Source organism: Camelina sativa, chromosome 11, assembly GCF_030686135.1.
Source record: "Camelina sativa cultivar CO46 ecotype springtype chromosome 11, ASM3068613v1".
In the NCBI taxonomy this organism is placed as follows: domain Eukaryota; kingdom Viridiplantae; phylum Streptophyta; class Magnoliopsida; order Brassicales; family Brassicaceae; genus Camelina; species Camelina sativa.
The window spans coordinates 35,101,556-35,222,864 of record NC_141890.1 but is presented as its reverse complement, the minus strand read 5'-3'; the positions used below and the strand labels follow the sequence as shown (position 1 = coordinate 35,222,864).

Sequence of the window (121,309 nt, the reverse complement as noted above, 5' to 3'; positions counted from 1 at the left end):
TAAGCTCATTGCTAATTGACTAAAGCAGCTCCTTCCGGAATTTATTCCTCCAACTCAGTCTGCATTTTTGAAAGATAGATTGTTGATGGAGAATGTTCTTTTAGCTTCTGAGATTGTCAAAGATTATCACAAGGACATGGTGTCTCCACGAAGTGCCATAAAGATTGATATCTCAAAGGCATTTGATTCAATGCAATGGTCTCACCTCTCCTCACCACACTTACGCCCTAGCGTTTCCCCCCAAATTTATCCACTGGATAGAGCTTTGTATTACCACGACGTCCTTCTTTGTGCAGGTCAATGGAGAGTTATCAGGTATGTTTCGCAGTGAGAGGGGGCTCAAGCAAGGTTGTTCTCTCTCACAATACATGTTTGTTATTTGCATACAAGTCTTATCTGCAATGTTGAATAAAGCGGCTAAGAATCATACTATTGGTTATCATCCCAGATGTCATAACCTGCACCTCACACATTTATGCTTTGCTGATGACCTGCTCGTGTTCATTGATGGTACTAAAAGATCCATCGAGGGTATTCTCAATATTTTTGACCAGTTTGCAGCGTTTTCAGGTCTGCAAATTAGCCTCGAAAAATCAACATTGTATTTGGCAAGAGTCAAAGACTCGGACCAGGCAACAAAATTGAACTCCTTCCCATTCGTAGCCGGTTTTTTACCAGTCTGGTACCTTGGGCTTCCTCTTCTTACCAAGCGGATGACCACAAATGATTATTCACCACTCGTTGAAAGAATAATGGATCGTATTCGTAGTTGGATGGCTCGACATCTTTCTTTTCCTGGCCGCCTGCAACTCATCACTTATGTTATCCATAGTCTGACAAACTTCTGGATGTCCGCATTTCGTTTACCGCGAGCTTGTCTTACTGCAATTGATAGTCTCTGCTCTGCTTTCTTATTATTTGGCCCTGTTTTGAACTCTAAGAAAGCAAAAGGGTCGTGGAATGATGTTTGTCTACCTAGAGAAGAAGGAGGACTGGGACTGAGGCCGCTGAAAGAAGCGAACACAATCAGTTGTCTAAAGTTCATTTGGAGAATAATTTCATCGAATTCCTTGTGGTCTCAATGGATTCGACTTTACTTGCTGCGCAAGGGATCTTTTTGGTCGATTCGACTTAATTCATCTTACGGTTCATGGATGTGGCAAAAGTTGCTTAAGCTTCGCGAGGTGGCTATTGGTTATGTACAATACGAGGTACAAAGTGGTAGCACAATATCCTATTGGCATGATAATTGGTCTCCAATGGGGCATTTGTTGGATCTTGCCGGACAGCGAGGCTGTATAGACATGAGTATCCCGATACATGCCACTGTAGCCGATGCTATGTCTCACAAAAAGAGACGACATCGAAAAAATTACCTTAACCGAATGGAGTTGGCTCTTGAGAAACTCCGGAAAGGGAGGTAGCGGAGGATAAGGCTCTCTGGAAGGGGAAACAAGACCGCTATAAAGACTCTTTTAACACTAAGGAGATATGGGAAATTTTACGTGAGTAACGAGTAAGGATAAGTTGGTATAGAGGTGTTTGGTTTCCTAACGCCACACCAAAGTACTCTCTCCTTGTTTGGCTTGCAGCTCTCAACCGATTAACAACCGGCGACCATATGCTACAATGGGGTGGTGGGGCTCTCACTAATTGTGTCTTCTGCCACTTCCCATTGAAACACGCAACCATCTATTTCTCAGTTGCCCCTACTCAACTGAGAGTTGGACGGGACTTATGTCCAAGCTACTCCGTAACAGATTCTCAACTGATTGGTTGAATAACGTGACCCCCTTGACATATGCAACTCTAGGGAAGGATAAATTCTTTCTGCTGAGATATGTCTTCCAAGCCACAGTACACTCCCTCTGGACAGAACGAAACAGACGCCGACATGGGGAACCTCCAACACCACCAACTCTTTTCATCATAACTCTTGACAGGCTTGTACGCAACCGATTAATCTTCATCAATGATCAGGGCAATGGCTTCTACGCGGATTGTATGCTTTTATGGTTAGGCTCGAGATAACCCTCTTAAGACAAAGAGATTTTGTATTTTTTTAACTTAAACAGCTATAGCTCTTAACAAAGCTCAGAACAAAACATTTATGTAAACAGTATTTTTTTGAATAAAATTTAAAATTTAATTAAAAGAAAAAAAGTTAGTTAAAATTGCTGAAGTAATTAAGGTGATGTCGGTTTTGTTCAAACTATTTTCACCGAAAACCAATAGTTTGGTTAGGGCTATTCTTTCCAATGTCATAAGGGATGAACCTTGATCGGATCGAGATAGAACGGCAAGGGTGAGTCTCGGATTACGGTGAGACTTTTAATTTCATCATGTTCCTCTTTGCAGCCTTGTTGGTTTGGCTATATGTGCTTTGTTTATTTTTTTTGTTACATTCATTTGTTACATTTATTGGTTAAACTAATTGAATAAGAGTTATAAAAGTGTTTTCTAATTAATTTCAGAAAATATAAATTAACTTACAAAAATGATGTTTAAATTTTAATTGAATATTTGTAAATATTACCGACAACTATTTTTATTTCTTTTCATAAAAATATATTGACCGGTTAATAATCTTAAATAGCTTTTAACAACTTTATTCTACAAATGTTAACGTCATAGATATATTTTGTTATGTACTTAAAAAAATGATTGTCCTTGTCCTATAGAAAAGAGTGGGTGTGGATTGCATTTATGACCACATAGCCTTTACATTAATCGAGGATTATGTTCATGATAACAATATGTAGACAGTGCCGGTCCAACAAAAAATGAGGCCCAATACATAAACATTTTTTAATGGATTTTATCATTTTTTAAATAGATTTTATAAGATAAATTTTAAAAGTGAAAGCAAAATCTTAAGAGTTCATAAAATAGAGGCCTATTTTTGGAATAATACATAGATAAAAATTAAAATTTGAAACTAAATCTTAATGTTTTTGAAAAGTGAGACCTATATTTGCAATGTAAATGTTTAGTTGGGCCTAATGTTTTTACTAAAAATTTCAAACAGAATTAGCGGCCCCATACATTTGTGTCATAGGGATGTGCGGCGGGCCAGGCTTGTATATAGATACCAAAACACGTGGTGCAGGATATTGTTTATATATATAAATATATTTGTCGAGAGCTTTAAATCTAATCCCACGTGAACCCGCTCTTACACGATCTGTTAGTTTCGAGATGAGAAAGTAAATAATTCTTAGTAGAGTAGATATATATGTATCTTATATTTGTATATATTTGTATATATCTAGTATCTCTAGATTAGATTTGATCTTATCACATATAATCTCATACATACATGATCAATGTATAGTTTTCTTAATCTTTTTTTACGAATATTTACACAATTACATGGTATTAGAGCAAGTAAAAAGCTATTTTCGATCTTTCTCTGCTCTCTTCTTTTCATCTCTTCGTCATTTGTTTGTTTGTTTTTCTTTTTCTTCTTTCTCTTTTCTTTCGTTTCTATCTCAGATTTTTATTTTATGATTAGTGAAGATGACTGGCTCCTCTCAAACTGTCGTAATTCCCAACATAGACAAGCCCTTTGGAACCGCACAGATTCGAGGCTACATCCCCATCGAGGCTACATCTCCTTCCAGCTTAACATGAACAAGCTGAATTACGACATCTAGCAAAAGCTCTTCAAAACCCATTGCAACAGTTTTGGTGTTATGGAACATCTTGATGGCTCTACTGTACCAACTGCTGCTGATGAACAACAATAGAAAGAACGTGATGGGCTAGTAAAAATGTGGATCTATGACACGGTGTCAGAACAACTCCTTTACACCATCCTTAAAGACAAGTCCAAGGCGCGTGACATTTGGATCACACTTGAAGAACTGTTTCGTGACAACAGGGAGGCACGGTCGCTCCAATACAACAACGACCTCTGCACTCTTGAGATCGGTGATATGAGTACTACCGATTACAGCCACAAATTGAAGTATTTCTCGAATTTGTTGGCTTACTTGACTCACCAATCACTGATCAGGCTTTGGTGACGCATATGTTGAGTGGTTTGTCTCACAAATTTGACAGCATTATCAATGTTATTCAACATCAGGTCACGTTCCTCTCTTTCACTAAGGCTCGTTTGATGCTCTTGATGGAAGAGAAGCGACTTGACAAACAAGTCAAACCTGTTTCTCAACACACCATTAATGCGTTCTCACCAACAGTCATGTTCATAAACCACGATCAACATCAACAGACCAACTCGCAAAACTACAACAACCACAATCACAATAGTAAAAACTCGAGCAGAGGCTACTGGTTGTCACGCAACAATTGGAGTGACAACCAGTATGGCTTCCTCCTCCATGGGGCTAAAATCAACCTCTATGGTCGTTTAAGCAGCCATACGGCGCACCACCTCCATATGCACCTCCATCGTTACACCATCCCTACTCTCCTTCGTATGCTGCTCATGCCGTTTCTCCTGGAAGCTATCCACCACCATATGCTGCTTCACGTCCACATGATGAGGGTCACTATGTCCAGCACAACTATCCAGTGCCGTCATTAGGGAGCACACCGACGCTCACTGCTCTGTCATAGGCGTTCAGCACAATGACGTTGCATGACTCGATGGGAAACGCTCGGGTGATGGACTCCGCGGCTACCAATAACACTGCAACTTAACCAGGTACGCTACGTTCTCTTTTTAATAAGCATTGTTCCCTCTATTATTGTTGGCAATGGATCCTCTGCCCCTATCACCCATTCCGGCTCAACCATTATACCTTCAACCTCTCGCCCTCTTCACCTTGAAAAATGTTCTTGTGAGTCCAGCCATTATCAAAAACCTCATTTCTGTCAGCCGCTTTGTAATCGATAATATGTGTTTTGTGGAGTTTGATCCTTTTGGATTTTATGTTAAGGATCTACGGACACAAACCAAGCTCCTCCGCTGCAACAGCAATGGCCCGCTGTACACCATCACGCCACTGATACCACCTGCACACGTTCTTTCTGTTCAAGCGCCAACATGCATCTAATGGCATCGTCGTTTGGGTCACACCGGCTCCACCATTCTTAAATCTCTTGCATCTTCAGGTTTATTTTTCTTCAAAGACCGACTTGACAACATTGTTTCATGCGTTTAAACTAGGAAAACATGTTAGTTGCCATTTTATAATTCAAACTCTATTGTTTCACAATCGTTTCAGTTAGTTCATTCAGATTTATGGATATCACCCATTTCAAGCATGTGACATTAACTACTATCTTATATTTCTTGATGATTACAGTCATTTTGTGTGGGTGTATCCTCTCAAGTGGAAGAGTTATGTGTTCAGCCAGTTCCTTCACTTCTCGGCGATGGTTCGGTCCTAGTTCAATCGTGGCATCTCATTCCTACAATGTGACAATGGCCGCGAATATGAAAATTGGCACTTTCGTGATCACTTTGCTGCCACTGGTATTAGTTTTCGGTTCTCGTGTCATTACACGTCTCAACAGAACAGGAAAGCCGAACGGATGTTACAGACACTCAACAACTTGATACGCACCCTTCTTTTTCAAGCTCACATGCCCTTCACGTATTGGGTAGAGGCACTACACACATCAAAACATATTCTCAACCTCCTGCCGTCAGCTGTCTTTAATAACGAGGTACCATTTACGCGTCTTTTCAACAAACAGCCGCGTTACGATCATCTCCGCGTGTTTGGTTCACTAAGTTATCCAAACCTACTCTCGACCACTCCTCACAAAATGGTCTCGAGGTCCACTTCGTGTGTGTTTCTTGGTTACCCTTCCTATCACCAGAGTTTTTGATGTCTTGACTTATGCTCCAGCAAGATTTTGTTCTCCCGCCATGTTGTCTTCGGTGAGACTGTTTTCCCGTTCTCTCATGTTCCTGCTCTGGAACCTCCCGAAGAGATCATTGTTCCAATATCACCTATTCCTCTTAAGCCACATCTTCCACCACCGTTGCTTCAACCCATATCTCATATCTCAGCCACCTGTCCTGCCACCCATATCTCCTTCCTCTCATCCCATGCAGAGGCGAAGCAAGGCGGTCCTTGTCAAACTGGTCAATAGGCTTTGTTTTCGCAATGATAAAATCTCCCCCTTACCTTTAAACCATATACAGGTGAGACGTGATCCTAATTGGAACCCAACAATGGGAGAGGAATATTGTGCTCTTATTAAAACTTGGACGTGGTCACTTGTACATTGGCCTAAGAATATTAATATTATTCGCTGCATGTGGTTATACAGGCACAAGTTTGACTCCACATGCAAACTGTCCAGCTATAAGGCTCGTCTTATTGCCAATGGGAAGTCTCAACAACTAGGCGTTAACTGTGATGAGATTTTTAGCCCGGTCGTCAAACCTGATACGATCTGTGCGGTCTTACATGTGGCTACGACATATGATTGGCCACTACGTCAGCTTGATGTCAAGAACGTGTTTCTCCACGGTGATCTTAAGAAAACTGTTTACATGCATCAACCACCTGGTTTCAAGGATAGCACCAAACCAGATCATGTTTGCCTCTTACGTCGTTCTCTACATGGTTTTGTTTTCATCAAAGTGTCTTGGACTCGTCTTTATTTATTTGTTCTTGTGGCAAGGACATTACATACTTGCTCCTCTATGTTGATGACCTTGCCCTCACCGCCTCCTCAACTACTCTTCTCAATGAGGTCATTTCCACTCTTCACTCCGCCTTTGTCATGACAGATCTTGGTCCATTGCATCACTTCCTTGGGATTCCTACTATCCGCAACGAGAAGGGTACGTTTCTTCATCAACAAAATTATGCTGCTAACATACTTCATCGGGCTAACATGACTAAGTGTAATCCATGCCTCACTCCGGTTGACACCAAGCCAAAGCTTGTCGAGACCAACTCCGATAGTCCACCGGTTAAGGATCCCACGTTATATATCAGCCTTGTCGGTGCTCTTTAATATCTTACATTCACTCGCCCATACATCTCATATATGGTTCAACAAGAGTGTTTTTTTATCTATGATCCGCGTGAAGAACTCTTCAATGCCTTAAAACGCATTCTTCTGTACGTCAAGGGTACCGTTACGCATGGCTTACAACTCTATCGGTCACCTCCTACGGCTATGGTCGCATACACTGACGCCGATTGGGCTGGCTGCCCCTCCACACGCCGTTCAACATCGGGTTACTGTGTTTTCATTGGCACTAACCTTATTTCGTGGTCGGCTAAGCGACAACATACAATATCGTGGTCAAGTGCAGAAACTGAATACAGAGACGTCGCCAATGTTGTGGCTGAACTCGCATGGCTGCATAATTTGTTTGTTGAGATGTGGGTTCCAGTCCCAAAGACTTCCCTTTTTTTTTGCAACCACGTAAGTGCAGTTTATCTTGCTTTCAATCCTGTTCAGCATCAACGCAAGAAACATGTTGAGATTGATATACATTTCGTTCTAGCCCGAGCGTTAGATGATATATCATGGTTTTTACGATTTTTAACCATGATATAAGTGTGTTTTTTAAGTCTTTTGTTCAAGGATGTTTACAGTCTTAACAGGTTTTCTAGGATTTTGGCACGGATGGAGCGAAATGGAGCAATTTGGATGATTCTGGAGCATTTAACAGGAGGAAATCAATTTGGAGTCTGATTATACGAAGAGCATCAACCGACACCACATGAGCATCGGTCGACACCCATGTTTAGTCGAGACAAGTCTTCAAATTTGGAAGTTTTACAAAGTTGCCCAAGTTTTCCATAATTGCAGCACAAGTCCCTAACATGTTTTAGGATATATATATATATATATATATATATATATATATATATATTGTTTTCGGGTTTTAGAAACCCTTAAGTTATTTTCTAGCAAATTTTATTTTCTCCAACCCAGTGAGATATTGAGAGCTTTTGGGAGAGAGATCTGAACTCCTTTGAGAGAAGAATTCCTGAACCCCTTCTTTTACTCTTTTAATATATATTGCTTATTATTCAGAATTATGTTTTGTTCTTTATTGAATATGTCTAAGTAGTTTGCTTGTTAGGTTCAGTATTTTTTACAGGGATTTTATGATTTATTAGATCTGTTATTTTTAGGATTCATTATCTTTCTAGATCTTCATCATAGGTTGTTTTTCATATTAATCCTTGATTGGCCATCTAGAATTAATAACTTAAGAAAATAAATTGATATGAGTATATAATTGATTTTCCTCATAAAACCTTTTGATGAGCAAAATTACTTTCTGCAAAGAGATTTGATTTAGTAATTTTGTGAACTTATCTAAAGCTGATTTTTAACCTAGAATTTTACAAAGAGATTTGAATTTTCTGATTTTAAATTTAGATAATATTTGCAGTGAAAACTGATTTATTTTACAAAAGTGTTTAGAGTTCTAGATCTGGTTTTTAATTGCTTGAATCCTAATTTATTGATTGATTTAATATTTCATAATTTCCTGAAAAATTCCCTAGACATAGCTTTTTAATCTCTTGAATTTACAACAGTTTTATTTTAATATTTTGCATTGCTTTTCTTACTTAAATCAACTTGTTTAGCGTAATCATAAAACTCTATAATTTATTGTGTAGTCTAGAGTCCTTGTTGAATTTCACCCCTAAGTACTGCAGTGACCTCTTAATTTGAGAGAGTAGCTCTAGGGTTTAATTTGAGCATATCAAATTTTGGCGCCGTTGCTGGGGACTCTTTGATCTACCATTAGATTTGAGTTTTTAATTTCGTCTAAATTTTTCTTTTTATTTTCTACTTACACGTTTTTGTTTTTCTTATCTTTGGTGTTTCAGGTACATGCCTAATAAGCCTAACACAAGGAGCAACAAGACTGATCCTACTGTGAAGCTTACACTCCAAGAATTGGGAAAGTTAGCGCGTGAAAACCGAAAAGCAGCCAAATCCTTGAAGATGGTTAACACAGTCATTCTGATGCGTGATGAGGATGGTGCTTTGAGGGATCAATAGGGCCACTTGCGCAACGAGCGGGGCCAAAAACTTGATGCAGAAGGGAATGTTATCGCTGAAGTTGTTGTTGTCGACGAAATGGCCGATGGTGTCGGTCGACACCCCCTTCCAGCAGACGGACGTGGAGCTGCAAACCACATTAATAATCCGGTTCGAAGACAGGAGAACAACCAGGCTGATCTTGTGTATGAGAACATGTCTGCTATTGTTCCTCGCCCATTCCAGAGGAATGATTTGAGTTGAAACCTAGTTGGACAGAGACCTTTCTCTAACCTGCCCAATGAGAAGCCTTTGGACCACATTGAGCATTTTGAGGATCTTGTGACCAGTATAAAGGCTAATGGAGTGACTGAGGATTACATCTACTGCAAACTTTTTCCTTACTCACTTGCAGGAGAGGCATCTCAGTGGTTAAAGCAGTTGCCAGCTGGATCTTTGACGAATTGGCGTGACATTAAGGTGGCCTTCCTTAACTACTTCTATGATGATGCCATGTCAGATGAGTTGAGAGTATAGCTATCCTCTTTCAAGCAAAGACCAGATGAAGCTTTTAAAGCAGCTTGGGTGAGATTTAAAGCTTATCAGAGGGATTGCCCACACCATGGCTTCTCAAGGGTTCAATTGCTAAGTATCTTTTTCAGAGGATATGACTGGGAGTATCAGTTGGCTTTAGATGCTGCTAGCCATGGGAACTTCAAAACAAGATTTCCAGAAGATGCTGAAGCTTTGATTGAGAATTTGGCCTCTAGCAATAGTACTAAGAGGGCTGATGCTGAAAGGAAGAGATTGCATGGAGGATTTGATTCAAACCAGCTAGCTTCAGTCATTGCTAAGCTAGATTCATTGTATAATCTAATTGTGGGTAAGAAGTCAGTCCAATTTGCTGCTGAGGTTGAGACATTTGAGCTAGAGCCAGAGAATACGGAGGAGAATGTCAAGTATGTGTATGGAGCTGGATATAAGGGACAGAAATTTGGTAATCAAAAAATCAACATGCCTTACAGTGGAAACTTTTCAGGCTACACTTCCAAGCCAGAGTATCAGCAGCAATAACAGGGCACTGGGTACACAAGGAATTATGGCAATAACTCATATCAGTCCCCTCCTCCGAAAACAGCTGAAAGTAGTAAGATGGAAGCTATGCTTGAGCAGCTTTTGCAAGGTCAGGAGCAGATGACAGTTACTTTCAATGGGAAGCTTGACAATGTCTACATTGAACTTAATGGGAAATTTGAAGCTTTGAACATTGATGTAAAGAAGCTGGAAAGTCAGGTTGCACAAACAGCTGGATCCGTCAAAAGGCAAGAGAGATTTCTCCCTGGGAGAACTGAGTCAAATCCCAAACATTCTTGTAATGCCATATCAGTGAGAGGTGAAGATGAGGGTGAAATTGCTTCTGCAGAACAAGGTGAGCAAACGACGGATAATTCGACTTCAGACGATGGTGTCGATCGACACCACCTGGGTGTCGGTCGACACTCATCTCAGACAGAACCCAAAACTGCAAAATCTCAGGTTCCAGCTGCTGAAAGGGTGTACCAACCGAAGATTTCTTTTCCTAAGCCAAGAAGGTCCAAGCAGGAGCTTGAGGAAGCTAGATGCAAGGCAATGATGGATATGGTAATGATTGAGATACCTTTAGTTGATGCAGTCAATTTTTCTCCTGGACTTAAGCGGTATGTGAAGAGAATGGTGTCCAATGGTTTGAGCCCTGAAGAAGGAGCACTGCTTTCCAAGGATGGCAGTGTGATTCTTTTGAACCAGCCTCCACAAGAAAAAGAAAGAGAAGAATCAAGCGGTGGTTGTCTCTAAGAAAGTGAGTGCAATGATTCAGTGTAGGACTGCAGAGAAATTACCAGATCCTGGGAGCTTTGTACTTGATTGCACTATCTCTGCAGAACGGTTTGCTCACTCACTTTGTGATCTAGGCTCTAGTATTAACTTGATGCCACATTCTGTTGCTGTGAAACTTGGGATGACAGAAGTCAAGCCAACTAGATTATCTCTTATCTTAGCTGATAGATCTCAGAGAATTCCTGAAGGTGTCTTAGAGGATATTCCAATTAAGGTTGGAAACTTCATGATTCCCACTGACTTTGAGGTGCTGAAGTATGATACTGAGCCTAAAGACCCTCTCATCTTAGGAAGATCTTTCTTGGCTACAGCTGGTGTCATCATAGATGTGCAGAAGGGATACATAACACTGAATGTGGATGGTTTAAGTGTGAACTTTGAGATGCATAAGCTGAGGAGAGCTCCTACCATTGATGGACAGACATTTTCTGTTGAGAAGATTGCTGAGATAAGCTGCAAAGAAGCAAATACACGAACAACAGGCTCAATATCGACCGACATCCTATCAGCATCGGTCGACACCCCTCCACATCCGAGACAGATCTTGTCCAAAACTGATGCTCCAAATCATAAAGCTGTTCCCAAACAGAAAGCCCCCGACTCCACACTCCAGAGTCCTCAGGTAAGACAAAGGTATGCATCTTCTTTACCCAAACTCCCTCCTATCATCAACAAGACCTTCAAAGATACAAAAACTGTTTTTTAGTTAACCAAGCCACGAGATTATTGTAGAGCGCTTGTTTCTTCTGTTGATGATTTTGCAGGACATACAAGAAGACTTGTCCCTAAATCCCGCCCTGGTCATGTTCCTCACATCCTTGGCAGACCTCACTCTTCTACTGCTTATACACCACCTTGGATTAAGAGGCCATTTTCTCGGAGGCATTCAAAATTTTGTTGGGAACTATGATTTTTCTTTTTAGTGTATTGCCTTGGTTGATTAATGCTGCAGATTGAACCCACAAATCCGACTAATGAAAAATCCAATGGCTGACCAGTGAACCAGAGACATCCGAATTTCCAACAAAATCCATAAAAGTCTGAGGTAATTTATGCACTTTTCTTTTTACCTCATCAAGGAGATTGATGTTCATAGAGCTTGACTCCTTGTTCATACCTGACAAGTAAGATTTTCGAAAGAAAATAGTACTCCTCTCCCTTATTCAAGAAAAAAAAAATCCCTGAGAGCTTTGTTAATAAAAAGAAAGTGAATAGAAGATGGGATGATTTTGATCAGCTTAGAGAGGTAGGTATATTACCTGTGACCTCATTATTCTACTCTTGAGTCAAATGATCACACAAAGATTATAAGAGAGGGGTATGTAAATTACCGATGACCCCATTATTCGCCTACAACTTTGAGAAAAAAAAGAAGATGATAAAAAAAAAAACAAGAAAGCAAAGCTCAAAGGAAAATAAGAATATAATAAGTCTAGGGGAGAGAAAGAGTACCACATCTTGTACAAGTTATATCTTGCTTGTTATGGTATAGTACGGGAATGAGTCTAGAAGGTTCTTGACATTGATCAAATTGATGAGTCCCACCGATGAAGGCTTAATGGAGGAAGTAGTGGAATTTGGTTTGAATCTTGGATGCTATGAATGTCAACGGAGAAGTACATGGTGGTTCGATTTGGATTTGTCTGCTAAGCATGTGGATTATGGTTTTGAATGATCATGGCATTACTTTAAAAAGAAAATGAGTTTCCGTGTTTTCAAACCTCTTTCACAGATCTAAGTTTATGTTTTGCTTGAGGGCAAGCAAAGGCTAAGTCTGGGGGAGTTGATATATCATGGTTTTTACGGTTTTTAACCATGATATAAGTGTGTTTTTTTGAGTCTTTTGATTTGTTTTCAAAGATGTTTTAGAGTCTTAACAGGTTTTTTAGGATTTTGGCACGGATGGAGCGAAATGGAGCAATTTGGATGATACTGGAGCATTTAACAGGAGGAAATCAATTTGGAGTCTGATTATACGAAGAGCATCGACCGACACCACATGAGCATCGGTCGACACCCATGTTTAGTCGAGACAAGTCTTCAAATTTGGAAGTTTTCTATAATTGCAGCATAAGTCCCTGACGTGTTTTAGGACATATATATTGTTTTCGGGTTTTCGAAACCCTTAAGTTATTTTCTAGCAAGTTTTATTTTCTGCAACCCTGTGAGATATTGAGAGCTTTTGGGAGAGAGATCTGAACTCCTTTGAGAGAAGAATTCCTGAAGCCCTTCTTTTACTCTTTTAATATATATTGTTTATTATTCAGAATTATGTTTTGTTCTTCATTGAATACTAGGTAGAGTCCCGTGCGTTGCGTGCGTTGCACGGATTATTGTTTGTTGTATTTAAACATTTTTGTTTCTATAAATTGAATTGTTTCGTAATTGAAATTTTTTTTTCTTATTTGATAATGGGCATTCCCTTTTAGTTTTTATTTAATTTTATTTTTATTATGTGTTTTTGTATTCTTTTCATTACCTTTTGTATAAATATATTTGTTCACTCTTTTTGAAATGATCAAAGAAGTAAAAACCATTCTCATAGTTTGAAATAATTTTATTATTCATGCTCCTTTTGTTGGATTAGAAAATGTATTAAAGCTTATACTATTTCTATTCTACAATTAGGACTTGTTGTTTTGTGATGTAACCAGCTTGCAATATATTCATGATGAATTTTTTGGTGTAAATCTGTCAAATTTGATTAATATTATATTTGAAATTTGTTTTTTTTGAAGTAGTTCTTATTGGTAAATGCTTGCCATTTCACAGCATATCACTACTACACCTACAAATCTTCTTAATATACCATTATAAATTAAACACATGTACTTTTGGAATAAAACAACTGAGTTCATCCTCCATTTAGTTGAATATCAGATAGTCATTCTCTTTTCCAAATAATAAAATATGATTTTCCTATATAAATAATTTTGGGAGTTGACCATGTATAAAAATATACTTTTATGAGGTTGGAAAAAAAATACTTTTATGTATTTCGATGTCATCCATTCCTTGTATGTACAGAATGATCATATTTACTTAAAAAAAATTTATAAAAATACGCACTATTTATGCGAAGAGTTTAAAGCATGGTAAACCATGATGACACATCTATATATTTGTTCTATCCTAATCAGCACATGAATGAATATTTAATAGCTAATAAAAACTTTTTGGGAGGAAATAATATATTGTCTAAAGTATGATATTAGAACACATAATTATATAGGTGATGACCTTATTTTTGTTTGGAAGATTTTGTTGATAATTTGGGATATAATTATCAAATTTAGTTTTAACGTAATTAAATCATAAGCCCAAATATATGCTTTGAAAATTTAAAAATAATTATAATTCTCTTAATTTGTATTTCAGAAATGGGGAATATTGTAATTATTGTAATTTGGATTGTAATATTTATTTGTAATAGTTTTGGAAGTTAAAACTAAAAGTAGTCATAAAATTTTGGGCTGAAAATTTGCATTAAAAATTAATTTAAATAGAGTGACAATTTAATATTTAAGCTTGGTAGGACGGATAGTAAGCTTGGTTTGTGTGGTATCAGCGTGCGTAAAGCTCAGATATCTTCTTGAACCTTATATATAAGAATACAATACAAAGATATGAGGAATTTGTTTATTATATGCTGAGAAATACAAAAACACTTTTGTTAATTATTGAAGTGTATATTATAATCAAGGAAAAACAAACCATCAAATAAAAAAGCATAACAAAGCTGACGAGAAAAGATGCTTAAACATTAAATCTCCTTGTGCATCTTCAACGAGAGATTGTTAGGCACATCATCTTCCATGGCACGATCAGACTGTCACCTACTCACCAAACTCTCATCAGATTCTTCGATAACAATTTTTGATTTGTTTTTCTGGTGGTATTTTAGAGTCAAACATAGGAATTAGCTGATGGTAGCAGCTGAATATAATATAGTATAACCTACATATAAAATATATCTGTTCTAAATAAGTGACTAATCACCCAATAAAGCGTTGGTTCTTGAACTATTGGGACTCGAAAGTGGATGTGTTGTTGATGTTATTGGATAGTTTAGGCATTACTACCTTTTATGGAAATTTTTGGTAATTTAGCTTGGAGATAGGAGGAATGTAGGGCTTCAGTGAAAAAAAATTAACTTTAAAATCTAGGCTAGTTGTATGTACAAGAATTATTTATAATATGGACTCGTTAAGTGATAATATTTGGATTTTGACATATGGACAAATGGTCTGAAAGTTTTAATAGGTTGATTTTGAGAATGTTTGTTTTGAAGAGAATAGAGATGAATCTTCAAAAAATTAAAAAAATAAATTAAGATACATATCATATAGTCTCTAAAATTAAAATATAGAATTATGCTTTTAAAACGATATTTCATTTTTTTTTAACACATACAACAACAACCAACCAACCAACAAAAAAACACAAAAAAATGTATAATATCTAAGATAAAGTGAAAGAGAATGAGAAAATTAAAAATATAAGTATTTATAGGATGGGAAGTGATGAGAGTTACAACTTGGAAACTAAAATGTATGAGAGTTAATTCTAATTTATTGTGTTTTGAATAAAATTGAATGGAGAAATATAGTTGACTAGATATTCACCCGCCATACACCGCGAGGCTATTTTTTTTATAAAAAAATATAATTTGTTTTATAGATTAACTATATATATAACTAATGTTTATTTTGTATTTTTTTAAAATGTACACCCTTACAAATATAGATATATTAGTTAGTATAGAAATTAGAAAGTACATTATTTTGTTAGTAGTATAGAATTCCTACGTGTACTAAAAGTAGAAATGTTATATTGACAGCTAATACTTAACTATGTATGTTTTGTTCATATATTTATAGAAAAATAGAAGTTATATTCATAAAATATAAACAAACCAATAAACTAATTGACATGTGGTTCAACCAGTCCGACTAATTGACCTAGCAACCCGAAAGACTTCTGGTTCACCTTCCAGTCTGGTTTTAAAAACATTGTCGTTTATTGATTATGTTGATTGTTTAGGAAATGTTTGTATGAAGAAAATATTGTTTTGTATAATTGGAAACTTAATATTAATTAAATTAATTATAAACTTAATACTTAATGTTAAAGGGACTGGTTTCGATTGTTTGGAAATTTTATTAGGATAGAATATTTTGTTTCCAAAAATCAAAACTTAATATTAATTAATTAAATATAAACAAATTAATAATTAATGCTAATGGCATGCTTGTAAATAGGTTGCAACTCCAGGATTTATTTGCTAAATGTTTCAAAAAATGTATATATAGATGCTAAATTTATTTTATTTTTCAATATTAAAGTGTGAGTTAAATGTATACGATTAAATGTGTTTTATTTATGGTTTAATTGAAATTTTTTATTTTATTTTAGATTTATATTAAAGTGTGAGTTAAGTTTGTATGACTAAAAGTGTTTTAAGTATGGTTTAATTGGAAACAATTTATCAGTTTTATATTAAAGTGTGAGTTAAATTTATATAGAAAAATGTGTTTTATTTATGGTGTAATTGGAAATATTTTTTTATTTTTTTCAGTTTTAATATTAAAGTGTGAGTTAAATGTACATTCCTAAATGTGTTTTATTTATCATTTAATTGATTTTTTTTTATTTTAGCTTTATATTAAAATGTGAGTTAAATTTAAATAATTAAAAAGTTTTATTTGTGGTTTAATTGGAAATAATCTTATTTGTGGGGAAGAGAGAGAGAGAGACATAGAAGAGGAGAAGACAAGAACTCATAGATTCTGTTGTCGTTATTGTAACATCCGCGAACCAAAAAGTGGAATTTGGGGATGGGTGTCGATCGACACCAAGGGTGTGTCGATCGACACCAAGGGTGTGTCGATCGACACCAGCTTTTCTGGTTCGACCAGATTGTTTTAATTCGCGGTTTTGGGTTGGTTTGGGTTAATCGGTTTGTCTAAACCGAGTATATAAAGGGAGAGGCGACTTAGGTCGAGGGTTTTGGATGTTTTGTCGCCGTTTGCAAAAGAAATGTGAGAAAAGAGAGAGTTTGTGTTCTTTAGATATTTTGACTTGTTCTTGGAGGTGTGTGGTGAGATCTGTTGCTGTGGAAGGGAGGATTGCTGCTGGGAACGAAGGAGAAGCTTCCTAAGGAGTTGTTTCCACTGTTTCTCAACCCAATATTCCTGCAAAAGAGGTGAGTGCATGACCATGGCTAATCTAAGTCTGAGAATCCTTTGTTTGATTGATTTGTTGTTTTTTGTGGTGTTGTTCTTGTTTGTGGTGGTTGTGTTATGGTTCTTATAAGTTCCTTAAGCTTTTGAGCGAGTTTGGGGCGGATTGGAGACGATTGGAAACGGAGATCTGATGATCGGCTTCGAGCAGAACGTGTCTGCGGGGTCGGTGTCGATCGACACCTAGTGGATGTCGGTCGACACCATGTTGTGGCCAGTGTCGATTGACACCTCTCTGGTGTCGGTCGACACCAACTTGTGTGTTGCGGTTTTTCCTGGTTTGTTGTGTTGTTTGTTGTTTGTTTAATATTGGAATCTCAGTTGCTTGTGTGTATAGCCCAGTAGATGGGAGAATTGCCTCACTAAGTATTTGTGATAATACTTACGCATCTCAATTGTTGTTTGTGGTGTGCAGGTATGTGACGTAGAATCATGGCGAGGAGGAGGAGGATGATCTAGGGTCTTGTTTGTGTGATGTTGGTTATGTTATTGGAACCTTGTGTAGAGATATGCTAGGTTGATGGATAAAATGGTTAGGGAGGTTATTGTGTTGATGATGTATCGGTTTTTGTATTATTGGTATGTTTCCGCTGTGCTTTATGGTATTTGCTGGTTTAATGAGGTATTGTGGATTGATTGGTTTAATTAAGTAGTACGAGATTCTTAGTTATATATTATTATTATTATTAAAAAAAAAAACGGGTCGGTTGTTTCAGTTATTATCTGTGGGGATAAGTCGATAAATTTGCAGTAGACGATAAATTTGTTGGGCTTAGTTAAAGTGGTCCATTAACTATTTACTACAAAAATAACATACAACCCATTAACAATTTTTATTAACATGAGACAAAACAAAAAAAAAAAAAAAAAAAAAAAAAAAAAAAAAGACAGGTGTAAGATTTACTACAGGTGCCACGTGGCAAGCAGTTAGAGCCTCCTTAGAAGTGTAACCCTACTTTTTATATTAGATGTCTGAGTAGTTTGCTTGTTAGGTTCAGGGTTTTTCACAGGGATTTTATGATTTATTAGATCTGTTATTTTTAGGATTCATTATCTTTCTAGATCTTCATCATAGGTTGTTCTTCATATTAATCCTTGATTGGCCATCTAGAATTAATAACTTAGGAAAATAAATTGATATGAGAATATAATTGATTTTCCTCATAAAATCTTTTGATGAGCAAAATTACTTTCTGCAAAGAGATTTGATTTAGTAATTTTGTGAACTTATCTAAACCTGTTTTTAAAGCTGATTTTTAACCTAGAATTTTACAAATAGATTTGGATTTTCTGGTTTTAAATTTAGATAATATTTGCAGTGAGAACTGATTTATTTTACAAAAGTGTTTAGAGTTTTAGATCTGATTTTTAATTGTTTGAATCCTAATTTATTGATTGATTTAATATTTCATAATTTCCTGAGAAATTCCCTAGACCTAGCTTTTTAATCCTTTGAATTTACAATAGTTTTATTTTAATATTTTGCATTGCTTTTCTTATTTAAATCAACTTGTTTAGCGTAATCATAAAACTCTATAATTTATTGTGTAGTCTAGAGTACTTGTTGAATTTGACCCCTAAGTACTACAGTGACTTCTTAATTTGAGAGAGTAGCTCTAGAGTTTAATTTGAGTATCCAGCTATGACTACGAGGATGTTAGAATAGATATACTGTTTGTGTATCTTATATTTGTATATATCTAGTATCTCTAGATTAGATTTGACCTTATCACATGTGACCTTATATATACATGATCAATGTATAGCTCTCCTCTCACAGAGATTTACACAATTCAATCCCCTCTATCATATAATCCGTTTTTGTGTTTACTTTGTTCTAACTCTTAATTTCATGAGCATTTTTTGACATAAGCACTAGAGAATCTTTAAGAGATATTTGTTTGGTGTTGATCAGAACAATGACAGTTTCTTCTTTGACACAAGTTCATCCACACTCCAGCGACTACCCGCATAATTGTTTAGACCAAAACTTAGAACTGAAAAAACAATATCTTATTTGTAATTGTTACTTGTATGATTAGTTAGTTACCAATGTATATACGAAAGTAGTACTTTTTATTTTTCATACTCCCTCCTTATTATAATAAGTTATGTTTTAGCCAATTTTTTAAAGGTAATTATTTTTATTATACGTGAAATGTATTCTATAATTTTAATAAGTTGTAATCATTATATCTAAAACATCCCTTTTATTGAAACACAGAATAAAAAAACAATAAACAGATGAAACTAGGTAGTATCTTTTAAATTTCCTGACAAAGTTATATTAAAATTTTTTTTGGTAACAAAGTTATATTTAAATTTATTGCTTTGGATAGGTTATATATATAAATTTTCAGACAAAGGTATTCAGATGCATTTTTTTCATGTCAAAAAAATGCATTTATAGCGCGGGAGAAGGTGTCTAGTTCAGATTCATTTTTTATGCCATTGCATAATACGATTACGTTGATACATGCTGCGATGAGTCGCTTCACGCGTGATTTATTTATTTGTGTATGCGGATTCTTGCATTTAACTAAAACATAGTCAAGGAATCACAAATTTATGATTCATGTTTGTTAAATTCAGGAGTGATCAACCAAATTTTGGAGTAGACGCGTTTACCAAAATCTCTGTAATGGTATCAGTATCTTGATACTCGGTCTTTTGATCCTTAGTTATCGCAAGATAATATTTTCACTGTTCTATTATATTGGATGTTTAAGATTTTTTATTATATTTTATTTCATGTTTTCAAATTTCTATAGTGTTGTTTTATATTTTTGACTCTTAAAAGTCTTTGTTTTATAATGACTGGTTAGGTTGTATTTGATCTAAATATTCAATAATATTTTATTTTTAAAACTAGTTTCCTAATCTTCACGATATTAGGTAAAATCTCATATTTTCGAGTCGAAAGAGTAATACTGTCCTTTTATTTGTTGCATCAAGAAATATATTTAAAGCCAACCAAACCAACGGTACATAACCAAATATATTTAAGAAATGATTAAAAGATGATTTAATTAAAAGAAAGAGAAAACAACAGTAGACCTTTTTTCTCTCCCTTTTCTCTAAAAAGAAAAACCTAGAGGGCTTCTCTTCCCTTCGTTAGTAGTAGCTTCTCGCCGGCGTTTCTCTTTCCCCTGAGTTTGCGGCTGTCCTCTGTTCGTTTCTGGGTTTAAGGTAGGTGGTTTTCATAGCAGATCTGGCGCATAGCTACGACGAGAGGTTTGTGGTTGTTCACCGGAGTTTCCTCGGGTTTCACGAGTTTGAGGACAACTCCGATCTAGGTGTGTCTCAGCGATCGGTATCCGGTGGTCTTGACTTTGGATCTGCATATCTCCCCATCTCCAGTCGGTTTGGTTGCTTGCTTCTTCGGGTTCCGGTTCTCGTCAGGTGAGTAGCTTCTGGGCCGTGCTTAACTGTAGGTCTTGGAGTTTATCAGGAAGGCAGGGGTGAGCAAGGTTTCCTTCTCCGGCAGCGGTGGTGAGGGTTTCCTCCATCGATGCGACTATGGTGGTGTGGATTCTTTTGGATGGTGAGGAGACCCTAGGTGGAGTCCTTTTGGTTGAAGATGCCGCAGGTTCCCAGAGGTGTTTTTCTTGCAGCTCAACATTCAATTGATCGCTGCTGTTCGCGGCGGAAGTCGATGGAGGATTGGTGGGTCTCACTGCTAGTCTTGGAAGTAAGTTCTAGATCCATTGGATCTTAATAGGCGGTTGCGGATTCCGATCTTTATTTTTTGGCTTGAGCAATCAGTAAGTTAGAGGTTGCCGCGTTTTTGTTTGAATCTGGACCGGGTGCTTGGTCCTTGCACTGAGATAACGATCAGGTGAGATGATGGAGTGTGAACCGGGTCAGGTGAGATGATGGAGTGTGAACCGGTATCAGTTTTTGAAAGCTTCTGGTAAGGGTTTACTTCATCGTCTATGCCGAAAAGGAGTGGATCTCGCTTTCGCCAGAATTACTGTTCAGACCGCTGCTTCAGGTCAAGCTAAATTCAGTAGGAGTCGATCTTGTTTTCGTTAGTGAACCTATTTTTTGTTATCTCTTTTTGTACCTGTCCAAATGTAAACTACCAAGGCCTTGCCCAATTTTTTGGGAAGACCCATTAATAAAATTTGTTTTATTAAAAAAAAAACATTAAACAGTACTTTTCTACAACAGTAGAACATGAAGCCAAAAAAATCCTTGTAATGCTAAGTAGGACTGAATACGTCTCGCTCGAGTGACACCATTGGCCATAGCTCATTTAATTTTATTTGCTGAGTTGGTAACTACCTTAACATCACATGCTTCAGAATGCCCATCAAACCCTGAATTTGGGTTAGAACACTTCTATATTGCGGTCAGGATGCGGGTTTTGAATTGCCTCCACCGCAACATGCACTCTGTTTCTATCTCAACTTGTACCACATGTAAATCCTTTAAGCTCTGAAGGGCACAAACTATATATCGTAGTTATGATCCCATCTGATTTGTTCTTGGGACAAAAGCGTCGCAAGCATGAAATATAGAGAGTCTAACATTACGAAGATTATGAAACTATTTTTAAAAATAATTTGGTGTTTCTACGAACAATGACAGTTTCTTTTATGACACAAGATCATCCATACTTTGATTGACTTATGAAGCACTAGGAGAGTTACCCGCACTTTTGTGCACGAAAAAACTGATTAGAAAAAATAATTTTATAATTTAAAATTTTAATTTGTCAAAACAAATTTATATTATATTTTTAAAAACATGTATAAAAAAATTAATAGTAGTTTGAATGTGCAGACATAAATCTTTTTAATTAACAATTATATTATTATTTTTTAAAAAGGTTATTTTGTTTTACTTTTATTTCTTAAAAAAATGTTTATAGTATTCTAAACATACAAAATATAAACTAAAAGTACAAAAGCCCATTTACAAATTCTCAAAGTATAATATGAGCCCAATTCAATTATTACAGTTAATTTAAATTACGTTGATATAATAATTTAAGTTAATATAATATGTTATTGCGTTTAGAGCATTAAAATAAAAAAACAACCCATAAATGGATTTCTAGTATTTGGTACTACAAACATTCAAAATTATAATAAATATTGCATATACAAAGAAAAGATCTTTAAGCCACTGTTGCTTCAATTTGAGTCTTCGAAGTTTCACCTTCATGTTCCATTACATAATTTATGTGATAACGTCCAACAAATACAGAGCTGTAAAGTTAGAAAATGCATTCAGAAGTTTAACTCTAGCCTCATACCCTACTTAATTATAATGTACATTCAAAACTTACATCGCCTTGTGATGTTCAAGACTTCAAATCCTTCCAACTTCGATTTTATAAGATCTTGGAGGAGGTCAATGTGTTTACAATACAGGGTGCTCCTAGGGATGTTTTCAATTTTAAGAAAGTTTTGAGAATGAGTATACCCCAAATTGATTAGCATTATTGATTCTAGCAAGTGTATAATAGTACGTACCTTCATACTCTCCAACCTTCCAGAAACGCAATACAGAAAACACCGACTCGGTTTTATATGTGAGATGGCATCCATATGGCTCCCAAGAAGACATGAATCAGGTAGCATAATTGTTTATTGGACGACACTTTACAGATTCATTCTTACAGATGTAGAAAGTCAGTACATTTTATAGTAGAATCAAACTTATAAATGTTAGTATCATTATAGGTAGAATAAATGTGTTTAACCTGCCATTTAATAGCGTGAAGACAACTTCATTACAATCATTGCCACTTCCATGTCTTCTTTTGTCCTCCACATCTACTATACATCCGTAAACATCTAATTTGGCAAAAAGACAGAATTTAGCTTTCCAATGAGTTGAATGGAACTTTCCAAATCTATTTAACATCCACATATAACTATTTTGGTAAAAGTTTATTGTACTTTTCTATGGGAGGGACCAATACACAAAGTTACAAAATTCCTACAAAGACTCTAGATTTTTAAACACAAAGATACCAATTAACTATATTCACGAATATTATCATTAACCATTTTAAATTAATTAAAGAAAAACTTACCAAGAGAGATGGGATGATTAACTCTTCCACGATAGATATCATCCAAATCCTCGAATCAGAAGTAATTTTTGGGACTTAATGGTTGGAGTAGAGTCATGGTTGTGTCATCTGTATATTTGATTTGATAAAGATGATGAGTATTCCTCTCCTTGAGGGTTGGATTGATTATTTTGAAATTCCTAATATAATACCACTCACCATCTTCGATATACTTCCGGAGTTTGGTGAAAGTAGTTGATAAAAAAACGACTTCGATTGTGTCACCCTTCAAAGTTTGATAACAATTGTGTAAGAAATCTTTTATTTAAGAACTGTTAAAATTACAAATTTAAGTAAAGATCTTGTTCTGCTAACTACTCTAACCTTTTCATCCACAAGAAGAAGAACCCGTTTTATGAAGAATTCGTAGACATTCCAAAAGTGTAAGACCTTGGCGTGGATACACCAATTCATTTTTCTGGGACAAAGATCAACAATATAATTGATTCTCATGATTTTCTTAAATTAGGTTTTTTCTTCTTTCTCCTCTGTTATCGAAAACGAAAAAGAGATTTGAGATTTGTAAGAATACAAAGAGTCATGATTAAACGTTGCGTCTTAATCGTTTATTCTTAATCGTGTATCGTTTATTTGACTATTATTTTTTAAATATTATATATATAAATACAGTTAAAAGGTAAAATTTGTAGTTAATAGATTATGATATGAATCTATAATGAACATGTATTTGAAAGTTTATAGTTATTATATATACTTTACGATATAAATACCAATTATATGTTTTTAAACAACATCGTTGAAGCTAGATCAATATTATCGGGGGAAAAAATCATATGTTCTTAAATCATTAAAACCACTTAATCTAAGAGAAAAATAAAATTCAAATCTAAATATTCAAAATAATTAACCAACTATAAAACCATAATTATACGGTCTCAAATACCTCTTTGAAAACAACGTTAAGCGTTTTATCTTGGCATTTCCCATCTTTATCTGTAATTAAAACCTTTAAGCATTTTTTGGTTGTGACTCGAGAGAAGGCAACATAAAGTTATCCATGTGTAAAGACCGGTTTTGGTTGAAACAATCCAACATTCTCTAGCGTCTGATCTTGAATTTTGTTAATAGTAATTGCAAACGCCATGGTAACTGGAAACTGTCGTCGCCTCATACGAAAAGGAAACTTTGCATCAGTTGGACCCACAAACATAGGGATAAGTACTCTGTCACGATTCTTGCTTCGATAACATGATTGGCCATCTGAGTAACAATTAACCTCACACAATTACATAAACCTCTCTTAGGATCTACATTCCTTAGCAACATGACAAGTGCTCCTATTTTCAACGTTAAAACATGGTTGGGCAATCCAGAAACTTGTATACTGTTTAGGAATTCCTGAGTGTAGATCATATTATCATGAGCACTTGTATCTGACGTTTCAATACTATCCGAGCTAAGATATCGTCTTTCTTCATCTATAAAATTAAAATAAATGAAGATGAAATATACAATATGTATTTAATCTTAGTAACTTTTAAAATAATTTTTTATCTTATTTAAATAATATACCTGGTAGTTTGGTAAGCATGTATTGATTTATTTTATGAACATCATCATTTCTTGGACTTAGAATAGCTCTTTAACTAAATAACTTTGAATCAGACCTGCTTGCAAAATTTGCAATGTAGAATTCTTCAACTATTGCTTGACTAGGATTACCACTTGTCGTAATTAATAAATCTTCCAGAATTTTTATCTCGGCATCTCCACTATTTGTTTCGCTGATTTTGCCATCCCCGATATCAAGAAGCCACTTAGAAAAAGTGGCGAGAGCACCTGCATCCATACTATGACGTGCCTTGCGAAGTCTCAAATTTTATGTAAGTTTAAGAATCTTACAACTATTCCAAAGAACATATGAGTTGATAGATGCTAAAACTGTCGCTACTCTTCCTCCTTCTGTAATAATAGGTAGAATCTGTCTAAAATCACCTCGTAACACAACTTTACCTCCAAAAATTTGGTCACATCTCATGATATCTCACAAACTGCTATCCAAAGTTTCATAACAAAGCTTGTTCATCACTGGAGCCTCGTCCCATATTATGAGCTTTGCTTCTCTAATTATTTTAGCAAGATGAGATTCGACATCGATCGTACAAACAGAATATTCGTTAAGATTGATTGATATACCAAATCTTGAATGAGTTGTTCTACGACCTTCCAAAAGCAAAGCAGCTATACCACTTGAAGCAACATTCAGAACAATATTACCTTTAAACCTTATATCATCACCAAGAATACAAGAAGGTTTTTCCGATACCACCAAATTACATGAACAAAAAACATGCCACCTTTGTCGTGATTTACAGAGTGAATGATTTCTTCATAAACATGTCTTTGCTCATCAGTTAGCATAGGTAACAACTCATCATGCAACTCCTTTTGTTTATGAGGCTTATATATTCTCTCATCTGCGGTAAGCCTAGTCACACCTGTGTCCAGCATAATATCATATGGTTTTGGCATTTTCTCAAAAGCCGTAAGAGACATTCCATTCGATCGCAATATCAATTATATTTTAGTTAAACATATACTTTCTATTTGAACTCGTGTCAACATTAGAACTACAATATCGCAAATAACTTCCTTAAAAGTTCTCCAAAACACCATGGTGTTGCTTCATTTATAGCCGCAATGTACTCTTTGTCGTCATTCAGTAATCCCAATGCATAGCACGCTTCTTTAAATCATGATGACGAACACCGTTTACAGTTTTTAAACTGTCAAAACTGATCGGTCCTGGAATTATATTAAGCAAAACTTGCAAGTAATAGGCTTGTCCTATAGAAGGTGGTACGTATGTAATCCTGCCTATTGCAAATTTTTTTTGTTTGTTTGACCTTGGCTTCCAAACCTTTTCTTTCTTATTCCAAACAAACTAAGATGGGAATTCAGCATACGTGAGGGATGAGTACTTTTATCAATTAAATTATCGAACCTCAGTTTGCAATGATCAACACATTAGGAATACACATGAATGCTTAATCTAAGCTAATAATAAAGGGTTGGTTTTATGTAACAACTTAACTAACAAGCAAATATAACAAGGCAAAAGAAAGAAAACACAAAGAAAGGGAAACACAAACTTAAAAATCTTTAAATCAAGATAAAAAAATGAATATTGGGAGATAGCTAATCAATCCTAGATGTCTAAGCAAACAATTAAGAACAATCATTAGGCTAAGAACACTTATGTAAATCATTTCACTTCCATGATAAAGATTCTATGCAAATAAGCAATCATAAACAATTTCCAAAGACAATCACAAGATAAACATGCATTAAAATCAAGTCTTTATACCACTAAACATCCTAATCATCAGTTTCCATTGGCTAGGAAAGCAAAGCTCTTGAGTAGAGATCTCTTCAATAGACCGTTCGTTCTCATCAGCATGGCGATCCATTTTTGATTTTTCGAAGCTCATACTAGTAACCATGTTCACTTCTTCCTTGAAATTGGCATTGCAAAACTCGTTTGGGTTTGGTTCCGGTTTTCTCGGTAGTGAACCCATTTGTCGTGTGGTAGAAGAGGAAGCTTGTACATGGACTTGTGTTTGCAACCTCTCAGTCTTAGCATTTAACTCACCATAGACGTTCTCAACCTTGATCTGCATAGCTTTCATTTGAGTGGCAAGCTCAGTAGCACCTCTCCCTTGTCCTTCTAGTAGTTGGTGAAGTAGAGCATTAGTATCATCTACTTGGCCTTGAGGGTGTGGTAAATTCAGTTGGGGCTGAGGTTGGGAATAGGTTTGAGGCTTGGTTTGATAGTTCCCTTGAGGTTGAGGCTGATAGTTTGGTTGGGAAGGAAAATCGGAAGGCTTTTGTGGCAGATAAGTCTGATCTTGCGGGTTCGCTACATTAGTGTTGCGGTAAGAGAGGTTTGGATGGTTGTGGTAATTGGGGCTGAACTTGTTATACCCTTGACCACCTACATAATTTACCTCTTCTTGTCTTTCAACACAAGCTTCCATACCTTCTTGATAACCTTGATAGAGTTCATAACACCAAAGCAAACCAAGTAAGTAACAATGTAAAGTAAATGATTAGGCTCTAGAAAAATTGAAATCCTAATGGTCAAAACTAATGCAAACGGGCAACAACACCAAATTGATGTAATACTTTTACTTCAATTAAATTATCAATCCACAATTTGCATTAACCAGCACACTAGGAATACACATGAATGCTTAATCTAAGCTAATAAGAAAGGGTTGATTTTATGTAACAACTTGACTAACAAGCAAATTTAAACAAGGCAAAAGAAAGAAAACACAAAGCAAGGGAAACACTAACTTAAAACTGCTTTAAATCAGGATAAAACAAATGAATCTTGGGCAAGGTTGACTTGAGAGATAGCTAATCAATCCTTAGGCTAAGAACACTGATTTAAATCAATTCACTTCCATGATAAAGATTCTATGCAAATCAAGCAATCACCAACAATTTCCAAAGGCAATACAAGATAAGCATGCATTAAAACAAGTCTTTATACCACTAAACATCCTAATCATCAATTTCCATTGGCTAGGAATGCAAAGCTCATCGAACACCTTCTGGGCATAAAAGTCCTAATATCTAGAATCAACTTGATCAAGGTTAATCTAGCATTATAATCACCAAACAAGAAAGGAATCACATAAATAAAGCCCTAGACATCAAAGAACAACCATCTATCTCCCTAATCTACCAAGCCCAAAGTTCTAAAGAATCTTCTCACTCAAAGTTATGATCACACAAAGGTAAAGGTTTGATCCTTGTGAAATCATAATTAGAGATTGTAGATTATAAGATAAAAGAGAGATTACTATTAAAACTGGAAAATAAACAAAGGATCCAAAAAACTTTGATAAACAAGCTTAAGAACTCTAAAAATTGTTAAACAAAAGGTAAGTCTCCTCTTAATAGGTTTAGAGTATTTATAGGAAAATAGAAGGAAACCGGGTTAACCCAGGATAAACCGGATCAAACCCCGATCAAAGCTGGATCAAGTGTAAAGAAGCGGCTTTGGTTGTGGTTTGGCCGTAGGTGGTGGCCGATGGAGAGCCACGGCCACCCTTTGGCCGAAGGAGATGCCGTTTAGTGCGTATGGAATTACTCCTCCTTCACTCCTTGCCCTTTTCAGCGCCAGAATGACTTATATCCACTGAAATCGCCATACCTCTTGCATAGTAGCTCGGCTTTGCTTAAAATAACCTCCAACGGAAAGATAACTCAAATTTCTATAACTTTGACGAAGAGAGTTGAAGCTAAATCTCAATGAAATATCTTCATACGAGACGATCTTTGAGACGATTTTGATTGGTTCTGAATCTTCCATCCGAGAAATTGAGTCGGGCAAGGCTTGGCCGAAGGAGGTGACTGATGGTATCAATTGGGGAGGTTCTGGCCGAAGGCTATGGCCGATCATGGCTCCTTGTCAAGTGTGGTTTGAGAAGCTTTGACCACAGTTTGGCTGAAGGAGGTCAGCCGATGGTGTCAATCGAGGAGGTCATGGCCGAAGGCTATGGCCGATAATACTTCCTGGTCTTGACGTTGAAGAATGGCTTCAGCCACCGTTTGCCCGAAGGAGGATTCCGATGGCTTCAACCGATCGTTGTCTGGCCGTAGGACATGGCCGCTCATAGCTCCTGGTCTTTTGCCACTTCTCCACTTCACTCTTCTTTGCTTCTTTTGCACCAAATCAAGTTAAAAATACTCCAAATATGATGAAGTCACTTCAAAACCCTGAGAAATAACCAATTAGATGCAAGTGCTCCTTAAACAATCTAGAATGACAAGATTATGCAACAAAGCTATGCAAAAACAAGTCTTAAAACCCAACAAAAACACAATATATCTGTGAGCTTTCTAGCCTCTGGATAAGTCTTGTTGCATTCCATCCAGCCCAAGAATTTGGAAGTTCTATTCGTTGTACGGTGCAGGACATCCTCGTTGAAAACAACCAATTCTTGTCCTGGAAGATGAAACGAGCTTTTCTACATGTGTAGTAAGATAACAAATCGGAAAAGCAAATATTCGATTAGAAGCTCTCCAACTATGGGTAGTCCACAATATCCTCCTCAGATTCATCACGTTCTTCTTCCTCATCTTGTGATTTATACTCTCCATTGGCTTTAAGGATCATTACTCGCTGGTTTGGGCACTCCTTTGCATAGTGTCCTTTTCCCTGACATTTAAAACAAGTAATATCACGAGCTCTTTGGTTAGTAGACTTACCTTGCTCAGGTTTGGTTACTTTTGATGCCTAAGGTGTAGCTCTTTTAAATCTCTTGTTTACATCATGATATTTTACTTTGTCTAAAGCCTTTTGAGGTGGCGGTGTCCATGGAGTCTTAATGCGGTTAGTAAAAGCTGTCTTCCTCTTGATGTGTTGTTCAGCTTGGACTACTAGATGCAACAACTCTTCAAGATCATGATATCTTTGTATTTCCACCTTTCTAGCAATCCGATCATGAAGACCATCTAGAAACTGCGCCATCAAGTTCTCCTCAGACTCTTCTACCTCCAATCTGTTTTAAGAGATTCAAACTCTTCAAAGTATTCCTCAACAGATTTGCTTCCTTGTGAGAGCTTGCAGAACTTCTTTTGTAGCTCTCGGTGGTAATAAGCTGAAACCTCATATCATCCCAAGTGGTGATTGGTGTCTATGCCTCTTCTTCTCAGACACATCTCTGCCCCATAGGGATTTCTATGTTCAAAATAGTTGTAGTGTCAAAAGATATGCTCCATACGTCTTTCCCAATCAATGAATGCTTTAGGATTAACCTTTCCAGCAAATGTTGGCGGATTGAGATTAAGATCATAGCCTCCTTCTCTTATGGTGCCTTCATCTCGTCCCCTACCTTGTTGGTAGTGTCTCCTTGGCCTTTGGTGTTGATCAAGATCTTGATGTTCTTCCTTTGAATCAGACTGATCTACATTATCAACCTCATGGTTTCCTCTTGGCAAGTTGGGAGCTGGTGCTCTTGGTGCAAGTGGGGGCTGTTCAATTCATGTCATGCGATCACTAACCGTTTGGAGTTGGGCTTGAATAGCTGTAAGCATCTCAGCCAGGTTCACCTCTCCTCCTTGTTCTCCCATGGTTCAAAACGTTTATGTAAGATAAGGAAAGGAGATCAAGTGCACAGGAAGTCGAAAGGTCTAAATATGGAAACTGCCAAAAATGCTAGATCTACGATTTGAAGGGGGGGGGGTTTAGGCAATCAGATAAACTGATCTAAACGAAATTTTTTTAGGGTTTTCTTTTTAGAAGATGAACAATTAAAATACAGTTGGGCATTCACAAAGGATGGCATGTATTTAGTGAAAAGTGGGAATTGGTTACTCACTAAGGAGTTTGACAGTTTAAATCCAATTGCAGTGACTATGGAGGGTGTAAACAAGATCAAGGAGAAGATCTGGGAGGTGTGCACATAACCTAAAATATGTATGTTTCTATGGAGGGCATTATCTGGAGCATTAGCTGTTGCAGATTATCTGCATAGCCATGGTATCCAAGTTATCCCAATTTGTGAGGATTGTCAAAGTGAGGACAAAACAATAGCTCATGTGTTATTTGGCTGCCCCTTTGCTTCTCGGGTATGTAGTGCTACTGCTTTGCCTATTCTAATTCAAGGTTTTTCAAGTTCAATTGCAGAGAATGTAGAGTATATTTCCAGTTAATGGAAAGAGTTACCATCTTAGAGAAGTGGAGAAATATCATGTCATTCCTTGGCGCCTTTGGGAGATATAGAAAGCAAGGAATTCTTTTATTTTTGAAAATCAGGATCATGATCATCACGTTTTAATCGTTGCAGCTTTAGAGACTTCGGAGGAATGGATTAACCAACAGGCTCTGATAAGTAAAGAATCACACAAGGAAGCTCATGGATGTGTACCACGGTTGCAGAGATGGGAAAAATTTCTCCCTGGTAGGCTCAAATGTAACATTCATACTTCTTGGGTGAACGACTCATGATTCTGTAGAGGTGCTTGGATGTTAAGGAGCCACAACGGGGATGTTTTGTATCACGCAAGAGATGCTTTCCTCCCTTGCCATGACTGAATTTCGGCAGAGTTAAATTGTGTTTTGTGGTGTTGACAAAGTCTTAAAGATCTTCAGGTAGTATCATGTGAAGTTTGGTTGGATTGTTATGCTGCTTTAGCAGCTTTGGAGTCGCCTTTAAAATGGCCAAAATACCATTCTGAGGTGCAAAGAATCACTAAAGCAATACAGGTTATTGGGGAGGAAACTTTCATACTCTCTTCACTGAAAGCCAATGCGTTGGCTAGGGCTATCGCTTCTAGAGTCTCACAGGAAAGACAACTTACTTCTTACCTTGCACTTGGTGGTCCATCTTGGTTGCAGGATAGGATTGAGCAGGATCGAGAAGGCTAGGATGTATGGCTTTTGGGTCATATCGATCTGTTCTGGGATCTTTATCTATATGCAGGTTTTTAAGTTTGGTTTGTTGTACGATACTCTTTGTTTCAATTTTCATGGTTTTTAATGGATAAGCGTTAAAAGAAAAAAAGATTAATTAACAATTTTTAAATACTGAATTAGTAATTTTTGTCCACAATTAATTAGAGAATAAAGTGAATTTTGTTTTTGGAACTAATAGTTATTTAAAATATTTTGGTAATTTAATACTTAATTTACATTTTTATCCTTAATGAGAAATTTTAAAATGGTCTTAAAACCAATAGCATGAATATGTAAGACAATGCCATCTTTTATAAAGTGGCTTTTCAAATAATAGTATAGATATATAATATTTGAGAGAGAAACCAAACTAAGGGGTTGTTATTGGTTTATTGATTTGTAAATCCATATAGAATTTCAAAATTTTGATCGATTACGAAAATAAAAACATATGGATTTTGAAATAACATGTTTTATTTTTGAATTTAAATCTTTCTATTTTTCACTTTCAAATCCATTTAAAACATATTTATGTTATTGGTTTTAAGACTATTTTGAAATCCAAAACCAAATCATTAAATAAACAACATAAGCTTTTAGTAATTATATAAATCGTAAAACCAATAACATATGATTTTTAAAAGTATTTTAAAATCAATAATTTTCAAATTCATTAACTTCGTATAACCAGTAACCCGCTAAGAGAATTTAGTTAGAAGGGCATTATTATTGTTTGAGAAGTCTCGGTCAATTTGTCCAATCCCGGAAGGTAATCATTTTTTGGTGTGTTATATGAAAACTTATTATATATTAAGTTATTAACTAGTCGAGGCAGAGCTCAAATCACTAAAAACAAAATCTCATCTCATCGTTTATCATGAAATCTAACCAAGTGTAGGAAAAATAAAGATCAATTTTTTACACTAAAACCTTCAATCATAGAACCCTAATTTCTTCATTCTAACATTCGATGATTCCAAAAAGAATATCCCCGTTTTCAAATCAGATATTATATAACCGATAATGCAAATTGTGTTAACTATAGATCCTAATCGCTACACACAAAAGAAAAGACAAAGAGCAGCAATTAAAGGTACGAACGAACCATCTCAGCAGTGAATCCAACAGTGGTCCACCAGAAGAAACCTCCCCCGTCCTTGTCCCACCAAACGGAACCTCCGCCGTCGTTGTCCGGCGAAACGAAACCTCCGCCGTCAATTTGACTTTAACACCCAACCGTCAAATCAACATAAGACACTGATCTGGAAGCCAAAAGTCTCGGATGACCATCAACCAACCAGTTTAAGCCGGAAAATTCAATGGATTCGACGTGAATCCATTGATTTTTCTGATTACGTATGAATCTCGTGTTCTCGTTGGAGTTTTCGAAAGAGAAAAGAGAGAGACATTCAGGAAGAAAGGGAAAAGAAAATGAGAAAAGAATAAAAAAATGCTTTTATATTTATGAAACCACCATTCAGCAGCCGCCACGTAATGTTCCTAAAGGGTTACTCAAAATCCTTCTAACAGCAACGGTTCTCCGTTTATGGACCCATATATGGGTTGTTTATTATTAGTTTGGGCCCAAATCTAAGAGTAACTTAGTGAGTATCCCCCACTAATGATGGTCTCATGCATGTTTCCAAGTCTTTAATTATATAACAAAATATGTCTACTGTTTTATTCATATAGTAAGTCTACGCCTCGTGATTCCAAATCTTCTATTATACAATAACAGAGTGACTAGTCTCCGCCTCGTGATTCTCAAGTCTCCTGTTATATTAACAGAGCCACCAAGAACAAAGAAGGAGTAACAACAAACAACAATGGAGCAGATCATTAACGAGAAGAAGACACTCTCAAGACAGTCTTCTTCTTTCAGACTACGAAGTCCTAGTCTAAACGCTCTCCGTCTCCACCGAGTCTTCGACCTATTCGACAAAAACAAAGACGGATTCATAACAGTCGTAGAACTGAGTCAAGCCCTCTCGAGACTCGGCCTCGACGCTGACTTCTCCGATCTGAAAACTACCGTTGATTCTTACATCAAACCGGACAAAACCGGACTCCGGTTCGACGACTTTGCGGCACTCCACAAAACCCTAGACGAATCTTTATTTGGAGGAGAAGAAAGCTGCTGCGACGGGTCTCCGGAGTCAGATCTTGAAGAAGCTTTCAATGTGTTTGATGAAGATGGAGATGGTTTTATCTCCGCCTTCGAATTACAAAAGGTTTTGAAGAAGCTTGGACTACCTGAAGCTGGAGAGATTGAACAAGTGGAGAAGATGATTGTCTCTGTTGATATCAATCATGACGGTCGTGTTGACTTTTTCGAATTCAAGAACATGATGCAAGTCGTTCTTGTTCCTTCTTCCTGAAGCTTTTGGATTAAAAAAAAGTTATCGTATGATTCTCTCTTTAAAGTTGTTTTTGAATGCAAAAAAAAAAATTAAATAGATCTTGTGCTTTTAATTGTTTAGTTACATTAAGTCCTTTTAATTGTTGTTTGAAGTAATGTTTATTATTTTATATTGGTTAATATTTTATATTATTTGATATTAATTTGAAAGTGATGGTCATTGGTCAGCATGCAAAATTTTAGCTCGGATTTATTATTCTAACTAAGTTAGGTGAGTATTCCAAGTTAGGCCACATGTTTTTCTATCTAGAAAATACTTTTAGTGATTAGAATCTCTTTGTTTTTTTGCTTCCACCGGAGGAAAATGAAGTTTTATAAAAGTTTTAAATTTTTAAAATACTTCGATTTCATATAAATTTACGTAGACATTACTATATTCTTTTGAACTTTATAAATACAATCACAATGTATGTGAATCTAATCTAAAAACTTTTGATTCGTTTTTGCTCTAAAAACTTGGTGTCGCGTTCTTGATCCATTTAAAGTTGTATGTCCTTCTTAATCTCTGCGCCATGTTCATTCATCTCTCGAATTCAAGTATATAGATTAGAGCAAATTTTGAATGGAGAATGGCTGGATTCAGGATTGCATAATTTGCATTCTACAGCAATGTACTCGGAATAAACATCTCTTTAAAAGTTCATTAAATTTCAAAGAATTGTGATCACTTGAAAATAAAAATAACTATAAAAAAAATCTATAACATTCTTTTATTAGCGTTGTGTTTGTTGCCCTTGATGCATTGTTATAATCATCCGCACAATTCGATTAGAATGATGATAGTCACAAAGGTTATCATTTCTTTCTTATGTGTGCGTGGACTGTGGAATATGGGAAAGAGGTTAAAATCGAGGTTTATAGCCAAATTAATTTGAGTTTCTTTGCATCGACAATGTTTTTATACAACTTAGTACAACACAATAATCTGATTTAGTACAACTCAATTATATTAGTGTGTCTCTTGACCCACCGAATATTGTGCGCTTGGGGTTGGAGAAAGTTTGGGTTGGGCTTGCTTTCACTGACATGTAAGTTTGGACTTCGAACATGACTAAGATCTTGGTACCACCAAGCTAGGTTTAATCCTCTAAAACATGTAAGCCCGTCTATGACCGGAAGTTTAATTCTAGCTTTCGTCGGAATACGTCTTACCTTATTTAAATCTTTATAAGTTTAGTCTTTTGTACTTAATTGAGTGTGATATTCCAGTTCCACTCACCCTCTGATGTTATAAGTGTCGATACCTTCAGAATATAATCTATCTGCATTTCTATGTTGAAAGGACGCCTTGGAGACTCATCAAAAATCGATTTGTCTAACCAAACACTAGTGTTCGTACCATCTCCTATAGACTTCATAACGCCCTTTTCCAACAACTCCCGACCAGATAGAATACTGTGCCGGACATAGGAAGGTTTATAGCCAATCATGGCTTCAAAAAAATTAGTATTTGCAACATATTTAGCCTTATACACTCTCGCTAACAGAGACTCAGGAGCATCTAACAGTCGCCAAGCCTGCTTTACCAAAAGAGCTTGATTAAACTTGCCAATATCTTTAAAACCAAGGCCACCACGCTACTTAGTCTCACAGATATTCTCCCACGATACCCAATACATTTTATGTTTTTCCTCACTTTCGTTCCACCAGAAGCTTGTCAAGGCACATGTGATTCGGTGACATTGATGTTTCGTCAAGCAAAAACAAGACATAGAATACACTGGTAGTGTAATACCTAGGTCTGGGCGTTCGGATATCGGATCGGATTCGATTCGGATTTTTCGGATTTCGGATTTTTTGGATATTGACTCTAACATCCATTCAGTATTTATAAAATTCGGTTCGGTTTCGGTTCAGATAATTAGGATTTTGGATCGGTTCGGATATGATTGTCGATAACCAAAATTAAACCAAAAGTTATTGAACAATGTTTTATTTGAATATTTTTTAATTTTATTGTACCCAACAGACCATGCCTTCCGCGTCGGTTAGAAAGTAGGCAGGCAGCTCTACCAACGCCAATGGATAAGGACGGAAGTGGATAAACATGAACGGAAGGAGATAAGCTCGCCCAAGCTTATCTGCCATGTATCGCTGTCCGAAGGGTGATTGGTGCCCGAAGGGTGATTTGTTTAATTGTTTGATGCAAAATAGAAATGAATAGGCTGCTTATCTATTTATTTATTTGCTATAAATTAGCTTAGATTAAGGTTAGGAAATTATACTTGGTATAATTATTGCATTGTTGTATTGTTGTTGTGCTTGTGTGATTGTTTGTTGATATAGCATCGAGATAGTATACCCGTGATGTTGGATGTTATGTGGCATTGTCGTTATGCTGCCTGACTGCTATATTATTGATTGCTTACTTGTTAGATACTATTGTTTCATGAATAGTAGATTGTGCGTGATAGTATAGTAGCGTACTTGATGCTTCCCAAAGGATGTACGCTAGTAGTGTGTGCATAGTGGTTAATCCCTACATACGAACGGTACGAAGACTCGGAGAGAACGGGCTCGCAACCTATGGTTGAGTGCTGCATGACGATGTAGCCTGAGTTACCACCACAACATGTAATTCGGAACGTAGTGATGTTTTGTACTTGTTTAGCCTTTGTGGCTACTTTTATAGGTGTTCACGAATGATGGTAAGGGAAGGTCAATATGCAGGGCCCTAGGTGGATCGATTGAGTAGATGATTGCATGCACATATAATTATATTGTTTGCGTATACTCGTTGTAGTATATTTTGTTTGTTGTTTGCATTGCTTGCTGCGTGTTGATTGTTATTTTTGGTTTGAGGATGGGATTAGTTATAAAAGCCAAAACCTTCTATTAATTTATCGGGTTTAACATGACATTGTTTAAGAAAAACATTTTTTTTAACATCAATTCTTTTATTTTGTTTTTTTCTCAAAAATGTTATATTAAGGTGTTGACTGGTTCTCCCGCTACCTCCCGCAAATGCTGCGTTTGCGGGTGGTAGAGGTTACTAGCGATTGGAACCAATTACACAAACCGCTCCCAATCGCTTCAAATCGCTCCAAATCGCTCCCAACCGCTCCAAATCGCTCTCAACCGCTCCAAATCACTGAATTCCAAAAGCTGCTTCCTGTAAGTGTTTGCGGTTGCGGGCGATTGCGGTTGGATTTTTTTTTTTTTTTTGTAAAATAACTTAAAAAATATCAATGATAATGAATTTTTTTTTTGTTATATTTTCTATCTAACCATTTTAGTCATTAAGGATGGGAGAAAATGAAGTACGGATACGATTGCAGAGATTATAAAATAAACAATTAGAAGAAAATAATATTCCAATTAAAAATAACCCGAAAAAACTTGATATAAATTTATTGGCACATCGCACATAAGTTCAAAAAAATCTAAATAAATATAATATTTCATCAGAAATTTAAGAAAATAAGATTATTTGTGAAAAATATTAAAACAAATCACCAGTGACTCTTCACAACTCTCACTTGACCATTCCTACCGATGCAACTACTGACCCACGATCTAAGAGAAAAGAGAAAAGATCTACGATCTAAAGCATATGTTTTGTCATTTATCAAATTACTTGATTAATTTTTTGGTGAAAAGCCAAATGCATAAAGGAATAAGTATTTCAATATGATTTTTTTTGAATAATTATTATTTTAATAAATTTTAATAAAATTTTTGGTGTTTTTAAACATTTATATATTAGATATCACATTTATTATATTCCAACCGCTATTGCATCCGCTGGTCAACCAGTCGTAAACCTCCCGCAAATGCACCAATTTTAAACCGCTAAACCAGTCGTTCAAAACGCTTAATAACGCTTGAAACCGCAATCGTCCACTTCCGCAATCTCCCGCAACCGCAACCACTACCGCAACTGCAACATTTGAACCAATCAGGCCCTAATTAGAAAAATCATTAGTTACACATGAGTTAGTTTAACCAATTACGGAAGATTTATGAGCGGGTACAACAACTATTAAACCAAAAATTACCAAAATAAATGTAATATATAATTACAAAATATATATATAAATATACTTAAAACTATATTAATGAAAAATATAAAAATTATGAACATGATTAATAATATAAAAACCATAAATAATTACTAAATAATAATTCAAAAACCAAACGTTTACATATGACCGAACTCCATATAACACTGCAAAGAATCAACGTTTTATATATATATATATATATATATAAGGAAGAATCAACGTCTACAAATGACTAAACTCCAAGTTAGTAGTCGCATGTATATGTTAAAAATGATAAAACAATTGCATAATGTAGTTGACAAAAAGTGCAATGTGTAGGATGAAATTATTTGATTTGACCACGATGGCCAAACACGTTAGATAGTTGGGCAGTCGCTACAACTAAACAGCCGGCACCTATTTTACTTCCATTTATCATTCATCAATAATTTGTACTATAAACTCTTGTTTGACTTTGATTAAACTAAAGGGTCGTTAGCCACTCCGCATTCGCTATTCTAAACTCTAATCTAATTCATCACCCTTTTACAATTAGGCTAGGTGGCCAACGAAAAATATTAAATTATCTATTTTATTTTGAGATACTAATTAGAAGAAAAATGAAAAAAAAAAAATCATTTATTTTTCAGAAAGGAAAATATATTTGTCCATTTGGGAATCTTTACTCGGGATTTCCCATCAAATCGTATTTTAGATTTTTTACTCTATGTATTTTTTGTGAGAAAAATGTTTTCTATTTTACCTATGTTAAAAATAGTACATACTGTTTTTTTTTTTTGGTAATCTGCAGGGAGAAACCTCCCGAAGAATCTTATTCAAGAGAAATCAAAACTGTTTACAAATGAATTCTTCGAGAAAACGCAGGTCCCAAAACATCTGAATGCAGCGACTCCACAACACTCGGAACAAAACTAAAAAAATGAAAATCTAACGGCAAAGTAAACGCATAGTTAGCTAATTCATCGACAAGACAATTAGCTTCCCTATATACATGTTTCACACGGACAATTCAGTCTTTTGATATAAAGCCATGACACAGTCGTACCAAGAAAGATAGTAGATGAGAATCTCTGATCCCGTTACTAAGAAACCCTACCACTGTCTCTGAATCAACCTCCAACTCAACCCTTATGATTCTTTGTTCCCAAGCAAGAATAAGGCCATAGTACACACCCCATAGTTCCGCCAATGTTGCCGAACAACGACCAATGTTCAAAAGAAAACCTATACACCACCCTCCTTCCGCATCTCGAATGACACCTCCTGCAGCTGCTAAACCAGGATTACCACGAGAAGCGCCATCAATATTAATCTTAAACCATCTCTCCTGTGGAGCAACCCACTTCACCAGAATCTCCCGTCGCTCACTACCAACACCCGTCTGCGACCTGCTAGCTGTAACGAACTCCCTCGCAATCTCCTTCAGAAACTTGACTTTGTCCCGCCACACTCTGTTTATTATATCATATAATGTTTTTTGTCAAACTATTTCCTTTTCGTATATTTTTTATTTTCCAAAATTATTATGTCTACAAAGAAACTTTTAAAAAAAAAAAATCTAAAATGCTGTTTTTTGTTTGACATTATATGAGATATGTTTACTACAAAATTATTTAGTATATTTGCAAAACATAAGATTTGATTTTTTTATGTGTTTGCTACCTTTTTATTAATTATTTATTATGAACTTATATGCAGATTACTTTATGAAATTAAATCCTAATAATGTCCACTTTAAACTTTCAAGTCAACAATTTTATTTTTTTTACAAATTTAAGTATGAAGTTTCTTAAAAAAATGCATATATAAGGAAATAAACGAAATAACAATCACAGCAGTATAAAAAAGAGATAGCTATTACATTTTTTCTTTCTAAATAGATAAACACTAAAAAATTATTTACATGATCTTAAAATAATATATTCTATACCATATAATACCAGATATATATTATTAAAAAAAACGTAGAACAGAGAAAGAGAGTGCGCGACGAGGTCATAGTCGTGCTCTCGTTTTTGCAATTCACGTTTCTTCTCTCTCTCAGACTTCCTCTCGTCTCTATTACGTTTTTGCTCTTCACGAGTTTCTCTCACACAGTCGCCCGTTTCATACTCCAAAACCATCTTTTTTATCGCCCTCCTCTGTTTTTCTCGCCATTCTCACAATTCTCAGGTGCACAAATCTCTCTTTTTATTGTTTGTGGGCATAATTTAGATGTTTATCATCTGATCAAGTTCATCATATTCATCAATCATCAACATTACAAATCTTCTTAATAGGTTTTTTAATGATTATAAACCATTTTCTGATTTTTTTCCTAGTTTTATTCAATTGAATCAGTGTCGGATCACAATTTTTTAATCGAAAATTGATCGGAGTTGTAGTCAATTTTGATGACTATTCTTACATTTTGTTTTACTCTGTTCTGTTCTTTTCCCTGTGCAAATTTTTTTTGAATAAAAATCTAAAAGTATTTTTTTTAAACATTTTTATTTATTATAACATAACAGATGAATAATTTTAACAGGTGACTGTAAAAAAAAACTCTATTTATTTTCAATTTTCTTACAGAAATGTTATCACAAATTTCAACTTTTTTTTTTTTTGTTCTTTATGTCCCACTTGCAACATATTTTATTATCTTTTTTTTCCATGCATATAATAAATGTATGCAGCATTTGGTAACTTTGACCTGTGTATGTCTGTTGTATATATCTATTTTTTTTGTGTGTAAACTCTTCCTTTGTTTTGCAGCAATCTCCAGCAACATGAACTTCAATGTTGCTAGATACTGATTTTTGTGGGACTTTATATGTTGCTTTCGTCTCTAGTCTAAAACCAGAGGAAATTTGTTGAAATTTTTCAATGCTAAATTCTTCTGGAGTAAGAACACAACGAAGAAACACAAGACCTTTGTCTGTTGGAGGTAGAGAGATTATTACTCTTTCACAATATCTGTTAATCATATCATAATTGGTCTGAGAATTGTTTTGAGTTTTGTAGAAATGGATTGCTTAGAACCTAAAACAAAGAACAATCTTACTGGAAAGCTTCTCTTGATAGCTTCACTTATAATCTTAGCCATTATTGTGATCAGTCAAGCCTCAAGTTTCACATCTCCAAGCGTGGTAACACCATCGTCTCATACTCAAAAAAAACACACCTTAATTAAAGGCTTTTTTTTACACTCCTGTAATTAATGTTTTCTATGTGGTTTTGTTGTGTTTGCTTTCAGTTTTCTCAAAGAGAGGAAGGAGTGACGCATGTGTTAGTCACAGGTGGTGCTGGTTATATTGGGTCACATGCCGCTTTAAGGCTGCTTAGAGATTCATACCGTGTTACCATTGTGGTATAATTCAGATTATATTTTCAAACTTTTCAATAACTGTATCTGGTGAAATTTTTGATATATACTAAATTTTTGATTTCTCAACAGGACAATCTTTCGCGTGGGAATCTCGGGGCTGTTAAGACTTTACAGCGATTATTCCCGCAAACGGGAAGGCTTCAGTTCATTTATGCTGACTTAGGAGATCCCGCAGCGGTATCCCTTTATATATAACCTTTTGATGTTTGTTAAGCTTTAAAGCATGTTTTTTTGTGTTTTCATTCTTAACCATGCATACAATTTTCAGGTCGAGAAAATCTTCTCGGAGAATGCTTTTGACGCTGTCATGCATTTTGCTGCGGTAGCTTATGTTGGAGAAAGCACTCTTTATCCTCTAAAGTACAGTCCTAATTCATTCTATATAGTTCTAAACATCACTGCAAGAATTTATTTTTTCGGTCTCATTGTTTGATATGTTTATTCATTGTAGATACTACCATAACATTACATCAAACACATTAGAAGTTCTTGAAGCTATGGCTAGACATAAAGTCAAGACATTGATTTATTCTAGCACTTGTGCTACATATGGAGAGCCTGATAAAATGCCAATAACTGAAGATACTCCACAAGTAAGTAACGTTGATTTCGAACTAGATCAATCGATATATAAATGAAACTCATCTTCTGTACTTGTCTTCTAATGCAAAATATCTTGTACTTAGGTCCCGATTAATCCTTATGGAAAAGCTAAAAAGATGGCAGAGGATATGATTTTGGATTTCTCTAAGAACTCTGACATGGCGGTTATGATTTTAAGGTTAGGTTCATTAAGTACTCTATGATCAATGAAACAGTTATGCTAATGTGGCTGAATCTTATGAACTTTGCCAGGTACTTCAATGTGATTGGTTCAGATCCAGGAGGTAGATTAGGAGAAGCTCCAAGACCCGAGCTTCGCGAGCAAGGACGGATTTCTGGTGCTTGTTTTGACGCAGCTCGCAATTTCATTCCCGGACTTCAAGTACAAAAACATTAAGAAATCTACTATAATCATATATTGCAATATCGTTTATACAATATGATTGGTTTGGTGATAGGTGAAAGGAACTGATTACAAAACATCAGACGGTACTTGCATTAGAGACTATATAGATGTGACTGACCTCGTGGATGCTCACGTGAAGGCTCTCGAGAAAGCTCAGCCTCAAAAAGTCGGTATCTACAATGTTGGAACCGGAAAAGGTTTTGACTTCTAGCATTTTTACTACACAAGAACTCTATTTTACTTCTTCTTATAACCATTCATCATCTAAGTACCATAATTTGATTTCAATGCACAATATTTTAGTTACAAAATGTGAGACTAACCGTTTTGTGGTTTGGTAAAACAGGAAGATCGGTTAAAGAATTCGTTGAGGCGTGCAAGAAAGCGACAGGAGTCGAGATCAAAGTAGATTTCTTGCCTCGACGACCGGGAGATTACGCAGAGGTTTATAGTGATCCCACAAAGATTTTGAAAGATTTGAACTGGACAGCTCGGTTCACTAATCTTCAAGATAGTCTTCAAGTTGCTTGGAGGTGGCAAAAGATTCATCCTCATGGATATGCTTCTTATTAAAAACAGAGCAAACATATTAAAAAGGCTTTTCTTGGTTTCAATTTTTTCTTCTTGATTGGCATAATGTTTTGAGGGATTACACAATACATAAATTATATACAGAGAGAAATGAATAAACGATTAAACGCAGCATTTTCAAACTTCCTGACATTAGAAAAGTTATCGGGCCTCTGTGGCTCATTACAAGATAGAAAAATTAATACTACTAAGAAGTGAGAATCGTGAAGCTTGAGGAGAAAGATAACCAAAACACACTCTCTGTGCTTTTTCTCTGGACTAGTGTTTTGTCTTATAGGTGGAAAAGTGTCTGGTTTTTGATTTATGGAAAAGTTTGTAGCTTTCGCTAAGGTAAAGAATTCAAAAGGATGATGAGGAGTATATGCATTTTAAATTATAAAATTATTTTGAAAATCCCCTATATAATAAACCGGAAGTACACAATATTGTTTTGTAGACTATATAATTTTAATAAGCTGGTTACAGGTTATAAATTAATTTTTATATTATTTATATAGTCCGGATTTATTGTTTCCAAAAATCTTAAAGAGAATATTCTAAAGAATCATTTGATATCATCTAACTTACCATATTAATTTTTTTTATATTAAATTATTCATCAAACAAAATCATTTGATATCTAACTATTTTGTTAATTATTATTATACTTCATCTCTCATTTTTATATATGAGTCTATTTTGTGAAACAAATAAATTATCATATTATTTCTTATAATTAAAAAATAGTTTTATTTCCGGATATACCATAAGTTGAATTTTTAAAAACAAATATAAATGATTCAATCTATAAAATATTCAATTTTTATTAATATTATTCTTTAAAAATAATATCTATTGAATTAAAATTTTACTGAGTAACGGGTCAAATTTTGAATATATAAATTCAATTTCATACTTTTTTGTTGAATTTTATAATTTTATATAATATAATAAACTTTAAATAATTTATTTTAAATATTTTTCAAATATTGAAACTTGAAATTAAAGTTGAAAACTATAAACACTCTAAATTTGTTTGTTATAGCAATGTCAATAATATGTCACTATAATATGAAAGAATTAAAAAAAAAAACTAAGTATATTAAAATAAAAAGTATAACAATATATTAAATTACTCATAATATAATAACTCGCTTTTTAAAAACCAAATTCACAAAAGTATATCTTATAATGACATTCATGACTGGTAGAATATACATTGTTGAAATAACTTCATGTATATAAACTAATACAAAATATTAAAATTTTATTTTAAAATAGAAAATATACAAAATTTAGTATAAAATAAAATTTAACCAGTGTTATAGCACGGATACTTATCTAGAATCATTAACAATATAAAACTTACAAAATAAGTGTCTTTTTCAAGTCATCATATTAAGCATATAATTTTATTGCATAATATTTTATCGAAAAAACTTTTAAAAATAATCACATAAATTATATTTTATAAAAGAATTACAATGTAAATAAAATAAATTTCAACCCGTGCTCTAGCACGGGTCTTAATTTAGTAGTAAAGTAATCTAAATATGTGCTAAAAATAAGAGTTGTCCTATCAATGATTTTTAATCTTATATATTTATTTATATTATACAAATTAGTCTCTTTGCTCTCCATGAATGTCCATTCGGTGGGATATATTTTAGATATGTGAGTGACATCCATTCATTTTTAGTTTATGGATGTTAACTGGGGCTTGTAATTTTTAATACTCTCATACAAAAAAAAGTTTATATTGGTACCTAATACTTTAGGCTTTACTTTTTCCCTCTTGTGTTAATCTACATTATTTTTGTGGAAAATGGACGTCGTTGACTTCCTTCGATTAAACATCTTGATGATCTGTGTTATTAAATAAGCTTCCTTTTATTTTCTATGAAATTTACAGAACCCAACAAACATCTTGATAATCTGGGTTTTGTTACCATAAAAAAATGATTTGACTAACCCTTTTTGTGTACATGTTTACATAATATAAAAAGATTAGAAGAAAGCAATTTTTTTCTTTTCAAGTTTTTACCCTCAGTTATCACTAGTCCTGTGCATTTGGGTACCCGATCGGATTCGGGTTCGGATGTTCGGGTTTTTGGATTTTCGGATGTAGAGATATAAAACCTGATCGGGTATTTCATAATTTCGGGTCGGGTTTGGGTAATTTAGCTTCGGGTTCGGGTAATTTCTGGTATACCCAAATTCATAATTTTTTTTTTTTTGTCGTGAAAAGAGAAAAAAAAATTACCTTCTAGCTCTTTTTTCTTTTACCCCTCTTCTTCATCTCTCTAATCTTCACCCAAAAACCCTAGATTTATTCATCTATAGCCACCAAGTCAAGAACCAAATCTTTCAAATCTTCTACCAAATCTAACAACATCTATAGCAAATTATATGATATGATTCATATTTATCTCTGTTTTCAATCTCACTCACTCCTCAAAAGTCAAACACCACAAACTATCACTCAATTTTTTAGATTTGCTTATCATATTTCTCATAAAATTGATCTGGGTAATGAAAATTTAAATCGATTAGGGATTCTATAGTTCTTCTGTTGATTATGAAAGAAAAAAATAAGTCAATTAGGAATTTTAGATTACAGATGTATAAATATATATAGATAAATATTTAATATTTTCATACTAAGACATAATAAGTAAGGTGACAAAATGGTTTATGATGCACCAATTAATGCATAAGGTACTGGGTTCAAATCCACAAAAATGCATTTTTGTACTTATTTTGGGTATTACCCGAACCCAATACCCGAACCCGATCGGATATCCAAATCTCAGAAAAACTAAATCCGATCGAGTATTTCATACCATCCGAATCCAAACCGAACTGCCTATTTCGGGTCGGATTCAGGTTCGGGTTTCAGATCCCAGGCCTAGTACTTACCAGCTTTTTCTTCTTCGCCCAATGGCTTCTTCTTTCTCATCTTCTCCCAATTGGGTATACGACGTTTTCCCAAGCTTTAGCGGGGAAGACGTCCGCGTAACTTTCCTCAGCCACTTTCTCAAAGAGTTGGATCGGAAATTGATCAAGGCTTTCAAAGACAACGAGATCAAGAGAAGTCAGTCGCTCAAACCCGAGCTTAAACAAGCGATTAGGACTTCAAGGATCGCGGTGGTCGTGTTTTCAGAAAAATACCCATCTTCCAGCTGGTGCCTAGACGAGTTATTGGAAATCGTGAAATGTGAGGAAGAATCAGGTCAACTAGTTATACCCATTTTCTACGGTCTGGATCCATCCCATGTCAGAAAACAAACTGGAAAATTTGGTGATGCCTTTGCCAAGACTTGTCATAATAGGGCAGAGGATGAAACAAAACTTTGGCGGCAGTCGTTGACCAGAGTAGCAAATATACTTGGATATCATTCTAAAAGTTGGTAAAAACATTTTATAAATCCATTATCTTTTCTTATAGACATTAACATGTGAGAGATGGAACTTGTTGTTTCGTATGTATAATGATCTTTTATCTTGTTAGGCATAATGAAGCAAACATGATTGAAGCAATTGCCAACGATGTTTTGGGTAAACTAAATTTAACTCTATCGAAAGATTTTCAGGACTTTGTCGGAATAGAAGATCATATCGCAAAGATTAGTCTCTTATTGCATCTGGAATCCGAGAAAGTGAGGATGGTTGGGATATGGGGTTCCTCAGGAATTGGCAAGACTACTATTGCTAGAGTTTTATATAGTCGCCTGTCCCATCAGTTCCAAAGTAGTATTTATGTAGACAAGGCTTTCATATCAAAGAGTATGAGAATTTACAATAGCGCTAACCTTGACGACTACAATATAAAGTTGCACTTACAAAGATCTTTCTTATCTGAAATTTTAGATAAAAATGACATAAAAATACATAGTTTAGGTGTAGTGGAAGAGAGGCTAAAGCACCATAAAGTTCTTATCTTGATTGATGATTTGGAAGATCAAATGGTGCTAGATACTTTGGTAGGTCAATCTCAATGGTTTGGATTTGGAAGTAGAATCATTGTGATAACAAAAGAAAAGCATTTTTTAAGAGCCCATGGGATTGATTATATATATGAGGTATGTATCCCATCTAAAGAGCTTGCTCTTGAGATGTTTTCCAGATATGCCTTCAGGCAAAACTGTCCACCTGATGATTTGATGGAGCTTGCTTCTGAAGTTGCATTGTGTGCCGGTAATCTTCCGTTAGGTCTTAACATTTTGGGTTTGTATCTAAGGGGTAGGGACAAAGAGGACTGGAAGGATATGTTGCCTAGCCTTCGTAACAGGTTGAATGGAAAGATTGAGAAAACATTGAGTGTGAGCTACGATGGGCTAAATAACAAAAAAGATGAAGCAATATTTCGTCACGTTGCATGTCTTTTCAATGGTACAAATATCAGTGATATCAAACAGTTTCTAGCAGACAGTGACTTGGATATTAATATCGGGATTAAAAATCTCGTTGAGAAGTCTCTTATCCATGTAAGATATGGTATCGTGGAGATGCACTGTTTGCTACAAGAAATGGGTAAGGAGATTGTCCGTGCTCAATCCAATGAACCTGGAGAACGGGAATTCCTTATGGATTCGAAGGATATACGTGATATACTTGAAAATAATACCGTGAGTTTTTTCGTTTTCTTTTCAAATATCTCACTCTATAAAGTTAATGTCATGTCATATGTGATATATATTGAAATTTTAATCTCAGGGTACTAAAAAGGTTTTAGGTATAACTTTGGATATGGATGAGATTGATAAACTCAATGTACATGAGAATGCTTTTAAAGGGATGCATAATCTCATTTCTTTAAAAGTCTACACGAAGAACTGGGACCCGAAGAAAGAAGTAAGGTGGCACTTACCGGAAGGCTTTAGCTATTTACCCCACAAACTTAAACTTTTAAGGATGGACGGATACCCAATGAGAAATATGCCTTCTAACTTTTGTCCAGAAAATCTCGTTAATCTTCAAATGCCAGGGAGCAAACTCGAGAAGCTGTGGGAAGGAGTTCCGGTAAGTTTTTACAAAACTATACTATTATTCGTATTAAGATGAGAATGCGGATTTTATTAATTTAGATGACATTATTTTCAAGTGATGTGTAACTTACTTATTTTTCAGACACTTAGAGGGCTCAAGGACATAGATTTGCAAAGATCTAGAAATTTGAAAGAAATTCCAGATCTCTCCACGGCCACTAATCTCAAGACACTTTATCTTCGCGATTGTTCAAGTTTGGTGGAACTTCCTTCTTCAATTCAAAATCTCAACAAATTGAAGAGGTTAGTTATGGCAGGATGCAAAAGTCTAGAGACACTCCCCACCGGAATCAACCTACAATCTCTTTATAGGCTTGACCTCGGTGGATGCTCACGGTTGAAGATTTTTCCTGATATATCAACCAACATCTCACAACTCATTCTAAGCAAAACAGGGATCGAAGAATTTCCCTCTATCTTGCGTCTAGAAAATATTCTGAGTCTTAGCATGCGTACAATGAAGATTGAGAATTTGTGGAGAAGACTACACGTTGGTACTTATCTTTTTTTTTTTTTTTTTGGCAACCAGGTACTTATCCTTACTTTTCTTTTCATGCCGCCATATGTTTTTTTTTTCTGAACAACCGATACCAAAACATGTTAAAACGCAAAAACAACATTTAGAAAGCATTTAATTAGGACACATGAATATCTATATGGTGAAACACCAAAACCATTAAAAATATATTTGAAACAACACAAATCTAAAGATAAAATAGCTTGACTAAAGATAAAATATCATAACGATCAAAATAAAAGATTTTGATTATAATTTTTATTTGCATTCTCATTAGCTCTGCTCCATCAAACAAACTCTAGATGTGGTTTGTCAAGAGAAATATCATCAAACGCATGTCCCCTAGTCTTATGTAATGATGTACTAGTAAGTTTCAGAATAAACATGTCTTCTTTTTCATTTTTTTTTTGTCGACAATCTATAAAGACATGTCACTATGTATATATACTATATTACTATTAAAAAAGTTTATATCATAGGTAGAAATATAAGAAAATCATGATTAAAAAAAAAACTATAGTTAATTATTTTCGAAATCTTTGTTTTCTGATATATTATATTTAGTTTCCTGAGTCTTTATTACTGTCATTTCCGCTCTTTTACTCTACATTGTTATCCAGTCTAACAACAATTTTGACATTAGTAAATTGCTGTATAAGGCGATCCAAACTATAAGAAACGAGAGTCATTTGAGTTAAGCTCATCTTACATCTGATCTCTACTACATTGCTCTTCTTTTTTTTGTCTTTGGTTCAGCCGCTGACACCTCTCATGACCAAGATGTCTCCCACTTTGGAGAGATTGTTTCTCTCGGATATCCCAAGTTTGTTGGAGCTTCCTTCTTCTATCCAGAATTTCAATAAACTTGAGTATTTGGGAATCATAGACTGCGTGAATCTCGAGACTCTTCCCATTCACATCAACATTCGATCTCTTTGTCACCTTGATCTCACTGGATGCTTACGTTTGAGGACTTTTCCTGATATCTCGACCAACATCTCCCAACTTTCTCTAACCCGAACAGGCATTGAAGAGGTTCCTTGGTGGATCACAAAATTCTCTAAGCTCTCATACATACGTATGAATGGATGTCAGAAATTACGGTGTGTATCCCTACACATTTCTAAACTAAAACATCTTCATACAGTTGACTTTTCAGGCTGCGGAGCATTGAATAAAGATAGCTGGAATGATAGTGTAAGTGATGTGGCAACAGACAACATTCACTCTACATTAACTGTCGGCCTCGACCAGCCTTCATCTTATTTTCCGGACAATTTTATCAACTGCTTCAACTTGGATCAAGAAGCTATGCTTCAACGACAATCAATTTATTCCAAGTTCATGACCTTGTCAGGTGAAGAAGTGCTTTCATATTTCACGCACCGTACTACTGGAACTTGTTTGACCAATGTCCCACTACTTCACACCTCTACCTCTCAACCGTTTTTGAAATTTAAGGCTTGCGCCGTGGTTGATCCCAAATCTTCTCTTCATGGTCATTTTACCTTTGACATCCTCGTAGCTTGTCGGTTCAAAGATAGACTTGGGAACCACTTTGATTCCCCTTATCGACCACGTAGGTTTTGGAAAAGTGAGAAAGGTATTTTCCTTGTTATATTTGAGTGCTCTATCCTTCTAAACGAAGACAATGCTTCTGTAGATGAACAAAACTACGATCACGTGGATATACAGGTTCATATTAGTAATAGTAGTGATTCTACGTTCACATTAAAAGGATGGGGTATACGCCTCTTCGAGGACTTTTCATCAATGGAGAAACGTCTTGGCAACGGAAATACTCTTCCACATGTTAGTGAAGCCGATGAAGACAATATGATTAATGAAACTTAACACAGTGAAGAGCTTGGAGACAGTTGTGTAGAGACAGAGAAAAGAAGGAAGGGAATGCTTACCAGCATTAAGCATGAAGAATGTGGAGACAACACCGTAGATAGAAGGAGAAGCAGGAAAAGAATGCGAGTGCTAAACATGTGACATAAGCTTTATAAAAATACAATATTACTTTGTAGGTTAAGTCGGAAATGATGATATACAATATTATAATGACTAAACTTTTTCTGCAGATTATACTGGGAAGATGACTATTCAAGAAATTACTAACTTGCTTTGCCAAACCGCAAGATAAATAAAATAAGCTTGTGAAGCAAATGGGGGGTAAGCAATAAGATTTAAGATGAACTAAGCAAAATAATAGATATATGTTATTAATTTTTCAGGATCTTTTTATATAATAGATGATTGATATATATATATTTTTTTTTCTTGCAGATTACATGAAGGAGTTTTGATTTGTTGAATGTGAATCTTCGAAAACCTATGAAATGAGTAAGTGCATGTGCGGTAAAAAGAACCTCTATGAATCTCATAAATATATTATTTTAATAAATTTTGTGTAATTTTATTTTTATTTAAAATTTAAATTCTAAATAAAATCCAGAACCAATCATGATGAGGCATGTCAAGTGAGTCTCTGTTCTCAAAGTCTCTTAAAGATTCACTTAATTCATTTTCTTAATTTTTTTTTATTATATATTTTTTTGTGTGTGAGAGACTCATTGAGAGGCTCCCACCACACATGTTCTTAGAAGTACTCCTTCCCACATTGGTGTCGGTAAACATTTTCCGCGAGAAAAGAAAAAACCGGATTTTTTCAAATTCTAAATATTTACAAAGTTGTCCCAAAATTGCAACATAAGTCCATATCGTGTTTTGGGCACATATATAGATTTTTTAGGTTTTAGAAATTCTTATGTTTTATTTTCGGCTGCAACTTTTGAGAGAGAGATTCAAAGAGCTTTTGAGAGAGACAAGTCAGTACTCACTTTTGTTGAGAGAGATTTCGAACTCCTTATTTCTTTATTCTCTTTCTTTCATGGTTTACTGAGTTGATTTCTGATTGGGATTTTTTATCTTTCTTTTCTTCAGCTAAGGTTGTTTTTAACATTAATTATCGATTGATCACCAAGAGTTAAGATCTTAGGATAATTTTGTGAACAAACTAAACTTGTTTTCAAAGCTGGTTCTTTAACTTGGATCTTAAAAAGAAATTTGGATTTTTGGGTTTTAAACTTAGATAATATTTGCAGTGAGAGTTGAATTATATTATGATTGTGTTTACAGTTCAAGAATGGTGTTTTAATTGTTTGAATCCTTTTTAGTTAATTGATTAATATTCTGTGATTTTCCGAGAATTGCCTTAGGCCTAGCGTTTTATCATCTTGAATTTACAAAATTTTAATTTAATATTTTGCATTGTTATTTTCAACTCAAATCATCTTATTTAGCGTAATAACAAAACTCTATAATTTACTAGATAAGGACCCGCCCGACGTGCGGCTTTAAAATTTTGTAAATAAAATTTAATTTAATAAAAATGTAATAAAATTTATTGTACATTATTTATAATTTTTTTTTTTGCTATAATACACTGATTTATATCTATATACAAATCTTTTATGTATGTTACCATTAAAAGTGTACTTTTATACCTAGGTATACTGTATGTTACAAAAATATTATTTACCACCACCTAGAAAATGTCTATATGAACAAATTATGCCAACTATTATATGTCGGCGGTTCACTTTCTTTTTAGTTGATATGGTTTTATATAATCTCAGTTGTTATCTTGCATTTGTGTATTCATTTTTTTTTATGCTACCTGTCCTGCAAATTAATAGAAATAATAATAAAACCGTGAGAAATTATGCATAAGAAACATAGTTAACACTTCAAAGTCAAATATTGCGTAATATCTAGGAATTTTTTTCTATAGTTGCTTCGATTAGACAACAAACAAAATGCCTTCGAGACTTGTTCAAGAAAGATGATGTGTCAAACAAAAGTTTAATGAAAAACAAAGAAGAAAATTTTACCAAGAAAAACAAATCTAGTCGAAATTATTTTGTTTGGTGAAAAAAATGTAATCATCTATTTGCTTATATAGAGTGATGTACAATCATTTTCCTTTTAGGATTAACAAAGTTTTTTTTTAATATAATAAGATTACAATTATCTTATGCATCGTTTTACCAAGCTTGAAAATGTGATTTCTGATCGTTAAAATTGACATGTGTCACGATCTGATGAGTTACTAACTTTGATATGTGATATCTGATTGTTAAAATTGACACGTGTCACGATCTGATGAGTTTTTAACTTTGATCTTTGATCGTTAAAACTAACACGTGTCACGATCTAGTTAGTTACTAACTTTGAGAACCAAGCTTTATATGATAAGATTTTATGATCTTGAGTCTCAGTTGATTTGATCCCACATAGTACAATTACAAAGTTGTAAGTACCTCTAGAATATTATAGTTTGAGCTTATCAGATATCTCCAATAAGTTTCTCACCTCTAGTTCAGTGTTTATTGACTTCCCATTGTTTATTATAATCTATGAAGTTAAATGGAAACATTATACATTTTAAATATTATACTTTATACAAATTATTTTTAAAAATTAATATATAAAAGAAATAGTGAATAATAAATGATTTTCCTATTACCGCGTCGGTCTATTGGTTATTGGTTAGAAATTTTAGCTAAGGAGTAAATATATGTAGTTTAGCTGATTATGAAATTAGCTAATTTCTAACACATTTTGAAATTAGCTAACTTCTAACACATTTTGAAATTAGCTAACTTCTAACCAATAAAACTAACACATGCCAATTATGAAATTAGCTAATTTCTAACACATTTTAGCTGATATGGTTATTGGTTATTGGTTATTGGTTAGAAATTATCTTATGAGTTTTTCGAATCAAAACAATAAAACTACAAATGTGTTGCTCTCCTTATTTGATACATCACCTAAAATTCTAACCAATAAAACTAACACATGCCAATTTGTTCATATAGTAAATAACCACTCAAGCGGGATTAACTATTCATATATTTAAAATAATAACCTTCTCAATCACTTTCACAATCGTTCATATAGTAAATAACCTTCTCAATCACTTCTCAATAACTATTCATATAGTAAATAACCTTCTCTTAGTAACTATTCATATATTTAAAATATTTTAAGTAGTTCATCACTTTCACAATCGTTCAATATTTGTTACCAAATTAAAATTTTCAATATGCAAACATTGACTACAATAAAATTTTGATTACTATGATCTCTCTACTATGAAAATAGAACTAACACATGCCAATTATGAAATTATTGCTATGAACGATTATATTGTTGTATGGATGCCCATTATCAACCCATTAGTATAAACCCTAAACCCTAATATGTATCCCTATATATATATGATACAACATATATTCCTATGATATATATGATACAACATATATCGAATCAATTGAGCAAGTAACCTCGCAAACGCCAAGTTGTGTGTTGATAACAAAGATACATATGACCATCTAATCGATGCGTCAATTAGAACCATAAAATATCTAAAGGTTCTACACGGTGGGTGAATCGGCCCACAAATATCGCCTTGTATCCGTTCCAGAAAATTTATCGATTCAGAATTTATCTTGGCTGGTGAAGGCCTTATGATTAGCTTTCCTTGTGAACAGGCAGCACATGAGAAATCATTAAGGAGAACCCTCTGGTTCTGTAATGAATGTCCACACGAATTCATTATTATCTTTTGCATCGTTACCGAACCGGGATGACCTAACCGGTCGTACCAAACATTAAGACTTTCAGTAAACTTTTGGTTTACTATAGTATTTGCCTCAATTGTACTAATCTTAGTACAATACAAACCAGCAGAGAATGTGGGTAATTTCTCTACAATTTTCTTTGAGCCGCAGGTAATACTTATGATCTGAAGGTATTCATCATTTCCTTCATTCATAGTATGAACATGATATCTATTTTTCTGGATATCTTTAAAACTCAAGAGATTTCTCTTAGACTTGGGAGAGTATAATGCATCAACTATTTCAAGTTGTGTTCTCATAGTCAATAACACACATGCTCTTCCAGAGCCTTCAATTATATTTGCACTACTTGAAATAGTGCTGTGCTCACATTGGCCTCTTTCATAATAAGATGAGAAAAATATCTCTTATGCTTAAAAATGGTGTGGCTTGTTGCGCTATCGACCAAGCATATATCCTCATCATTCATCATTATTCTAATAAAGAACAAAAATAAACATGAGTTCGATACAGAACATAAATTTACGATGCATGTATTATCTTGTATTATATGCTATGTACGTATGCGTATTATGCACGTGTATTATGTATTATGCTATTTATACTAAAGTTGCATGCATGTATTTATATTATAATACGTACAAGTATTATGCATGCATGTATGATTATACATAGTAGTTTAAATCAACTTATGTAATAGAATAATGATGAAGCGTATGATCATAGCAAAAAGACTTAAATTAATCGATCATAACTCAAGTAAATATATGTTGTATCATATATATAGGGATACATATTAGGGTTTAGAGTTTATACTAATGGGCCGATAATAGGCATCCATACAACAATATAATCATTCATAACAATAATTTCATAATTAGCATGTGTTAGTTGCATTTTCATAGTAGAGAGATCATAGTAATCAAAATTTTATTGTAGTCAATGTTTGCATATTGAAAATTTTAATTTGGTAACAAATATTGAACGATTGTGAAAGTGATGAACTACTTATAATATTTTAAAAGATATTTAGCTTTGGTGTGTTGTGCGGATAAAAGTGACCATATAACCAACCATAAAGTTCCATAATATAGAGATCAATTACAAGTTTATAAATTGTATTTATATGAAATTATAAAAATTAAAAATACTCGCAGCGTGTGTTTAACTTACAACAAATAATTAAACATGTAAATAATAAATTTAGATATTATACATGCATATATATTATCTCAATTTTGTGAAAAAATCTATAAAGTTAATTGGAAACATTATACATTTTAAATATTATACTTTATACAAATATATTTTTTAAACACTAGTATATAAAAGAAATGGTGAGTAATAAATGATTTTTCTGTTGCCACGTCATTGCAAACGATCGCCAGAAATTTCAATTGATAAATTCTAAGGGATTGTTTGCAACATGTACAAAACATCTTTTGATAGCAACTCCAATTTCTTCACTTCTTTTTTGTAGGTACTTGTATGTCATAAAATACCGGAGGATGTCTAAATAATAGAGGTTGTTTGTAGGTACCTTTTTGTAGGTTCCCTTTTGTAGAATCTATCGCTTACTTTTTCCACACTAGTAGCATTTTGCTCATACTTGTTTTTGGAGGTACCTCTTTCTCGCTCCTGAAGGTTGTGGTGAGGTTGTACCTCTTAGCTTTTATGGTAACACCAGTCGTCACTTATTTTTCATATTGACGTTGGTCATCCTTCTCATCTATGGAGGTCATGCCTTTAACAGTCATCAGTGCTTATGTTCTTTTTTTTTATAAAACCTTAGTCACATATATCGTGGTTGTTGACACAAGTTTTGGTAATCATGACATTTTTTTAGTAATAACATGCTTTAAGGCTATGTCACATTCTGAGTAGTGAGTGACTCGTTAACAAATTTTTACGTCAAGTACATCACCACATGATTCATGTTAGCAAGTGTTTTGCTTTCAAGCTTCTGTATCTTGTTTCTAACCATCAGGTAGTCACAAAATTCAGGAAAATTTTAAAAGTGAACGTCTCGTTAACAAGTTTTTACATCGAGCGCCTCAGTTAAAATTTTGTTAGTTTATACTTCTTCGATGGGTAAGCAACTACTAACTTTTTGAAGGATGTTGATATTAACATTCATAAACGTGAGTAAGAAACTGTTTAAATTGGAGTTTGTTTCTCAGTGGATAAGCATTTTCAGTGATCCTTTCTTCAGAGGATTGGCATAATGTTTTGAGGGATTACAATACATAATTATTATATACTCTAACAGTATAGAGAGAAATGATAAACGATTAAACGCAGCGTTTTCAAACTTCCTTGACATTAGAAAAGTTATTGGTCCTCTGTGGCCCATTACAAGAGGAAGATTAGGATTACTGAGAAGTTAGAATCGTGAAGCTTGAGGAGAAAGATAACCTAAACACGCTCTCTGGCCGTCACATTTTCCAATACACAAAAACCCTTAAAGCCTTTAAGTTGATTTTAGTGTAGTGCCCCTAAAGCAAGATTATTTGATAAGCTGAGTTTGATTTCGCGATCGGATATGATGGAGAAACCAGTGAAACGACGAGTAGGTTTCTCAAACGCGAGAGAGGATGATTTGATAAGCAAATTACCCGACGGTTTGATATCTCATATACTCTTGTATCTTCCGAGAAAGGAAGCTGGTAGGAGTAGTGTTTTGTCTAATAGGTGGACAATTGTCTGGCTTTTGATTCCTCTGTTCGACTTGAAATCCAATGAGTTCCCAAGTAGCATTGCCTTTGTGGGTTTTATGCAAAAATTTGTAGCTTTCGCTAAGGTAGAGAATTCATGTTTGCACAAGGTTAAGCTAAGTATTCAAGATATGAGAATGACAACAAGTCTTGTGTCACGCGTTTGGCTTGGTTTTGTTGCTACGAAAAGCTATGTAACTTTTAGCTTTAGAGATATGAAAATCGGTCACAAAGCTCCAGAGCCGGACCAATGAAATTTGGACCCCATACGATTTAAGAAAAATTATTATTATAACTTCATAATATTAAAACTATAGAGTAAAAAATAATCTGTTAATACAAACCTTTTTCTTTTTTTAAACATAGCAATGTGATGCTTTTAAAAAAAATAAATAAATAAATGTTTTGAAAAAGACTTTTTTATGTGTTGGCAAAGAAAAAAAACTATTTTTGTGTTTTTATACAAAATTATTTATTAAAATTACTGATTTTACATATATATTTGTTGAATTTACATACATATATAACTTAAAAAATGTGAGGCCCTTTAAAGTGGAGGTCTAGTTCGGCTGAGAATCTGCGAATCCAGTTAGTACTTCAGATAACTGATTATGAATTTTTGCAAGCTCATTTTCAAGTGACTCGATACACTCTCTATTGTGTAAAAAGCGGAAGTAATCATCTGTATAATTTTCAAATCATTGGTTAAGCTTTTTACTTTCTCGTACACCTCTCGCACCATGGTTGTCTTTGGAGTGAAGGATAGGAAGAGAAAATCAAACAAAAATCAGAAATTGTTAGAATCAAACATAAATCCTAGACAAGACACAATTTATGAAGTTAATTGGAAACATTTTACATATTAAAATATTATACAAATTATCTTAAATAATTAAAGATGTATATAATAAATTTTAGATATTATACATGCATACACATTATCTAAATTTTGTGAAAAAATCTATAAAGTTAATTGGAAAACATTATCATTTTAAATATTATACTTTATACAAATTAGTTATTAAAAAATTAGTATATAAAAGAAACAGTGAGTAATAAATGATTTTTCTGTCGCTGCGTCAGTTCAAACGATCGTCGGAAATCTCAGCTATTCTTTCTCTGAAGCTCTGAATCTAGGACAGTAAGTGCATCTCCAAAGGAGACTTTTAGATGGAACTCTTATTCTAAATGTAATTAAAATTAAATCAAAAATGATAAATATAACAACAACGGCCTCTTAATTAAGAGGTTTTAAGATGACAACTAAAATATTGTCTTAATTAAACATCCAAACTAATTATGTCTTACTTAAAATATTTTTATTTCAAAAATAATTTTTCTAAAGAATAAGAACTCTAATAACAGCTTCACCATTAGAGAAGCAAAATTTTAATTACTCTTTTAAAAGTTTTTATTTTAAAAAAGTACATAATAAAATATTTAAAAAATTTAAGGACATATCCAACGGTGGTTACTTAGATCGTTGCTTTACCAAAATTTTAATGAATAAATAATAAAAAATATTAAAAAGACAAGAGAGAGAAGAAAAGAGTTTCTCAAGTTGCTGTTAGAAGTAATAATTCCTAAACTATTTATACACATAGCCACTTATTATTAGTTTATACTTGTTTCAATTAAAATACTATTATTTTTTTTTTTCTTCAACCGGTAATGATGGTCTAAGAGGCTATTCTGCCAATCGAGATGCTCAAGATCCCGTCTACAGCGACTATTTATTTCTGATCAATCATGAATTTGCTTCTTTTTTTTTTTGTCAAACGAATTTGCCTTTGTTTGCGTCATTTTTTTCAGTCGCTGCAGCGTCACTCTTCCGAACAGGATGCTATTCACCTATTTAGGGCCTAGCCCATCATGAGTAGGCCCAAAAGTGAAACAAAGCCCGACTATAAGTATCTCTCTCGTACTCTTTTGCCTTTGTAAACCCTAGAAATTTCCCTTTCTCAATTCCCAAATCCGAACTCTATTTTTGGAATTCTCCGCCGTTTTCAAGTCCGCGGCGACAATGTCGATGTCGAAGAGCTCTAAGATGCTCCAGTTCATAAACTTTAGGATGAGAGTAACGATCCAAGATGGACGACAGCTAATCGGAAAATTCATGGCGTTCGATCGCCATATGAATCTTGTTCTAGGAGACTGCGAAGAGTTTCGGAAACTTCCTCCGGCGAAAGGTGGCAAGAAGACGAACGAAGAAAGAGAAGAGCGTCGTACTCTTGGTTTGGTTCTTCTTAGAGGCGAAGAAGTGATTTCGATGACTGTCGAAGGTCCACCGCCGCCGGAAGAGTCTCGCGCTAAATCAGGATCTGTAACCGCCGTTTCTGGTCCCGGAATCGGCCGCGCTGCTGGACGTGGAGTACCGACTGGTCCATTGGTTCAAGCTCAGCCGGGATTATCTGGTCCTGTTCGTGGAATTGGTGGACCTGCTCCTAATATGATGCAGCCACAGATCTCTAGACCACCGCAGATTATTCGACCTCCGGGACAATTGCCGCCTCCGCCTCCGCCTGCTTTCGGTGGTCAAGGTGGTCCTCCTCCACCTTATGGTATGAGACCGCCGTATCCTGGTCCACCACCGCCTCAGTACGGTGGTCAAAGGCCAATGATGGTTCCTCCGCCTGGTGGTATGATGAGAGGACCTCCTCCACCTCATGGGATGCAAGGACCTCCTCCGCCTCGCCCTGGAATGGGTCCTCCGCCTGGTGGTGCTCCCATGTTTGCTCCGCCTCGTCCTGGCATGCCACCACCTCCGCCAAATCACCAGAATCAGCAACATTAGGTTAGCTGGTTGCTTGATATTGAATACTTGGTTAGCCTTTATTATCTGTTTGATGGTTTAGCTTGCATAGTTATATGTGTAGCTTGGCCATGATGTGTGGTTTGATTGAATTTGAACACCTTTCGATTATCTTGGCCTTGTGTAGTGACTGAACTTCTTAACTTAGCTGCTATCTCGACTAGTCTTAACTTGTTTGAGTTATTTGACCCAAATTTGAACTCTATGCTATTAGCCTATTGCCTATATATCTGCTGATTATTGCTTACCTTGCAAAGTTATGTGTAGCTTACTAGCTTGGCCATGATGTGTCTTGCGTTTGAAATTGAACTCGTTCTGACTTGTGTGGCCTTGTGTAGTGACTAGTGACTGTGGCCTTGTGTAGTGACTAGTGACTAAAAATGATGTCTTGCTCTATGTTGGCCTATGCAATTAGATTTATAAATAACTTTTATCTTTGTTTGAAGAAACCAACCGCTAACTACAATTTTCTGGATCTGGATTGTAGGAGTCACTTCACCTACCACAAAGGTAACATCCACAGGAATGAGTAGGACCCCCTCGGCTAGTCAGAACTCTTTTCTCCTGGGAGCTCGAGCTTACATGTTGGATTCTTTTGGAAGAAGCTACTGAGTTTACAGAAAAAAGTGACTTTGTAGAGGTTACAACATTGCTCTATGAACTTAATGTATAATTTGTAAAAGGGGCTTCTAATGTTTTTGACTGGCAAATTGGTTCTCACCAAACTAAGCTATGCTGCTCAGTTATTCAGTATGAACCAGAGAAAGTCTTTAGTTCATAGTTCATACTATCCTCCACTTCACAGTCTGCAATGAGTCAAGCAAGGATAAGATTAATTCATTTTAATTGGGTCCACTGCAGTGGTCTGCGAGTCAAACAAGACCACCTAAGTTTTTTATAGAAATCCCCGAAAGCAACATCAACGACTTAACAAAAACATCATCTCAAAATTTCTCAAGTAAATCTGAGAATTAAAAACATCAATAACGGAAGAAGCTTTTGTCTTTCTTCCTCAAGAGAGCAAAAATGTTGGAAGCAGTATTAGAACTCATCAAAGTGTGGGAGAGATGGAACATAAGAGAAGTAATAATTTTTTTTTTCTTTTTTTTGTCAACCATAACCCATTATATTAAATAATGATTGAGTAACTCTCCTCTTAGGGAGAGTTTTACAACCATCATTAAACTTACATGGATGAACATACAAGGAAAATAAAAACAGGTCGCGGGAAGGTGTTCGTAGAACAGCTTGTAGAACCCGGATCAAAATACAACAACTAGAATGGCTAAGATAATGCCAAAGATAAGGGATTAACGAAATCCAAAGGGTAGGGAGTGATTTCTCAAGAAAGAAACACTCAATCTATAAAGATATTTGGGTCAAACAAGACCACTATCTTTTTTACGTGGCAACTCCAAGTCCTAATCAAAGGTTCAGAGAGACCACTGCACCCTACTTGCCCCGGCGGTATGATACCTACCAAAACCCTGCGGTGGGAAGGGCTTGCAGGACGAGCTAGAAAGCCCGCGTCCGCAAATTCGCAATCTTCTTGCACGAGGACCATTCGATCTTGAATTGCTTCCAAATCGATCTTTTCCGAAAGATGAGCAAACGCCATTGACCCATTAGACCAACAATGGCAAGCGGCTAGTACAAACTTCACTAACGTCCTTAACTTCCAGCTGTAAACATACACCATCGATTTCAACAATAAAGTGTCTCGGTTACCCATAACCGGAATGTCAATGATAATGACTAAAGGATCTCGGCTTACAAATACATTGCTCCGTAGATAACGCAGGTGAGCATGAATTGGTAAGACCGGAATTGTTATACTGAGAATACAGGGCATATCAAAGGGGACAGTCCAAATTCTTAGGGGAGGATGAAAACCTGGAGAAAGGGGCATTTCCAGTCGACGGCATACGCAAATACTAACCGTCCCTTGTGGTGATCGAGATGTTCCGTTCATGGGAGAGTATCAGGTGGATCCACATCCTCCATCATACCTTTGTTTATCTCCGCAGAATTGCCCGCCCCCTTCTTTGGTTTAGGTGATTTCACACCCTCACCTCCTATGGAGGTGGATCCTTGTCTGGATTTTCTCGGTTTCATAGGTACCGGATTTGTGTTCTGATTTTTAGAAGAGTAGTAATAATTTTAAGTCTTACTCTTCAAACCATTCTCATTTGCTTCTCTCCTCTTAAGGAAACGCACTCCAAGAAGCTCTTTATCATGCTCGTTTGGTCCTCTTATCGATTAGCAGTTTCGTCTGCTATTTCGATGTTGGTCTCATCTCCAAGAACCAAGGAAAAGAACCCAAACCAGATGATCCTCCAGATGGAACAGAGCTCATGGCTTTATGGGCAGCATTCTTGCTCGTGCATCTTGGTGGACCCGACACAATCACAGCTTTCACGCTTGAAGATAACGCTCTCTGGCTCAGACATGTCTTTGGGCTTGTCTTTCATGCAATTGCTTGTGGCTATGTGGTTCTCCAGTTTCTACCCAATAGCCTTTGGGTGATTATAGTTTTAGTGTTTGTTTCAGGTACTATAAAGTATCTGGAGAGGACAACGGCTTTGTATAGTGCCAGTTTGGACAAGTTTAGGGACTCTATGATTCAATCACCAGATCCAGGACCAAACTACGACGAAGCTCATGGAGGAGTACAAGGCCAAGAAAATGGCAAGACTACCCACCAAGATCATTATTACTGATAAGCCTGACAAGGAACATAGGCCTAAGAAGTTGTCAAAGCCATCACCAGAGCCATCATTAGCCTCGAAGAACAGAGAAGAGTTGACCCATCTTGAGATTGCTCAGTATGCTTATAAGTTCTTCAACACATTCAAGGGCCTTGTAGTCAACTTGATCCTCAGCTTCAGGGAGCGTGACGAGAGCTTGGAAACTTTTGATAATTTGAAGAAGCTTTGAGAGGATCATTGAGATCGAGCTTGGCTTCCTCTATGATGCTCTATTCACCAAGATCGCGGTTCTTCATACTGTTTTTGGAACTTTCTCACGCATCCTTGCTTCTGCCACCCTAGTGGCTGCACTCATCCTCTTTGATAAGAAACCCAAGAAAGAAAAACTATTTCATGGAGCTGATGTTTTTGTTACCTACACCCTGTTTGCAGTTGGCATAGCTTGGGATTTCATATCCATCGTCTTGTTTCTGTTCTCAGACTGGACATGTATTGCAGTTAGAGCTTGAAGGACAACCCCGACGAACCTCAAACACTAAAAGAAAGATTTTTCAACTGGTTACTTGGTTTTAGAAAGCTGCGTTGGCAGCCACAAGAGTGTCACAAGAAAGGTGTGCATAAGTGTATCAAGTTCCACCCACACTTTGTGCAGCTTGTTACTGTGATTCTACGGCTCACGTGGAGAAACTAAGCAGAGGCGGTGAGCTCATAAACTTGGTGTGGCTTCTAATGGCTCAATTTGGACTAACAGATCAGTTCAAGATTAACAAAGTAGATGCCTGAGCCAAACTCATAATAGGCTAGTGAATGACAGGAATAACATTCCTCGGTGTCTAAATTTGTTCTGCTACTGTATTACCCTTTATTCTACTATCTACTCAAACCATGAACTCTTTTCTGGATAGAGATGATGACAGTGTATGCTTTTTGTGAATGAATTTTCCAAATATGTACTCTTAAATTGGATAAAAATATAAGTTTTAAGATATTCATACCCGACTTCACATCTGAGTCAGCTATTCAGATCCGGAAACCCGATTGTCCTACTACAAAAATCACATCCACAGGAATATGTAGACCCCTCGGCTAGTCATAACTTTGTTCGCCCTGGAGCTCGAGCTTGCATTGTTGGTGATTTTCTCATGGAAGAAGCTATTGATTTTAGACACAGTGAACTTGTAAAGAGTTACAACATCCCTCTATCAACTGAATGTATAATTTGTAAAAGAGGCCTCTAATGGTTTTGACTGGCAATTTGGTTCTGAACACACTAAGCTATCTTGCTCGGTTATGTACGTAAGAAACTACTAACAGCAGATTCTATCTCTGGTTTATACACCATTCTCCACTGTACTGCTCTGCAAGGTAACAGTTCTTACTTCAGGTTTTCCTGCGATCACCACCGAGCATCTGTAATGCCAAAAGCAGAGAATGGATTCTTAAGACCGACCAATAACATACTAAACCTGACCCATGATTCGAAAGTTGAAACTAACCTAGTTTTGATAACAAGTCCATGGTCCACAACGCCATCAATAGTTTCCAGGCTTTCAGCCACGTTAGCTGCAAAATTTCACATCAATTAACAAATATACCATCAATCAACAACATGCACAAGTTTTAATGGTTGCAGTAAGAGCTTTTACCGAGGCTTGGAATTGGAGTTGTAAATATAACATCAAGAATGTTATGACCATCACTGGTAACTATAGGAAAGTCTCCTCCAAGAGGACCTGCATCACCTACAGAAGCTCTTCTCCACACCTTTTACACATACACACAAAGAAAAGAATAAAATGAATCAGACAATTTATAAGAATCAAAAGCTCGGGAAATCCTTTGAGAAAGAACCAAACTGGCCTCGCACCTCTGCATCGCCTAAATACAAGTCATCTATCTCCTCAGCTATGGCCAACCAATTAAGCTGCACAAAATTGTATAAGGCCGTTTTGGAATTCCATTATCTAGTTGCATTGAAAAATGCCCTCACCGTGGGACTTTACGAAGTTCATTATTAGGTATTTGCTTACGGATTGAACTAAAACGGGGATAGAACCTTCAAGGCTGGTTTTGTATTGTTCTTCCTTTATCATAAACACTGCCTCATCAGCTGCTTTTACAATAGACTGCATTGTCATTCTCTCTTTGTAAGCCCAAAAGCTAACCAATGAGTTTATTATCATCAAAACTGCAAATTTTAGACGAAAACTGCACACACCTTTTGTTTCAGAATATAGTCATCTTCCTGTGAACTTCTTCGCCGTCCAATAACTGCGATAAGCGTACTCTCTTCTACAGCATCAGCATCATGAAATGCAAAATCAATCTACAAAGGAACCACACCTCAAACATTACCTCAAGATGCAGAATAGATTAAAACCGGTTTAGAAACCGCAGGGAAACCACTACCTGAAAACCATCTCGGAAATATTCCAAGGGGATTCCATACTTTGCTGCTTCACTAGCGCTTCGAGCAGACCTAAACAAAAGGTCAAGAACTAATCATCATGAAACATGCAAAAACTCAACTTCCAGGAGAATCATGATTCAAGAAGTAATGAGTTGAGATATAATCAACTGAATCAAACAAAAAAGATTGAATCTTTAATGGATTCTAAGACTCACATTGGTACACCAACAACATTTTGCAAAGAACCAGAACGAAGTTGCTGACCCAAATAACGTATAGCCATATCTGAAGCTTCTCCAGATCCTAAACCAATAACCATCCCACTCTTTACATAACTATCCACCTGAAAACATTTACCAGAAATTTTTTTGTAATTATCAAGTATCAATCTTTCTTCAATTTTATGAACAATTCTCACAATACCCATTTGAAAATTGGGTTTCAAGGAATGATTTTTTTTCTTGATTGATCATAGCAATTTGATATTTTAAATTGTTAAGGATTCAATTTTTTTCCGGTTTAACACTTACGGTGTGGTGAGCTGCTCGGAGAAGAGGAGAGACATCCGGAGAAAGACTGGCGCTTATTACTCGAGGTGCCGAAACATTTCTGAAGCTTTGACGGCGTGTGGGGGACACGGAAGAGAGTGAAAATGGAGTCGATACCGCTGCAAATGCCATATTTTTTTGGGAAAACGATGTGTCACCGAGTCACGGCGACTCGGTGGTGACTCTGTGGCTTTGCCGCTCTTATCTCGTTCAATATCGTTTTTGTGTGGCCGAGTTAGACGACATTGATATTAATTTTTTCTTTTTTTTGTTCACAGGATATTAAAATTATAATCGAATAATTTTGATATTTCGGAAAGAGCCTAAAAATATCACAAAAACAAAGTCTTACTTACAAAAATAAAACGTTTTCACACCAAAAAAATAAAACACTCGTACATTTAGTAAAAATCAAATTTTATGTCAAGTGAATACAATTAATAAAAATCATTTTAAAACATCTTTTCCTAAAAACATTTTTGAGAACTTTAGGTTAATCAAAAAGTTCGTGGTTCATTTAAAAATTGGAGGATTTTCAAAAATATACATTTTTCTATATCAATTTTTAAAAATACTTTTTATGTTGTTTATTTTTAAGAATATAGATTTTCTAATATATAAAATAACTAAGTTTTTTTAGCTAGAAACTCTAAATACTAAACTCTAATCTTTCAAAACTATATCATAAATATAAAATTGAAAACTCAAACCTAAAAAAATTAATTCTAAAATTAATTTAATATATTGTAATTATGTAAAAAAGGGTGAAAATGAAAATATTCAAAAAAAAATATTTTTGAAAAAAGTATCCCAAAAGTTGTATTTCTAACAAATTATCTTAAAATTTTAATGGTAAAAATTAACTTCAAAATAAAGAAAATAATCTACTTTTTTATTTTAAGGACCCGGAATCAAAATCCTATAGTCAAAACTTAAACCCTAAACTTTATTAAGTAAGCTTTTAAAAGTAATCTCAGTGTCAATAGCTCTAAAACCTAAACAAAGTATGTAAATTTCTTAAACTTTAAAAATTTTCAGTCTATTTTAACTGAGTTTTAAAATAATCGCAATAATTCGCAATAATCATGTATCAACGAATCCAAAAAGAGAAACATTGAATAATTGAAAAGAAACAAAAAGGAGACTCCTTTTAAGTTCGATCGCACTTATAAGTGTTTCCTTCTTCTCCTCTACTTTAATCATGTGGGAACCAAATACGTGGTAACCACTCAAATCATCTCACAATTTTTTCAGAATCCATCCAACAAAAGAAAAAGGTTTCAGATCCTCGTGATTATATTTTGCTTATTTCATGTATCTCTTTTTCAGTTTTTCTATGTGTTCAATAATAATAGTACATTTATAAATGCGCACTCTTCTTTCACCGACCTTCCGACACGAAAAAGGCAAGTCCTTTTTTTTTGTTTCTCTGTCACTTCCACTTGTTCACCATGAATATGCTTTAATGCGTTCTTCTTCTTTTTGCAGCTTTTATTAGATTATCTTTGGTTCTTTTCTTTCTCAGTTGGTAGGGTTTATGAACTTACTTATATATTCTCTGTATAAACAGAGAGATCAAAACCCCTTTTTTTGTGTGTGTTTCCACTTTCTTTATTTAGAAGGTAGACAAAAATGTTGGTGAAGTTTGGGTTTTTATTACTTGTGATCTCTTTTGTGTTTTTGTCTAATAACACTTTGGGACAACAAGATGATGATGATAATGATGATGATACTGCTGTGTACATTGTCACACTTAAACAACCACCTATTGTTCATCTCTTTGAAGAACAAGAGCTTAAGCAAATTAGACATAAACACAAAAAGTCCAACTTTACACCAAAACCTCAACCAAGGTATATATACTGATAAATTTTGATTCTTTTATTCTTGTCACTAGATTCTCTGTATACCTCTAGTTAAATGCTTTTTTTTTTTTTTTGTATAGGAACAATTCAAGGAAACGTCATGGGAGGTCAAAGATACCATCTGTTGCTCAATCTCATGACTCATTCTTGAGAAAGACATTAAAAGGAGAGACTTATATAAAGCTTTATAGTTACCATTATCTAATCAATGGATTTGCTCTGTTTGTTAACTCACAACAGGTATTAAAAACACATGAGTTCTTGATCATTGTAAGAACTAATCTTTGAGTATACTTGATATTGAGTCTCTGTGTTTGTTTCTTTAAGGCTGAGAAGCTTGCAATGAGGAGAGAAGTAGCAAACATAGTGTTGGATTACTCTGTTAGGACAGCAACAACGTATACTCCACAGTTCATGGGTTTACCACAAGGAGCATGGGTTAAAGAAGGTGGATTTGAGATTGCTGGAGAAGGAGTTGTTATCGGTTTTATCGATACCGGGATCGATCCGAAACATCCTAGTTTCGACGACAAGGACTCTTACTCTCAGCGTTCATATCCAACCCCTAAGCATTTCTCAGGTATTTGTGAAGTCACACCAGATTTTCCATCAGGATCTTGCAACAGAAAGCTGATTGGAGCACGGCATTTCGCGGAATCCGCTGTTACAAGAGGAATCTTTAACTCATCTGAAGATTACGCTTCTCCTTTTGATGGAGATGGCCATGGCACGTAAGTGTAACTATTTATTTGGTTATGTCACATAAAAACAGAGTTTGAAGCTTAAAAGATTGTTGCTTTGGATGTATGTATATATGCAGACACACAGCTTCGATTGCAGCGGGTAACCACGGCGTTCCAGTGATAGTTTCAAATCATAGCTTTGGAAACGCTAGTGGAGTCGCTCCTCGTGCATTGTAAGTAAAACAACAAAACTTGGATAAATGGTAAATTCTTTCCCAAACTAACTTTTATGATTCTTTCTATATTTTAGTATTTCTGTTTACAAGGCATTGTACAAGGGTTTTGGAGGTTTTGCTGCAGATGTTGTTGCAGCTATAGATCAGGTTTGCAAAACGTGATTCAAGATTGTAGCTATTCTTTCAAATTTAAAGACTTTAAAATATAATGGTTGTAACATTTTTTTAGGCAGCTCAAGATGGAGTAGATATATTAAGTCTATCAATTACACCGAATCGAAAACCTCCTGGTGTTGCAACATTCTTTAACCCAATAGATATGGCATTACTCTCTGCTGTCAAAGCTGGAATCTTCGTAGTCCAAGCTGCGGGAAATACCGGTCCAGCGCCTAAAAGCATGTCTTCTTTTAGTCCTTGGATTTTCACAGTTGGTGCTTCCTCTCATGATAGAGTCTACTCCAATTCCTTAATCCTAGGAAACAATGTAACTATTCCAGGCATAGGATTCGCAAGTAAGTCCTCTTACCATCTCAAACTAATAACTTTCGATGATTACGGATTTGTAACTTGTGTAATTTTGTTTCTCTTTATAGTTCCTACGGATGATGGGAAAATGTACAAGATGATATCTGCTTTTCATGCCTTGAACAATATTACTTCTGTAGATAAGGATATGTATGTAGGTGAATGTCAAGATTATGAAAATTTCGATCAAGATCTTGTCTCGGGGAATCTTTTGATATGTAGCTACTCGGCTCGTTTTGTTATCGGTCTTTCCACTATTAAACAAGCTTTAGATGTTGCCAAGAATCTATCCGCGGTTGGCGTTGTGTTCTATATGGACCCGTATGTTTTTGGCTTTCAGATCAATCCAACGCCTATGGATATGCCTGGAATCATAATTCCATCAGCAGAAGATTCCAAGGTGAGAAAATATATAAAGCATTTGTTTAAAGGTTTATATTATACATGGTTTCTAATGCACTAAAGACATGTTTTTCTTGCAGACTTTACTCAAGTACTATAACACTTCTCTTCAAAGAGATGGTAGCACGAAAGATATTGTTAGTTTTGGAGCGGTTGCAGCCATTGAAGGTGGTTTAAATGCTAACTTCAGTGACAGAGCTCCTAAGGTCATGTATTACTCAGCAAGAGGACCTGATCCAGAAGACAACTTATTTAACGACGCAGACATATTAAAACCGAACCTTGTTGCTCCTGGTAACTCTATTTGGGGTGCTTGGAGTTCTGCTTCAACTGACTCAACCGAGTTTATAGGTAAAGTATATCAAAACAGAGCATTTTTTTCAATAATTTAAGATTTAAGTTTTGGTTCGTTTTGCTTTGTTTAGGTGAGAAGTGTGCTATGATGTCCGGTACAAGCATGGCTGCTCCTCATGTAGCTGGTGTGGCTGCATTAATCAAACAAACTTACCCACAATTTACTCCTTCACAAATCGCATCAGCGCTTTCAACAACTGCTCTTCTTTATGATAATAAAGGCAGTCCGATAATGGCTCAGCGATCTTTTTCCAATCCAGATCAAAGCCTCTACACCGCAACACCGTTTGACATGGGAAATGGTTTTGTTAATGCAACCGCAGCTTTAAACCCTGGTCTAATTTTTGATACAAGTAAGTGTATATTAAAATTGGCTTACACAAGTTAAAGTTTGATTTGTCATTTCAAAATGTATAATGCTTTTCTCCTATGTAGGTTTTGAAGACTATATGTCATTTCTATGTGGGATCAATGGCTCGGATCCGGTGGTATTTAACTATACTGGACTACATTGTTCCGCTACCAACACAACGATCAGCGGCTTTGACCTCAACATGCCTTCGATTACTGTATCGACGCTCAATGGCACGCAAATATTTCAGAGATCAGTAAGAAACATAGCCGGGAATGAGACATATAATGTTGGCTGGAGTCCTCCTTATGGTGTTTCAATGAAAATATCCCCTGGTCTGTTTTCTATAGGCTTGGGAGAAACTCAAGTACTTAGCATAACCCTCAACGCGACAAAGAACAGTTCTAGTTCTAGTTTTGGCAGAATCGGATTGTTTGGAAATACAGGACACATTGTTAATATTCCTGTAACTGTCATATCGAAAATAGCTTGGAGCTAATGATAGATAAACATATTCTTCTTTTACCATTCAGTTGTTAAAGTTACATTTTTTATTTAATGCAATGTAAAACCATAGAAATTTCTTCAAACACAAGTAAGCTAACTCCAATCTTCAAGCGTTTCCTCCATCTTTGTTTCCTTTGCTTGGAGAAGAAGGTAACTTCGTGGTTTCCTCTTGAGCTCCAGATGGGTTTGTAGGAATGTTAGGGTTAACCATAGTGAAAGGTGGGTACTTTGGGAAAGGCCAGCCCTTCAATGGAAACATGTGACTGAAGAATCCACCAATCATGGATTTTGCATTTCCGGACTCGATCTTGTTCATTGAAGATGAATCATCCATTAGGGATTGAGCTGATTTTGGTTCTGAAAGAAGCTTTGGGCCGCGGAGTGAGAGTGCGGGTCGGGAACTAAGGAGGACGAAGACGAGGAGGAGAGAACAGAGAGAAGAAGCCTTTGAGATTTTCGACATTGTTGCTTTGGTGTTTTTGTTTTGAGCTCTTGTGTTTTGTGATTGTGTGTGTGTTTATGGGGTTTGTGGATAATCTTATATATAAGTGGCGATCTTTGAGGTTAGAAAAGAGATGTGTTTTTGACGTTGGGATTCTACTTCTTACCTAAACCACTTTCCGAATTAAAGTTTCATGATTTGAGCATGACCATGTCATGAGAGATGATGATCTATGGGTTTCTTCAGTAGTCATGTTTAGGTTGACAAGAACCAAGCTCATGGGCCAAAATTAAAGTATCAAAATCTTTTATAAGAAATGGTACGATTATCATCAACAAAACAAACAAAAAAAATGTAAATCGGTTGTTGTAATTTTTATCTATTCTTTTTCCATTTTTTTTTCTCTTACAACACATGCAGTATGCATATGTTTGGTCATCTTATTTCGGCAAAATATGTCTTGTGTAGGGCAAAGATGTCAATTTTTGAGATTCTCATTATGTGTGACTCAATTTTTGATGTATGAAAATTATACTAAATATCTAAAATCATCACCCAAATCCTAAAATTTTTGATCGCTTCTTAGAATTTTTAGCAATAATATAAATGTAATAAAACGAGAACTATAAATCGGATAATACTTACTCGCAGGTAATAGAATTATGATATCTCGCAGGTAATAGAATTATGAATAAACACAAAAGAAGAAAGTTTTACTAAGAAGAGACCAAAAGCTTACACAATGTGATAGATCACTTGAGAATTGAGATACACACAAAACAACACTCATCAAGAAACAAAGAAATAAGAGAAAGAAGAAGAAAAACAGGGGAAGGAACGAAACACGTGTGTATGTTTTCAGGGGACGACTGAGGGAGATGCGGTGGTGGAGCAGTATTTATTAGATTGGACGAGACGACAGATTGACGTGGCGGAGATGATGAGCATAAGGATTACACCGGCGAAGGCGGCCATTAATGCTCCGGCACCGTGATCGCAGTAAGTGGCGAATCTGTCACAAATCTTCTCCCATCTCGCGTGTTTATTCCCGTTCTTCCCTACCTCCGCCATGAACGCCGCCGCGTTTGCTGCCGCCGAGATTAGAGTCACGTTCAGCTGTTTTTTCCGATGAGAAGAAGCCAAGTCAGCATAAATATGAGACTCTCTTCTAACATTTATCATTTATTTAAAACGACAAAATATCCAAAAAAAATCTGAAACTTCATAATTATTTCCAAACACAATATTGTTAAAGAATTGTATATTTTGTCTCTAAAGTCTTTTTCCTTTATAAATGTGAATTAAATTAAATTAAAAAACATTATAAATAAATAAATATATTAACTCAAACTAGTTGGTTTTATAGTCGTGAAAATGTAAATATTTATATGTTTACCATGTCAAGAATTGCGACAGAGAGAAGACGAGAACCAGTGAATTCCATTTTCCCTCCAAATATCTGAAGAGCAATCATCAACAAGTTGTGGAAGCTCACCATTGCATTAGCTACAACAAAAAACCTTTTTTGTTTCCCAGCACCAAAAATTATCAAAAAAGATTAGTCTCAACATCAAGATTTAGAAAGTCTTAGAATGTGTATTTGAAGAGGCTTGCTTACACAAAAGCTGGTGTGTGGTCAAACTTAGCAGTGAAAGTAGCGTTGATTGGAGTGTTTCCAACTTTTCCCACGACGAAAGTCTTTGTTTGTTTGTTTAATCCCATTACAATGGCTGCAGATAACGTGGCTGAGAAGGCAAGTAATCTCATCCCTAAGAGTATTTTGCAACTCTTATCGCTCGTAGCAGCCGATGCGAGCTTTGAAACCGCCATTGTTTTGAAGATGATGTATGATGTAATTGGTTTGTGTGTGTTGTAATGTGTATAAAGAGAGTGTTGTGTTATATATTGAGTTTTTTTTGAGTGTTTGTGTTTGGTCTTTTGTCTGACCATCTAACTTTGGGAGGGTTAATTTTAGGTTTTGGTGGTTGTGAAGATTCAGTGAAAAAAATATCAGATATGATTCTCATTTTTTTTTGTTTTGTGGCAAGTTAACTTACTCTTGGGACAGTCTCATCTACCCACTTAAACCTGTCTTGACTTTTTGTGGAACTATAAACTCAATTAGCTGATTGCGTCTGCGTTTAGTGTGTACCTTTTCCAGTGAACCTACAACTTCAAATATTTTAAACAAAACGATTTGAAAACTTTAGATGCCAAAAAAGGAAAAATCGCATAATATTACTTTTGGAAAATTTTCTTTTTCTGATAAAAAAAATAAAGAAAGTGAATTTTCTTCTTTCACAGAAACGGAAAGTTAAAGGTAGAAATTGCAGTTGAAACAATGTGAATCTTATGTGATTTTTAATGAATTACAGTTGGAACTTGGAACTTTTAGTTTGCCAAATCGGATAAGTTCCTTTTTGTTTTATTTTTTCTTCATAATTTTTTCCCCCAGAAAAAATGGGAATCTTCCGTGATTTTTTTTTCATGTAAACACAAACATGCAGGCCGAAATTGCAATTGAAGCAGTAAAAAGCCCAAAATAGAAACACGTTTATGCAATATTGAGCTAATTTGTAAATTAGAGCTTACAATGAAAAATAAAATAAAACCCAAATTCCATACCGGGACCGGTTTAACCGGTGTAGAGAGATGAATAACAAAAGGATATGCTAAATCATTTCATCATTACCGGTACACGCGAATTTTTTTTAAATCTAATTATTAAGAAAATATGTATGTTGTGATTTTTGTGTTTTATTTTAATATCTTTTGATTAATATTCAGATTCTATAATTTTAGATAGATTACATTTTTTTTGTTTTTTTTGTACCGGTTAGAATTGGCTTAACACCTCTCGTTAACTCATCATTTGATATCAAACTAAAAATATTTTATGTATAAAATATTTTATGTATTTCAGTAGACTAACCCGTAAAAAAAACTATATAATCATATTTCTTTAAACAGCTTTAACCCGCTTGATAACATGATTCACAAGTATTTTTTTTTAGTAAGTGAAAAGTATCTAAAATATTTAAATTATAGATACTAATTTCTTTTACAATTATTTAAAGTTTGTTTTTTTTGGATATTAATTTAAAGTATGATTATATTACAAATAATAACTTCAAATTTTGATATTTATTCAAATGGTAATGGTTTAATTACGTAAATCTTACAAAAAGATGTTATTTTGCCAAATGTATTTCTGAATTAATAATATGGGAATATATGTGGATAATATCGATAAAAATATTTTAATACTTATCTATATTAATTTTTTAATTTAAAAATATAATAAAATACATTTTTTTTTAAAACTTAAGAATATAAAATCTTTTGAGTAGATTATTTAAGAAAATACTAGAAATGTGAAGTGGAATAATTTTATTGTACGTAAAATTTAAAAACATATCTATTTTACACTTTTTACTAGATCATAAGATAAATATGTAGAAAACAATCTGGCACATATATATCTTCGTAGATTTGTTTTTTTTTTCTTTTTCAAATATCAGATTTTATTCTATATATCTTCATTAATCTTCATTTTCACATTGATAAATAATATACTTTGATATTTTTACTAACTAAGCTTTATGCATCTGCTAAAATTTGTATCCACGCATGCATGGGATTTTAATTTTTTTTAATGAATATAAATTATTGACCTCAAATTTAATCATTCCAACTTTTGAGTATAAATCTATAGAAATGAACTTACTTTACTAAGTGATATACAACATATATATTATTAAAGATAATATTTCTTTGTGATATCTATTTGCGTGAGAATTTATTTAAATTTTTTATCAATAAGAATCATTGAACAAAAATATAATTATTTAAAAATTAAAAGATAAATCTATAGAAACACCATACTTATTTTATTAATCTATATATAATATATATTGTTGTAACATCCACGAGCCAAACTCTACGTTTTGGGGATGGTGTCGATCGACACCACCAGTAATTTCTGGTTCGATCAGTTTGATTTAATTATCGATTTGGGTCGGTTAGGTTTAAGGAAATCCTTGAAAACCGAGTATTTAAGGGGAAAAGTCGACCTAGTCGTGGGTTTGGTTGGATTTTGTCGCCGCTTAACAGAGAGAAAAGAGAGAAAAATGTTCTTGTGGTTTTTGGGAGAGTTTGTGAGATTTCTTGGCTGTTCTTGAGAGATTTGAAGCTAGGAGGGTGTTAGAAGCTTGCTAGGAAGGTTGGATTCGTCATGGTTGGTCAGAAACTTCCTGCAAAGAGGTGAGTGCATGACCATGACTGATCTAAGCCTGAGTTTTCCTTTGTCTTGCTTCTTTGGTGTTGTTGTGGTGTTTTTTCTTGCTTGTTAGGGCATCATTAATGGGAGAACTTTTTTTTTTGTGTTCTTAGATTAAATATATAGTGAAAATAATGTTAGATCAGTTGTTAAGATCATAGGTAAAAAAAATGGGAGAACTAATTATAGTGTTCTTAGAATAAAGATATAGTGAAATAATATTCATAAACATTTTACAAATTATAAAAACTTATAAAATAACATTTAAATTGCTTACTTATATAAAAGCAATTGTATACTTATAAATTAATATAATATTCTTAAACATTTTACAAATTATAAAAACTTATAAAATAACATTTAAATTGCTTACTTATATAAAAGCAATTGTATACTTATAAATTAATATAATATTCTTAAACATATTACAATTATAAAACTTATAAATTAATTTAAATTGCATACTTATATAAAAGCAATTATATACTTATAAATTAATATAATATTCTTAAACATATTACAATTATAAAAACTTATAAATTAACATTTAAATTGCTTACTTATATAAAAGCAATTATATACTTATAAATTAATATAATATTCTTAAACATATTACAATTATAAAAACTTATAAATTAACATTTAAATTGCTTACTTATATAAATGAAATATTTTCTTTTTTTCCAAAAAATCTCGTCCAATCACATGAAGCCACGTCAAATAAGAACTCGGCTTAGATCAGTTCTACATAAAGAACTAAAAAAAGTGTTCTAAGCCACTATTCATTATTTTTATAATTTTTTTGGGCTTAGAACACCCTTGGTGTTCTCCCATTAATGATGGCCTTATGGTTGCTAGAGGGTTCCTACGGATTCATATGGCTTTGGGAATGAGATTTGGACGAATTGGAGATGATGGGAAGCGAGATTCGACTCTCAGCTTCGAGCAGATCGCGTCTGCAGAGTCAGTGTCTATCGACACCAGGTGGATGTCAGTCGACACCATGGAGCAGCATCGATCGGCACTAGTAGCCAGTGTCGGTCGACACTTGGCTGGTGTCGGTCGACACTTGGCTGGTGTTGGTCGACACCTCCATTCCAGTGAAGACGATACTTGCTTCCTGGTTTGTATGTCTTGTTTGTTGATTATGTCTGACATTGGTATCTCAGTTGCTTGTGTGTACAGCCCTGTAGATGGGAGAATTGTCTCAGTGAGTGTTTATTCAAATACTCATGCATCTCAATTTGTGTTTGTGGTGCAGGTAAAGGCAAAGTGTGATCGTGGAATCAAGGCAATGAAGAGGAGGATGTTTTAGTGACTCGATTGGTTGTTGTCTGGCCTTGCTAGGTTGCTAGAGTTGAGTCATTAGAATGTGGTTTATGTTGCTGGTTATTTGATTCATGATGTTTGGATTATTGGTGAATTGTCATTATTTAATATTGGTTATGGGAGTACTGGTTATTATTGGTTAATGGTATTGTTTATGTTATCCGTTGTTGTGTGTTTGTGGTTAGGTGGCTAGTGGGTATGAGACCACTAGTTTACACCATAATTATTATTTATTATTTATTAAAAAAAAACAGGTCGGGTCGTTTCAATTGTCTAGTGTCACAATAATGTTTTTGTGGCAAATCAACAATATATCACGTGATAACAAAAAATGACTAAAGAACCTCACTGGAAGAGTAAACAATATTGTCGACAATCTCCAGACCTTTTATCCTTAGAAGAGTTCATTCCATATTTATATCCCATGAAAACATCTTTTTAAAACTGCTAACGCTGAATGTGGATTGTTGATCTAATTATAGAGACCATTTTAACATATCGATATCACACAATAAATGCAAATATACAAAGTTTCATGAACAGTTTTAATGCTATGTCGTTGTAATGGGGTTGTCCAGGTGCATCATCTGACATAATAGAATTTCCGACCAAGTAAAGAATGTCTAACTGGTGAAACGTTTAAATCCGACAATGAATATCCAATCCCTAATCAAAGTTACATATTTTCATAAAACCTCATATGTTATTTGCAGATGTTAATTTTGTGATGCAACCTCAGCTTCGTCTTCTAAAAAAAACATAGTGTACTTTAAATATGTTGTTTTGCCAATATTTTGGGTTAAAATCATATGATAAAATTGATGAATTCTCGAGCTTGTTTTTTATATATATATATATATATATATATATATATATATATATTAAAATTATAGCTATACAAATCACATGTCACTTTTTGTAACGGCTTACATATCATTTTTCTATATTTTCTGACCACTAATTTTCTTTTTATAAATGGATTATTTTTTCAAAATTCTTTCTCGTAGGTTTCTCAAAAAAAAGTGTGACCCTTATAATATCTTCGTTTTAGATTAAACTTTTAAGTTGAGTTATGTAATTAATTTTTTACTTTTTATAAGTGAAATTTAATAATAATTCTTTGTAATATATGTTTCTTAGAAACTATTTTTTCACTTCAATTTAATTTTTCTGTTTAAATTTTTATAAATACAATTACATAAATTGTTTTTAACTCCACCATGTATTAGAATCTTACTTCCATTCTAAAACTCATTAACCCATTCTAAATTTTAGGAATATGATCACTTTTTGGTTATAATTTGAATAATAAAACTATTACTAAAACAAGTTCATAGTATTATTTTTACTATTTTAAAATTTTTATTTATTTTACTTAATTCATTTTTATATAGTTATTAATTTTATTGTTTACCAAAAAAAAATTATATTATTCTTCATACTATTTTAAAAATGAATTAATTTTAGTGAATTTGTTTTCATTTATTTTTACTATTATTAATTATAAATAATAAATAAGTAATTAATGAATATTTAAAATACTATTTTTTATGCAAAAACAGAAAAAAATATTGATTAGGTGGATGATGATGTGGAGGAAGCAGAAAAGAGAAAAGTAATCTTTATATATATAGATTACTATAAAATGGGAACCTCTTCACATAATTTCTTACAAGTTTGATTTAAACATCAAGAGCTCTGTACTTGCTTTCTCTTAATTCTCTCGCTTAATCATTTATCAAAAAAAAAAAAAAAATGAAGAGCTGTATGCAGTTTATCTCTACACTCTTCTTCCTAGTCCTACTTGGTATACAAATCTATCTTCCCACTAGCTATAAACAAATCTACTGAAATATACAAATTCTTTTGGTTATACTATTGAATTCTTATTGTTGATATGTTCTTATATAGGTGTGATGAAGATGGTTGAAGGACAACCCTTACTGTGCGAAGCCCAAAGCATCAACTTCAGGGGATTTTGTGTGAGATGGAGGACTTGCAAGCGAGTATGTATCAGCGAAGGTTTCCCTGATGGTCGATGCGAAGGATTCTTAATCTTCAGCAACAAGTGTATGTGCAGAAAGCCTTGTGCTCTTTAATTCTACCCCTAGTTTAAAAATCGCTAAGCGCTAATCGGATGGTGAAGATTGGCCTAGGGCCTAGCGAATAAATTGGAGATTATACGGGATTTAATTGAGAGCTAGTTATATATATATTATTTTATTAAATTAAATATTTATGATATATATATATATATATATATTTGTTTTGTCAAAATCATACTTAGCTTATATTATATGGGTTTAATTAGCTCTGGCCAAATATATTTTGGTTTCAAACTGAGTTAATTTTTTTTAAAAAATCGTTGACTTTCACGATTTTCAGCGCCTAGTGGCTGAAAAATCGTGTTAACGATTAACTAGTCCGATTTGGTTAAAATCGAGGCGAAGAGCTACCAATCAATGATTAAAAACAAGGATTCTACCTAAACCAAATATTATACTATTATGAATACTTAAATTTATTTGTTAAAAAAAAGAAGAGTAATTTAATTTTAATCCATCACTAAGAGTCTAAGATATTTATACATGAATTCAAAACTAGTTTTATTTTATAATATATGGCTACTAAGCTTTGTTCGATAAAATTAACACTTTTATTTTTTTATTAAATATTTTCATAGAATTAGAATTGACAAATGTTGATATCATCACAATATTGACATGTGTCACAATTTTATTAATGAATAACTTTAAAACTAAATTTTACGTAATAAAATACTTAAAATAAATAAATATAATCTAGTTATAGTGAATCACTATTGACCATTGGACTTGAACCTTGTCGTGACTCCTGCGGTCTCGGAGTTGGAATGGCTGCCTCATTTTTTGTGGTCTTCGGGTCTAAACATCGGTTTTATTTTCAGCCGCTGAAGTTGCCATGTGCCTTTATTTTTTAATTTCATAATTGAACGTAACCTTTTTGTTTCTTATTCTAATTATTCAGGATAAATCTCATCTAAGTTTTGGAAAAGGTGTTAATCCACAAATAAATGTTTTTATGGAGCATTCAAGTAGACGAAAACAAAGACTCATATTTATATATAAAGGAGGAGTAATTACGCTCCAAAAAAAATGATTTGCGGATAAAAACTGTTTCCGGATATGGTTGTAACTTGTTTTTTCGAGTTTGGAAACACGTCTAAGCTGATTAAACCTATCAACTAAAACCCATACTAACAATATATGCAGTTGCTTGAGATATACTAATAAATCCGATTATACAAATATTAATACATTAGATCCCATCAAAATTCCACAATTAAACGTACTTAGACGAGAATAGTATTATGATGGATAACCTTCCGGGAAATCCTCGTTTTACCAAAAAAAAAAGTTACTCGCCCACCACCATATGGTTAATTAATGCAACTTAAACGATGTTAAATTCATGATTTTTATTACTTAATTTATGTTTGATTTTGCATAATAATAATTTAAATGATAAAATATTTTCTTTTGCTTTTTTTTTAAGTTCCTACAAACAAATTATTTTAATTTTTCTTTTAGACATAAATAACTAAATTATAGTAACTACATAAAAATATACTAGTAAGTAGTAACTACATTAAAAAAATCTAATAATCTCTAACTTTAATAACTAAATAAAGTAATTTGTTTAACGGGAAAAATGCCAAAAAAACCCGAAGTTATTTTTATTTGGACGTTTAATACCCAATTGTTTTGGATTGGAATAAAAATACACCCAATTATAAAAACGTGTCATTTAAAACCCAAAATAATAAGTGTTGTTATTTTCATACCCACGATTTTTCAACAAAATCAAAATTCCAATTTTGCCCTGATTATCTAATTAATTATTAAGTTTTAATATAAAAAATCTTAGTTTTGTGTTAACCACATCAAACCGAGATTCCCGGTTATCTACTTCTCTCTTCTTCCTCCTCTTTCTCTCTTCTTCCCCCGTCTTGTTTCTCCAAATTTTCTATTTTTTAAAACAAAAAAGCTGTAATCATTTTTTGACTGTGCGTGTAGGGGAAAAGATTAGGTGTTCAGAGAGGTGATAACGTTTGTAGTGACAACAATTATAATATTCAAAGGTATCAATCAGATTTTGCTCTGATTTTTTTTTATAACAGCTCTTTTTTTTTAATTTCGTTTTTTGTTCTTTGTAGCAGCAGTAGCCTAGAAACTTAAAAAAAAATGAATTGACAGTGTGTATGTTTCTGTATTCGTGCTTGGTCTGAATCTGACGGAAACCAAAAAGAAAAAAAAAATCTCGAATTCAGACAATATCAAAACAGAAAAGAAATCGAAATTGTCATAGGATGATTGAGATCCAAAGCAGACATGATTTGACAATGGAACTCCAATCTCAAATTCTGATTCTCCGTCCGAACATCGACGCCAGACGAGCCAACATTGTCGCAAGTTCTAGGATTTGTACGGCTTCACCGTCGAAAGAGATGAAACGACATCGATTAGAGAGAAGAAGAATAAGAACCAGAAGTTGATAACCGGAGTTAATCCCGGTTTGATATGGTTAACACAAAACCGAGATTTTTTATATTAAAAATTAATAATTAATTAGATAATTAGGGCAAAATTGAAATTTTGATTTTGTTGGAAAATCGTGGATATGAAAATAACAACACTTGTTATTTTGGGTTTTAAATGACATATTTTTATAATTTGGTGTATTTTTATTCCAATCCAAAACAATTGGGTATTAAACGTCCAAATAAAAATAATTTCGGATTTTTTTTTGGCATTTTTTCCTTTGTTTAACTCCATCAATTTACCATCATATTCATATATACTTTAAAAAACTCAACTCGACAAATTTGTGTAACAGATTTATTCAATTCGTTTAGCATATCATAATCAGCAATTTTTCTATAAATAACCAGAGTTTTTGTCGGTTCATATAACAACATACATAAAAACACTACAAATCTGAAAACAATTAATTTAAGAAAATGGATAAAAAACAAAAAAGGAATATTAATAGGAGGATCTGGAGACTCTGTAACGGCTAGTTCCAAAGTACCGTTTCTTAAATTAAATACACGCTCTGACACATTCCATATACACACACATTCACACTCTCACAGAGATAGAGAGAGAGAGAAGCTAAAAAAAAAAAAAGCACACAACTTTTGTTGCCTCTTTCTCATCATCTTCACTCAGATCACTTTTTCTCTGATTTAGGGTTTTTCGTTGACTGTACACTATTTCGATTTGAGAAGAGAGAAATAAGAGAAATCGCCATGAACATCTTCAAGAAGAAGACAACTCCTAAAGGTAAAACAAAGAAAGCTGATAACTTTGTTCCTCAAGAGATTTAGTTTTTTTCTTCCTCATATCCGACTAAATTGCGAGTAATGGTATTTGATTTCTGTTGGTGAACAAACTCAATCTGGATAAAAATTGGATCTTTAAGTGTTTGTTGTCTTCAAAATTGGATCTTGCTGTGTGGGTTGTTCTTGTTATCCATAAAAAGGGTAGGTAGATTTCTTAATTAGATGTGTAATTTAAGTGTGCGGAAAGCTCGAAATTGGAAACCCTGATTTAGGTTAGCTTGTGGAATTTTGCAATCCTGCTTTTTTGATTGTATTGCAAAGTTGTGATTTTTTAATTTTATTTTGTGATTCCGCAGATGCTCTTCGTACCAGTAAGAGAGAGATGGCTGTTGCTACACGAGGTATGATGTTGTGTAGGTTCCTATCTCTAACAAAGTTTGGTTTTTTGATTTAAGTAGATTGTGTTTTTGATCTGTGTCAATCTATTGCTACTTAGTAAACTGATTGGGTTGAGTGAAGAATGTTTTACCTTACTCACCAATGACGCATACATATTACTGTTTGAAGAAACCTTTCTTACTAGCCAATTTCACTGAGATGCTGTTTTCGTATCTTGGTCTGTCCAGCTTTTTTTGGGAATTTTCTTATGCATTTGCTTGTTTTGCTGAATCATTCTTGTTCCTTTTATCATCAAAGAGATATTTTGATTTCACGATTCTCATCATCAAAAGCGTTGAATTTGGGCAAGAACTAGTGATTGATATCTGTTCTTGATGCTTTGGGACTGTGTTGTTAATCTTATGAACACTTTCTTAGCATCTGTTCTGTCTATTTATGCCAAAAAGCATTATCAGAGTAGAGCTAAGCTTTTATTCTGTTGTGACTTGCTTGATATCGGATGCCATCGCAGGTATCGAACGGGAGATTACATCTCTTCAACTAGAGGTAAGTTTAATTGAACTGTGAGCTTGTCTGAGGTATATATCCTTCACTAACACTAAGTCACAACTAGGAAAAGAGACTAGTTGCAGAAATCAAGAAAACGGCTAAGACTGGAAATGAGGCAAGTTCTTCCTTTCAATTCCTTTCTTTTCTCTCTTCCTGTTTTATATAAGAACCTCATTGTTAATTCTCGGTACTGTTGGATTATTCATAGGCGGCCACAAAGATTTTAGCTCGTCAACTTGTTCGACTGAGGCAACAGATTACTAACTTACAGGGAAGCCGTGCTCAAATCAGGGGTGTAACCACTCATACACAGGTTTGGTTTCCTTTTGTTCAACACCAGCAAAACTAATAGTTCAATTTATAGTAACCTGGTGTTAATATAAAGCTACATTTTTACTTTCATTTAGGCTTTGTATGCAAGCACTTCGATTTCATCTGGCATGAAAGGTGCTACCAAGGCTATGGTTGCAATGAACAAGGTAAGTGTTAGTTTGTTTCAGTTCTAAATACTTAATTTCATTGATATTCTGATGAAACTATAGAAACCAGTCAAACCCATAACACTTAACTTCATTCCTACTCTATGTTTTCAGCAAATGGCACCAACGAAACAAGCCAAGGTGATTAAGGATTTCCAGAAGCAGTCAGCACAGCTAGACATGACGGTAAACGAAAACATCTCTTTAATAAGTGCTTACTTTTATCTAATGAGCAACAGGTACAGATTAATTGGCAGGATTTGGCTATCTTTTAACATTTGATTTGTTGTTGGATTTGCAGATAGAGATGATGTCAGAGGCAATTGATGAAACGCTTGACAAAGATGAGGCTGAAGAGGAAACAGAAGATCTCACTAACCAAGTTCTTGATGAGATTGGTGTTGGCGTTGCATCTCAGGTCAGGGTTTCTCTCTCTGCACTTAAGGGAAATTTTATTTCTCTTTTTCTATGTTTCTCAGGTAAGTCAAAAACTAAAATCCGTCTTGTCTTTCATTTGTTATAAACAGTTATCTTCAGCTCCAAAAGGCCGGATCGCTACAAAAACTGCAGCTCCTCCGGCCTCTACTGCAGCTACTAACAAGTGAGCTCATGTCATATATACAAGTTCGGTCAAATCAAAATCAGTGTAGAAAGAAAAATACACTTAACCGTTAGTTTAACTTGCAGCTCTGAATCAAGTGATGTGGATGAGCTTGAGAAGAGGTTGGCTTCGCTACGACGAATCTGAGATTTCTGAAGAAAGAAAGAAAGAGAGAGAGCAGCTTCCTTCCTCTTTTTTGTTATCTCTGTAAAAATCTGCTGAAATTTGGGCTGTTTGATACTAAGATTGGTCATCAAAAACACTAATAAGTCTTTTCGGAACATGTATACATATTTTACTATAGAGTTTCTCTACGCTTGTTTAGTAATCGGTTATTCAACGAACAACATGCAATGGCTAAATTATTCTTATTTGTTTCTTACCGTTTGTATTTTATCCAATATGTAATTTGATCACCTATTCATGAGTTGAATGTTTTCGCCTATGATGATTTCAAGACCAAGTATACTGTAACTTGTAGGATAGGCTAGGGCCCATTTAATATTTGACATGGATCTGTCGACGTGTCTCTTTCCTCGCCAGGACAGGAAGTTGCCAAAGTGATTGAGATAATAGAGGTTACACTCAGACATAATCTGAAGTCAGTGAAGGATCCCTTGGGGTGATCTAGCCCTTTAACTTTCTATGAGTCAATAATTTCATCAAAGTCACAGGTCAAAATCCAAGGCTCTTGTCTAGTTTTCCCTTTTGTTGGAAGTTGATCCATATCTCTTTTTCTTTCGACCTTTTCTAATCTTGTTCCAAATATCTTGGAGTCTACAAATCTATTTAAGCAAAAGAGTTTCTAGGTTTTCTAAAGCCAACCAGATTTCTATGAATTCCGATTGTTCCTTCACCAAGAAAAAAAAAAGCTCGATGGGATTTGGAAAGGTTAGATTTTAAAACTTGGTAGAATTAAGGAATGTGATTTTTTTTTTTATGGGCATAGTATAGGCCTGGACTAATTTTGAGGGCACAAAAACAAGACGGTTTATGTCCGAAAATAAAAAGGAAAAAAGATAAATACCAAAAAGAAGAAAAAACGAATGGTACCTTTGTTCAATCGTAAATCCTTGTTAGCAGTCGTTATAAATCCCTAGACCGACAAAAATCCTTGTTAGCAGCCGTTATAAATCCCTAGACCGACAAAAATCCTTGTTAGCAGTCGTTCTTGTGAAATCAAAACCATGGACGAATCCGCCATCAAAGTAAGTAATTCTTCTTTGTTCAAAAAAAAAAAAAAAAAAAAAAAGTAAGTAATTCTTCTTCTCTTTATGGATCTCTCTATTTGCTTAAGCTCCTCTGATTCTCTCTCTATTAGATGATTTAAGTCTTCATATTTGAGGTAGTAGAGAGAATATCTGATTAGATCTTTTTTTTTTTTGTTCATTAGGGCCAGAAATCGCTGGAATTGAAGGGTGAAAAACGGTAAAATTCATTCTTTTAATCTTTTTTTTTTTTTGTTTTTTTTTTTGTTTTGTTTTGGGGATGATGTTAACTAATAATAATATTATCTCCTGCAATCGAATTGTGAATTGTAGGACTAGCACGATTTCCGTAGAGGGATATGACACTAGGGTTCATCAGTATCCTCTCATGCTCGCGCTGAGTAAGCAATTCGCTTCATGTGGAAAGATCGCGCGTATCGCTGTTCCCAGAGACTTTGAAAAAGGTATCCTCAAGAGTCCTCTCTTCATTAGTTTTTGGGGAGAAGGTGCGAGAAACAAGGCATTGAAACTTAGTGGAAGTGACCTGGGAGGATGGACTCTAGTAGTTAAGCCTGTACCCCAGCAGAAAGAACCTGCGGGATCTAACAACCACCTCTTCGGTCGAGATGTACGCTTGCTAATTGTTAAGGTAGATGATTTACCTTCTTTGGTGCGTAATATTGATTTCAAGATCGGGTTGTGTGAACATTTCTCTTCATGTGGAGAGAAATGTTACTATTTTTCACACAGCTGATTTGGTCGACCGAATCATTGCTCGCGAAAGAGGTGCTCTTGTTTCTATTTATGGGAAAAGGATGTGTAGAAGGCGCTGGAACTAAGTGAACGTAACGTAGAAGGATGGAATATAATAGTTGAGCATGTTGTCCCGCCAAATGACCGTAAAAGAAAGCGTACCGGCTGTGAAAATCCATTTATTCTAACGGAGAAGATTGAGAAGGCTGCGAAGATGGAGAAGATGGAAGAAAAAGAAGAAAACTCTCACCTTAAGCTCTTTGGTTTTAGCCCGTGTTCAAAAAAGCGGTCTAGGTGCCCGCTTAGGCGTCGTCTAGACGCTAGACACTCAGCAGAGGCCTAGACGACTGCCTGGACTGTCTAAAATTACATAATAGTACTTTAATATATATTTTTAGTTTTTAATTGTATATATTTTAAATTTTAAGTTATATATTCATATATATATTTATAAATGTTCATATGTTATTAATCTAAATTAAATAAATGGATTTTTTCTAATTTTAGTTTATAATAAATTATTTTTTATTTCTTTTAACATATATTTTTACCTAATTTTTTATATAATGTTATATATAATATTTTATACTGTAAACGCCTAAACCGTCTAAAAACGCTTAAACTGATTAGGTATTTTAGACGCTAGACGCTGGGTCACTGCTCACATACCACCTAGCGCTTTCTTGAACACTGGTTTTAGCTCTCTCCTCGATTAGGACAATGCAACCTTTCGTGTTTTCCTTGTTTATAACTTATGGATTTTCTCTTGTTTTTGTCAGCATATTTAAAAAAGTTAAGCTCGATAATAATCATGATATATGCCAGTGTGATGTCTTTGTCTTGATGTTAAAAAAATGTAAGCTTCATAGTCAATATCTGTTTTAATTATTACCCAGGAGTATATGGCATGCGCTTCAATTGATTAGTTAGACAAAAGCATTTTCAAAGTCTTGTCTAAGGGATTAGTGGTATGAGTCATGTACTTGCATGGGCACGGCAATCCAACCTCGTGCTTTTCTTTAGTGACTTTTCATCTGAAAAGTCCCTAAAATTGAAACCAAAATCTCAAAACTTCCCGTTCAATTTCGATTTTCTTTTTGAGTCTTTTTACCTTTTTACAAAATTGAGTGTTTTACCTTTTTACAAAATTGAGTGTGTTACCTTTTTTCCCCTATGGAAATCAGAAAAAACCTGAGTTTTATTCATTCGCCCATACTCTAAAACTTAATCTAAATTCCTAAAAAAATTCAAAATCCAATTTTTTTTTTTTTTTTTTTTTGAATAAAATGTTAAATTATATTCAAAAAAAATATATTATTTTACATATGCTATTTTTGAAAATGATATGAAAAGATGAATGAGATAGATTTAGTAAAACATAGACTGAAAAAACTCAAAATTAGGTCATAGCTTCGATTAACAAACCAGACTTGTAGTCCATTTTCGTATCGTCGATCTCCTATAGTTTCAACTGTCAATATTTGGCTGTGTAGGTAACCCCCGACCGTCACCTTGCTTAGTGGGCGCCATGTCCATTCCCGACCTATAAGCACACCTTACCTAATGGGTCCCTATGTCCTCTCACTAGGCCCGTGAGCCCATCCATATCTGACAGCCGGTTTGCTACGTCCGGGAGGTGATACTAGGTTTTTTGTGTCTCCTAGCAGATTCAATTAACCTTATGTAGTTGTAGTACTTAAGGTGTCAATTCAGTTGGGAACTTTGCTATCACTCAAGATGCAATCAAGCAATCACAAGTCAAACCAATTCAAAAAGAGTGTTTGTCTAACAATCCTAGAATGATCAGAATGCAAAACGGAAATGAGTTTCAAAACTAGAAACGAAAATGTATGACAAGAAGTAAATATGAGTGAAAAGCAAAAACGATTCTAAGCATGAACTAGATAGCAGGATCAGAAACGGTCTAAGGAATGCAATATCAATCAAAAAGATAGAAGTCCTAAGGATGGGAGTAATTGATGTCAGTGGAGTCTCCTAGTCTATAGAGTGTTTAACATGCCACAAGGAAACTATCCCTAAACAATGAATATCACGACTTAGCTAATCCAATCTCTTGACAAAAGCTACTCAGACTCAATCACTTCTAAACCTAGCTCTCGCTAGAGAAACATGATCAAGCAGACATGACAAACAAGTTCATTCACGTCAACAAACATCCTTGACAACTAATCTCTTAGGCTAGGAATGTATGTATCTGGCACTAGTTGGTCAGACATTTCATCAAACACCTTTTGGGTGTGGAAATGTCTAAGACCTAGTTCCAATTCATCAGAGAGAAACTAGTATTTCTAACTCTAATCTAGAAGGGAATCATACGAATCTAAACTTAAACACCCTACATACTAAGATTTTCCACCTAATCTATCACATCCTCAAGAACTCTAACACTACTCATATCCAGAAATCATCATCAAGGATACAAACTCGGAAAACATTGAATTAAACATAGTAATATAGATAAAAATGAGATGAACAACTTTGTAAAAGAAATTAAATGCAAAAACTAAATGAACTCGAAGATATCAGATTACAAAGTCTCAAAACGTTTTAGGTGGCTATGTAAAACCTTAAGGAACATAACAAAACGAGATAAAAGATGTCTGAGTCAAAACTTAACAAAATATATTTATCGAAAAACATATAAAGCCTTAAAACATAAAACAACAAGATAGAGCGTCGGTTCGGGAATCGGGTTGTCCAAGTCGCGTGTCGTCAGTCCTGGGAGTGCGTCGGTCAAGCTGGGTCGAGTGGAGGGGTGTTGGCTCGAGCTGATTCGAGTGGAGTGGTGTTGGCTCGACCCAGAGTGGTGTCAGCTCGACCCAGAGTGGTGTCAACTCGACCCAGAGTGGTGTTCGCTCGACCTAGATGTATACGCATCCACTAAAACGATGATAACTCTTGAACCATACCTCCGATTGGCTTGAAATATACGACATTGGAAAGATGACTCAATTCTCTACAACTTTGATGAAGGCGTTGAAAGCTGAATCTGATATATCATAGTTTTTGTGGTTTTTAACCATGATATTAGGAGATGTACGCTCTATCTTGATGTACATCTCTCCAACCACCTCTTCGGTCGAGATGTGCGCTCGCTAATTGTTAAGGTAGATGATTTACCTTCTTCGGTGCGTAATATTGATTTCAAGATCGGGTTGTGTGAACATTTCTCTTCATGTGGAGAGGTCGCCAGTGTTACTATTTTTCACACAGCTGATTTGGTCGACCGAATCATTGCTCGCCAAAGGTTGTTTCTGCCTTCTTATTCCCCACCCACCCAATTTGTGAATATAATTCCCAGCTCTCTCTCTCTCTCTCGAGTTATTTAATTCTAACTAAAGACTTGAATTTTACAGAGGTGCTCTTGTTTCTCTTGCGGGAAAAGGATGTGTAGAGAAGGCGCTGGAACTAAGTGAACGTAACGGAAAAGGATGGAATATAAAAATTGAGCATGTTGTCCCGCCAAATGACCGTAAAAGAAGGCCTACCGGCTGTGAAAATCCATGTACGTAAATCTTGCTCTTGCTTCTTGATTTTTTTTATTTTTATTTTCCAGCAACTCTTGCATAATTATAACCTCGCTCTCGTTAATTTTGTTGTTTATACTTTATATTAGTTATTCTAATGGAGAAGATGGAGAAGGCTAAGATGGAGAAGGCTGCGAAGATGGAGAAGGCTAAGAAGATGGAGGAGGCTAAGATGGAGAAGGCTAAGAAGATGGGGGAGGCTAAGATGGAGAAGGCTAAGAAGATGGGGGAGGCTAAGATGGAGAAGGGGAATACCGAGTAGAAAGCTCTCTCCTTAATTAGGACAAGACAAAGCTCTTTTTTTTCTTTTAAGTTTGTGTGATACAATGCAACCTTTAGTTATTCTAATGGAGAAGATGGAGAAGGCTAAGAAGATGGAGAAAGGGAAGAAAAAGAAGAAAACTACGGAGTAATAGCTCTCTCCTTTTAGGACAAGACAAAGCTCTTTGGTTTTAGTTCTCTCTATAATTAGGACAATGCAACTAACCTTTCGTGTTTTTCTTTATATTTTTTTTTTACTTCGGATTTTCTCTTGTTTTGTCAGCATGTTTATAAAAGTTAAAGCTCGATAATATGGTTTTAATAACCACTTTTTTTCTTTCCGTGATTCAGGATTTTACACCAATAATTAATTAATTATTATATTTTCTCTCTTTTCACGGTGTCGTATCTGCATGACAACATTATTTGCGTGAAGAATCTCTTCTCTAACATAGTATGTGCATGTTGCGTGAAGAATCTCTTCTCTAACATAGTATGTCCATGTGCATGAGTGCATCAATATACCCTTCATATACTATCAGATTTGAAAGCTATACTCACTTTGACTTTAAAGTCTTGTGGTTTATTAGGTAATATCACATTCTCAATCTTCGAAAGTCAAATATTCGGTCTTAACACTCTCATGAATGTGATGGAGAACAGGAGAAACGAAAATCAAATCAATGAAGCAATATAACAAACAAACACTAATTAAGTGAGAAACTAACATGAGCCGATCTATAGTTGTTAAGGCTAGATCCACACCCCTTACTAAAAGGCTCGCCCATTAAAAGCCCAAATAAACCTCCAAAGAAGGAGGAGTATTTTGGTCTTCTCAGAGGGACGAACCGACACAATTTCCCATAAATACGGACGTACAGTATCCGTAAGAGGGGATTGCCAGAAATTACAAAGAAAGACGAGTCATAAGTTTTGATTCCCTCGTTCGAAGCTATGAATCGACGAGCTCTCAGCTCGTCCTTCACCTTACTTTTCTCTACTTTAGCTCGTCTAGTTCGCTTTGTAACCCGTTCTTTTTGTGCCCCGGCACTGATTAATAAAGATCTTTTTGACCCCAAATTGCCTAACTAAACATTCTAATTGTGACTGATCTTAGCATCAACAATTTGGCGCGCCAGGAAGAGGGAATCAAGTCGAAATCTTCTTTAAGGATTTGAAGAACGGATCTACTACAATTGGACGAGATGACTGGAACTACGAACAAAGGACACAAAGAAGCGGGGTCGTCGGGTGGAACGATCACCCCAGGAACAGATCAGGCAGAGCCTACGATCCTTCCAACCCCGAACGCTCCAAGAAAAACTGTCACAGTCGAGAGCCCTGAGACATTTGTCATTGCGACAAACCTGACGAGCCCACTAAGCACAGTGGTGACACAGAATCCTGCACAACTTGCCCTGCACAACAATCAGCCCGTCTCTAGCATAGACGAGCTATTTCGCGGAATATTAACACGCCTTGATCAGCAAGAACAGCGAACCAACACTCGACTAGACGCGCTCACCGCGGCGCGAGTCAGTTCTCAGGAAGAAATCAACCACCTCCACGCTATTCAACCCAACCCAGCGAACCTCCTCCCAGTCGGGACGATGGTAGGACCACAAGTGCAAGGTAGTGAGAAAGAGCGTCACCCTCTCACACATGTCGACGACCAAACTAGTAGGGCAAAAGACGCAGAGCTGAAGGCAATCAGAGATAAGATGCAGGAAATTGAAACAATATTCCACAGAGTGACGAGCAAGGCACCAGAAGTAGATCCGGTACTCGAAGCAACACAACGAACTCCATTCTCAAAAAGACTCGTGACCACGCCGGTACGACGACCGATCAAGCCAAGACTAGGCTACTATGACGGAACTGCGGACCCGCGAGACTTCCTGCGCACGTTTGGGGTATCTCTCGGCCCTCTGTAATTCAGCCCGGAGGAGTACGATGCCAGAGCATGTCAAGTCTTTGCCGAGCATTTGACAGGAACTGCTCTCAGTTGGTTCTCACGGCTTCCTTCTGGGTCGATTGACAGTATAAAAGACCTAATAACCGAGTTCTTGAAGCAAATCTCGGTTTTGATGGAAAACAAAAACTCCCACGCCGACCTCTATGCCCTGACACAGAAACGTCACGAATCGCTTCAATCGTTCATAGGACGGTTCAAGGAAGTCGTCGTCAACGTTTCAATCCCTGATGCTGCGGCAATCGTTGCACTCAAGAATGCCCTATGGTATGAGTCTCATTTCAAGGAAGAACTTTCCTTGAGCTCGAAGAGGAAAAGGTCGTCAACGCTAAGAAGCACACAATGGCCAAAAGCACCACGACCAAAGAGCCAACGGTTGTAGCCCCAAAGTTCGAGCACACCGAGCTCCGACAGCATTTCACTCAGATTCAAGATCGGACCCGCCGGACCTTCGCGATCGGCGACGACGCGCAACAGAAACAACCATGGAACGTCTATGTCCGAAGAAAAGGAGGGGAAAGCAGCGCGACCCGGTACTGCAATAACCATCAAAACTCCACTCATGCAACCGAGGAATGTCGTTACCTCCAAACGATCTTAATGGAGCGATACAAAAAAGGTGCAATAGTCGTCGAGTCTGACAGAAGCAAGATACCCCGACCCGGGATAAGCAATTCTAAGCGAGGAGAAACTATTGCCCGGAAGTTCGAAAGTAAAGATTCAAAAATTCTCGATGACCAAAGTGGGGACGAGCTAGAGATACCAGCCGACGTCACCCATGAAAAGCGACCTCGTACAAATCATAAACTCGAGCAACACCCACCACAGCCGAGACGATGGATAAACATGATCATGGGAGGATTGGCGGGGTGTAATGACTTAGTTAGGTCGATAAAGGATTACACCAAGAAGGCCGAAATGAAAAAGTCTTGGCCATCCAAGATCGATTCTATAAACACACTGATATCCTTCGACAATAGCGACCTAGAAGGGTTAGACCTGCCACATAACGACCCGTTAGTCGTCGAGCTCCTCATAAGCGAAAGCCAAGTCACAAGAATCCTGGTCGATACTGGAAGCTCGGTAAATGTGATCTTCAGGAATGTCGTGGTACAAATGGAAGTAAGCGAAAGTGACATCATGCCAGAATGCCACTCGCTAACCGGGTTCGATGGAGACTTCCTCATGTCAGTTGGTACCATAGATTTGTCGGTGGAACGGCTCGGTACTCTCGGTTCGCCGTCATTGATAAACCTACTATTTATAACTTCATCCTGGGAACCCCATGGCTCAACAAGATGCGCACAGTTCCGTCAACGTATCATCAGTGCGTCATGTTTCCAACCCCAAAAGGTGTATACACATTGCGTGGCAACCAACAGAGTTCGAGAGCCTGTTTCGTGATTGAACACAAGATTCGTACGGCAAAGAAGTTATAGCAATCAAAGCAACGGGTCGGCGACGACAGCTCGTCCCTGACCGACGGGAAGCCGACTCCAATCCAACAGGACATCGCTGCAACAGAAGAGGTAAACCTCAACGAGACCGGTACGAAGCGGTGCGTTAATATCGGAACAAAGATAACTTTGGCCATGCGAGACGAACTGATTCTTTTCCTCAAAACCAACATTGCAACGTTTGCGTGGACGGTGGCTGATATGAAGGGAATCAACCCAACCGTAACGACTCACGAGCTCAACGCCGACCCAACGCACAAGCCGGTCAAGCAGAAATGACGCAAGCTAGGTCCGGAGAGGTCACAAGCAGTAAACGATGAAGTAGAAAAGCTACTCGGCGCCGGGTCCATAAGATAAGTAAAATACCCGGAATGGCTAGCCAAGCTGGTGGTCGTCAAAAAGAAAAATGGGAAGTGGCGAGTTTGCGTAGACTTTACCGACCTCAACAAAGCATGCCTAAAGGACAGTTTTCCATTGCCACAGATCGACCAACTCGTTGAAGCAACTGCGGGGAACGAACTGTTGACTTTCATGAACGCCTTTTCGGGGTATAACCAAATCCTAATGCACAAGGACGACTAGGAAAAAATGTCATTTATCACTGACAGGGGAACCTATTGCTATAAGGCCTTCGGCTTGAAGAACGCAGGGGCAACTTACCAGCGGCTGGTCAACAAAATGTTCGACAAGAAACTCGGCAAAACCATTGAGGTGTACATAGACGACATGCTCGTCATGTCACAACGCGCCAATGAACACAGAACCCATCTCCGACAATGCTTTGACACCTTGAACAAGTACAAAATGAAGTTAAACCCACCCAAATGCACCTTCACAGTAAAATCAGGAAAATTTCTCGGATATCTGGTAACCCGGCGAGGCATTGAGGCAAATCCGAAACAAATAAAGGCGATCATAGACCTACCAACACCAAGAAGTGCAAGGGAAGTACAGCGACTGATTGGACGCATCGCAGCTCTAAATCGGTTTATATCTAGGTCGACGAACAAGTGCCTGCCATTTTACAATCACCTCAAGACCAAAGGAAAGTTCGAGTGGAACGAAGCTTGCCATGACGCATTCAACAAACTGAAGAATTACTTGTCCACACCCCCGATACTCGCCAAACCGGAACTCGGCGAAGTCTTGCTCCTATACATCGCGGTCTCAGCATCAGCTATCAGCGGAGTACTCGTCAAAGACGAACGCGGAGAACAACAACCTATCTTCTATGTAAGTAAGTCGCTTGACGACGCCGAGACTCGGTACCCGACGGTCGAAAAGGTCGCCCTCGCAGTCGTCACCATGGCAAGAAAGCTCCGACCGTACTTCCAATCACACACCATCGCCGTCCTGTCCAACCAATCCCTACGGTCTATACTGCACAGTCCGAGCCAGTCCGGAAGATTAACCAAGTGGGCAATCGAGTTTAGCGAGTATGATATCGAGTTCCGCACCCGCCCAGCCGCTAAGTCCCAAGTGTTGGCCGACTTCCTAATCGAACTACCATTGGAGGGAACCAAACCTGAACCTACCAATCCAGCAGACGGGCAGTGGACCCTACACGTCGATGGAGCATCTTCTCACCTAGGTTTCGGGGTAGGAATTCGACTAACTTCTCTGACTGGGGAAATTCTGGAAAAGTTCTTTCGTCTCCATTTCCAGGCAACCAATAACGTCGCCGAGTATGAGGCTCTCATCGCCGGACTCAAACTTGCTAGCGGAATTTAAGTCAAGCGCATTCGAGCTTTCTACAACTCTCAACTAGTCGCCAACCAGTTTAGCGGCGAATATGAAGCTAAAAGCGAGCCAATGGCTGCCTACCTCGACGTCGTAAGGATACTAACCAAACAATTCGATGAGTTCGGACTCATTAAGATACCCAGAGGAGACAACGCTCCGGCCGACGCTCTTGCAGCACTAGCATCAACATCAGACCCCGACCTTCGCCGAATTATCCCGGTGGAGAGCATCAATACGCCTAGCATCAAAGGAACTCAGGCAGAAGCCTGCCTCACCCTTCACCAGCCAAACGAAATCAAGACCACTTGAAAAGCCGCAACCTCGCGACGACAGTTCGAGCCTCCTTCGCCTGACGACAAAACAGACTGGTGAGTCGAGATTCGCTCATACGTCGCCGACGACGACGTCCCAACAGATAAGTGGCCTAAGCGACGATTAAAGACAAAAGCTGCCCATTACACGCTGATGAAGGAGCACTTGCTCGGTGGACTGCCTCAGGAGCCTTACTGTTGTGTCTGCACGGCGACGATACAGAACGGGTCATGATGGAAACCCACGAAGGAGCCGGAGGTAACCACTCAGGTGGACGAGCCTTAGCACTACGAATCAATAAGCACGATCATTACTGGCCAACAATGATCTCCGACTGCGAAAGGTTCGTAGCCAAGTGCGAGAAATGCCAACGTCATGCGCCCATCATCCATCAGCCGACCGAACTTCTGCGAGTCGGCATAGCCCCATACCCATTCATGCGCTGGGCGATGGATATTTCGGCCCGCTACCCGCGTCGAGACAGAAACGTTATATTCTCGTCCTCACCGATTACTTCACTAAGTGGGTCGAAGCCGAATCCTACGCCAACATCAAAGCCAAAGTCGTCCAGCTTTTCGTATTGAAGTATATCATATGCTGCCATGGCCTGCCTTATGAAATAGTCACCGACAACGGCTCGCAATTCATTTCTATACAATTCGAAGACTTCTGTGCAAAGTGGAGAATCAAGTTAAGGAAATCAACGCCGATATACCCGCAAGGAAATCGGCAAGCAGAAGCGACGAACAAAACTATACTCGACGGCCTAAAAAAAAGGATGGATGCTAAGAAGGGCGCTTGGGCCGACGAACTCGACGGGGTGCTTTGATCTTATCGTACGACCCCATGACAAGTTACGAACAAACCCCGTTCTCCCTAGCCTATGGAATGGAAGCAATGGCACCAGCTGAGGTCGGCAGTACAAGCCTTCGTCGAACAATGCTCGTCCAAGACACAACACTCAACAGCCAGATGATCCTGGATAGGTTAGACGAGTTGGAAGAAGAACGCGACAAGGCGCTTCTACGAATCCAGAACTACCAACTCGCCGCGGCCAAGTACTACAACAAGAAAGTCCACAATCGGCACTTCGACGAAGGAGATCTTGTCTTACGAAAAGTCTTCGACAATACCGCCGAGCCCAACGCCAAAAAAATGGGGGCCAACTGGGAAGGTCCGTATCAGGTGTCCAAAGTCATCCACCCCGGTGTTTACGAGCTCCTGACGATGAACGGTGAGCCAGTACCCTGCTCTAGGAATGCCATGCATCTAAAGCGCTACTATTACTAAAATAAAAAATTAAAGAAGCAACAACAAAGAGGGGCGACATTCGGCTGCGCATAGCCCATTTTCCAATAGTTTTAATTATCTATGTAATGTGAACTACGAGCGGCTTGATCCCTCCTGATTGGAGGGTACTTAGGCAGTCTCGTTTACGAGACACAGCTGCCAATAATATACTTTTCTTATGCTTATCAGCAATCCACTAAATGAGCAATTTATGTCGATTATCCTGGCCCGATAACGACTCGTCGATGGTCCGACATTTTACTTAAGCCGAGTCGCAACTCACAAATCAGGGGTAAGCCAATCCACGAATCGCACCCGATTTAAGAGGACAATTTGCCGAGTTAGTAATGACTCGACGTCCAACGTTTCACCTAAGCTGAGTCGCGACTCACAAATCACGGATAAATCGATCCGTGAATCGCGCCTGTTTTAAAAGGACAATTTGCCGAGTCATTAATGACTCGACGTCCAACGTTTCACCTAAGACGAGTCGCAAATCAGCAATCGGAGATAAGCAGATCCTCACGAGTCGCATCTGATCAAAAAAAAAAAGAAGAGAGATCGCGTCGAGTCGAGTTGCAAGGATAAGCCAACCATCGCGCGTTTCACCAGATTAACAACAAAACATAAATATAAGAGCTGCGTTTTAAAAGTTAAAAAAGGGGAGCCGACCCCCAACCCGGCAAAAGTTGAAAACAGGAGCCGACCCCAATACGGCACATACCAAAACGAAAAAAGAGGGAAGAGTAAGAAAAGATTAAAGTAGCTACTATGGAGCACTCCGCACATAGACCCACTACTCAATCCCCAGGTCGGCGTTCGAGGGTTCGTCAAACTCCAGCCCGCCGATGGTCGTTTGCCAAAGACGGCACGAATCCTTCAATTCTTTCAGCCTATCCATTGGGACGACAACACCCCTGGAGACCATTTTCTTGAGATAGAAGCAAGCCCCCTCAACTTGAATACTCTCGTAGAAGTAGTGATCCGTGCTCTCCAACTGATTAATATACTGCCGCAACACGCCAACCCGAGTTTGTCACGCGTCGAGTTCCGCATGATCTTCGTTCGGCCTCCTGCCAATAGTTCCAAGGTCGCCCTCTTCAAGATCTGGAACCCCCGCTTTGGCCAGTAACGCTTCGCAGCGGGAACGCTCCTCGAGCAGTCAGTCCCATCTCCATTTAGGGACGAACAGCCCGTCGTCGATCAAAAGGTGGAGATGCTCTACAGTCCCATCTACACGGTAAAATTGGAAATGACGCTCGAACTGTCGACGCGTCGCCACAATATAATCCTGCAGCCGTTGAATCCGAGCATGGTAGTACTCCAGCTCCGAACGAATCACATCATCATGTCGTACAACAAGTCGTTCCCGCGCCCTCCTCAACCACGCCGACCTCGTTGTTACAGGCATCGCAACATGTTTTCTCTCGAAAGAAACAGAGGAGGAGAATGAAAGGTGGTGGAGATCGGATGGGAAATTCATAGATTGAAAAGTGCGCTTTCCCGAGGGGAGAAATAAATCGAGCCTCGGAAAACACACCCATTAAATGACCAGTGCGTTTCATAGGTTAAAACGCATTGACTAAACCATCATCAATTAAGAGCATTTCAAAAAGCAATGAATGAAGAATCCCAAGGGTTCAAAACGGGGCGCCGACCTCCCAAGATACAATGACAACATACATAATCAAAAAACGAAGGGAGCCGACCCCCGAACACGGCAATTCACAACTTGCAATAATTCAGTAATATTGGTAGCCGATCCCCAACACGGCTACGATCTTCTCAAACCAATCCGACGACTGGAGAATCTCCTTGTTCCTGGGCGGCAAGTTGCTCGGTTTGCTCCTCACCCGCCCCCTCTGAATTAGCAATGACCGACACGTTCTCCTCCTGGTCGCCAGCAAAACACGGTGACCTAACCCATTCTATCTCTGGAAAGGGCGAAGCAAAACACGATGACATGTTTAAATCGATATCGCTGATATCTGGAATGAAGAACTGTTCAACTTCTTCCTTAAGCTGAGCGACCACACTATCAACCCTCTCAATGACCCCATCAGCAAGAAGAGCGATTTGACCATCCGCGACGAGTGCCTCCAGCATACGCTTATTCCCGACGGCCTGGTTGTACTCCAAAAACTTTGAACGAGAAGCCTCGTACGCATCCGCGTAACTCTTATGTTTTAAAAGGAGCCTCTGGGCACGACCGACAAGATGGCGATAAGCAGCAATTTTCATGTAATTACCAAACTCATCTTGCCGATCCCGCAACCTTTTCGTCTCCTACTCCAGCGCCGCTTTCAGCTCGTCACGCGATGACTCAGCGATCTCAAGTTTGGTGCGAATCTCATCCCTCTCGGCTACCAGCCTGTTATAACTGCGCTCAAAGTTCATGGCCTGTCCCTTCAGCTTCTGATTCGAGCCTAAGACCGCCGTCAGTCGCTCTGTGAGACAGTTGAATTTGTCGGCAGAAGGATTGGGATGCTTAGCCACAACCTCCAACTCGCGGATGTCATGCTCGTAACGAGAAACCACCCGATTCATTGCCGCAATAAACTGCAAAACGAAAAGAGAAGGGGGGTCAAATGATGAAACTCCGAGGTCGTATAATAACCAATGAACAAGTAGGCAAACCTCGAATGACATCCTCGCAACATCAACAACCGAATTCCTCGCCTTCAGTCGGTCGACCGGCATGAGACTCCCTGTACCTAAGTGAATTTTGCGAAATAGCTCGGTACTTGAGGCAAAATCGTAGCTTCCTTGTTTCTGCCTCTTTGCCGACTCGGGAATAGACGAGCTTGTAACATCCTTCCTCTTCTGAGGAGTACTCGCTCCAACCCGCTCCACCGTGTCTGGATGGCCAGAAGTTTCTTTTCTCTTTTCAGTCTCAGTCGGCTCGACCTGACGCTTCGAAGACAGGGACGGAAGTATGGCTTTCTTCCCCGCACGTGCCTCGACAAGACGGGCGTCCTGCGTTGAAACAGTCCTATTCCCCGCCAAAGGCTCGGGCAGCGGGTCGTCAGAGCGCTCGCGCAAAGGAGATGGGCCGGAAGGCAGAATGGACGATGCCCCAGCAGGTCGTCGCAAACGAGCAGAAACTTTGGGAATTTACAAGTTTAAACGTCCCATTCATGCTAGTCACGCAGATCATCAAAAAATAAAATATAAAAAAAATAAAAAGAGAACGGCCACTCACCTTAGATTTTGAAATCTTTGTTTTGGACGATGAAGTGCCCCTCGCTGATGTCTTTCCGGTCTCCTGACTCGATCCCGACCAAACGTAAGGACCAACCGACCTAATCTTATCTATCTTGGCACGAAAAGCAGGAGGGTATGGAAGTAGATACCTCGGCACAGAAACTGCAAAAAGAAAAGAGAGTTAAGTACCAAACCAAAAAATCAAAGACAAGGAAGCTACATAGCAGATCGGATACCGGGTGAAAGATTCCACCCAGAATATAAGGGAATTGAAGGGTCTTCGACGACCCTCGAAACTATCTTCATGAAGAAATACGAGCCCTCCCAGTTGTAGGTTTTCCCCTTCGACCCCTCGACGAGTATCGGCCTCCTCGAACCAACGTAATAGATGCCCGATGATTTGTGCCTATTCGTGGGAATAAACCGGGTAAGCTCCTCGAAGTGTTCCACCGAAAGGTCGATCCCCACTGCCTCGACAAAGATAGAGATACCGACTGCATTCCAGAAGGTTGCCATTGCGAATTGGGATAACGCCATCTGGCGATTCGCCAAGTAACACATCAGGAAGGCAGGGAGGGGAAAGGTGATCGCGCACTCAGTGAAAAGCTTCTCCGAGAGACAGATATGACCATCTGGAACATCCCAGGGACGCTGACTTTTGTCTGGAATAATAATAGGCGGAAGAGGATGCAACCCGCCGAGCCTAACCGCTTTTTTTGCCGATTGAAGCTTGATAGTGGTCCAAGGAACATGCAAGAGAATATGCCTCCTAGAACCATGAGTAATAACTGGCAACGAACCACGAACGACGACATGATCTTCGGGAACATTAGAGTCATCTAAATTCTTGTCAATCAGAGAGGGGATCGCACAGGGAAGATGAGATGAACTCGTAGTCGCCGCATGGGAGAAAGCTCGACGTTGAAGCTCAGCGAGCGAGGTAGAGTCAGAAGACGTATCAGAGTGAGAACTCGTCGACGATTTTTGCCCGCCGCGATTTGACCTGTTGACATCATCAGAGTCTGGAGAGGTCGCTCGCCGGAGATGACTCGCGGCGGAAGAATCGGAGGAAACAGATCCGGGGGAAGACATCGAAGACAAATAAGAAGAGAAGAACGACCTTAAGAAAGGGGAGAGAAATATACCTGATGACTCGAAAGCAGTAGATGACTCGCAGATAATATGAAGAAAATGAAGGAGAAGGCAGGTATTTATAGGAGCGGAAGGGAGGCCCCCAAAGCGTAATCATTAAAGTACGCGTTTGGTGACAGTATGACTTCCGGATTTCACGCGCGAGAAGAACCGCATGCAGCGATTCGACCTCTAGCGTCGAAAAACGAGGAATCTCACACGCGACCTTTCGTCTCTTCCTTAGATCTCATCCAAGGTTATCACCCGATAACCGATTCGAGATCTAAGAACCCTCGGATGAGTTAAACCCTAACGCCGAGCCACCAAGAAGAGGAAGACTCCTTTAGACAAAGTTCTCCAACTAAAGACTCCACACCCCTTACCAAAATGTTCGGCCCATTAAAGGCCCAAATAAACCTCCAAGGAAAGAGGGGTATTTTGGTCTTCTGAGGGGAACGAACCGACACAGTTTCCCATAAATACGGACGTACAATGTCCGTAAGAGGGGATTGGCAGAAATTACAAAGAAAGACGAGTCATAAGTATTGATTCCCTCGTTCGAAGCTTTGACTCGACGAGTTCGCAGCTCGTCCTTCACCTTACTTTTCGCTATTTGAGCTCGTCTAGCTCATTTTGTAACCCGTTCTTTTTGTGTCCCGGCACCGATTAATAAAGATCTTTTCAACCCCAAATTGCCTAACTAAACATTCTAATTGTGACCGATCTTAGCATCAACAGTCATGACCAAGAGCTGATTTGGTTTTACCCTAGAATTCAGATATTCATTATGTGGTTAGACTTGATAAAGCATTCCCAAGATAAAACATGAGCCGATCTATAGTTATGCCATGAATGATGAATATAGTTTTCCATTTTGAATATTGTTAGCCGTGTATATTCGTCGTGGAATATTCATCATTTGGGTCAATTTTTGGACTTTGTCAAATTCTACACTTGGTAGATATCATAAGCAATAAATGTTTCACTCCTAATAGGCGAAACTAGTTGATAATGCAATAAATGTTTTGCTGAACTTGTCTTCGTTGGAGCTTAAACCATTCTCACGCAGCCACATAAATATGAGTATTGAATCAAAAGGTTTAGCAAGTTAAGAAAAAAAGAGATGGCAAAGAATTTAGGAATTGTGTTCTTGCTTCTCGTGGTTCTTTTGGTTTCATGCTCCATCAACTATGCTCTTGCTTCTCCACAACCACAAGAGTTACCCCCACTAACCGGTTAGAGCTGGTTCTAATATGTTTTAATTTTTTCTGTTTCAATACCATGTTTTAAATTTTTATATTGAAATGTTCAAAACATGCATAAGTGTTCCAGGAAAATGTAAAAACTAGGGTTCTGAATCTAGAGTTTTTTTTTTTTTTTTTTTTTTTTTGTTTGCAGTTTAGTGTTGAGAATTTGATAGTTAAACCAGATTAGACAACTGTTTTAGTGAGTAGATATATAAGGTTTAAGTTGTTATGCTAATTTAAAAAATTTTATTCGTTTTTTTTTAAAGACATGCATGCTACTTAACTTTATAAATTATGATTTTAAAATTAGAACTGGGAAGAATGATGATCGAGGTACGTTCATCAACAAGCCAACGAGCTAGGAAAAGAGATTTGCCACCGTCGCCTTCTCCATCATCACCACCTCCGTCGCCGTGGCTCACACCGGGGTTTGAGGATAACGGTTCTTGAATACGAATGGATCGAATAAATGTTGTCATTTTTGCAAGCATTGATAAGCTATACATACAATTATATATATAAATGATGGTTGTGGTCTTAATTAAATATTTGTTGGTAAATTTTTTTTGTGACTTTTAGTACATAGACCCCATAATGGAGTATATTTTAAGTTTTAACTACATTAATTATTGCTCCTTACGTTTTGTGTAAAGAGTGTTCTACATTTGATGAATAGATAAATCATTCTTAGGTATAATTAAATATTCTAAACCGCAAAGTAATTCAAACTGGATCATGGATCAATCATGTACAAAATAATGATGGTCCGATACTCTCGGATCCATCAAATTTACCCTTGAAACTGGCCATTGTATCAGTTTTTGCGAGGAATAGCTTTCTCAGTAAGAGCTCAAAACAGTAGAATTATAACAAATAAATCAACTCCAAAACAATCATCGGGTGGCTCACGGTCCGCTTGTTGGCTCCATGGAAAACCTCTAAATTTAGTATGACAATGGGGTGAATTGTTTTGATCAAAAGTTTCATCTTTAATGGTTTGGTCGTGAATTTTGAAATTGGAAGTGAGGGCTGAAGGATGGTACGTGTTTGAAAAGCTCGCGGTATGGTCGAGAGGGAATCTCCTGAATTAGCTCGACAAAACATGAATGTTCCTCGACAACTTGTCTTAAAATTCCACATTGCTTATGGATTTTGAATCCGAGGTAAGATTGACAGAGTAGTTTTCTCATTGACTGTTTGGGTAAGGCTCTCACGACGATCTCTCTCTTTTTTTTTTTTTTTTTTTACTTTGATCAAACATCGCTTTATAAAAACATCCATATTATATGAGTCGATCATTATTTTATAAAACATCCATATTATCGTTGAATCTTCAATATCTCAGCCTTTGTTGGAGTAAAGAATAATCATTGGTCCGTGTTGGTGAAGCTTCTTAGTTTTGAATCGAGCCGAGCGATGATCTGGTTCACGTGAGCTGACTGCTAATTAGTTTAATGGCTTTTTCGGTGATGGGATAAAAATTTATAGAGAAAACTATAAATGATGCTTGTCTCTCTTTTACCATTTACGAGTTCAACAAATGAGATCATTTTTCCTTTATTTTTGTGTAGACTCGCATGTGGGATATGGATTTGTGGGATTGGGATGTGGATGTGGATGTGGACTTCGTTGTTATTTCACAAAAAGAAATCTTTAATAGAAATATAAAGAAAAGTCACGGAAAAGCAAAAGGGTCAATTATTGAAATTGAATGGCTGAGAAATTATTTCAGTTGTTTCTTTTTTTTATTATTATTATTTTTTTGAGTGGAGAACTTTGATCTGTCTTGACGTCTTATAAACATTCACTTTTTTTACCAAGAGGCAAAGACAAAACATATTGAGAAGAGATGGAAAAGAACGGTTCTTCAATTTCTGTACTCATGGTTCTTCTTTTTCTTCTTAGCTTCTTCTTTCACCATACCGAATCTGCTTTACCTGCTGATCATGAACAACTCTCAATAACTGGTTAGTGTTTCAACACACACACACACATACACACATGTATATTAATTTGTCTATATGATAGTTGTTTATATTTTTACTCTATATACTGAAATAAAAACACGTATATGATCATATTCTAGAAAAAAGTTAATAGATGAAGTTCATAAAATATATATAAATAAACCACATAAACTAGATCTCAGTAATTAGCTAAATATACATACACTTTTTGCTGTATGTACATGTAAACAATTGGTTATATTTCTCTTATTTCAGCTTGGATTACATATTTTATATCACATGGTTTATAAAACACATACTATCAGATGGTCAAAACGATTGATACTATTAATCAATTCATTATATTGAAAAAAAACTTAATAATGCCAAATGACTTTAATTTTAACAACAAATATAATAAGAAAGAATGTTTAAAAGCGTTGAGCCTTTAATTGACAAATTTAGCTTTGATTAACAGTTAATTAGCGGAATATATTTGGCTTCAAATAAACGCACAGTCGTACACGCTATATGTCAAATAGGCCTCTATTAAATAATTATGCGTGTTCCGATATTCAGTTCGATTCCGAGTATAAGAGTTTAAGATTATTAGGATATTTTAGACTTTTGGTTCGGATTCGGTTTAATTGTAAATATTGAAAATATAAATTTTCAAATAGTTAGATTTGAATTAAATTTTGGTTAATTTTGATAAAAATAATTAAGATGTCAAAATATTTTTGATAATTTTAAGTTTTTTTTGTCTATCTTAGTTTTGATTTAGTTCGGTTTGGTTCCAATTTGGTTCGGTTCCAGTTCTTTGGGTTATAAGAATCGAGAATCCATTCGGATATTTTTGGTTTTGGATTCATTTTAGTTCCTTTTTTCGATTCAGTTATGGTTTCGGTTTGGTTCTTAGGTTTCTAGGTATTTTTCCCATTCGTACAGTTAATCTCAAATAGTTTCATGCACAATAGCTTTGGATCCATATATATCTAATGACCTTAGAAATCTTCCAAAGCGTGGGATACAATTCTAGTAGGGGAGGGTCTGCTATATAAGACACTAGTTTTGAATTGGAAGAAGTATCATTTCATGGTTGAGGAAGGGATCATTTTAGGACACAAGAATTTTGAGAAAGGAATCGAGGTTGACAAAGTCAAGATAGAGGTCATGGTTTAGCTTCAACCGCCTAAGACAGTGAAGGACACTAGAAGTTTCCTAGGACATGCTGGGTTTTACAGAAGATTCATCACAGACTTCTCAAAAATTGCAAAACCATTAACAAGGTTGTTGTGCAAAGAGGTGGAGTTCGAATTTGATGCATCATGTCTGGAAGCCTTCAACAAGATCAAAGAGACCTTGGTTTCAACACCCATAGTACAAGCTCCGAATTGGGATCACCCATTTGAGATTATGTGTGGTGTTTCAGACTTCACAGTTGGAGCAGTTCTGGGACAACAAATTGACAAGAAGCTTCATGTTATCTACTACACAAGTCGCACCTTGGATGAGACACAAGGAAGATATGCAACAACAAAGAAGGAACTTCTAGCGGTTGTCTTTGCATTTGAGAAATTTCAGAGTTACCTTGTGGGTTCAAAAGTCATAGTGTATACCGACCATGCTGCTCTGAGACACATCTACCCGAAGAAGGATACCATGCTATTACTGTTGAGATGGATTCTGCTACCTCAAGAATTTGATATGGAGATAGTTGACAAGAAGGGTATAGAAAACGGAGTTGCAGATCACTTGTCAAGAATGAGGACTGAAGATGTTGTTCCAATAGAGGATTCAATGCCTAAGGAACAACTTCTAGTCGATAAGGTTTGTGAGTAGATGGATGACACAGAGGTTGACAACCTTAGACTCAAATGTTTGGTGATCACTTCAGAGACTGCACCATGGTATGCGGATTTTGTGAATTACAAGGTCTTTGGTGAGGTTCCTGAGAATATAGATCCTTACAGAAAAAGAATTTCTTCAGAGAATTCAATCATTACTTCTAGGATGAGCCCTACCTGTTCAAAAGAGGTTTTGATGGTCTGTTCAGAAGATGCATAGGAGAAGGGGAAGTGCAGGGAGTGCTTGAGCACTGTCATGGCTCCACTTATGGAGGACACTTCGCCAAATTCAAGACAGCTCAGAAGGTTCTTCAAACAGGTCTTTGGTAGTTAGAATCTAAAACATGCTGAATAGAGTAGTTAGAATCAAGGTCCTTGTTCTTCATTCTATGATGCATGGTGAGGGAATTTTATTTAAAAACTTTAAACAAGTTCTTCACAACCTGAAACGATTCAAATCGTTAATCTACACATGCAGTCCTATCAATCATTCCCTTTAACATTCATTAACAGAGAACTGTGAATCAAGTCATGCAAAGTCATTGAACTCATTTGGCTAGAGTAAAAGGTTAGAGACAAAGGTGGTCTCCTTCTCAAGTGGTTTTAGCAATATAGAACAACGTTCTCTCACAAAAATGAGTTGAACTTAAGAGAAGGCTAAAGGTTAAAACCAACTGATACATACAAGAGCAATACATTGTCAACCCAAAGGTCCCCAAGGAAACTCAGCCCTAACATTCTAACCCAGAAGTTGGTCCTATCTCTACCCTTCATCAGATACATCATCTCAAACCTATTCTCTTATTCTTTGCACTTAGTCTGAGGAGGTCACTTATTATCATTATACCGGATTGGGAAATCTTTTTTATCACTATGGTTCTCTTTCTTTTCTTCTTAGGACTCTAGACATCTTACGCGTTTCTCTTTCACTTCTTTGTCTAATCTTTTCATTTTATGCCCATAACCAATAATTCTTTTTACTTTGCTCAACCCAAATCCTTTACTAGACTTGTAAACTTTAAAAACACATTCTCCTCCTAAAGACTCTTTACCTTTTTACTTTCTCTTTTACTCTTCACTTTTCTCAACTAGTCATACTAGTCCGGATAACTAGAACTAGAACTATACAAGATCCTACTCTTGGCGGCTAGAACCTAACACTTTCTAACAATCTCAACTCGGAAAAGACCTAACACTCAAAAATACAATTGGCTTGAAAGAACGGTTAGTTAAGGGTGCGGGAAACTGTTCCAAAGATGGGAATCAACTACTTGGATTGACAAGGGTGGTAAAGAGGAGAAATACAATCCAAATATGTATATGGTATCGATGAGTTCGACTTCAATGCATAACAAGATAATTGCAAGTCAAGATTAGGTTGAGGTAGATAGGGAATGATTTCAGTTCAAAAGATGCTTCAATTATGATTAGAATGCAATTTCGAGAATTCAAAACCTAGTTCAGTCTTACATTTTAAGTTCAATCAACATGCATCAAAGAACTAATAATAAGGGCTTTGATCCTATCCTATTGAATTCAACATGCTAACAAGGTTACAATCATCATCAACCCCTAAGCTAAATGCAACAGCCCTATATGAATAATACTAGACTCAATCCTAATATGTAAGTGCAAACTACATGAACATTCTGTTTTTGTGGAAATTTTCGAATTCTTTTTTCAAAATTTTATGGTTTTTCTATGCAAATAGATGAATGCACACTCAAACATGATATGATGCAAAAAAAATTTGAAATAAGAATCACAAAAAACAACAATAGATACATCATATCAAACCTTCCCCCAAACTTAAATTACAAAGTCTCTTGTGTAAGAAAAATTTGCAGAAAGATTTGAGAATCACATCAAAAACAATGCATGAATGAAATGTTATATACAAAGGAAATGTAGGATTACCTCAGTAGTAGAAGAAGGAATCAGTGCTCGCCTAAGGGGGAACGTGATACCATTTTCTGGATCCGTAGGAGTGAACCTCAGCTGCTTGGTCGACTTGCTGCTCAACCGCTTGGGTGTTCTGATAAATGTTCGACTGCTCGTCACACTGCATGTCGTCGACTCTAGACTCACCGTGGTCCGATACTAACACAAAAACCTCTGTAGGCTGATAATCACTTTGATGCTCAATCTTCTTGATGCTCAATCTTCTGCTCAACCATGTGCATGCCCTGATAATCACCCTGATCTTCATTCTTCTACTCAACTTCCTGCTCACCTTGAGCTGCTGAGCGATGCGCCGACCGATGACTTGAGGAGGCTCTATCCCTGGAACCTCGCGAACCTGTTCTCCTTCTCTTCCTAGACTCATGAGACGAGTGTCGTGAAGGAGCGGGTGAAGCCTGACACTCTCTTAACACATAGGAGGATTGATGTGCTGGAGAAGAGACCAGAGAGAGTGTTCTTTAGCGAGTTGGCTTAAGGATCGCGGGGCACGACCCTGCATTTTTCTGGTGTCCTAGGGAATAGACATAGGAATGTAGGTAGTGGATATCAAACAGCTGAACTTACGCATGAAGTTTGTGAAAGTATTTGTGAATCTGCTGAACGCCTTGTCGCTTGCCTTGCCCTATCTCTGAAGCTTGTTGAGACGTTCATGAGCTGCCTTGACCCCCTTGGCCATTCTCGGTTCTGGGTACTATTCAAAGTGAAAATGCGGTCTTCATCTGTGTTTTCCTCCATCGGGTCTGTTCTTGCTTCTGCAACTTCTACATGTTGCTCCTCAACCACAGAATCGTACAGAGTGTCTATGGGAGGAATGAACTCGATATTCTTACCGCTCAAGATCGTCGTCAACTCGATGCAAGGGAGATATAATCTCGATGGACCAGCCTCAGGATGCACAAACTTGTAGATGAGTCGTCCATGCCTCAAACCCCAATCCAGAGTGCTATGATGCCGCAAGTTGTTCACGTCTATCCAACATGGTGGGAATGACTCGGAGGGTAGTGGAACACTAGCAGCCTCAAGAAACCAAGTAACCACACTTCCAATGCACATCACTTTTGGAGTTCGGTTGCTGTTGAATCGCGAGATCCAAGTCTTGTAGGTCATGATGTAGTTCAAAAGCTAGAACGAGGGAGAAGTGTTGGTCGTGTCACCTTGTAGTTTTGTTCCATCCATTTCAGTGAACATTATTTTCTTAAGCGCTAGATCAATCATCTCCAGCTCACCATTCGTGATATAGCCCTTGATCTCCTTCGCGTAAAACGCGTTAGTAACTACCTTCTGGAAGTATCACAACACTGGGTTTCTCGAGTTCATCGCCTTTGTTTTCGATGAAATGAATGTGGGTTCGCTTCCAATCGTTGCCCAGAGTGCTGCTACTTCATTCCTATGAAACTACACGCTGTCCTAGTTCCGCTAGGAAATCCGAATACCTCTTTAATGGTTCTGATGGTGAGAGTGTAATACTAGCCGTGAATGCGGAATGGGATGTATCCCAAACCTCTGTCAGACATGGTTCCCGGCTCATCCACACACAAATAGATACTTAGAGTAAACATGAATTGGATGGTTTCCTCCCTGTATCCATGCTTGGGAGTGTTCATGTTCCTCTCTAAGTGGCACCGCCTAAACAGATACTGCACATCCTCAGCAATCCCGAGTAGCTCCATTGTCTCAACATGGGGATATCTTGTTCCCATGAACTCTAGCTGCTGAAACAGCTCATAGTACTCTTTCGAAGTCAATCTCGCCTCAACCGCTTTTCTTCTTACTGATTTCCTGGGCGCTTGTCCGGAACGTAACTGAGGTTCCTCCATCTCGTAAAAAGTGTCCTCATCGCTTTATCCAGAAACTGGTATCCGTCTCCTTCCACTGCTCTTGCTTTTCGGTAGCAGCTTGACTGGTCTGCTTGACCCCGCTGCCTGACCTGAACCCTCAACAGCTTCTTCTACCAAGTTCTTCATTTCCAAGAAACGCTTTGCCATGGACTTAGGCGATGAGCATTCTCTATCCATGCAGCCATATGCATCTCTCGTTTCATCTATGAGTTCAGTGCTCTTTCTACTTCTCTGAGACATGTTTAACTCAAAGCTAAGAGTTAATAAGTTAGTGAGCAAAAGACAAAATCAATCAAGGTTAAAATTTAGAGTGCTAAGTGATGATAAGTTCCATCCCACTCGACCACCGGAGTCGTCACACTCCCACTCGACACGTCCCGTTGTTCAAGATTGGATTTTTCTCCATACCACTTCAGCGTTTGCATACTTATCATCTTTTAGAACTCTAAATTTTAACCTTGATAATTGATTTTGTCTTTTGCTCACAAATCTATTAACTCTTAGCTTTGAGTTAAACATGTCTCAGATAAGTAGAAAGAACACTGAACTTATAGATGAAATGAGAGATGCATATGGTTTCAGGGTTGGAGAACGCTCATCGCCTAAGTCCATGACAAAGCGTTCCTTGGAAATGACGAACTTGGTAGAAGAAGCTGTTGAGGGTTAAGGGCAGGCAGCGGGGTCAAGCAGACCAATCAAGCCGCTAACCAAAAGCAAGAGCAGTGGAAAGAGACTGATACCAGTTTCTGGATCAAGAGAGGAGGACAGTGATTACGAGATGGAGGAACCTCAGTTACGTTCAGGACAAGCGCCCAGGAAATCAGTAAGCAGAAAAGCGGCTAAGGCAAGATTGACTCCGAAAGAGTACTATAAGCTGTTTCAGCAGCTAGAGTTCATGGGAACGAGATATCCCCATAATGAGACAATGGAGCAACTCGGGATTGCTGAGGATGTGCAGTATCTGTTTAGGCGGTTCTACCTTGAGAGGATCATGAACACTCCCAAGCATGGATACAGGGACGAAACCATCCAATTCCTATATACTCTAAGTATCCATTTGTATGCGGATGAGCCGGACACCATGTCTGATAGAGCTTTGGGCTACATCACATTCCGCATTCACGGCCAGTTTTAGACTCTCACCATCATGACCATCAAAGAGGTACAAGGATTTCCCAACGGAACTAGGACTATGCTGCAGTTCGATAGGAATGAAGTAGTAGCAATTTGGGCAACGATTGGAAGCATGCTCACATTCATTTCATCGAAAACAAAGGCGATGCACTCGAGAAGCCCAATGTTGTGATACTTCTAGAAGGCGGTTGCTAACGTGTTTTACGCGAAGGAGATCAAGGGTTATATCACGAATGGTGAGCTTGAGATGATTGATCTAGCGCTAAAGGAATCTCGTCACTGCAATGGATGGAACGAAACTACAAGGTGAGACGACCAACACTTCCCCCTCGTTATACCTTCTGAACTACATCATGACCTACAAGATTTGGGACTCGCGATTCAACAACAACCAAACTCCAGGAGTTATGTTCATGGATGGTGTGGTTACTTGGTTTCTTGAGGCTGCCGGTGTTTCACTACCATTTGGGTCATTCCTACCATGTTGGATAGACGTGAACAACTTGCGACAGCATAGCACTCTGGATTGGGGTTTAAGGCATGGACGACTCATCTACAAGTTTTTGCATCCTCAGGCTGGTCCATCGAGATTACTTATCCCTTCCGTCGAGTTGACGACAATATTGAGCGGTGAGCATATCGAGTTCATTCCTCCCACACACACTCTGTACGATTTTGAGGTTGCGGAGCAACACGTAGAAGTTGTAGAAGCAAGAACAGACAAGATGGAGGAAGACACAGATGTGTACCGCCCAGAGCAGTTTCACTTTAAAGAGTACTGCGAAACGAGAATGGTCAAGGGGGTCAAGGCAGCTCATGAACGTCTCAACAAGCTTCAGAGATGGGGCAAGGCAAGGGACAAGGCGTTCAGAAGGTTCAGGAAGACTTTCACGAAGTTCATGCATAAGTTCAGTTGTTCGACATCCACTACCGCCATTCGTATGTCTATTCCCAAGGACACCAGACCAACACATGGTCGCGCCTCCGTGAGCCTTTAACCAACTCGCCAAAGAACACTCTCTCCGGTCCCTTCTCCAGCACGTTAATCCTCCTATTTGTCAAGAGAGTGTCAGGCTTTACCCGCTCCTTCACGACACTCGTCTCATGAGTCTAGGTAGAAAAAGAGAAGAGGTTTGCGAGGTTCTAGGGATAGAGCCTCCTCAAGTCATAGGTCGCACATCACTTAGCAGCTCAAGGTGAGCAGGAGGTTGAGCAGTAGAATGAAGCTCGAGTGATTATAAGGGCATGCACGCGGTTGAGCAGCAGATTGAGTATCAAAGTTATTATCAGCCTACAGAGGTTTTTGTGTTAGTATCAGACCATGGTGAGTCCAAAGTCGATGACATGTAGTGCGACAAGCAGCCGAACATTTATCAGAATATGCAAGCGGTCGAGCAGCAAGTCGACCAAGCAGCTGAGGTCACTCCTGCGGATCCAGAAAAAGGTAAGGGACAAAGTCAGTATCACGCTCCTCCTTAGGCGAGCACTGATTCCTTCTTCTACTACTGAGGTACTCCTACTTTTCCTTTGTATATACCATTTCATTCATGCATTGTTTTTATTGTGATTCTCAAATCTTTCTGCAAATAATTCTTACAAAAGAGACTGTAATTTAAGCTTGAGGGAGAGTTGAGATGGTGTATCTAATGTTGGTTTTTGTGATTCTTATATTAATTTTTTTTTGCATCATATTATGTTTGAGTGTGCATTCATCTATTTGCATAGAAAAACCATAAAAATTTGAAAAAAAAATCGAAAAATTCCACCAAAATAGAGTGCTCATGTAGTTTGCACTTACATATTAGGATTGAGTCTAGTGTTATTCATATAGGGCTGTTGCATTTAGCTTAGGGGTTGATGATGATTGTAACCTTGTTAGCATGCTGAATTCAATAGGAAAGGATCAAGACCCTTGTTATTAGTTCTTTGATGCATGTTGATTGAACTTGAAATGTAAGACTGAACTAGGTTTTGAATTCTCGAAATTGCATTCAAGTATTGATTGAATCATCTTTTGAATTTACATCATTCCCTATCTACTTGAACCTAATCTTGACTTGCAATTAGCTTGTTATGCATTGAAGTCGAACTCATGGATACCATATACATACTTGGATTGTCTTTCTCCTCTTTTCCACCCTTGTCAATCCAAGTAGTTGATTCCCATCTTTGGAACAGTTTCCCGCACCCTTAACTAACCGTTCTTTCAAGCCAATTGTATTTTTGAGTATTAGGCCTTTTCCGAGTTGAGATTGTTAGAAAGTGTTAGGTTCTAGCCGACAAGAGTAGGATCCTGTGTAGTTGTAGTTCTAGTTATCTGGACTAGTATGACTAGTTGAGAACTCGATTTTGGGTACTGGGATTGGATTTGTGCAGAAAATTGAAGAGTAAAAGAGAAAGTAAAAGGGTAAAGAGTCTTTAGGAGGGGAATGTGTTTTTAAAGTTTACAAGTCTAGTAAAGGATTTGGGTTGAGCAAAGTAAAAAGAGTTATTGTTTCTGGGCATAAAATGAAAAGATTAGACAAATAAGAGAAAGCAAAACACTAAAAATGTCTAGAGTCCTAAGAAGAAGAAAGAGAACCATAGTGATAAAAATGATTTCCCAATCCGCTAGAATGATAATACGTGACCTCCTCCTAAAACTAAGTGCAAAGAATAAGAGAATAGGTTTGAGATGATGTATCTGATGAAGGGTAGAGATAGGACCAACTTCTGGGTTAGAATGTTAGGGCTGAGTTTTCTTGGGGACCTTTGGGTTGACAAGGTACTGCTCTTGTATGGATCAATTAGTTTCAACCTTTAGCGTTCTCTTAAGCTCAACTCATTTTTGTGAGAGAACGTTGTTCTATATTGCTAAAACCACTTGAGAAGGAGACCACCTTTGTCTCTAACCTTTTACCGTAGCCAAATGAGTTCAATGACTTTGCATAACTTGATTCACGGTTCTCTGTTAATGAATGTTAAAGGAAATGATTGATAGGATTGCATGTGTAGATTAAAGATTGGAATCGTTTCAGGTTGTGAAGAACTTGTCTAAAGTTTTTAAATAAAGTTCTCTCACCATGCATCATAGAATTAAAACCAAGGACTTTGATTCTAACTACTATATTCTTTATGTTTTAGGTTCTGATACCCCATCTTCACACAATCCTTCCATACTCTGTTCTTAATTGTTTGCTTGAGGGCAAGCAAATAATAGGTTTGAGGGAGTTGATATATCTATATTTTGTCTCTACTTAGCATGTATTTATCATAAATTTAGTTAGGATAACTCATTATTTAGCATTTTTTTTAGTCTCTTTTGTATAATACGCATGTCTAGGTAGTCTTTGCATTGGTCTTGCATACATCTTGCATATTAGAGTTGTTTCAGGTGTTTAGGAGATGTGGAAAACATCAAAAGCAATTAGGGAGCAAGACAGCAGTCCATCAACTCGACTTATCGTCGTGCGTGACTAGCGACTCGACCTGCTCTACCCAGCGACCTGACTTAGACATCCTTCCACCTCTTTGATCGAGTCAAATGAAAATCTTCCTTTGGGATTCAGCTTCCAACGTCTTCTTCAAAGTTGTAGGAAATTTAGTTATCTTTCTAATTTCGGTTACTTCAAGTCAACCCAAGACGTTTTTCAAGAGTTATTACCCAGATTTCCGACTCAACCGACACTCCCGAGAGAGACGATGTTCCACCCGACCGACGCTCCCGGGAGAGATGAAATTCCACTCGACCGACCACGCCAGACATGTGACTTGGACGCGCTCCCAAGAAGAAGCACCAACGCGCACTCGACCACCACGCCAGACATGCAACTTGGATGCGCTCCCAGGAAGAATCACCAACATGCACTCGACCATCACCCATGGAAAGGATGCCATCCCACTCGACCAACACTTCTGCGAGAGACGCAATGCAACTCGACCGACGCTTCTGGGAGAGACGTCATGCGACTCTAGACATGTGACTCGATCGACATTCTCGGGAGAGACGACATGCGACTCGACCAAACACGCCTGGCATCCGACTCAAACGACTTCTCTCACACGTTCCAGACGGTTCTCGAACCGCCTCTCTGTCTTGTCGTTATATGTTTTAGGGTTTTCAATGTTTTCCTATAAATACTCTCTTAAGTCTTTACCCAAAGGAGCTTGCTTTTATCCTAGGGTTTTTCTGTAGCCACCAAAAACGTTTATGAGTTTGTAATAAGGATTTCTCTTAATCTATTTAGCTTTTGCATTTGATTTCTTTTACAAAGTTGTTTATCTCATCTTTATCTATCTATTCATGATTGATTTAGTGTTTTATGGTTTGTGTTTTTGGTGATGATGATTTCTGGGTTTGAGAAGTGCTAGTGTTCATGAGGATGGGATAGATTAGGTGGAGAATCTTAGAAAATAGGGTGTTTAAGCTTAAAAGTATGTTTCCCTTCTGGACTAAAGTTAGAAATACTAGTTTCTCTCTGATAAATTGGAACTAGGTCTTAGACATTTCCACACCCAAAAGGTGTTTGATGAAATGTTGACCAACTAGTGCCAGAGACTTACATTCCTAGCCTAAGAAATTAGTTGTCCAAGGTGTTTGTTGACATGAATGAACTGGTTCGTCATACCTGCTTGACCATGTTTCTCTAGCGAGAGCTAGGTTTGGAAGTGTTTGAGTCTGAGTAGCTTCTGCCAAGAGATTGTATTAGCTAAGTCGTGATGTTCATTGTCTAGAGATAGTTTGCTTGTGGCATGTTAAACACTTTGTAGACTAAGAGACTCCGCCTATATCAATTACTCCCATCCTTAGGACTCTATCTTTCTGATTGTATTTACATTCCAGAGACTGTTTAATATTCTTGCTATTTAGTTCATGCTTGGAATCGTTTCTGCTTTTACTCATTCATGTTCGCTTCTTGTCATGCATGATTGTTTCTAATCTTGTAGTTCATTTCCGTTTTGTGTTTCAACCATTATAGGATTGTTAGATACAAAACCACTCTTTGAATTGGCTTGACTTGTGATACTTTTATTGCATCTTGAGTGATAGCAAATGATTGACACCTAAAATTTTACAACTACATAAGATTAATTGAACCTACTAGGATAAACATACAAAAATCCTAGTATCAAAACCTCTTTATACAAAAAGATGGTGCTGGATCATCTCCTTATTGTTGCAGTTTCTGTGGATGATCTACTTGTAACAGGTTCTAGTTTAGACCTGATACTTGAGATCAAGAAGGGTATGGCGAGTAAGTTTGAAATGAGTGATTTAGGAAGGCTTACTTATTACCTTGGTATTGAAGTTTTAGAAGAAAAGGATGGGATCAGATTGTCACAAGAAAGATATGCTAATAAGATTTTGGAAGAAACCAGTATGAGTAAATGCAACTCAGTTCTTATACCAATGGAATTTGGTTTGGAGTTGTCTAAAGCACCACATGAAAGTCGTATAAACGAGGAAACCTACCGGAGGAATATTGAGTGTCTTCGGTACTTGCTCCATACACGCTCACATTCTCTCTTTTCCTTGATATCACACACAAGATTTGAGAAGTTGATAAAACACATGCAAGTTTTTAGGATATGAAAGACATGATGTAGCAAGATTTTAGATAGTTTCAGATTTTGAGTTTTTCTTATAAATACACTACTTAAACTGATTGTTTTATTGATTTTTGGATTAATGAAGGTAATTTATAAAGAGCTTTTTGGTTAAGACCGACAAGATCTTTCTCAACCCTAGTTTTCTAATATGAATACCCCATAGTTTCAAAAAAAATAATATTTTTAAAACTAAAATGAAGGCAGGAGAATTTTGGCGGTTTATAAGCACAATGGTGCCATAGGAACACCCTCATCAAGAAGTGGACGCGGTGGTGGTCACGGTATGGTACTCAGATTCATATTTATTTGTTGTTATTATTATTACTTTTTCCTGTGAAAGTAATTCTAGTCACATGTTTAAGATCAATGGAATTATAACTAAAAAACTAACTACTTTAAGACTAATTTACTTTTCTATATGTTAGATTTTCTTATTGTAAATAACTAAATATTCTTCATTATGTATAAAGATTGATGCATAGATATTTTTTTATAGGGAGGCGATTGATGAGTATATATAAGCCAAATGGAGACATCTACACAAGACCGTCAAGCAGTGGACATGGTGGTGGTCGCATTCATCAACAGTCCTCTCCTTAGCTTTTGAACTGTTCACAAAACTGGAAACTTATCTTTTATGAATTGTGATTTGTCTTTTATGTGATGATCATGATTATACCATTTGTCTGTGTGTTTAGTCGTTGTTTTGCTTTGTTAGTTTGTCTTCGTTTCACTGTGTCATTCCCGATAACCATACGCGTTTGTTAATGTCTTTTTTTTTTGACTAAAATGAACCGCCGAGATGAGTCGGTACTTTTTTAAATGTTAAAAAAAAAGAAAAAGAAAAATCTCCGGCTTTTTAATGTGATTTAGTGGAACTAAAACCATTCGCATAAAGAGAATAAGATTAAGAGGTATCACAAATCTTTAACAAAAAAAAAAGAGGTTTCACAAATTAACTACGAGAGAAAGAGAGAGATGGCAAAGAAAAGATTTTCAAATTTGGGACTTCTGTTCTTGTTTCTATTGTCTATTGTGGTGTCATGCTCTAACGAATGTGCTCATGCGTCTCCACAAGAGCTACGTCCATTATCAGGTCAGTCTTGCTTGACACATGTATCTTAATAATTTTCACAAATCGAACATAAATATCTGCAACTTTAAGTTCGTCGTGACAATATATGGAAACCAAATGAAGACGGTGTTGTTCAATACGGTTTCAATTTTGTATTGTTTTAGCTAACTATGTTTTAGATCGTAAGTATTTTTAAGAAAATTTAATTCATGGAAGGAAATTAATTTTTAGTTATTTTAAATTAAATAGCGTGGAGAAGGAAGTTGATACCAGTACGGTCATCAAAAAGTCCACGAAGTCGTTCTTTTGCGCCGCAAAGGCCCCCATCGCGGCCACCTCCGCCTCCACCGTCACCATCGCCTCCACCTCCGCCTCCACCGTCACCATCGCCTCCACCATCGTCACTATCCCCATCAATTTGATTGGTAAGCAAATAATAATTGCCAAATTAGCATATAGACCAAAAATCAAATTTTAAAGTGTGGTTGGTTTCTCATTAGAGTTTTGATTAAGATTAAAAGAATTATAGGAACATCATAATGAAAACAAAGTATCCTTTTCATTTTAAAGTGCTGAACCAACATAAATGCATTGTTGTAGGAACTATCGCCTAGAGATCGGATGATATACAGAATAGGAGGACTGTCGGGGCGTGGAGCATTTCATTGTTTCCTTAAATGGCAGATTGAATTAAGAGCATCTCATCTTGGTCGAAGCTACATGACCAAACCTTGTGCCCATTTTTCTTCTTTTGTTAATTTTAATTATATGTCTATGTGTCGCAACTAATGTGACACAAAGTCTCCATACTACAGATCAGGCAATCCGCTGTGCCCACTGACAGTCCGGTCATAATTTTTAATGCAGTTATCTGCAAAATAAAAAAATTGGTTATCAGTTTTGTCGACAATTTTAATGAGTTCTGACATCTATTACAATAATTGATTACAAATGGATATGCAATGTAACCTTAGATGTGGAGTCTTGATATGTACATGATGGTCGTGAAAATCTTCGTGGAAAGCTCTATTTACTCGTATGTTGTGCGAAAAATCCGTAATTCAGTTTTGCAAAAGAATTGCGAATTTAATACTTTCTAAAACTAAACTCTGATGTATTATCTTGCACAGTTAAGCGAAAAAAAAAATGACTTTGTCCTTCTTTGTACTGTTTAGATTTTATGAATGGTCATTTTTTCAAAAAGAATATAGACGGACAGTGCATTAAACTCTTATATGACGTAATAATTTCCATGCACCCGATTTTCAAAATTAGGATATTACAAGATAATACTCCATCAATTTCATAATATAGGATGTTTAGAGAAGTATTTTTGTTTAATAATGTAAGATGTTTTCAAGTTTCTATGCAACTTTTAGATTAATTTTATATTTTATATTATGCAGTATTATTTATGATTGGTTAAACTTTTTAAAAGTAGTTATTTCTTAATATGCGTGTTTTAGCTAAAACACCCTATATTTTGAAACAGAGAAAGCATTATTAATGATCAATCTTCTGTTTTGGTCTTCTTTAACAGTTTGACTTAACAAAAGAGTGTCCAAACGAGCAAACGTCTGCAAAGTCCCTAAATCTAAAACCAAAATCTCAAAATTCCCTCTTCTAAAATAATTTTCTTATACAATTTATTTTTAATGCGAAAATAGGTCTTTTACAATCTTATCCTAACAAAATTTGAGAAATTACACACTCTATTTTATCTAATAACGAGACCCACCAGAATTCTCAAATAAAATCAAATCTAAAATTCATAAAAATTAAAATCTAAAATATCTTTCTCCTGTCTCTCTCTCCTTTCTATTTTTTGTCCGATAGCAGCATGATTGTGTGGACAAAAATAACTAAGACAAACTAGGGAAAAAAAGATAAAAATTGTTAGTTATATAGATGAAAAATTTATGGGACAAATATTATGAAGTATCGTCTGTAAATTCTGGGTGTTTATGTTCGTATTTGAATTTTTAGATAATAGTACTAATATAACTAGGTAAAACTAGTATAACTAGATAAAACTAGTTATATTTTTTCTATGTTATGTAATACTCGTATAACATGATAAAACTAGTCAGACTAGGTAAAACTAGTATAACTAGATAAAACTAGTTATATTTTTTCTATGTAATACTCGTATAACATGATAAAACTAGTCAGATAAAATAGAGAATTCAGATCTTGTAGTAGTGTTGAGATGAAATGGTTTTAGCAGCATTCGCAACCAACGACTCAACGTTATGTAGAAACAACAACAGTAATGAACAACTCAGCAATGAACTATCTCTGTAACCAATCGAAGAAAAAATAACGGTGATGATGAACAACCCAACGACAAGTAAAAACTCCGTATCGACTCGATGGAGACAACGATGAACGACTAAACATCGAGCGATGTCTATAACCAATATGGGGAGAAGAATCAACAGCGATGAATGAATTAGCGATAAGTAGAAGCTCTGGAACGACTCAACGATGGTGACGATGAACAACTCAGTGGTAAGAAGAAATAACGGCGGCGATGAACGACAATTAAAAACTCCATATCGACTCGACGGCCACAACGATGAAGGACTCAACATCGAGCGATCTCTATAACCAATCCGGGAAGAAGAAACAGCGACGATAAACGACTTAGCGATAAGTAGAAGTTCTGGAACGACTCAACGATGGTGATAATGAACAACTCAGCGGTAAGTATAAAAAACATCGGTGATGAACGACTCAACGATAAGTAGAAACTCCGGAACGAATCAACAACGACGATGAACAACTCAGTGGTAAGTAAAAACAATGGCGGCGACTAACAACGATGATGAACAGCACTTGAGAATTTGAATCCTTCACTCACTAATGCTGAGAGGAAATGGTTTGAGAATCGTCCTTAGATTTGGTTTTGTTTTACCTAAAAAAACTTATGCGAAATCAAAATTGATTGAAAAAGAAACCAATTCGAGAAAAGAAGAGGTATAATGGGATGTTCGAGAAACAAATTAACAAAAAAAAAATCGAGAAAAGAGGAGGCCATTCAATTTTATTCCACAAGTGCAGAAAAAAAAAAAAAAATCACACGTGCGCCGTCATTTTAGAGACATGTGGGCCACCATTTTAACACATATTTATACACAAGATAGTAGTTGTACCAAAGTTAAACATAGTTCTATTTATCTGTTTTTCATTATAATCAGTATTACATATCCTTAAATTTTGTTTTTTTTAGTTGTACAGTTGATTTAAATCTCTTAACATATAATCCTGAATGTTTTATGTATTCATATGTTTAAAACATAAATTTCTGTAACTTTTTCATCATTAGTTGGTTATTATTTGCAAAGTGACATTAAAAGTGTAAGGAATATGTTGTATAAATTCTTTCATAACAACCTATTTGATATATTTTTGTAATTTTTTTAATTACAATTCTATCATTTTTTCTAGCATCTACAAAACTAATAAGTTTGTTGCATACTTTTAATTCAGGTATTAAAAATATAATTTTCCTCAGTTATACCAGTTATATTAGTTATATCAGTTTTTAAATAGACAAAATACTTGTCTATGCAGCTTGTAAACCTCATTTACATATTTATTCAGTTCATTTTAGAGCTAAACGGCATGGATCCAACTTTTTAGTAACAAAACAATAATTGTTAACAAATATTCTAGGTTATATCATCGACAAAGTTATCTCCTTTATTGATGTCTTCAACGTTAAACTATACATGCGACCTTCACATGTGAAATATATGCTGACGTTTTTGCTCATTGTATCCTGCCAAAACAATATTAAAAAAAAAACTCAATTAATATTACTAGTTTTACTACATTTATTGGTAATACCAGTTTTACTAGTTATACTACATTCATCAGTAATACTAATTTTACCCAGTTTTCCTATTATAAGAACTCAAATTGGATGATTTCGGGTTCTAATCTACAGTTCACTACGATATAACCACTAAAATTCATTTTGTTACTAATTTAAAATCATAATCGACCCATACACCATAGTCAAACACCCAATATGAATAATCAAATCCATATAAAATCAAATTTGAAACAAAAAATCTGGATTTTGAAGCTCAAATGAGGC

At 36.4% G+C, this 121,309-nt stretch overlaps 15 protein-coding genes, 1 non-coding gene and 2 pseudogenes across 27 annotated transcripts; 14 read left to right on the top strand and 4 right to left on the bottom strand.

Moving 5' to 3' along the window:
* Positions 1 to 9,468: 9,468 nt before the first annotated feature.
* LOC147934839 (small nucleolar RNA R71) lies at positions 9,469 to 9,575 on the bottom strand. Its single transcript, XR_015573473.1, has one exon. It is a non-coding gene; the product is annotated as a small nucleolar RNA R71 (small nucleolar RNA).
* A 23,681-nt stretch (positions 9,576 to 33,256) lies between these two features.
* On the top strand, positions 33,257 to 33,999 carry LOC104724996 (putative calcium-binding protein CML43 pseudogene; annotated as a pseudogene). Its single transcript, XR_015570965.1, has one exon. The product of XR_015570965.1 is annotated as a putative calcium-binding protein CML43 pseudogene (transcript).
* A 5,880-nt stretch (positions 34,000 to 39,879) lies between these two features.
* Positions 39,880 to 43,094, top strand: LOC104724995 (putative UDP-arabinose 4-epimerase 4). 2 transcript variants are annotated; one of them, XM_019232383.2, is made up of 11 exons: positions 39,880 to 40,177; positions 40,760 to 40,931; positions 41,009 to 41,133; positions 41,241 to 41,354; positions 41,442 to 41,549; positions 41,641 to 41,732; positions 41,824 to 41,965; positions 42,059 to 42,153; positions 42,228 to 42,357; positions 42,434 to 42,578; positions 42,728 to 43,094. In XM_019232383.2, exons 2-11 carry the CDS (start codon positions 40,871 to 40,873, stop codon positions 42,952 to 42,954), a joined length of 1,239 nt encoding a protein of 412 aa, XP_019087928.1. In that variant the 5' UTR covers positions 39,880 to 40,177; positions 40,760 to 40,870; the 3' UTR covers positions 42,955 to 43,094. The 2 variants fall into 2 exon arrangements, with proteins under 2 accessions (XP_019087928.1, XP_019087927.1); XM_019232382.2 differs by having other exon boundaries at positions 40,167 to 40,284.
* Positions 43,095 to 45,886: 2,792 nt separating this feature from the next.
* On the top strand, positions 45,887 to 50,996 carry LOC104728601 (disease resistance protein RPS6-like). Of its 2 annotated transcripts, XM_087471280.1 has the most exons (8): positions 45,891 to 46,361; positions 46,463 to 47,579; positions 47,668 to 47,973; positions 48,082 to 48,489; positions 49,273 to 50,119; positions 50,212 to 50,499; positions 50,604 to 50,694; positions 50,809 to 50,996. In XM_087471280.1, exons 1-6 carry the CDS (start codon positions 45,892 to 45,894, stop codon positions 50,220 to 50,222), a joined length of 3,159 nt encoding a protein of 1,052 aa, XP_087327406.1. In that variant the 5' UTR covers position 45,891; the 3' UTR covers positions 50,223 to 50,499; positions 50,604 to 50,694; positions 50,809 to 50,996. The 2 variants fall into 2 exon arrangements, with proteins under 2 accessions (XP_087327405.1, XP_087327406.1); XM_087471279.1 differs by having other exon boundaries at positions 45,887 to 46,361; positions 49,273 to 50,499.
* Positions 50,997 to 58,657: 7,661 nt separating this feature from the next.
* LOC104724993 (uncharacterized) lies at positions 58,658 to 60,474 on the top strand. The gene is made up of 2 exons (XM_087473653.1): positions 58,658 to 59,678; positions 60,184 to 60,474. Exon 1 carries the CDS (start codon positions 58,908 to 58,910, stop codon positions 59,676 to 59,678), a length of 771 nt encoding a protein of 256 aa, XP_087329779.1. The 5' UTR covers positions 58,658 to 58,907; the 3' UTR covers positions 60,184 to 60,474.
* Positions 60,475 to 61,760: 1,286 nt separating this feature from the next.
* LOC104724991 (uncharacterized) lies at positions 61,761 to 63,312 on the top strand (annotated as a pseudogene).
* A 30-nt stretch (positions 63,313 to 63,342) lies between these two features.
* LOC104724992 (putative ribose-5-phosphate isomerase 4, chloroplastic) lies at positions 63,343 to 65,740 on the bottom strand. Of its 4 annotated transcripts, none has more exons than XR_015571694.1 (9): positions 65,345 to 65,735; positions 65,030 to 65,157; positions 64,814 to 64,883; positions 64,623 to 64,730; positions 64,461 to 64,530; positions 64,272 to 64,328; positions 64,051 to 64,168; positions 63,901 to 63,967; positions 63,343 to 63,814 (listed from the first exon to the last, which is right to left on the bottom strand). XR_015571694.1 is itself a non-coding variant. In XM_010443578.3 (9 exons), the coding sequence occupies exons 1-9, from the start codon at positions 65,492 to 65,494 to the stop codon at positions 63,736 to 63,738; spliced, it is 873 nt and encodes a 290-aa protein (XP_010441880.1). In that variant the 5' UTR covers positions 65,495 to 65,740; the 3' UTR covers positions 63,343 to 63,735. The 4 variants fall into 4 exon arrangements, 3 of the variants coding, with proteins under 3 accessions (XP_010441880.1, XP_010441879.1, XP_010441882.1); XM_010443578.3 differs by having other exon boundaries at positions 64,435 to 64,530; positions 65,345 to 65,740; XM_010443577.2 differs by having other exon boundaries at positions 64,272 to 64,309; positions 64,395 to 64,530.
* Positions 65,741 to 66,468: 728 nt separating this feature from the next.
* Positions 66,469 to 70,369, top strand: LOC104724989 (subtilisin-like protease SBT2.3). 2 transcript variants are annotated; one of them, XM_087473539.1, is made up of 11 exons: positions 66,487 to 66,768; positions 66,851 to 67,215; positions 67,308 to 67,467; positions 67,555 to 67,958; positions 68,048 to 68,143; positions 68,221 to 68,293; positions 68,376 to 68,658; positions 68,740 to 69,071; positions 69,154 to 69,424; positions 69,499 to 69,780; positions 69,863 to 70,369. In XM_087473539.1, exons 2-11 carry the CDS (start codon positions 66,995 to 66,997, stop codon positions 70,276 to 70,278), a joined length of 2,538 nt encoding a protein of 845 aa, XP_087329665.1. In that variant the 5' UTR covers positions 66,487 to 66,768; positions 66,851 to 66,994; the 3' UTR covers positions 70,279 to 70,369. The 2 variants fall into 2 exon arrangements, with proteins under 2 accessions (XP_010441875.1, XP_087329665.1); XM_010443573.3 differs by having other exon boundaries at positions 66,469 to 67,215.
* On the bottom strand, positions 70,282 to 70,749 carry LOC104724990 (uncharacterized). The gene has a single exon (XM_010443575.3). The coding sequence runs from the start codon at positions 70,747 to 70,749 to the stop codon at positions 70,393 to 70,395; it is 357 nt and encodes a 118-aa protein (XP_010441877.1). The 3' UTR covers positions 70,282 to 70,392.
* Positions 70,750 to 71,420: 671 nt separating this feature from the next.
* On the bottom strand, positions 71,421 to 72,645 carry LOC104724988 (CASP-like protein 1B1). The gene is made up of 3 exons (XM_010443572.3): positions 72,347 to 72,645; positions 72,125 to 72,248; positions 71,421 to 71,844 (listed from the first exon to the last, which is right to left on the bottom strand). The coding sequence occupies exons 1-3, from the start codon at positions 72,556 to 72,558 to the stop codon at positions 71,587 to 71,589; spliced, it is 594 nt and encodes a 197-aa protein (XP_010441874.1). The 5' UTR covers positions 72,559 to 72,645; the 3' UTR covers positions 71,421 to 71,586.
* Positions 72,646 to 78,016: 5,371 nt separating this feature from the next.
* Positions 78,017 to 78,675, top strand: LOC147934838 (putative defensin-like protein 9). The gene is made up of 2 exons (XM_087476510.1): positions 78,017 to 78,143; positions 78,248 to 78,675. The coding sequence occupies exons 1-2, from the start codon at positions 78,092 to 78,094 to the stop codon at positions 78,433 to 78,435; spliced, it is 240 nt and encodes a 79-aa protein (XP_087332636.1). The 5' UTR covers positions 78,017 to 78,091; the 3' UTR covers positions 78,436 to 78,675.
* A 2,654-nt stretch (positions 78,676 to 81,329) lies between these two features.
* On the top strand, positions 81,330 to 84,130 carry LOC104724987 (vacuolar protein sorting-associated protein 2 homolog 2). 4 transcript variants are annotated; one of them, XM_087475913.1, is made up of 10 exons: positions 81,330 to 81,660; positions 82,016 to 82,072; positions 82,570 to 82,604; positions 82,672 to 82,722; positions 82,816 to 82,920; positions 83,015 to 83,086; positions 83,201 to 83,272; positions 83,388 to 83,504; positions 83,614 to 83,687; positions 83,774 to 84,130. In XM_087475913.1, the coding sequence occupies exons 1-10, from the start codon at positions 81,627 to 81,629 to the stop codon at positions 83,832 to 83,834; spliced, it is 678 nt and encodes a 225-aa protein (XP_087332039.1). In that variant the 5' UTR covers positions 81,330 to 81,626; the 3' UTR covers positions 83,835 to 84,130. The 4 variants fall into 4 exon arrangements, with proteins under 4 accessions (XP_087332039.1, XP_010441871.1, XP_087332041.1 ...); XM_010443569.3 differs by having other exon boundaries at positions 81,391 to 81,660; positions 82,016 to 82,060; XM_087475915.1 differs by having other exon boundaries at positions 81,405 to 81,660; positions 82,016 to 82,060; positions 82,678 to 82,722.
* A 164-nt stretch (positions 84,131 to 84,294) lies between these two features.
* On the top strand, positions 84,295 to 86,180 carry LOC104724986 (nucleolin 2-like). The gene is made up of 3 exons (XM_010443566.3): positions 84,295 to 84,895; positions 85,081 to 85,115; positions 85,229 to 86,180. The coding sequence occupies exons 1-3, from the start codon at positions 84,875 to 84,877 to the stop codon at positions 85,647 to 85,649; spliced, it is 477 nt and encodes a 158-aa protein (XP_010441868.1). The 5' UTR covers positions 84,295 to 84,874; the 3' UTR covers positions 85,650 to 86,180.
* On the top strand, positions 85,863 to 89,798 carry LOC147934837 (uncharacterized). Its single transcript, XM_087472822.1, has 4 exons — positions 85,863 to 85,942; positions 88,701 to 88,916; positions 89,026 to 89,174; positions 89,286 to 89,798. The coding sequence occupies exons 1-4, from the start codon at positions 85,863 to 85,865 to the stop codon at positions 89,456 to 89,458; spliced, it is 618 nt and encodes a 205-aa protein (XP_087328948.1). The 3' UTR covers positions 89,459 to 89,798.
* Positions 89,799 to 95,787: 5,989 nt separating this feature from the next.
* On the top strand, positions 95,788 to 96,231 carry LOC147934836 (uncharacterized). The gene has a single exon (XM_087472821.1). The coding sequence runs from the start codon at positions 95,788 to 95,790 to the stop codon at positions 96,229 to 96,231; it is 444 nt and encodes a 147-aa protein (XP_087328947.1).
* Positions 96,232 to 101,603: 5,372 nt separating this feature from the next.
* LOC104724985 (serine rich endogenous peptide 2-like) lies at positions 101,604 to 102,510 on the top strand. The gene is made up of 2 exons (XM_087474094.1): positions 101,604 to 101,801; positions 102,124 to 102,510. Exons 1-2 carry the CDS (start codon positions 101,690 to 101,692, stop codon positions 102,261 to 102,263), a joined length of 252 nt encoding a protein of 83 aa, XP_087330220.1. The 5' UTR covers positions 101,604 to 101,689; the 3' UTR covers positions 102,264 to 102,510.
* A 999-nt stretch (positions 102,511 to 103,509) lies between these two features.
* On the top strand, positions 103,510 to 116,977 carry LOC109127734 (serine rich endogenous peptide 1). Of its 2 annotated transcripts, XR_015571864.1 has the most exons (4): positions 103,548 to 103,780; positions 115,730 to 116,015; positions 116,330 to 116,410; positions 116,626 to 116,977. XR_015571864.1 is itself a non-coding variant. In XM_019233225.2 (3 exons), the coding sequence occupies exons 1-3, from the start codon at positions 103,663 to 103,665 to the stop codon at positions 116,727 to 116,729; spliced, it is 303 nt and encodes a 100-aa protein (XP_019088770.1). In that variant the 5' UTR covers positions 103,510 to 103,662; the 3' UTR covers positions 116,730 to 116,977. The 2 variants fall into 2 exon arrangements, 1 of the variants encoding a protein (XP_019088770.1); XM_019233225.2 differs by lacking the exon at positions 115,730 to 116,015 and having other exon boundaries at positions 103,510 to 103,780.
* On the top strand, positions 109,989 to 114,774 carry LOC147934835 (uncharacterized). Its single transcript, XM_087474093.1, has 2 exons — positions 109,989 to 112,050; positions 113,664 to 114,774. Exon 1 carries the CDS (start codon positions 110,825 to 110,827, stop codon positions 111,536 to 111,538), a length of 714 nt encoding a protein of 237 aa, XP_087330219.1. The 5' UTR covers positions 109,989 to 110,824; the 3' UTR covers positions 111,539 to 112,050; positions 113,664 to 114,774.
* Positions 116,978 to 121,309: the final 4,332 nt, after the last annotated feature.

What these genes read in the sequence shown, in the direction of transcription:
- LOC104724995 (XM_019232383.2), top strand. Translation starts at nt 40,871, where the DNA reads ATGCTAAATTCTTCTGGAGTAAGAACACAACGAAGAAACACAAGACCT. An exon ending in GTTTCACATCTCCAAGCGTG is followed by an intron (nt 41,134 to 41,240) that starts GTAACACCATCG and finishes GTTTGCTTTCAG; the next exon opens with TTTTCTCAAAGAGAGGAAGG. An exon ending in TAACTGAAGATACTCCACAA is followed by an intron (nt 41,966 to 42,058) that starts GTAAGTAACGTT and finishes TCTTGTACTTAG; the next exon opens with GTCCCGATTAATCCTTATGG.
- LOC104728601 (XM_087471279.1), top strand. Translation starts at nt 45,892, where the DNA reads ATGGCTTCTTCTTTCTCATCTTCTCCCAATTGGGTATACGACGTTTTC. An exon ending in ATATACTTGAAAATAATACC is followed by an intron (nt 47,580 to 47,667) that starts GTGAGTTTTTTC and finishes TTTTAATCTCAG; the next exon opens with GGTACTAAAAAGGTTTTAGG. An exon ending in AGCTGTGGGAAGGAGTTCCG is followed by an intron (nt 47,974 to 48,081) that starts GTAAGTTTTTAC and finishes CTTATTTTTCAG; the next exon opens with ACACTTAGAGGGCTCAAGGA.
- LOC104724993 (XM_087473653.1), top strand. Translation starts at nt 58,908, where the DNA reads ATGTCGATGTCGAAGAGCTCTAAGATGCTCCAGTTCATAAACTTTAGG.
- LOC104724992 (XM_010443577.2), bottom strand. Translation starts at nt 65,494, where the DNA reads ATGGCATTTGCAGCGGTATCGACTCCATTTTCACTCTCTTCCGTGTCC. An exon ending in ATTTCCGAGATGGTTTTCAG is followed by an intron (nt 64,731 to 64,813) that starts GTAGTGGTTTCC and finishes GTTCCTTTGTAG; the next exon opens with ATTGATTTTGCATTTCATGA. An exon ending in GGACTTGTTATCAAAACTAG is followed by an intron (nt 63,815 to 63,900) that starts GTTAGTTTCAAC and finishes TTGGCATTACAG; the next exon opens with ATGCTCGGTGGTGATCGCAG.
- LOC104724989 (XM_010443573.3), top strand. Translation starts at nt 66,995, where the DNA reads ATGTTGGTGAAGTTTGGGTTTTTATTACTTGTGATCTCTTTTGTGTTT. An exon ending in TTGTTGCAGCTATAGATCAG is followed by an intron (nt 68,294 to 68,375) that starts GTTTGCAAAACG and finishes ACATTTTTTTAG; the next exon opens with GCAGCTCAAGATGGAGTAGA. An exon ending in CATCAGCAGAAGATTCCAAG is followed by an intron (nt 69,072 to 69,153) that starts GTGAGAAAATAT and finishes TTTTTCTTGCAG; the next exon opens with ACTTTACTCAAGTACTATAA.
- LOC104724990 (XM_010443575.3), bottom strand. Translation starts at nt 70,749, where the DNA reads ATGTCGAAAATCTCAAAGGCTTCTTCTCTCTGTTCTCTCCTCCTCGTC.
- LOC104724988 (XM_010443572.3), bottom strand. Translation starts at nt 72,558, where the DNA reads ATGGCGGTTTCAAAGCTCGCATCGGCTGCTACGAGCGATAAGAGTTGC. An exon ending in GACCACACACCAGCTTTTGT is followed by an intron (nt 72,249 to 72,346) that starts GTAAGCAAGCCT and finishes GAAACAAAAAAG; the next exon opens with GTTTTTTGTTGTAGCTAATG. An exon ending in CTGTCGCAATTCTTGACATG is followed by an intron (nt 71,845 to 72,124) that starts GTAAACATATAA and finishes CGGAAAAAACAG; the next exon opens with CTGAACGTGACTCTAATCTC.
- LOC147934838 (XM_087476510.1), top strand. Translation starts at nt 78,092, where the DNA reads ATGAAGAGCTGTATGCAGTTTATCTCTACACTCTTCTTCCTAGTCCTA. An exon ending in CTTCTTCCTAGTCCTACTTG is followed by an intron (nt 78,144 to 78,247) that starts GTATACAAATCT and finishes GTTCTTATATAG; the next exon opens with GTGTGATGAAGATGGTTGAA.
- LOC104724987 (XM_087475913.1), top strand. Translation starts at nt 81,627, where the DNA reads ATGAACATCTTCAAGAAGAAGACAACTCCTAAAG. An exon ending in CGGCTAAGACTGGAAATGAG is followed by an intron (nt 82,723 to 82,815) that starts GCAAGTTCTTCC and finishes GATTATTCATAG; the next exon opens with GCGGCCACAAAGATTTTAGC. An exon ending in CAGCACAGCTAGACATGACG is followed by an intron (nt 83,273 to 83,387) that starts GTAAACGAAAAC and finishes TTGGATTTGCAG; the next exon opens with ATAGAGATGATGTCAGAGGC.
- LOC104724986 (XM_010443566.3), top strand. Translation starts at nt 84,875, where the DNA reads ATGGACGAATCCGCCATCAAA. An exon ending in TGGACGAATCCGCCATCAAA is followed by an intron (nt 84,896 to 85,080) that starts GTAAGTAATTCT and finishes TTTGTTCATTAG; the next exon opens with GGCCAGAAATCGCTGGAATT. An exon ending in GAATTGAAGGGTGAAAAACG is followed by an intron (nt 85,116 to 85,228) that starts GTAAAATTCATT and finishes TGTGAATTGTAG; the next exon opens with GACTAGCACGATTTCCGTAG.
- LOC147934837 (XM_087472822.1), top strand. Translation starts at nt 85,863, where the DNA reads ATGGAGAAGATGGAAGAAAAAGAAGAAAACTCTCACCTTAAGCTCTTT. An exon ending in TGTTCAAAAAAGCGGTCTAG is followed by an intron (nt 85,943 to 88,700) that starts GTGCCCGCTTAG and finishes CCATGATATTAG; the next exon opens with GAGATGTACGCTCTATCTTG. An exon ending in CGAATCATTGCTCGCCAAAG is followed by an intron (nt 88,917 to 89,025) that starts GTTGTTTCTGCC and finishes TGAATTTTACAG; the next exon opens with AGGTGCTCTTGTTTCTCTTG.
- LOC147934836 (XM_087472821.1), top strand. Translation starts at nt 95,788, where the DNA reads ATGACAAGTTACGAACAAACCCCGTTCTCCCTAGCCTATGGAATGGAA.
- LOC104724985 (XM_087474094.1), top strand. Translation starts at nt 101,690, where the DNA reads ATGGCAAAGAATTTAGGAATTGTGTTCTTGCTTCTCGTGGTTCTTTTG. An exon ending in AGAGTTACCCCCACTAACCG is followed by an intron (nt 101,802 to 102,123) that starts GTTAGAGCTGGT and finishes TTTTAAAATTAG; the next exon opens with AACTGGGAAGAATGATGATC.
- LOC109127734 (XM_019233225.2), top strand. Translation starts at nt 103,663, where the DNA reads ATGGAAAAGAACGGTTCTTCAATTTCTGTACTCATGGTTCTTCTTTTT. An exon ending in TGAACAACTCTCAATAACTG is followed by an intron (nt 103,781 to 116,329) that starts GTTAGTGTTTCA and finishes ACTAAAATGAAG; the next exon opens with GCAGGAGAATTTTGGCGGTT. An exon ending in TGGACGCGGTGGTGGTCACG is followed by an intron (nt 116,411 to 116,625) that starts GTATGGTACTCA and finishes ATTTTTTTATAG; the next exon opens with GGAGGCGATTGATGAGTATA.
- LOC147934835 (XM_087474093.1), top strand. Translation starts at nt 110,825, where the DNA reads ATGGATGGAACGAAACTACAAGGTGAGACGACCAACACTTCCCCCTCG.